Below are 144,179 nucleotides of genomic sequence, written 5' to 3' on the forward strand. Positions count from 1 at the left end.
TATGCTGCTCACCACTATGCCACCATACTGCCCACCACTACGCCACCATGCTGCCCATAAGTTGAATCTAAAGTGTGTTATTTTACATACCTGGGGCTTTTACGAGCCCCTGTAGTCTTGTAGGTCCCGTGTTGTCCTCCCTGTCCTCATCCATTATTCGCTGTGTGGCCCAGTAAAGCGTGCAACTTGGCGATGGCCCGTTGGTTTGCTACCTTGATCTGGCTCCCATGACCGGGAGAGTTCTGCACATGCGCGGTCTCTAGCCTTATCACACTTCGCTAAATAAGTTCAAGCCAAAGTACAAGAAAGAGGAAATCGAATCAAGTGCAAACCCCATTTACCCATCAGGGGCAAACCCAGAATTTTCAAGGGGGAATACCTAACGGGACTCCCTCAAGCCACACACAATACAGTATAATAATATGATAGGACATCATGTTGGGTACACATAATGAAATTTAGGTCAAGGCCCCTAGGCCATGGCCTAGGGCACCACAGGAGCAAGGGCACCAAAGCAGCAGGCTAAACTGGTGCAGCATTTGCAGGCTTGCAAATGCTGCAATGCAGGGAGCTCAACCAAGCACCTGACCGGAGTACTCTGCTCCTAGCCGCCTGTGCAGCAGCCACCTTGCTCTCTGTGCATGTTTGCATTGTGGCCAGCGGCTATGGACTTGGGCAGCATTGGAGACGGAAAGGAAGAGGAAGCTTCTGCACTGGAGACAAGCTGAGAAATGAGTGACGCCGATGGCTGCTGCAGTGTGAAGGTGAGCTGGCTACCTATACTGAAGGAGGGGGGGTGGGTGGAAAAAGGATGGATTAAGGGAGTCATCTGGCTACCTATGCTGGAGGGAAAGGGGGAGGAGTTACCTGGCTACCTATACTGTAGGGAAAGGAGGGAGGGGTTCTCTCGCTACCTATACTGAAGGGGGGCGGCTGGTGACAGTGGCCTTGGGAGGTAAAGAGTACAAATCCGGTCCTGTTGGATACACATAATAATTAGAACAATCAACATTGGTAATGAAGTGGAAACTGAAGCAGTCACACAGCAGGGCACAGGGCTGTGCTCATACCTGACTTTGTTAAGTTTCCCAGATCTGCTCCATGCTTTGTACACACGCTGCTGCTCCATGCTCTGTACACACGCTGCTGCTCCATGCTCTGTACACACACTGCTGCTCCATGCTCTGTACACACGCTGCAGCTCCATGCTCTGTACACACGCTGCTGCTCCATGCTCTGTACACATGCTGCAGCTCCATGCTCTGTACACACACTGCTGCTCCATGCTCTGTACACACTGCTCCATGCTCTGTACACACACTGCTGCTCCATGCTCTGTACACACTGCTCCATGCTCTGTACACACGCTGCAGCTCCATGCTCTGTACACACGCTGCTGCTTCATGCTCTGTACACACGCTGCAGCTCCATGCTCTGTACACACGCTGCTGCTCCATCCAAAGTCAACTGTAGCAGCTGTGAGCTGCAGGATACCTGCAGATATTCTGGTGTCTCAACTTGTGCCTGTCTCCAGACACTGCACCAGCCCTGGTCTGAGGGGGGATTCCGGGCAGCTGTAATCCCCCCCCCCCCCCCCCTGCGTTTGCCTATGCTACTGTAAAGCTACATTGACAAAAAAATTGCTGTTATCTCTTAACTCCTGCAGAAGTTGGTAATAAGATCAACATGGTGGTACTTCCTATAATAGGATGACAACAGTGAGTTAAAGAGGAACGTTAACCCAGAACTGAACTTCATCCGAGTAACCGATACCCCCATTCCCACGAGAAATCCTTACCTTTTCTCAAATAAATCAGGGAAGTGTGGATGATATTGTGGTGAAACCCCACCCACAGTGTGATGTCAGGAACGTTGCCCTGGCAGTTTCCTGTCTTTGAACCTCATTGCATTGTGGGAAATAACAGCTGTTGCTAACTGCCAAACAAGCTGTCAGTCTGTGCATAGAACTTATAGTACCCAATCGACAATGCAACTAATTTTGGCCCAAGCATGTCGATTGGAGATGCTGAAAGACGTCGGGCAGTTGTGGTCGATCAGGTGCACGGCTGTAGTGGCGAGCAATATCGGGGGAGCGTCGATGGCGATGAAACCTCCGATGCTTGCTAATCCCCTGCTGTATAAATGTATCTGTACATGTGTGCATGTATACATAACCTGTCCTGTGTCGCGGTGCCCATCGGTCTTCCGAATCCACTGCTCTGTCTTTAGCGATGGCATGTATACCATCAATGGAAGAGCGGTGGATTCAGAAGATGGATGGGCACCATGACACAGGACAGGTAATGTATAAATGCACACATGTACAGATACATTTATACACTAGGGAGGCAGCGGCGAGGTCAGGGCTGCATTCACCATAAGGCACTGTAGGCAAGTGCCTACAGGTGCCTGATGATAGAAAGGCAGCTCACTCCACTTCTTGAGAGCCTCCCTCCATCCTTCCCTAGGCAGAGTCCTGATGAGAATGTAAATGAGAGGTTACTCACCCTGCTCTCAGCATTCCAATGCTAAGATCTCCCTTCAGTCAGGGGCACCTCTAGCTACCTAATAATTAGGGGCCCCTCTAGTTACTTAAAGAGGAACTCCAGTGAAAATAATGTAATAAAAAAAGTGCTTCATTTTTACAATAATTATGTATAAATGATTTAGTCAGCGTTTGCCCATTGTAAAATATTTTAAATCTCTGATTTATATTCTGACATTTATCACATGGTGACATTTTTACTGCTGGCAAGTGTTGTAGCTGCTGCTTTGGCAGTTGGAAACAGCTGTCAACAGCTATTTCCCACAATGCAACAGGGTTCACAGACAGGAAACTGCCAAGAGTACGTATTCAGAATTTCTTTGTGGGAGGGGTTTCACCACAATATCAGCCATACAGCGCCCACTGATGGTCTGTTTGTGAAAAGGAATAGATTTCTCATGTAAAAGGGGGTATCAGCTACTGATTGGGATAAAGTTCAATTCTTGGTTGGAGTTTCTCTTTAATATTGATGGTACTTCTGGCAACCTGATAGTAAGGGGAACCTGTAGCTACCTATGTCAGGCAAGGGAAGTAAGGGAGAAGTGACAGCTGGGACAGCTAGCACACTTGCGGTGCGGTTCGAGGTTTGTAGGTTTATGGAGGGTGAAGTCTAAGGTGCCAGGACATCAGTGTCTATAGGCTCCTGTGATGGAAATCCGGGCCTGGGCGAGGTGGCAGATGTAGCAGACTCGGCCGTTTCCCGAAAGATTTCATACTGATATCGATCAGGAATCAGCCTGAGATTTATGAGCAGCCGACAGATCTCTCTCTCTAATCAGATTCGATCAGAGAGTGATTTGTCTTTTGGTCGAATCTGCCCATCATCACTAGATGTAAGGCTACCTTAAAGAGACACTGAAGCGAAAAAAAAATGATGATATTATGATTTGTATGTGTAGCACAGCTAAAGCAGCCCATACACTCAGCCGATTTTCCGGCCGACCGATCGATCCCGATCGATCGATCGATCGATTGCAAATCGGTTGGCCAATCGACCGATCGATGGCCGATTTCGATCGATTTCGATGGATTTCCATCGAACTTGCAGGGTGGAAAATTTAGGTCGATCTGAAGAGATTGCTTATCAGTTTGCATTGGCCTTAATGGAAATCTGATGGCAAAAAAATGCCATCAGATCGAATTTCAATAGATTTCAAACTGAAATCTGTTGGAATTCTATCCTGGTAAAAAATGTTCTAAAAACGCATCAGATAGACCATCAGATGCATTTCTTATCTATCTGCTGCCAATCTGACGAGTGTATGGGCACCTTAAGAAATAAAACATTAAGATCAGATACATCAGTGTAATTGTTTCCAGTACAGGAAGAGTTGAGAAACTCCAGTTGTTATCTCTATGCAAACAAGCCATTAAGCTCTCCGACTACGTTAGTCGTGGAGAGGGCTGTTATCTGACTTTTATTATCTCAACTGTTCCTGGGCTATTTACTTTTCCTCTGCTAGAGGAGAGGTCATTACTTCACAGACTGCTCTGAAAGACTAATTTTGATGAGTGTTGTGTAATCTGCACATATTATAGAATGATGCAATGTTAGAAAAAACACTATATACCTGAAAATAAAAGTATGAGAATATTTTCTTTGCTGCTAATCTTCTAGTAATTATTCATAGAACAACAACCAATTCACTATATCATATTTTTTTTTCGCTTCAGTGTCTCTTTAAAAGTGTTTCATATTCATTTTTTACTGTCTTTTTGCATTAGGACAAAAATGTAATTTTGAACATAATCCCACTTTAATTAAGAATAGTCGCCGTGCTGGAGGAAGCCTTGAAGATCCGGCTGAGGGAGAGCAGATTATACCCAGAGACCTGGAAGCCTCAGTGACGGCACCACGTCCACCTGAGTCCAGTAAGGAAATGAAAATTGATTTTTCCTCTTCTCCTGTCAGAGAACATTCGAAGAAAGTCTTTTGCTTACTGTTAGCATTAGTGTGTCTGCAGCTGCCATGTGCCCCTCTAAAAATAAACCATACTGAGGACACTGCAGAGTCTACAGAAAAATATCATCTCGCTTAGCTGGGAAGAACTCTTTGTTTTTTGAGTTCTAAGTGGGAAATTGAAGCTGGCAAGGTTGTAGTAATACTAGTAAATCTAAAACTTCCTGAAAAGTCTTATAAGGAAGAATGCACATGCCACTAGGAAGGTAGGGAAGGTTCTGTTGTCCAAACATTCAGCTGAAGGAAATGCATAAGGTAGCTAGCTATCATGTTTCCCCAAAAATGAGACAGTGTCTTATATTAATTTTTGCTCCAAAAGATGTGCTAGGGCTTATTTTCAAGAAGCACAGAAGCGAAAAAAAAATTATGATATAATGATTTGTAAGTGTAGTACAGCTAAGAAATAAAACATTAGGAGCAGAGGCATAAGTCTAATATTGTTTCCAGGAGAGGAAGAGTTAAGAAACTCCAGTTGTTATCTATGCAAAAGAGCCATTGAGCTCCACGACTTTCAAAGTCGCAGAGAGCTCTGTCTTCTGAAGTTTATTATCTCAAGTGTCTCTAACTGTATTGTTTGTTTTCCAGCAGAGGACAGTTCAAAAGTTCACAAGCCTGCTCTGTAAAATCATTTAAGCCCCATCAACACAATACGATTCTTTGTACCATTCGATTACGGTTCTATTTACGATCCGACTAAATCAGACATGTCCGATCAGGATTCGATTCAATTCGCCATTGTTTTTTAATTGGATCGTAAATAGAATCGTAATCGAATTGTACAAAGAATTGTATCGTGTAGATTGGGCTTTAGAATGCTGAGTAGTATGTAAACTGCAAATATTACAGAATGATGCAATGTTATAACAAACTATATAACTGCAAATAAAATGGGGGGGGGGGGGGGCGCTTTGCGCCAAAAATGTGGTGCCTTTGCTATTCCGAGATCTTCCTCCTGCAGTCTCCCGCGCTGACAAGCAGGGCTAGGGGAAGATGGCGCCCGAAGCCCTGTACTGGAGACACAAATAGTCTCTAGTACAGGGCTTTGGCAGCCATCTTCCTGTAGCCCTGCTCTGCCTGCCAGAGACTATGCAGGCTGGAGCGGGGCTGCGGTTGCAATTAAGGTGGCCGTGGCTAAAAGCGGGACGTCTCCCGGGACCTCATGCTGCCTGGGACAGCGGACCCCGAATGCGGGACGCGTCCCGGGTGTAATGATCTGCTCTGCTGTCTGCACAGACAGACAGCTTTTTGACCATTTTGTAGGTCTGAGTGCTGCAGGTCCCTGGAAAGGAGACCTGTCTTCACTCTGCAAGTTTCAGAGTTGCTCTGCTGGTGAGGAATTTGCATCCACTTGTCATGCAAATTGTTTAGCTGCTTCCTTTGATGGCTTGCAGTATAAATACCTTTTCCTCCCAGAATTCCCTGCTGGTCATAGAGGTTTGTTCCTGGTAACTTACCTGGAGTCTCAGCCTTTGCTAATTGTTTGCTAAGATTATCTTAGAGTAATTACTTGGGAGTGCACTGGCATTCCTTCTAGCGTAGTCAGGTTGTTAATTATCTGTATTGCCCTGTACTGTCTATCTGTTGCGATTGTCTTGTCGCCAGCGGCAGTCGACAGGAAATCGTTCTGTCTGTTCGGATCGCATTCGCCCTAGCGGTAGAGGTGGGGGTTCCTTCTGTACTCTGTCTTAGGGGTGCAAGCCAGAGCAGCGGTTGCTACTGGTTGCTCCATCTCTCTGTCTGTCTGGATCGCATCCGCGCTAGCGGTAGTGGCGGTGGTTCCTTCTGTACTCTGTCTGGGAGTGTAGGCCAGAGCTGTGGTTGCTACTGGTTACTTTTTCTGTCTGTCTTGTCTGGAACGAACGCTTGCTGTAGGCTCGGTGAGGTAACAGTTTAGCAAGCGTTCGCGTTCTCTATTCATTTTCGTGTTACATTGGTTAGTTAGGGTTGCCGCGTTTTGTCTCTGTTGCGCTTCTCGTGCAGAGACCACGCCATTAGCGTGTTTTGTCGCTGTTGCGCTTCTCGTGCGGCGACCACGCTTAGCGAGTGCGTTTGTTATTTTCCTTGGCGTTCTGATCATTTTTGTTTGCTGTGTCTTTCTTATTACACTTATGCTCTGTCTTTACTCGGTCTTGTGTCACTGTTGGCAATCGCCATTCTTGCGATTGCATTCCCACTTGGTTTCCGCTGTTGTGTGTTCACCGTCGCCGGGTGGCGACTAGATTGGTGGACACACATACATTCTGTCTCTCTGCTCACTTTCTCTCTACAGGTGCATTGCACCAAAGCTGGGTTCTGTTGTTTATACGCTTGTGGAGGATTTCCGCAGTGTCAGCGCACATCTTGTGCGCTGACCACCGAGATAATTCCACAATCGTTACAGTATGACCAGCCAAACCAAAATTCCCAGTGTAGAGGGAATTTCCGATTTGTACGACTTTTCTCAGGTTTAATTACCCAAAGCAAAAGCATATGTGGATCCTATTATAGGCAGAATTATACATTATATTAAAGCAGTAAAAAAATATATGCATGTTCCTGATCCCAACTTGTTTGAGGGTTTCTTTGATATAGGGTTGTTTGAGCCTCCAATCGCTCCGTGGGAGATTGGGGCTTTGATTGAGGAGTTTGATTGGAAGGCGTTTAGCGATTTTTACATCACAGAAAGCGAAGAGATTCTTAATGCTTGTATCGATTCTGTGTATACTTTGATTGACTCTGACGAGTGTGACGAGTGTTTTGTGGATTCGGTGATTTGTGTGTGGCAGACGATTTTGGATGAATTGCACACACACCAACCAATTGACTCCAATAAAGAGAGACCGTTATCGGATGATTGTTCCTGCCTTTCTGGGGTAAAGCAAGTGAGTTTTGACACTGCGATCTGAAATGAATGGGTGTAACACCGTTGTTGACACCTGTGTGAATTCTGAAAGATTTTCTTCTGCTTGTGTGGAGTTTGAATCTGTGCGATATAATGCCTGTTTTTCAGGTGTTCCTGTGAGCTTGCCCTGTACCATGAATCAAACTATGATGTCCACTCGCACTGACATTTGTGAGTCCCTTTCTTGCTCTGAGGAAAGTACTGACGTTCCACCCTGTACTCTGGATGAGTCAATGTTGCCTTGCAATAAATCTCCTGCAGGGAGCCCAGAGGCTCGTCTAGGTATTGCAGCTAATTTCATCTGTTTTTTCTGCCTGCAGTGAAACTAGACTCAGGGAGTCAGTGTTGGTTCCACTAGATATTCCTGTGCATCCTGTTCATGAAGATGAAATTCAGTCCCAGCGTATGGTAAAACCATCCCTGGGACCTCTACCCTGTCCGCAGAATGTATTTGATGTTCGGCCCTGTAACATGGATAGTTCAGAATCCTCGACTGCTTTATCAGAAAACTTGGGAAATGATGCTCCTGAAGTTTTCTTTGATGTTCTGGAGGTCTCCGAGTTCCTCCCAAAGGGTGCAAAACTTTTAGGAGGTGCCTCCTGCCCCGCAGGGCCGTTTGAGGTATTGCCCACTTCAGTAGGCATTGCTGCTATACTGACTACTTTTGCAGCTCTTGTGGAGCTTCAGTCAGTGCTCTGTCTTAGGGGTGCAAGCCAGAGCAGTGGTTGCTACTGGTTGCTCCATCTCTCTGTCTGTCTGGATCGCATCCACGCTAGCGGTAGTGGCGGTGGTTCCTTCTGTACTCTTTTTGGGAGTGTAGGCCAGAGCTGCGGTTGCTACTGGTTACTCATTCTGTCTGTCTTGTCTGGAACGAACGCTTGCTGTAGGCTCGGTGAGGTAACCGTTTAGCAAGCGTTTGCGTTCTCTATTCATTTTCGTGTTACATTGGTTAGTTAGGGTTGCCGCGTTTTTTCTCTGTTGCGCTTCTCATGCAGAGACCACGCCATTAGCGTGTTTTATCGCTGTTCTCGTGCGGCGACCGCGCTTAGCGAGTGCGTTTGTTATTTTCCTTGGCGTTCTGATCATTATTGTTTGCTGTGTCTTTCTCACTACACTTATGCTCTGTCTTTACTCGGTCTTGTGTCACTGTTGGCAATCGCCATTCTTGCGATTGCGTTCCCACTTGGTTTCCGCTGTTGTGTGTTCACCGTCGCCGGGTGGTGACTAGATTGGTGGACACACATACATTCTGTCTCTCTGCTCACTTTCTCTCTACAGGTGCATTGCACCAAAGCTGGGTTCTGTTGTTTTATACGCTTGTGGAGAATTTCCGCAGTGTCAGCGCACTTCTTGTGCGCTGATCACGGAGATAATTCCACAATCGTTACACCGGGTAAAGCGGGACGTCTGGTCACTCTATCTAAGGGGGAATAAGTCCCTGTAACCAATTAGCAACCCCCCTGCGGATGAACTGTTTGCTACAGCGGTGATCCTTTATCTCTCCCCCTCTGTGCAGAGATCTGTTTAAAAAAGCATGCTTAGCAAGCCTGGTTCACCTTTCCTTTTTCTAGCGACGCTCCTGCAGCAGCAGTCCCCTACACGAGTCCCGGCTTGATGATGTCATCAGGCCGGGACACGTGTACGGGGCAGTACGGAAGTGGCTGTAATGCTGAATACAGAGGCTGCCGTTGTATGATCGTTGCTGGAAAAAGGAATGGTGAGCCAAGCTTGCTAAGCATGCCTTTTTTTTCAGATCTCTGCACGGAGGGGAGGGGCTTCTAATGTACAATCCTGGGGGGGGATACTAATTATGAGGGCACATCTGGCTATCCATACTCCAGGGGGACCAGAAATATTAGCTCTCTACACTATAAATTGTGAGAAGAGCTAACACCAGGGGCACATCTGGCTAGCTATGCTTTGGGGGAGGAGGGCTAATAACAGGGTCTCATCTGGCTATCTATACATGAGGGGCTAACCTAATACCAGGGGCACATGTGGCTATATACTAGGGGGGCTAATTCCAGGAGCACATCTGGCTATCTATACTGGGAGAGCCTAATACCAGGGGACACATCTGGCTATACTGGGGACACATCTGGCTATCTACCCTGCCCTGGGGGGGGCTAATACTGGTGGCATGTTTTTTTTTTATACTGTAGCACTTTTTATTTTTAAACTAGAATTAATAAAAACTGAGGAATAATATTTTTTTCCATTTTTTCCCATTTAAATTCATAAAAAACTAAATTTTTCATGAGACAAAATACCCCCAAATGAAAGTCTAATTTGTCCTGAAAAAAAACAATATCTAAATCATTTAGGTGTCTTGAGTGAGGATAACGTTATGGCCCATTAAATAGGGATATAGCTAAAACATCAAAACTGCTCTGGTCCATAAGGGGAAAACAAGGTCTGGATGTGAAGTGGTTAAATATGTTGCCATGGCTCCCCATTGGTCTATTAACAGAGCAATGGGAATCCTCCCATTTGTATTTGCCAGAGATCCTTATCCTGCAATATTGTGGCTGTCCAGCAATCCCTGGCAAAAGCCTTGAAACTTGTTTTCGGTTTCCAGGTTTACATATATTGCGGATTTACCACCAGGCAGGAAATTCACTGCTCTTTCTGTAGATACATGTAAATCTTCAATACTGATGGGTAGATCCATGATCTGTAATTGAACTGCATTTTAACCACTTTCTCCTATCTGGACGACTAGCATATACATGTCGAGTGTTGCTGCGGCGGGTGCATGCTCATTCGTGGCTAGATTTACATAGCAGCAATTGGTAAAGGGAAACATGTGTTCCCCAAGCTAATGAGATCAGATTTCTTTGCTGGATAAACTGCTTCCCTTCACACAATTTTGATGCCAACAACCTGAAAGCTCACAGACTTGGTAATTGTGTGACTGGGTGTCAAGGTTACAAAAATTATGCAGATCCAAATACAAATTTCACTGGGAAAATTTCAACTGCAGCCATTCTTACATTGTTAATTGCAGGGTTTTCAAACTTTGCACCGTGGGTCACTGGGTAACTGGACAAAATATTCAGAAAAGTGGATGGAGCCTACAAAAGCCAATCAAAATTCTTGCACTGTTAATGGCTCAAGCATGGGCGTAGGGCCCGCGGTCGCAGGGGTTGCCGTGGCGACCGGGCCCGCCTCCTAAAGAGGCGGGGAGGGGCCCGGGGGCCTGGACCCCCCAGGTGTTGAAATCCCCACAGCGCACTGCGGGGACTGGCTCCCGGAGGCAGAGCAGAGCTACGGCAAGATGGCTGCCGAAGCCCTGCACTAGAGACTATTTGTGTCTCCAGTACAGGGCTTCGGGCGCCATCTTCCCGTAGCCCTGCACTCTGCCTGTCAGCTAGAGTTGGGCCGAACCTCCGATTTTAGGTTCGCGAACCGGGTTCGCGAACTTTCGCGGAACGTTCGGTTCGCGTTAAAGTTCGCGAACCGCAATAGACTTCAATGGGGATGCGAACTTTGAAAAAAAAAAATAATTATGCTGGCCACAAAAGTGATGGAAAAGATGTTTCAAGGGGTCTAACACCTGGAGGGGGGCATGGCGGAGTGGGATACACGCCAAAAGTCCCCGGGAAAAATCTGGATTTGACGCAAAGCAGCGTTTTAAGGGCAGAAATCACATTGAATGCTAAATGACAGGCCTAAAGTGCTTTAAAACATCTTGCATGTGTATACATCAATCAGGTAGTGTAATTAAGGTACTGCTTCTCACTGACACACCAAACTCACCGTGTAACGCACCGCAAACAGCTGTTTGTACTAGTGACGGCCGTGCTGGACTGGTGCGCACCATGGCGAGAGTGCAGGTTTTTGTGGCTTTACAGCCCATATGGTCGGCCTGGCTGATGTAGCTGAATGACAGAACAGTGACTGTCCAGCTGATCAAATTTGGTCTTTCCACAATGAAGCAACGACCTTATTATCTTTTGTGTGCCCCCCGAGACACTCACCTAGGCGCCGGTCATTGCTTCATTGTGATACGCAAGCCCCTTAACCACGGCAAGGTAATGATCACGAAGGGGAATGGGCGCATGTACATGCCTTTTCTTTTGTTGTTGCAGCTGCCCTCAGTGCAGCCAGAAAAATTAGGCAGTCATGTACACGCACCATAAAAATTATTACAGCGGCCGCTGCTAGCAGCGGCCTAAAAAATTCAGCAATCCGCCTGGAGTCCCGGACCCTGTTGGTGGTGGCGGAGAAGGTAGTGAAGCGGCCTGCAGGCAGACATGCTGTGTGGAGGGACTGGGAGCGACTTAGTCTTTTTGGGGCAGGCCAGGCAGCCAGTCACACGGCGTGCAGGCAGAGATGCTGTGTGTGCGGGGACTGACTTAGTCTTGGGGCGGGCAGCAGCCCTCCGGGATCCATGCCTCATTCATTTTGATAAAGGTGAGGTACTTAACACTTTTGTGACTTAGGCGACTTCTCTTCTCTGTGACAATGCCTCCAGCTGCGCTGAAGGTCCTTTCTGAGAGGACGCTTGCGGCAGGGCAGGAGAGAAGTTGGATGGCAAATTGGGACAGCTCTGGCCACAGGTCAAGCCTGCGCACCCAGTAGTTCAAGGGTTCCTCATCGCTGTTCACAGCAGTGTCTACATCCACACTTAAGGCCAGGTAGTCGGCTACCTGCCGGTCGAGGCGTTGGTGGAGGGTGGATCCGGAAGGGCTACGGCGAGGCGTTGGACTAAAGAACGTCCGCATGTCCGACATCACCATGAGATCTCTGGAGCGTCCTGTCTTTGACTGCGTGGACACGGGAGGAGGATTAGTGGCAGTGGTACCTTGCTGGCGTTGTGCCGTCACATCACCCTTAAAGGCATTGTAAAGCATAGTTGACAGAACAGGTATACAGTGGCGGGTTCACAGAACAGGTATACAGTGGCGGGTCCACTGAACAGAACAGGTATACAGTGGCGGGTTCACAGAACAGGTATGCAGTGGCAGGATCACTGAACACAATAGGTATGCAGTGGCGTGTTCACTAAACAGGTATACAGTGGCGGGTCCACTGAACAGAACAGGTATACAGTGGCGGGTCCACTGAACAGAACAGGTATACAGTGGCGGGTTCACAGAACAGGTATACAGTGGCGGGTCCACTGAACAGAACAGGTATACAGTGGCGGGTTCACAGAACAGGTATGCAGTGGCAGGATCACTGAACACAATAGGTATGCAGTGGCGTGTTCACTAAACAGGTATACAGTGGCGGGTCCACTGAACAGAACAGGTATACAGTGGCGGGTTCACTGAACAGGTATACAGTGGCGGGTCCACTGAACAGAACAGGTATACAGTGGCGGGTTCACAGAACAGGTATGCAGTGGCAGGTTCACTGAACACAACAGGTATGCAGTGGCAGGTTCACTGAACACAACAGGTATGCAGTGGCAGGTTCACTGAACACAACAGGTATGCAGTGGCGGGTTCACTGAACAGGTATACAGTGGCGGGTCCACTGAACAGAACAGGTATACAGTGGCGGGTCCACTGAACAGAACAGGTATACAGTGGCGGGTCCACTGAACAGAACAGGTATACAGTGGCGGGTCCACTGAACAGAACAGGTATACAGTGGCGGGTCCACTGAACAGAACAGGTATACAGTGGCGGGTTCACAGAACAGGTATACAGTGGCGGGTCCACTGAACAGAACAGGTATACAGTGGCGGGTTCACAGAACAGGTATGCAGTGGCAGGATCACTGAACAGGTATGGAGTGGCAGGATCACAGTACAGGTATGCAGTGGGCTGAGGGCTCACTGAACAGAACAGGTATGCAGTGGCAGGATCACTGAACAGGTATGGAGTGGCAGGATCACAGTACAGGTATGCAGTGGGCTGAGGGCTCACTGAACAAAACAGGTATGCAGTGGCAGGATCACTGAACAGGTATGCAGTGGCAGGATCACTGAACAGGTATGCAGTGGCAGGATCACAGTACAGGTATGCAGTGGGCTGAGGGCTCACTGAACAGAACAGGTATGCAGTGGCAGGATCACTGAACAGGTATGGAGTGGCAGGATCACAGTACAGGTATGCAGTGGGCTGAGGGCTCACTGAACAGAATAGGTATGCAGTGGCAGGATCACTGAACAGGTATGCAGTGGCAGGATCACAGTACAGGTATGCAGTGGCAGGATCACAGTACAGGTATGCAGTGGGCTGAGGGCTCACTGAACAGAACAGGTATGCAGCCAGGAAGAAGTTAAGCCTAACTAATCTTTCCCTATATGAGAGACTGCAGCAGCTCGCCCTACTCTCACTAATGCAGGCACACGAGTGGCCGTAATGGCCGCCGCTGCCTGCCTTATATAAGGGGGGGTGGGGCTCCAGGGGCTAGTGTAGCCTAATTGGCTACACTGGGCCTGCTGACTGTGATGTAGAGGGTCAAAGTTGACCCTCAGTGCATTATGGGGCGAACCGAACTTCTTCCGCAAAAGGTTCGCGTGCGGTACCCGCACGCGAACCACCTACGTTCGCGCGAACCACGTTCGCCGGCGAACCGTTTGGCCCAACTCTACTGTCAGCGAGGAAGAAACTGGCTGCTCCGCTGCAGGATCATCGCTGGAGGAGCTGCACGAGGGAGGCCGGTTGCACGTCAGGGAGCTCACATCAGAGGCTGGCCAGGTGAGTGAATTTTTTTTTATTTGTACAGGTTTATTTTCACATAACGATTATTTTCTGGTGACTGCCCCCACATAACGATTATTTTCTGGTGACTGTCCCCACATAACGATTATTTTCTGGTGACTGTCCCCACATAACGATTATTTTCTGGTGACTGTCCCCACATAACGATTATTTTCTGGTGACTGTCCCCACATAACGAATATTTTCTGGTGACTGCCCCCACATAACGATTATTTTCTGGTGACTGTCCCCACATAACGATTATTTTCTGGTGACTGTCCCCACAACGATTATCTTCTGGTGACTGCCCCCACATAACGATTATTTTCTGGTGACTGCCCCCACATAACAATTATTTTCTGGTGACTGCCCCCACATAACGATTATTTTCTGGTGACTGCCCCCACATAACGATTATTTTCTGGTGACTGTCCCCACATAACGATTATTTTCTGGTGACTGCCCCACATAACAATTATTTTCTGGTGACTGCCCCCACATAACGATTATTTTCTGGTGACTGCCCCCACATTGCGTTTATTTTCTGTTGAAAGTTCCCACATTGCGTTTATTTTCTGGTGAAAGCTGTTGTTGCCAGGAGGGGGGGGGGCACATCCAGATTCCGCATCGGGGCCCAGAGGCTTCTAGCTACGCCACTGGGCTCAAGCTTCAAACCTGGTACAGTTGGTCATTGGGAGACTGGGGTTCAAATTCAAAATAGGGGGTGGAACCACAAACAGCCAATCATATTTGTTTCATTTCAGTCGGAAAATACAAATTATTGATGTCAAGGACCCCAAAGCTCACAAACTTGGTCATTGAGTGTTCCTGTGTTAGGGTTAGAAAAAGTGGGCGGAGCCAACAGCAGCCAAATACATACCTGGGCAACGCCGGGTCATCAGCTAGTAGAAAATAAAGTTATTACTAAAAACAAGTATTGCCCACAGAAAAGCCTAATTTGTGGCAACATAAAACAAGATATAGATTATTCATGTGTGACAAGTAGTGATAAAGTTATGGCCAAATGAAAGAGAGGGGAGCTGATAGGTAAAAATGGCTCTTGGCGGTAAGGGTAAAATGGCCTGTGTGGTGAAGTGGTTAAAATCATTTTTCCTATCGTAACTTTAAAAACAATTGCATTAACTTTAGTTCATTTTCACTATTGTTTCTATGATAGATGATTGACATGTTTGCGCGCAATGACTTTTTAGATAGTACTACTTCACATGCGGGTATCTTATTAATATTCATTAATTATTCCCTGTTGTATACCTGATGTGGATCACCACACAGAAATGACAGCAGAGCTATTGACATCATATTATTATTTTTGTATTTGATGTACTGAATCATTTTATTATGACCAAAAAGCTTTGACTCATACTGTGAATATTTCTATTGTATCTATTTATAGAATTTTAGATTATTAGATTATCGTGACAATTTTTTTGACAGAACGTGAGGTTGAATATGAGTTTTAAAGCAAAACTAAAGTGAGGAAACTTACTTTCGGTTAAATACATACTTATGCAGGAATGTATCTGGGTAATATTGCGCCTATGGCAAACACTGAAATTACGCCCCCCCTCCCCCCAGTTATTTGGTCAGAGCCCCTTTCCCCTTTAAAAACAGCATCCTTTCTTGTGTACAAGTGTTGTGGTTGCCAGTTTTTTTGGGCTCGGTATATTGCCCGTGTTAATTTTGTCTTCTTATTCCTTCTCTCCACTCCATTGTAACACTAACCTTCCACCATGGCAGTTTCCAGGCTAAATTGCACCCAGGGCGAGGATGTAAAAATTGTGCCCCCCCCCTACCCCCATGGACTCACATACCCTTATTCTTTAGGGACAGTCACACAGCCACAGGTCACAAGTAGAGATGTGGCGAACGGTTCGCCGGCGAACATCTCTAAATCCATGGGGGTTTTACTACTTCCGGGTCGCTCTGAGCCGGAGTAGTACGCCTGCGCTGCCCGGCGAACCGCGTCTGAGATCGCGCTCCTGTTGCCGGGCACTCTCTGCGCATGTGTGTGACGTCATGAGTGACATCACGCTCATGCGCAGAGAGTGCCCGGCAACAGAAGCGCGATCTAGGACGCGCTCCGCCGGGCAGCGCAGGCATACTACTCCGGGTCATTGCAACCCGGAAGTAGTAAGAGGCCCAGAGAGGTTCGCCAGGTGAACGGTTCGGCCCATCACTAATCACAAGTAGATCTGCCTACTTACTAGTGACCAGTCGCTCATCCAGCAGGAAGCAGGAACCAGGAAAACACACAGGGGAAGAGAGCCCGGAAAGCCGACTCCTCCATTGGCGCCGCTCACTGACAGCCTGCAGTACCGCTACAGGACATCAGGCGTCATCACACGGTGACGTGATGATGACTTGACGTCAGGCCCAGGAGGAGTCAAGGAAGGTGATTGTGCTGGACATCTTCTTCCATTTGGCTGCACCGCACATCACCAGCTAGCGGTTATGTCCTTCTGTCTGTGCCCCCCTTTCTTCTACTTGCCAGTCTGCACCCAGGGCGGTCGGCCTTCCCGCACTGCCCAAGAAACGGTCCTGCCTCCCACTCTGATCCTAACCTTCCCCTATTGACTCCTAATGCTAACCTTACCACTCGCCATCACAGCTATTCAGTATGAGCATCAGATAAGACCATACAGAGGCCCAGGAAGACCAATTAATTTGTGCCCTCTCCTTTTATCCCGCCCTCCCTGATTATTGGTTGAAACGGTGTTAAAGTGTAACTGTCAGGCATAAAATCAAAAATCTATTCTTTATTTTTATCTGGTAAACAAGAAATAAGGATGCTAACCAGGCAATCCTTACTTTTCTTCTCCATAAAACATCATTCCCTAGTTTCCCTGACTCTTATTTGGTATATTTGGCTGCACAAAGGAGGTTTCAGGGCATGCTGGGTTTTCTTTTCTTTTTGTCTTCTTTACTTTCCCCTCAGACATAGCTAATGCAGCCTGATTGGCTGAAGCCTCTTTCCCTCCCGTTTTCCCCTCCCACACCTCTGCTCCTGTCTGATTGGCTAATATTTCTCACGCTGAGACAATGCACTTTCTATTGCAGAGCTAGGTGGGAGTGTCTGAAAACTGGAAGGAGGGCGGGCACTGATACACAGACCTGTAAGGGAGGAAATTATGTCAGGATTGGCTTCAAGATAACGATTTTTTTTTTACTATAGAAAAATCACTAAAAATCTAAATGTGGACACTGGACAGTGCAATACATATGTTATGTAAGTAGAGCAAGTATTTATCTATACTATGGCTGACAACCCCTCATTAAGACAAGTTGGAAGATCTCATTCCAACAAGAAATGGGAGACCACAATTCAATACTGCCAGAAAAATAGTTTAACTTTTATCTATAGGCATGGCAACGCAGCACAGGGGCAGGCATGGCAGCGCAGCACAGGGGCAGGCATGGCAACGCAGCACAGGGGCAGGCATGGCAGCGCAGCACAGGGGCAGGCATGGCAGCGCAGCACAGGGGCAGGCATGACAGCACAGCACAGGGGCAGGCATGGCGGCGCAGCACGGGGCAGGCATGGTGGCGCAGCACAGGGGCAGGCATGGCAGTGCAGCACAGCACAGGGGCAGGCATGGGAGTGCAGCACAGGGGCAGGCATGCCAGCACAGCACAGGGGCAGGCATGGCAGCGCAGCACGGGGCAGGCATGGCAGCGCAGCACAGGGGCAGGCATGGCAGAGCAGCACAGGGGCAGGCATGGCAGCGCAGCACAGGGGCAGGCATGGCAGCGCAGCACAGGGGCAGGCATGGCAGCGCAGCACAGGGGCAGGCATGGCAGCACAGCACAGGGGCAGGCATGGCGGCGCAGCATGGGGCAGGCATGGTGGCGCAGCACAGGGGCAGGCATGGCAGTGCAGCACAGCACAGGGGCAGGCATGGGAGTGCAGCACAGGGGCAGGCATGGCAGCGCAGCACAGGGGCAGGCATGGCAGAGCAGCACAGGGGCAGGCATGGCAGCGCAGCACAGGGGCAGGCATGGCAGAGCAGCACAGGGGCAGGCATGGCAGCGCAGCACAGGGGCAGGCATGGCAGCGCAGCACAGGGGCAGGCATGGCAACGCAGCACAGGGGCAGGCATGGCAGCGCAGCACAGGAGCAGGCATGGCAGCGCAGCACAGGGGCAGGCATGACAGCACAGCACAGGGGCAGGCATGGCGGCGCAGCACAGGGGCAGGCATGGCAGCACAGCACAGGGGCAGGCATGGCATCACAGCACAGGGGCAGGCATGACAGCGCAGCACAGGGGCAGGCATGGCAGCGCAGCACAGGGGCAGGCATGACAGCGCAGCACAGGGGCAGGCATGGCAGCGCAGCATGGGGGCAGGCATGGTAGCACAGCACAGGGGCAGGCATGCCAGCGCAACACAGGGGCAGGCATGGCAGCACAGCACAGGGGCAGGCATGCCAGCACAGCACAGGGGCAGGCATGCCAGCACAGCACAGGGGAAGGCATGGCAGAGCAGCACAGAAGCAGGCATGGCAGCACAGCACAGGGCAGGGGAAGGCATGGCAGCACAGCACAGAGGCAGGCATGGTGGCGCAGCACAGGGGCAGGCATGGCAGCGCAGCACAAGGGCAGGCATGGCCGTGCAGCACAGGGGCAGGCATGGCAGCACAGCACAAGGGCAGGCATGGCCGCGCAGCACAGGGGCAGGCATGGCGGCACAGCACAGGGGCAGGCTTGGCGGCACAGCACAGGGCAGGGGAAGGCATGGCAGCACAGCACAGGGGCAGGCATGGCGGCACAGCACAGGGGCAGGCATGGCGGCGCAGCACAGGGGCAGGCATGGCAGCGCAGCACAGAGGCAGGCATGGCAGTGCAGCACAGGGGCAGGCATGGCAGCACAGCACAAGGGCAGGCATGGCCGCGCAGCACAGAGGCAGGCATGGCAGTGCAGCACAAAGGCAGGTAAGGTGCCTGTGGTGCTGTGGCGCCCATGGCATGAGTCACACCTGCACCCCTCTAGATATGACACTGGGTCACTGGCTCTATAGCAGCAGCCAGTGGCGGGTCTGGTAGAGGTAGGGTGGTAGTACCGACTGGGAGCGCCAGCCGTGGTGGAGGTGGGGAGTGTAATGTGTATCTTCAAGCAAGATTGCAGGTGAAAAAAGAAGGAAGACAGAAGTATACAGAAGAAGATAACAGCAGAAGAGGGAAGAATACAGATGATAAGCAGAAAAATATAGATGTAGATAAAGATTAAAAGTGATCACCGGTCACCTGTCCCGCCGCCATTTGCCCCCGCTCCATCCCTTTATTTTCAGCCCGGAGGCCGGCAGGAGCATGGGGCTCTCCCTTGGCTGCATTAGACCAATTCTCCCTAGCAACAGGGAGAATTTCCATTGGTCCAACATGAACCAATGAGAATTCTCCTGGTTGCTGAGGATTCTCACTGGTCTTTTGCAGCCCAATGGAGATCCCCATGCTTATATTCTGACTCTGATCCCCAGGATGCCAGGTATGTGCTGCTCTGGCGCTGCATCACTCACCCGCTCTCAGCAGATTAGCGATGGGATCAGCAGCCACACATGTGAACTCCTGCTTCCTCTCTGACTACAGCTGTGCCTCATGTGACCTGGCAGCATGTAACAGGTCACATGAGGCACTGCTGTAGCCATGGATACAGGACGCTGGATGTGCGGATGGAGATACTATCGCTAGAATGCTGAGAGCAGGTGAGTGAAGTGATGCCGCACATCTAGGGAGGGGGAGACGGGGAGGAGGGGGACATTTGGGGAGGGAGTTGCCTAGTGCCACCCTTGAAGAAAACTTTGCTGAAGAAACTTTGCATAGAGGTGGAAAAAGTATTTATTGGCCTTGCTTAGAATGTGAACAGAACAATGCCCCACATTTTGATATTCAGCGACTGTACTCCGCCTCTCTGGAGTAAATCCAATTTTCAGTTCACCCGCTTATGTAAAGTAACAGGAGCACAAGAGCCAAGGCAATAATACAACACAAAATGCAGAAAATGAAGAGGGATAAAAATAACAGACCGGGCCCCGAACACTTCAATCCGCCAAGTGCCGCAAACACGGACGCCGAACGAGGAAATTAAAATTGATTCGCTAACGCGCCGCATCATATCGTGACACATAAAAAGAAAGTATTCTGTTTACCGCCTCTAAGATGATTGTGTCTGCCAAGCGCCTGTCTAAAAATAAGATCCATCGGCCTCATTGTGGAACTCGCAGATAAAATTAATCCCAATCGCTTACTTAAACAGAATCAAAGCGAGAATTAATAAAAGCGGTCGGGGTTTTGCTGCTCTGAGCCAGAGACGAGAGTGGAGAATGAACATTACAGGCGCTAATCTAAAGTGGAAGACCAGATGAAAAAGTTTTGCCCTCAGACGACCCCCATGGCACTCAAAACAATCAAACAACTTTTTTTAGCGACTACCAACCCCTGCTGGGTGTAGTCAGGTATGATCTCCATCACGCGATCAAGTGGTGGGTTTAAAGTGTATTTGCATCATAGGATCTTGCTTGCCTTCAAGTGTAACTGTCAGGCATAAAATCAAAAAACAATTCTTTATTTTTATCTGGTGAACAAGTAATAAGGATACTAACCAGGCAATCCAAAAGTTAAAAATCACTCTTACTTATCTTATCCATAAAACATCATTCCCCAGTTTCTCTGGCAGCACAGCACAGGGCAGCGCAGCACAGGTACATCTGCTGCACATAGGAAGTTGCAGGGCATGCTGGGGTTTTTTTTTTGCAGCCTGATTGGTTGAAGCCTCCTTCCCTCCCGTTTTCCCCTCCCACACCTCTGTTCCTGTCTAATTGGCCAATATTTCTCATGCTGAGGAACTGAGAAAAGCAGCTTCTGAAATGAAATCTGATCCATACAAATAAACCAGCTCTGCAGTCACGCAACGACAATGCACTTAATATTGAGGAGATGGGTGGGAGTGTCCGAAGACTGGGAGGAGGGTGGCCAATGATACACAGACAGAGTAAGGGAGGAAATTATGTCAGGATTGGCTTCAAGATAGACAGAGTCAACATGGAAAATCCTAAGAAGGATTTTTTTACTATAGAAAAATCACTAAAATCAAAAGGTGGACAGTGCAGTACAAATGTTATGTAAGTAGAGCAAGTATTTATCTACCTATATATGTGGTTTTTTTTTTTTCTGAGATAGTATGGCTGACAGCTCCTCTTTCTTGTGTACAGGTGTGTTTTCAGTAACGTCTCCCAAGCAGAAGGTGCCACATGACCTCATCACATGATGCAGCATTCAGCTCCTCCCATTCTCTCCTACTGCGCTACTCGGAAAACTGCTCAGGAACAGGAGGGGGTACAATTAAAAACGGCATAGGGTGAAAATGGCACACCATTCCGCCAATAAATATATCATAAAACGCTATTTACCATTTTAATGTAAATACATTGTTTAATGCATTAAAACAGTAAATAGAGGTTTATTATATTTATCGGCGGAACGGTGCGCCATTACAAAATGCAAGGGGAGCTAGTATTAGGCAGTGGGGGTGAGAGGGGAGGCATCGGGACACTGGAGGGAGTAGGTTTAGGTGTAGGGAGGATGTGTGCATATGCATACATTACCTTGTCCCACTCCCAGCCAGTGATCGCTCCTTCACTTCCTAGTTAGTTTGCTGTACTCCTGCATCCAGCCAATCACCATGCGGGGACTGAAGCCACATGGGGATTGGCTGGATATAGGAGTACAGCAAACTGAGGAAGTGAAGAAGCGATCGCCGGCCGGGACAAGGTAATGTATGCATATGCACACATCCTCCCTAATCCTTCTCCCTCCAGTGTCCTGCCGCCTCTCCCCCGACCCCCACTGTCTAACAGTAGCCCCCTGAATTTTGTATGTCTTCTAACATTTTTTAGCGTTATAAGTGTAAGGCACACTGCATGCACAATTTTTTTAACACTTATAACGCCAAATAGCGTTATATAATTGAAGTCAATGCGGCAACATTTCTATTGGCCCGGCGCTGTGCACCATTTTTTTCTGTCCCGACAGGAGGAGGGACTTGATGGGGAGCTGCAAGTATTTGTAAATATAATAATTAGCATATATGCAACCATCAATCGTTGAACTTGATCAATCATTCCCATTTATAGTATTAATAAATGTCCTAGTCCCGGAACCAATGTTCAGTGCCAGGCAGTCATCACATTGGCGTGGCAGTTTGAGAAATGGAGACATATTTGGGGAGTATTGCTTCTGGCATTGAGTACATCGTTTTTGCGGAGTGCCGCCTAAATGTACATTCATAAACCTGAGGAGTACCATACACTATCAGGAAGCCACTAGGTCAAGTAAATCATCAATATTTGACTGATATAAATAATTTACCTGAAAACCCAGCATGCACCACTAACATTCCATTAGATTTCAGCAGAAACCTTATGGAATATTTATCTTACCAGTAACATTGGCAGCTTTACAGAGCTCTTCTCCACTTTCCCTGACCACTCACACACCTGCCCACTGAAAATAGATAAGGGGGATACTTATGTACTCCCTGAATGGTCAGACATCTGGGGTTCACATGGTTATTTAAAGGGAATCAGAGCGAAAATAAAGTAATGATATTATGCAGGGCAGTTTCTAGACTAAATTGCACCCAGGGCGAGGGTGTAAAAATTGTGCCCCCTCCCCCTCCCACCCCTGTGAACTTGCAAACCCTTATTTCCTAAGCCCACTAACGCAGTTGTGTCCGCTTTTCAGTTACACATCAATGTTACAGATGCTGAAAAGCGGACAGAAGCGGACACAACTGCGTTAGTGGGCTCAGGCACTGACAGCCTGCAAATACCGCGACAGGACATCAGGTGGCGTAACGTGGTGGGGACGTGATGATGACTTCATGTCTGACGCAGGCAGCCCAGGAGGAGTCAAGGAAGGTGATCACGCTGGTAATCTTTCTTCTTCCATTTGGCTGCACCTCGCGTCACCAGCTCCCTAGCTTGTTATGTCCTTCTGCCTGCACTCCCCTTCTACTAGTTGCCGGGCTGCGCCCAGGGCGGTCGCCCTGCCCGCACTGCCCAAGAAACGGCCCTGATATTATGATTTGTATGTGTAGTACAGCTAAGAAATAAAGCATTAGAAGCACAGAAAAGAGTCTTCAATTGCTTACAGTACAGGAAGAGTTAAGAAACGTCAGTTGTTATCTATGCACAAGAGCATCTCTGAGCTCTCCGACTAATATAGTCAGAGAGCAATGCTATTTTCTGAAGCACTTATCCTGTCTCTCACTGTTGCTTATTTGTTTAAGGTTTTACTGCAGAGCTAATGAGCCTTTGAACTTGCTGCTCTGTTTCATAGTTTAAAATACAGAGTATAGTTTGAAAACTGCAAATATTAGAGAAAAAAAAAGTATATAGCTAAAAAAAAAGAATCTTTTCTTTGCTATTAATGTTCTATTTATTATCCGTACTACACATACAATCAGGTCTGGATTTACATCCTAGGAGCCTATAGGCACATATGTCTTGGCACCCTAGAATTCACCCACAAACTCCCACCGAACCGCACTGCAAGTGTGCTGGCTGGCCCAGCTGTCATCTCTCCATTAGTTCTAATGTCCGTCATAGGTAGCTAGAGGTGCCCCAAGTATTAGGTAGCTAGAGGTGCCCCTGACTGAAGTGAGATCTGGTCAGTGGAATGCCGTGACCCGGGGGAGTAACCTCTCATTTACACTCCGCTCGGGACTTTGCATAGGTAAAGTGGGAAGGAGGGAGCAAGGCACTTGGGAAGGGGAGTCAGCCGCCTTTCCATCATCAGGCGCCTGTAGGCATGCGCCTACAGTTCCTTATGGTAAATCCTGCCATGCATACAATTCATTATATCATACTTTTTTTTCACTTCAGTGTCACTTTAAAGGGACCTTCCAGATTCTACTAAAAGTCATTCCCTGGGGCCTACTGTATGGTAGCAGTTACCTCCATCTCCTGACTTGAGTAAAAAAATATTGTTGGTTAAAGCTTAGGGATACTATTGAACCCCAAACTGCCAATAATGATAGGAAAGTATATTCTGTGAAGGTCAGGGAGGCTTTGTTGCCCCTTTTTGCAGTATACAGCGTTGTGTACCATATGGATAGGCATTGGGATACATTGCGGTATATACATTGCATGTATATAGCTGTCTGTACCACCAGCCTGCATACTAACAGGATGTAAGCCCGACGAAGGCTGCAAGGCCGAAAGCTTGCTTATTTTTATTCATTTTTAGTTAGCCAATAAATGGTATCATCCTGATTTAAAACTTCTTGCATTGGGATACGCGTGTTGTTCACCTTATTCATCCAAGCAACTTTCACCACCCATTCATTCGCCAATAACTTTATCACTACTTACCACACTGAAATGATCTATATCTTGTTTTTTCCGCCACCATTTAGGTTTTCTTTGGGTGGTACATTGTGCTAAGAATTATTTTATTCTAAATCCATTGTAACTGGAAGATTAAGAAAGAAATGGAAATAATTCATTATTTCTCAGTTTTTGGCCATTATAGTTTGAAATTAATACATGCTATTTTACTTGCCCATTTGTCCCGTTTAAATGATGTCCCTATCACAATGTATGGCGCCAATGTTTTATTTGGAAATAAAAGTGCATTTTTTCAGTTTTGTGACCATCACTTATTACAAACCCATAATTTAAAAAATAACAGTAACATACCTCACTACATACATATTAGAAAAGTTTAGTCCCTAAGGAAGCTATTTATGTATTTTTTTAATTATGTATGTATATATATATATATATATAAGTACAGAGGGGCTGCAGCACACAACAGGAAACAGTGACAGGGGCTCTTGGTTACGCTTTAACGCGCTTAAGCTCACCAACTGCGCCAAAGTGTCCCCAATCTGGTGAGTCCTACTCTAACCAGGCAAAAATGCTAGTTTTAATCAGCGTTCTAGTGGGAACCATGCCAAAAGCCCAAGGGTCAACTAAATGGCAGAAATGAAATTAAAAACACCTCACCTTCTACTAGCTACTAACTGAACTATGAGCACCGCTCATTTATATGCTTAGAAAAAATTTTGGTTTGTGCTGCTCACCCATTGGTAATATATATATATATATATATATATATATATATATATATATATATATATATATATATATATATATATATATATATATATATATATACATATATATATATATAATTTTTTTTTTTTTTTTACAAAAAAAATTAGGTGTAGCTATTGGGGAGTGTGGGAGGTAAGGGACTATTTTTAACAGTAAAAAAAAATTATTATCTGGAAATTTTTACTTCCAGATGTAATTTTACTATTTGGCCACAAGATGCCCTCGGAGTTTACTTCTGCACGCGTAGTATTACTACTCAAGCACTCAAGCGGAAGTAAAGCGTAGATGGGGCAGAAGGGGATTTATGAAAGATGGAGCCGTCTCGCTGACGGTGTCGGTCTTTCATATGGAGACTTAGGTCAATGAATGGGAACTGTGTTCCCATTCATTGATCTCCGTGCTAACGAATGGCAGCGGGAGCGTGTGATCGTGCGCCTGGTGCAGTGGCAGTAGGGCAGGCTATCTGGACGGATATATCCATCCAGATAGACCTAAGTGGTTAAAGCGGGTTTTAACAACCCCCCAAAAAATAAAAATTGCCAAAAATAGCGCCTTAAAAATATATGTAAACTATTTTTTTCCTAAAGTAGGTCCCTATATGTCCCCCGTTTTTATCTGTGTGGATTGTGGGAACCTTTTTTTAAGCTACATTAACAAGCTTATCGCAGCATGCAAATAACAGAAAGCTTCCTATTTCAGATAAGATACTGACACAATGACTAGAAGGTAATTGAATCCCCCAACCCTATGAAGATTCTACACGGTGACATAGGCTTGTTATCTAGGTAATGTTGTTCACTGTGGGAGGGACAGTAAGCTGTGGAAGTAGTGAGGGAAAATTAAGGGTCGGTATCCATGCGATACGCTTAAACGCAGGAAGCGGATCCTATGTTAAAAATAGATTTCACTTCCACGCAAAACATGGATCGTACACAGATCTGTGTGGCGGGGAATGTGAGACGGAGTGTAGAGTCACAACTTGGCACATTTTCCCAGACCGGACGGGAAAACGTATCCGATGAAAGCCTATGAGAATGGACACTGTCTGCAGTCAGAAGCTGCCCACTGAAGAAAGGAACTTTCCACTGCAGAACAAAGTGCTGTGTTTTACTGTTTGAATGCTGTTCTGCTACAATTTTTTTTTGTGGTAGTAGATTTTATGCTATAAATAATCTTTTAGAACAAGGAGGAAATGGTGAGTTTCATACCATTTTAAAGAGAACCCGAGATGGACTTATATGATTAAAAAAACCAACTAGGCTACCTGATACAAGGGGCTGGGCGAATCAGGTATCCGCCATCCTCGCCAATCTTGCTGCTCCGTTGGCCAGCAGTAAGTCACTTTTGATTTTGCGACCTCTGGGCCACGACGCTGGAAGGAGAGATTGATTCTCTCTCACAGCATGCAGGGAGGCGGGGGAGCGGCAGGGGGCGTGACCAGGGAGAGAGCTGCCCAATGACAGCTCTTGACCCTGCAGCGTTCACTTTACTCACTATCCCCCTCTAACAAACTCCTCCCCCCTCACCTACAACAACCTTAGTGGGATGTGGGTGTCAAAAACACCCTCTAGTGAAAAGATACAGGAGACAAAAGTGGGAGCCCAATAGTGTAGTATGTCAAAAACAATTGAACGTAATAAAAGTAAGACACTACTCACAAAGATGGGTTGCAGAGGGGCAACCGACCACAGGAAGCAGGTGGAGACAACAAACCCGACTCCGCTCGGGGTGGTCCCTAGGGACCTGGATGCGGTCGCTCTCCTTGGTAAAAGAAAGGGGACAGATATCCGCCGTGGTCGAAGCCACGTGTGGTCTGTACCCACCCCTCAGACGGGTGAGGTAAGGGGGTATGATTGCACAATAAGGGTATAAGAGGCGCCCTGGTGTAATAAAAGCATCTAAAAACAGTTTAAAAACGGGAAATCAATTTGGAGGAGGCTCCCTTTGCTGAATCTGTCATTTAGTTTGGCACTGTTATTGGCCTGAGGAAGCGGGCTCTGACCCGCGAAACGCGTTGCCTGTGCTACTAATAAAAACCTTTGTAAAATACAAAGATTTTTTCGTCACTGAGGTAAGCTACCTCAAATTTATTTCCCGTTTTTAAACTGTTTTTAGATGCTTTTATTACACCAGGGCGCCTCTTATACCCTTATTCCAACAACCTTACTTAACACTATATAAACGACGCTTACTACTTCTTGTTGGAATGATACAATATTTATTGTAACGGCCACAGCTCCTTTTAATAGAAAAATAGATATAAAACATGTCATAACACTTTATAACAATAACGTAACATCATCTTAAAATTATCAAACAATTGTAAACAAATGAGATAAACAAGTAAACAGCAAAATACAGTAATCTTCATCCCCTTGCTAGCAACCGGAAGAGGGGCCCCCAACCAAGCTCTCTCTGCATGAAACCAATACCCCCAGCCGCACCATGGGCTCGGGGGTCTTCCGGGCTAACATGCCTCACCATTGCCATAGCCGTCCGCAAGCTTATGGCCTCCACCAATCCTCTGGTTGCCCCTCACTCCTTCTTAACCACCACAGCTAGCAAGGGGACCACCGCCACCAACAGGGCTGCAGTGATTCCTTACTGCAGACCTGTCCGCCACAACACCACCGCAAATTCCATCTTATCCTGCAACAGCAGGTTAAACAGGTCGGTCCCGACCTCATTTAGATGGACACCATCCCTCCTGAAATACATTCTTTTACCTTCCAGGGTCAAGTGCCTGGCAACAAGGCCGCCCTGCGAGGGCACAAATTTTGAGATCGCCCTGTTAACCTTGATTCGCACTTTGTCGATTGCCCGGTGATCTCTCGCATGTCTCCAAGGAAACCGAGGGATGATTTCCGACCATATAATTCGCACATCCGGAATCGCGAGTATCATTGCTGACAAATCCGAGATCATAGATTTGATCAGCCGTCCTAAGTCATTCCCTGCCGCGTGAATAACAATAACGCCCTGCGCATTTTTCGATAGAATAGGGCAAGCAAATCGTCCCATTCTAGTCCACGCACCCCAGCCCACCTCAACTTCACCTGATTCTCCGAGAAGCTTAACTGGACACCGCTGCGCCGGACAGCAGCCCTCCTCTCAGCCCAGTACAGAAATAAATGGCCTTATAGCCATACCACACACCGGGAAGCCGCTGAAATAAACCAAAATCAGCAATTACCATTAATCCAACACCACCTAAATTATAAATCTCAACAACATATTTTTTTTTTTATAATACAAGCTGTTGCGCCATATGTGGGTGCACATAAAGCAGGAAGCGGTTGGATTTCCAGCGCCCAATTCTTTTTACCATCTCCCTGGACAGTCCGAGACGCACCGCTTCGGTCGCCACACCAATCCTGCCACACCAATCCTAAAGGAATGGGATCCATATTCACTCTGCTGGAAACCCAATCCCGCCAAAGCCTTTTTTAACACCGCTTGAAACTGAAATCGTGATAACGGCACCCCATCCTCATGCACCAGAAACTTGCTCCCCCCAGCTGGCCGCACCTTCATGTACCCCTCCCACACTTTCACTGGACATGTAACACAACCCGGTAAAGGGGACAGCTCCAACACCGCCCCCCTACCCATCTGATCAGTTTTTGAATGTCTGACCACCACTGCCAACACACCATCATGCAGGTAAACATCCCCCAAATCGAGGCCCCCCGTGCCTTGCTTATTCTGACTCACCAGTTCGCCTATTCGCAACGCCGCATAAAAGGCCAACGAAAACGCTTACTTAAAAAGGACCAACTCAAATTGTGAACTGCAAATACCCCCCAATAAGCTAAAAAGCCCCACCAGAATTTCCCACGTAATGGGGCGCCTGACGCTTCTGTCCCCTCCTCCAGCCCTTAAGTGCTTGCCGCACTGCAAAGTTTTTCGTGAAATCCCCCCACCCCATCAACTTACCTAAAAACGACAATGCAGCCATTTTTTTGTCAATCACTGCGGGTGACTCCTGGTTCTCAAAACACTGACCCACTAACCAGAACAATAGCTCATTCCTACCTTTTTCTGAATCCTCAAAACCCAGCTCCTCCCGCCACTGGAACCACCACCTCCATACCTTGTTATAGGTCCGCCATGTGGTTGGCGCCACCGACTGCTGAATCCATTCCCACAAACCTCCTAATGAATCCTCCAAAGATGTCCCGGGCATCTCTCTCCCTCTTCCTTGGCTCCCGGTGCCAGCTCCCTGAAACGCAGCCACTGACAACGAGATAAAGCGTCCGCTATCTCGTTATTCTTCCCCGGGATGTGCACTGACCGAAAAGTAATATTCAAACGCAAACACAGTAACACAAAATGCCTTAACAACTTAATAACCGGCATAGATGAGGAAGACAAGGAATGAATAGCTGCCACCACTGCCATGTTGTCAGACGGAACAGGACTGACCGATTCCTCAACTGCACCTCCCAAATTTCCACAGCTACCATCACCGGAAACAGCTCCAGGAAAGCCAAATTCCCCATAAAATCCCTACCCAACCAGTCTCCTGGCCAAGCTTCCGCACACCATTCCCCTTCAAAGTAAGCCCCAAAACCCAATGAACCTGAGGCGTCGGTAAATAATTGCAAAAACTCCCCATCCCCTGAAACTGCTTGCCAATAGGCTAACCCATTAAAATCCTCCAAAAATTCCTCCCAAACCTCTAAATCTGCTCTATGTTCGGTGGTAATTCTAATGTGATGGTGCGGGGCAGTGACCCCAGCAGTGGCCATGGACAGGCGCCTCGAGAAGACCCTGCCCATAGGAATTACCCTACAAGCAAAGTTAAGCTTCCCCAGCAGAGACTGCAAATCTACCAGCCAGTGGCGTAGCTTTGGAGCTGTGGGCCCCGATGCAAGTTTTACATTGGGGCCCCCCAAGCACTCTATACATAACAATTGATACGGCGCACCAAAACCTGCCAAGGACAACTACAGTGTCAGAGGTGCAAGAAGGGGATGGGGAACAGCTTGTTAATGATTACCACTATTCAAAGTGTCTATAGAAGTGATTATTACCAGTACAGGACCAATAGAGAGCTAATACTGCATTTGAGGGAGGGCCCTTTGGGGCCCCTCTGGCCCAAGGGCCCTGATGCGGTCGCTACCGCTGCAACCCCTATTGCTACGCCCCTGCAGCGTGACTTTCCTAGCCCTCCTTGCTAACCTGACATTTTGCAATAAATCCTCTAACTTGTCAGCGGGTAGCCGACAGACTCGCTGTACCGAGTCAATCTCAATACCTAAAAACTTAAAAACTGTCGATGGCCCTTCCGTCTTATCAGCAGCAATTGGTACCCCAAACTTCCTAAAAATCCTACTCACCTCCCCCAATAACAGATCACACCAACGAGATCTCGCTGCAGACACCCAGAAAAAAATCATCTACGTAATGCGTAATGGCTTGAAATCCTGTACTCTCCCGCACTACCCATTCCAAAAAGGTGCTAAAAGCCTTGAAGAGAGCGCATGAAATTGAACACCCCATGGGCAAAGCTCGATCCACATAAACCCCCCCCCCCCCTCGAAATAGCAGCCCAATAACCTCATGCTCTCCAGATGAACCGGAAGCAGGGCCGGCCTTAGGTTTCACAGCGCCCTGAGCGTAACCAGATTTTGGTGCCCCCCCCACATTCATCCTCTTCGCGTGTGAGTGCACCACACACATACACTAATGGGGGGGGGGATGGCGGGGGGATCTGCTGCCTAAATACACTAAAAGGGGATCTGCGACTGCAAGACTAGTAGCCTAAGCCTATATACACTAAAGGGGGGATCTGCCTACATATACAAGACCAGATCCCCCCCTTAGTGTATATGGGCTTAGGCTACTAGTCTTGCAGTCGCAGATCCCCTTATAGTGTATTTAAGCAGCAGACCCCCCCCCCCCCCCCCTTAGTGTAAGTGTCCAGCTACAGATCCCCCCCAGTATAGGTTAGCCAGATGAGTGCCCACAGTATAGGTAGCCAGTATACTTGTCCCAGCTATAGGTTAGATAGGTAGGTGCCCCCAGTACAGGTTAGATAGGTAGCTGCCCCCAGTGTATAGGTTAGATAGGTAGGTACCTGCAATATTGGTTAGATAGGTAGCTGCCCCAGTATAGATTAGATAGGTAACTGCCCCCAGTATAGATTAGATAGGTAGATGCCCCCAGTATAGATTAGATAGGTAGCTGCCCCCAGTATAGATTAGATAGGTAGCTGCCCCCAGTATAGATTAGTTAGGTAGCTACCCCCAGTATAGGATAGATAGGTAGCTGCCCCCAGTATAGATTAGATAGGTAGGTGCCCCCAGTATAGGTTAGATAGGTAGGTCCCCCCAGTATAGGTTAGATAGGTAGCTGCCCCCAGTATAGATTAGATAGGTAGGTGCCCCAAGTATAGGTTAGATAGGTAGCTACCCCCAGTATAGGTTAGATAGGTAGCTGCCCCCAGTATAGATTAGATAGGTAGGTGCCCCCAGTATCGGTTAGATAGGTAGCTGCCCCCAGTATAGGTTAGATCGGTAGCTGCCCCCAGTATAGGTTAGATAGGTAGCTGCCCCCAGTATAGGTTAGATAGGTAGGTGCCCCCAGTATTGGCTAGATAGGTAGGTGCCCCCAGTGTAGATTAGATAGGTAGCTGCCCCCCAGTATAGGTTAGATAGGTAGGTTCCCCCAGTATTGGCTAGACAGGTAGGTGCCTCCAGTATAGGTTAGATAGGTAGGTGCCCCCAGTATTGGCTAGATAGGTAGGTCCCCCCAGTGTAGATTAGATAGGTAGGTGCCCCCAGTATAGATTAGATAGGTAGCTGCCCCCCAGTATAGATTAGGTAGGTAGGTAGGTAGGTAACACCCCCCCCCCTAGGTAGGTAGGTAGGTAGCCCCCCCCCCCCCCCATAGAGGAGGGGGGAGCCGCGGGGAGGGCAGCCAGACCTCTCCCTCCCTTCCTCTCCGGGCACCCTCCGTGCTCCCCCCCTCCGATCCGATGCAGACTGCTAAGGGAACAACTCACCTTCCTGGTTCCGATCGCCGGCTCCTCTCACTTGCTGCTGGTCGCCTCTTCTACATAGCCGCTGATGCACAATAAACTTCGCGGCGTAGCAGGAAGTGACGTCAGTGGAGCGCAGGCTCGGGCTGGAACGAGGAAGAGGTGAGTCCTCCCCGCCCGTTGCCTCTTACAATATAGCTGCAGCCAGCGACCTCACTTCTAAAGCTGGAGGGGAGCGGAGGACGGGGGACCCAGGCGAGGGAGGGGGGGGTCCGACCCCCCTCCCCGCCGCTAGGCCCAATACCCCCTTCCTGCCCGCTATCCCCTCCAGCTCGGGCGGCCCCCCACACACACAGACGGGCGGCTGCCGCCCCTCCAGAAGTGCCGCCTGAGGCAAAAGTTTCACCCCGCCTCATAGGCGGGCCGGCCCTGGGGACGACCTAAACTTCATTTCCGACGGGATTCGAAAACCCTCCCAGAAACCATCACATAGCAACTTTGCACCCTGAACGTTCTCAAAACGTTCGAGCCAAGGCAGCATCGCCTGTAGGCTCACTGGCGTCATCTCTTTTTCCAGAACCCTCCCCTTTTCTCCGGAAGCCGCCACTGTTTCCTTTACGGAAACATTTTGAGGCCGGGTGACTCCCCCCCCCCCCCCGCCTGAAGGGGCTGCGCTGCTCGGAAACGACGACTGGGAACCTGGCGTAGAGTACACCCCCCTTCGTATTCATCACCCTCAGCCATATCCCAATGTCCCTATGATGCCAGTCCAGGTCTTGCTGGACTGACATCCTTTGACGAAATTGTTCGTCGTGCCGAAGCCAAGCCATTCCTCCATACGTCCGATGTGCCTCCCAGATAGCATCAAGGTAACAGAAAAGAGGAGTGCATTTTTCAGGAGTCTTCTCCCCTATCACACTGCCTAAAATTGTAAAGGCCTGTAACCAATTTCCCGAATGTGCGGGGAATTAAACAAAAACGACGTCTATCCTCCTCCTCTTTTCTGTGCTCCTTGCCCTTTATCCATCGCTCAATGTTAAAACGTTCGAGAGGGAGCAGTGTGAAAATGTCCACGTACTCCCTCTTCCAGATCTTCTCCTTGACCTCAGTCTTTAAATGTGCACCCAGGGGACCTTCATAACACGTGTATGAATGCCCCTTTGCAAAATCCGATATGGGCACCCTCTTCTCCTTGTCTCCCGCCCCTTCAACCACCGCCCCTCTCGCTCCTCGCTCACCACCGGGACCTCCGCCACGCTGTGAGAGCTGACACTTACCCCGGACACCTCCCCGGAAGAACTACCACCCCAAACTCCACCCACATTCACGACCGTGCCACTAGTGCTCCCGGTTGTTTACCGCTGGCTCAAGCCTATCCAAAAGAGAACGTACCCCATCGATGAACCCCCTCAGCGTAGATCCACTACTATTAAAATCTAACGGTATAACCGCTTGTGGCATATGTGAAATTGTCTCACCTGAAAGATCCGCAGGTGTATCACTCCTGCCATCTGGGGCTCAACCTCCCAGCGTACTTGCCGCCTCTGTGTCCATCCGACGTCCAGGCCCGGACAGGGTTACCAGTGGGTTGAGGTGTCCGAGACAACTGGGCTGGACCTCATGCCCCCCCTACCTGACTAATTTGCCCTCCACCTGGCTGCCCTACACCTCCGCCCGCCCCTAATGACTGCCACTGGTAATTAGGCCCTGAAATGGCCGAACCCCCGCCCCCCAACTACCTCCTTGCCCGACCCCTGAGCCCCCCCCGTACGGGGGCAGAAAATTGCTTCCCCCCACTGCCAGCCAGCCAACCTGTCCACCTCCTGCGTCTTGCCCAAAAACTGGCTGCAACCCCCCTGCTGGTACCGCTGCATGGAGAAATCCTGTGTGACCTGAACTGGGCCCTGCTCCCCCCCTCCCCCCGCCGTCCCGCTGACTTGCTGCACTGACCCCTGCACCCCTGCTGTACTCGTCCCCGGGTGTCCCCCCCCCTGCTTGGGCAGACCTCCCCGCCCTGACCTGCTGAACACTCTGTGCCAGTGCCTCAGAGGGCCCGGAGGCCGCATCAGGCAACATGGGGGCTGAGGATGCCTCAGGCCTCCTCTCCTCCCCCCTCCCCCCGCTTCTGCCTACATTCGCTTTCCCCTTCTTGGGCCCTTTTCCTTTCTTCTCCCTGCCGCCTCTCCCAGCTGCCAGCCCAGCACGAGACCCAGAGCCTCTCCCCTGTGCACTTACCCCACCGCTGCTTGTGCCGGCCCCGGCAGACGTCCTGTCCGCACTGGCCACACGTGTTCTAGCGGCGGGTGGAGAAGGGGAGAGCCGGTCCGTGGGCCTCCTCGTGCGTCTGGGCCTGTCCTCCACTGCCTGCCCTGGAACCCCCGCACTGCTGGTCGTCGGGATGGCTGTGATCAGCTGCTGCAGCCACCCGTCTCCTCTCCTCGCGCTCTCCTCCTGGAGGTAGCGCGCTAGCTCCGCTGTGCCCCTGTCTGCCATGTCTCTCTGCTCTGCAGCTATAGTGAACGTCCGTTCACTTTCGCTGCCTAATGGAGGATAACGGCCGTTATCCTCCAGCCCTCCTACACTTCCTGCCGCTAACCCCGCCCCCCAGTCAATCCCCTTAAGCTTCTCCCAGCCCCAACCCCTCCTATGCAAAATGTAACCCTGTCGGGTTGGCAAGGAACCCGCAGAGGTCATGGTGCTGCTGTGATTAGACATATCGCACCTCTGGAAAGCCTGCAGGAACAGGCAGGGAATCCCTCTTCTCCCATTACCCTCCAAAGGAGCGATATACTGTTGCTAATTTCGGGGGGCTATAATGCAGCTGGGGGGGGGGGGCAGATATTGTGGTGGGGAACACAGAGGCATGTCATGAGGCAGAGAACATGTCTGTGTGTCCCATTGACCCCCCGTACCTCCTCGGGTTCTCTTTAAGCCAGCATGGTATTATATGTTTAATTCCCCACTTTAAAAAAAGGGAACCATAAAAGTTAATGATGAGATGAAACTTTCGAGCAAGCGGCTACGTACAGAATTTATTAAAAGCAATAAATAACCTGCGTGAACCCACAAGCTCTCCTAGCTACTATATTTATTTTTGCGAGGCATCGGAGATAAAGAGATTTTGATATTTAATTGCAGCAGAGAGATGTTGTCGCTCCCAGCCTGAAAGTAATTAAGTCAAGTATTACAATTTTATTTTATCTATCTATAGATGTATATTTTTATGGAAAGCAAATCACAAGTCAACAGATTATACCTCAATAAAGGAAACCACTGGAGAAAACACGCCAGGGATCAAAGGGGGCTTCTGCTTCTACATGTGCAGAGCAAGAATGATCATGTAATGGTCGCTGCTGCAGCAGGTGTTGCTGGACGTAGTAGTGCTGCAGCTCAGGCAGTTCTGATCTCTTTTCATGCAAGTTGCATAGCTTTGTCTGTCTTTCCCTGCTGTCAGCTTGTGACTGATTATTATTCACCTGTGTGGGAATCTGCATGTCTGCTCCCATTGGATGACCTCAGTATAAAGATCTGCTTCCTGCAGGGTTTCCTTGGGTTTTCATAGCTTCAGCTTAAGCCTGCCTTGCTGTCGCTTCAGCCCTCGATCGTGTTTCTTGTTCTAAAGATACTTTGCTGGTCTTTGCATCATATATTGGTTCATTGCCAATATATATGCATACCAGCACGTTTATTATTTTCCTTGTATTCGTGTTACGTTGATACATCAGTGTCGCTGATGTATACGTACACTAACTGTTTATATCCTGTGTGCAGTTAGTCAGCTTTCCAGCACGTTTTGGTAGGTTGCGCGTACCGTTACCACCCGTGCTGAGGTAGTTACCCTGCTCCTGGTTCTGTTTGTGGATTGCGTTCATCTCTGCGAAGAGATAACGAATCCTTCTGAATCCTGTTCTGTTACTGTTTGTGGATTGCGTTCATCTCTGCGAAGAGATAACGAATCCTTCTGAATCCTGTTCTGTTACCGTTTGTGGATTGCGTTCATCTCTGCGAAGAGATAGCGAATCCTTCTGAGTCCTGTTCCCTGTATTACTCCAGTCCTAGTCAGCGTTCCTGCTTATGTCATATATCGGTTCATTGCCGATATATACATATGTTAGTCAGACGTTACAAATAGTTTCATTGATAGCTGTAATTGTAATACGCTAGGAATACATACTTATTGTATATTTGTCTGTGTTACATTCATCTATCTTGATCCTGCTATTTCCTGACTATCCTGTCCTGTCTTTGTGAGGCACGCCATCGCCGCAACGCATTGGCTGCCTCATTCCAGTCTGTGTTATTGTGGACGCTTGCTGTCACTAAGTAGTGGCTAGTTAAGCAAGCGTTCATTCTGTTTACCTGTCCTGATCTCCTCAGTTCTGGTTTATGCGCTCAGCGCTACTTTGCGCTGAGACGTTATAACGAAAGCATTGTTTGTGGCTGTCAGATCTGCACCGGCTCTGTGCGCCACAATCTCCTATTGGAGTCAGTCCTCCCCTCCACTATACTAGGGATAGCCTGTTTCCTTGTGCTAGTGTGTGTACCTCCTCCACGTCAGCTCATGCGTTGCATGCTGACTGTGGAGAATACACCACCAAGCCTCACAGATCATTTATAGAGGAACTAGATTCTAGTTCATCTATAAATGATCATTCTTGCTCTACATATTCTAGTTACTAGAATCTCGTATCTCAAATCAATGAGCAGATTAGCAAGCTGGCAGGATCCTGTTCAAAGTCAGTGAAAAAAAGGGTCACCCAGGTCGATTGTTTTAGGCTGAAGGGGAACTTCAGCCTATACAAACATATTGTCATTAAGTTACATTAGTGCGCAGAACTACTGCGCCTGCGCAGTCCGCTCCGGCCCACGTGGCGGGAGGTCGGCCTGACGTCGTCGCCAGGGACCGGGAGTGAGCTGCGGCGAACGGCTGCAGGGAGAGCTGCTGCGAGGGACATGCCTGGGAGCTTGGGGCTGGAGGAAGCCCCTGGTAAGTAGAACTTATTTTATTAATTTCTCCCTGATAACTCCTTTAAATAGAAACTCCAACCTAGAATTAAACTTTATCCCAATCAGTAGCTGATACCCACTTTTACATGAAAAATATAATGCTTTTCACAAACAGACCATCAGGGGGCGCTGTATGACTGATTTTGTGCTGAAACCCCTCCCACAAGAAGCTCTGAGTACCGCGGTACTCTGGGTAAACTGCCACAATGTAACAAGGTTCACAGACAGGAATTAGCTGTTTACAGCTGTCTCTAACAGCCAAAACAGCTAGGAGCAGCTACATAACCTGCCCACAGTAAAAATGTCACCATGTAATAAATGCCAGAATGTAAATCGGGGAGAGGAAAGATTTTACAATGGGCAAACACTGACTAAATCATTTATACATAATTATGGTAAAAAATGAAGCACTTTTTTTACTACATTATTTTCACTGGAGTTCCTCTTTAAGTTAAGGTGAGCTCTCTAAACGTTAACTTTTCATTCCTTAAAATAACTCCAGAATGACAGGCTGTTAATTAACTGTGTGTGAAAATAACTACAAAGGAGGTAACTTAACTACAGAGGAGGTAACTTAACTACAGAGGAGGTAACTTAAGGAATGATTAGATAAGATAACTCTCTCACTGTGTGGTGGCAAGTTATCTCTTGCCTTATTATCTCCAGCCTGATCTTAAGGGGCCCATACACTGGTCAATTTCAGCCATCAATCGATTGATCGATTCTATAGAATTGATTGATCAGAAATCGATTCTTTCAAATCAGCAAATCGATCGATTTGCGATCGATTTCGATCAATTTCGATTAATTTGATCTATCTGACAGGATGGAAAATCTAGGTCTATCTGCTGCTGGCAGCAGATCAATGGCCTATAGAGTTGCATTGGATCTAATGGTGCAATAATGCATTGAGATCGATTTTCAATCGATTTCCAATAGATTTCACTCTGAAATCTATTGGAAATTTGTTCCTAGTGTGTGGCACACATCAGATAGATTCCTGTCACATTCGACCTGAGAGGCATCTGACAGAAATCTATCTCTTGATTAAATCTGCTGCAAATCTATAAGTATATGGCCACATTTAGTAAATTGAGACTCATTGGAATGAGATGACACGAAAATAACACAAAATTGCTAAATTACAATTCCTGATTTCGATTACATGCAAAATTTCTCATTACGATTTTACATGTTAATTGCTAATTACAATGTGAAATTATGATTATGCGAAATTCATGCTCCTTACCATTGGTGAGTTGTCACACTGTTTAGAACTTTGAATTCCTTGGAATTTGCTGTAAGCAGGCTGAGCCTTTGCAGCTCCACGCACCGCGCACCAAACACAAATGTCAGATTATTACAGCCCAGGCTCTGGCCAATACCCCACGGATCATCAGAGGCATTATTCTGTGTCAGGCTCAGCGAGAGTGACTGATGGGATCCCCGTCAGAATAATCCCAGCCACTTGCTTGGGAACACATCCGTCTCCCCAGCCATAAATATTATCTGCCCATAAACTCCATCATCTCGGCTAATTGGTCCTCCTATTGCTGCACTGCGGAGAGGTGTGTGCCTGTAATGGTAACTCCAGACTGGAGATTACACGCAAGGCTGGATTTATACATTTTTTCCACCCCTAGGCCAAGTATGTTGGGGTCTTCCCTACCAAGTTCAGCAGCACCCCTCCCATTCCATGTGCAGCCCCCTCTGGCATGTGTATAATCCATGTACTGCAGCCCCTCCCATTTCATGTACTGCCCCCTCTTCCATGTGTATCATTTCTGTACTGTAGCCCCTCCCATTCCATGTGGAGCTCTCTCATGTATATCATCCGTGTACTGCAGCCCCCTCCCATTCCATGTACAGCCCCCTCTTCCATGTGTATCATCCATGTACAGCAGCCCCCCTCCCATTCCATGTACAGCCCCCTCTTCCATGTGTATCATCCATGTACTGCAGCCCCTCTCTCATGTGTATCATCCATGTACAGCAGCTCCTTCCATTCCATGTACACCCGCCATTTCCATGTGTATCATCCCTGTACTGCAGCCCCCTCCCATACCATGTGCCATCCCCTCTCTCATGTGTATAATCCCTGTACTGAATCCCCTCCCATTCCATGAGCAGCCCTCACCTCCATGTGTATCATCCATGTACAGCAGCTCCTTCCATTCCATGTACACCCGCCATTTCCATGTGTATCATCCCTGTACTGCAGCCCCCTCCCATACCATGTGCCATCCCCTCTCTCATGTGTATAATCCCTGTACTGAATCCCCTCCCATTCCATGAGCAGCCCTCACCTCCATGTGTATCATCCATGTACAGCAGCTCCTTCCATTCCATGTACACCCGCCATTTCCATGTGTATCATCCCTGTACTGCAGCCCCCTCCCATACCATGTGCCATCCCCTCTCTCATGTGTATAATCCCTGTACTGAATCCCCTCCCATTCCATGAGCAGCCCTCACCTCCATGTGTATCATCCATGTACAGCAGCCCCTCCCACTCCATGTGCAGTCCCCTCTTCCATGTGTAACATCCCTGTACTACAGCCCCTCCCATTCCATGTGCAGCCCCCTCTTCCATGTGTATCATCCATGTACAGCAGCCCCCCTCCCATTCCATGTACAGCCCCCTCTTCCATGTGTATCATCCATGTACTGCAGCCCCTCTCTCATGTGTATCATCCATGTACAGCAGCTCCTTCCATTCCATGTACACCCGCCATTTCCATGTGTATCATCCCTGTACTGCAGCCCCCTCCCATACCATGTGCCATCCCCTCTCTCATGTGTATAATCCCTGTACTAAATCCCCTCCCATTCCATGAGCAGCCCTCACCTCCATGTGTATCATCCATGTACAGCAGCCCCTCCCACTCCATGTGCAGTCCCCTCTTCCATGTGTAACATCCCTGTACTGCAGCCCCTCCCATTCCATGTGCAGCCCCCTCTTCCATGTGTATCATCCATGTACAGCAGCTCCTTCCATTCCATGTGCAGCCCCCTCTTCCATGTGTGTCATCCATGTACTGCAGCCCCTCCTAATATTTTCCATCTTTTTTTATCAAATAAATCTATTGATTGGCGTCGGGCGCACGCAGAGTCATCACATAAGACGGCCAATTCCAATGTCTTGCATTGGATTCAATACTAACATCTGTATTGGATCCAATATAAAAAATTCTGAGTTTAGAAAAAAAAAGCTAATCAGGAAGTAGAGTGAGCGGCACTGAAGACCGGAGCTCCATCACATGGAATGCAGAGCAGGTGGGTATGCGTTCCCTGCCCGCCACTGCTGTCATTTCTGGAGGGGGGAGCGCTGAAGGGTGGCCTGAGGTGAGGGAGGGAGGAGTCTGCAAACTCCCCACCCCCGACGGCTGTGTGTGCCAGCTTCTCCCGCCTCACGCTATAACCCTGGGGAAGCTATAACTGGCTACCTATACTGGGGGCACCTATTCCTGGCTATACTGGGGAAAGCTATACCTGGCTATCTATACTGGGATCACCTATGCCTGGCTATCTATACTGGGAGCATACATACCAGGCTAACTATATCAGAGGTGCAAGAAGGGGATGGGGAATAGCATGTTAAGAATTACTACTATTCAAAGCATATATAGAAGTGATTATTTCAAGCACAGGACCAATACAGAGCTAATACTGTGATAGAGGGTGGACCCTTCGGGCTCCAAGGGCCCTGATGCGGTGGCTACCTCTGCACCCCCTATAGCTACGCCACTGTATACAGGGGTTGGACAAAATAATGGAAACACCTTGAAAATCAACAAAATATATTTCAATATGGTGTAGGTCCACCTTTTGCTGCAATTACAGCCTCAATTCTCCGAGGTATTAATTCATACAAATTGTGAATTGTTTCCAAAGGAATTTCAGCCCATTCTTCAGTTAAAACACCCTCCAGTTCTTTTAGAGACAATGGCGGCGGAATTCGACTTCTTACTTGAATCTCTAAAAACGACCATAAATGCTCAATATTGTTAAGGTCTGGGGATTGTGGTGGCCAGATGAGATGCTCAACTTCATTAGAATGTTCCTTGTGCCATTCTTTAACAATTCTAGCTGTATGGATTGGGGCATTATCCTCTTGAAAGATGGCATTCCCCTACGGAAACAGTTCTTGAATCATAGGATGAATTTGGTTGCCCAAAATTCCTAAATAGTCTCGGTTGTTTATTCTTCCAAGAAGGGAAATCATTGGCCCAGCGGATTTCCAAGAAATAGTACTCCAGATCATTACAGAACCCCCGCCATGTTTTACGGTTGGGAGAAGGCAGTGTGGATGAAATGCTTCTTTCGGCTGTCTCCAAACGTACACTCGGCCGGAGATCGGAAATAAGGTAAATGATGATTTGTCAGAGAAAATCACATTTTTCCACTGCTCGAGGGACCAATTCTGGTGGTTTCTACACTACTCTAAACGGGATCCGTTGAAAAGGGCGCCTGAGCTGCCTGAGTGCCTGTATGATAAGGGCACCTCCATAGACATCAATGTTATTTCTGCAAATATCGGCTACAAGGTGGCGAAAAAGGGTGCCCAAGTTTTGATATTGGCTACAAGTGGGCGCCCCTTGGTAGGCCATATTTTATTTGGCTACTTTTGGCTACAGTAGGGCACCCCTTTGTAGCCCATATATTTTTCGGCTACAAGGTTTTCGGCTACAGTAGGGCACCCCTTTATAGCCCATATTTTTTTGGCTACAAGGTTTTTGGCTACAGTAGGGCACCCCTTTGTAACCCATATTTTCTATTCGCCTACAAGGCTTTCGGCTACAGTAGGGCACCCCTTTGTAGCCCATATTTTTATTCAGCTACAAGGTTTTCGGCTACAAGGTTTTTGATTCTGCTACAAAAGGGCACCCTTTTATAGCTGAGACTTTTGATTCGGGGGTGCAGGGGGGGTGGGGGTTAGGATTAGGCATTACAAGCGGGGGGGGGGGGGGTCTTGGGGTTAGGCACCACTAGGGGGGTTTAGGGTTAGGCACCACCAGGAGGGATATAGGGTTAGGCACCACCAGGAGGGATATAGGGTTAAGCACCACCAGGGGAGTCTTAGGGTTAGGCACCACCTGGGTGGTCTTAGGGTTAGGCACCACTAGGGGGGACATAGGGTTAGGCACCACCAGGGGAGTCTTAGGGTTTAGACACCACCAGGGGGGTCTTAGGGTTAGGCACCACCTAGGGGGTCTTAGGGTTAGGCACCACCTGGGAGATCTTAGGGTTAGGCACCACCCCGGGGTTCGTAGGGTTAAGCACCACCTGGGGGGTCTTAGGGTTAGGCACTACCGGGGAGTCTTAGGGTTAGGCACGACCATGGGAATCTTAGGGTTAGGCACCATCAGGGGAGTCTTAGGATTAGGCACCACCTGGGGGGTCTTAGGGTTAGGCACCACCAGGGGAGTCGTAGGGTTAGGCACCACTAGGGGAGTCTTAGGGTTAGGCACCACCGGGAGGGGGGGGTGGGTTAGGGGAGGGTTCTGTGTTAGAGTAGGGAGAGGTTAGGTCATAGTAATCACCAGGAGCTGTCTTAGGGTTAGGCACCACCAGAGAGGGGTTAGGGTTAGGCACCACCTGGGAGGGTTTGGGTTAGGCACCATCAGGAGGGTTAGGGTTAGGCACCATCAGGGGAGGGTTCTGTGTGAGAGTAGGGAGAAATTAGGTCATAGTAATCACTTTTCTCAGCTATATCTAGAGCCCTTTTATAGCGCAACAAACTTTGCCTATAACAGCATCCTTTTTATAAACTAAAACTAGCTTTATTAGCTACACCAGGAGCCCTTTGTAGCTGAATTTGGCATATGGGCTACACCAGGTGCCCTTTGCAGCTGAATCTGGCATATGGGCTACAACGGGCGCCCTTTGTAACCGAATTTGGCATATATCGACTACAACAGGCGCCCTTCGTAGCCAAATTTGACATATATGGGCTACACCAGGCGCCCTTTGTAGCCGAATTTGGCATATATAGGCTACACCAGGCGCCCTTTGTAGCCGAATTTGGCATATATGGGCTAGGGCTACACCAGACGCCCTTTGTAGCCGAATTTGGCATATATAGGGCTACACCAGGCGCCCTTTGTAGCTGAAGTTGGTATATGGGCTACACCAGGCGCCCTTTTTGTAGCCAAATTTGGCATATATGGGCTACACCAGGCGCCATTTTTTCCAGGCGCCCTTTTCAAATAGATGTACTCTACGCCTTGAAACATTTGTCAGTGAGAGCAGAGGTTTTCTAATTGCAGCTCTTCCGTGAAATCCAGATTTGTGCAGCTCCCGACGAACAGTTCTTGTGGAAACTGGGTTCTGTAGGTGTTCATTCAGCTCTGCAGTGATTTTAGGAGCCGTGGTCTAGCGAACTTTTCTAACAATTTGATTTAGAGTCCGACAGTATCTCTCAGACAACTTCGACTTTCGGCCACAACTGTGCTTTGCTGAGGACGTTTTTACTTCTCTTTCAAAGGCAGTCATTACTTTTCAGACAGTACCTCTAGAAATGCCAAGCATTCGGGCAGTTTCTGTTACAGTAGCGCCTGCCATACGAGCACCAACAATTTGGCCTCTTTGAAAGTCTGAGAGATCAAATAACAAAAATAATAAACAAAAATATGAAACATATGTCAAGTTTTGATTGCTTAAAACATGTTCAAAGATTATGATGCCAAAATGTTAGGTGTTTCCATTATTTTGTCCAACCCCTGCATATTTATTTATTTATTGTATTTATAAAGCGCCAACATATTACGCAGCGCTGGACATTAGTTTAGATTACAGACAATATTTAGAGGTGACATACAGCAATATGACAATACAGGAATACAAGAAAAAACAGATCATGCAGCACAGTATGAGTACAAGGTAATGCTTAGTCAGTCACTGGATGGAGCATGGAGAATACACAAGTTAGGTTCACTCAAATGCATAACATGGGTTCACAGTAATGGAGGTGCATGATCAGGTAGGAGACATAAGGAGGAGGACCCTGCCCGGAGGTTTACAATCTAGAGGGAGAGGCGGGGACACGAAAGGTGGCGGGGGGGGGGGGGGGGGGGTGTAGGCCAGCGTGAAAAGTTGAGTTTTGAGGGCCTTCTTGAAGATGTTGAAGGATATATATACATATGTATATATATATATATATATATATATATATATATATATATATCCTGTCTGTCCTGCCTTTCCAATTTCTGCGGGGAAAGTGACATTAATTGTGATCCCTCATACTGAGTGGGGCATTGTAGCAATGTGATAAATGGTAGTCAGAGCCCAAACGGGGAGAGAAAAAAAGTTCCTTATGGCTTTAAAGAGGATGTGGAAAACAGCTTACCCAAAGATTGCTTTCTTCTCAAGAAGTTCTCATTAACTTGAGATTCACCTTAAAAGTAACAGATAATTCTGTCTGATAATCAGGATCTCTCTTGAACTCCCCCTCCCTTCCCTCTCTCTGCCCTACTGCCATGCCCCAGATTTAAAAGTCATGTCGGTCTTTTCAAAGCGCTCTTCCCTCATGCATTAATAAACACATGTATTGTACATGATAGAGATTTCGTGACTACCTCGCGCCTTTTTATCTGCCAGCTGCTGAAGGTTTGTCCTCATTCTCACCCCTCTGCAGATAAACCGGAAAAAAATATATCAAGGCTCGCGGAAAATGTTTTGACATCCGCGATTGGGCCGCGCGGCGGTGGCGAACGCTGTCATGCGGAGTTCGCAAGGTGCCTTCGGGAAACGTAGAGAAAAGAACGCTGGCTTAACACACACAGAGATGCTGCTCTGTGAAGGCTGGCTAGTGATAACACACACACGTATATAAATTGCTGTCACCGTGGCAACAGGCTCAGCAACAATCAGACCTTGACCTTTTTTTTATTCCAATCTGCTGTAAACCTTCACAAAGCTGCGCTAATTTTCGCCCTTATAAAAGCTCACGTTTTACAGGCATGTGCTGCCGATGACAAAGATATCGAGGTATAAATGTCCACTTTATCCTCTCCAATGAGAGGCCGTCAGTGACCTTATTCACCCGATACCGCGTCACGGGTAACAATACTATCTGGTAATCGCTCCGCAGTCATGAACAGATTTGTTTTTGGTATGTACCATATGAGTTGAGCCCAAAAAGAAAAACAACCTCTTCCCCCCCCCCCCCTCCCCTTCCCCAAATTAACAGGACTGAATACGTACGTAAAACATTTATTTTGAAACATTTCCTAGCAACGTTCATCCTCTTCAGTTTACTGTCTTCCTGCACCACATGTCTCTGCACGTGCCTCTTCCATTGATCAAAACGTAAGTTCTTCCATAGTCTCCATCACAGCACAGTGGCATATCTAGGGCATTTGACAACTGGTGCTGGGTATTAGATGACACCCTTGCCCCCCCCCCCCCCCCCCCCAAAAAAAAGGAAAGGAATGAGTGCGGCGTGCTAAGCAGGCCAGGGTGGGTAATGCTAGGTATAGTTGCCCCCAGTATAGGTAGCCTGGAATATTTGCCCCCAGTATAGATAGCCTAGAATAGTTGCCCCCAGTATGGGTAGTCTGGAATAGTTGCCTACGGTATAGGTAGCCTAGAATAATTGCCCCCAGTATGGGTAGTCTGGAATAGTTGCCTGCACTATATGTAGCCTGGAATAGTTGCCCCCAGTTTAGGTTGCCTGGAATAGTTGCTTGCAGTATACTGAAATAGTTAGGTAGCCTGGAATAGTTGCCCCCAGGTAGCCTGGAATAGTTGCCCCCAGTATAGGTAGCCTGGAATAGTTGCCTGCAGTATAGGTATCCTGGAATTATTACCCCCAATATAGGTAGTCTGTAATAGTTGCCTACAGTAAAGGTAGCCTGGAATAGTTGCCTAGAGTATAGGTAGCCTGGAGTAGTTGCCCTTAGGTAGCCTGGAATAGTTGCCCACAGTATAGGTAACCTGGAATAGTTGCCCCAGTATAGGTAGGCAGCCTGGAATAGTTGCCCCTAGGTAGCCTGAAATAGTTGCCTGCAGTATAGGTAGCCTGGAATAGTTGCCCCCAGGTAGCCTGGAATAGTTGCCTGCAGTATAGGTAGCCTGGAATAGTTGCCTCCAGTATAGGTAGCCTGGAATAGTTGTCTCCAGTATAGGTAGCCCCCCCCCCCCTACCGCTTTACCTCTTCTACTGCTTCCCAGATCCCCCTCCACTGCCTGGCAGTATACTTCACACCACAGATCAGCGGTAACGGCACTATATACAGGAAGTAAACAGATGTCACTTCCTGTGTACAGCAGCGCTACTAGTCTGGGCACTGCTCGCTGGTCACCGCCAATCTGCGGTGTGAAGTTTTCGGCCAGGCAGTGGAGGGGGGATGGGCTTTCTAGAGGGGGAGACCAAGAGCAGAGAATTAGGGAATTTAAAGCAGCCCGGGGGTGGGGGGGCAGGTGTTAGGTGACCAGGCAGCTTTTCCTGTGTGTGTTTGTGTGTGGGGGGTTCTGGGGGCAGCAGTAACCCCGGCTGCAGGGGGGCCAGCTGTCATCCCCCTGCACGCTGATCCCCGGGGCGGGCCACTCCTGGTGCCACCCCCTTCAAACGCCACTGTCGCAGCAGAGACGTAACTGGGGGAAGCAGCCCATGCAGAGAGCAGGGCTGTGGAGTCCAAGTCGAGGAGTTGGGGCAATTTTGGGTACCTGGAGTTGGACTTGGTTGTTTCATAAACATCGGAGTCGGATGATTTTTGTACCAGCTCCACAACCCGGGTAACTGGTAAGTATTAGACTAAGGAGTCAGAGTCGAGGAGTCAGATCCATTTTGGGTACCTGGATTCAAAGTTGGAGGATTCATAAACTGAGGAGTCGGAGTCGGTTGAATTTTGTACCAACGCCACAGCTTTGATTAAGATCATACAGGGCCGCAGGCTGAGCAATGAATTTGTCCATCAGCCCCACCTCTACCCTCCTCCAGCCGCCCATAAAAGAGTGCTCAAGCAAGTTGGAACTTCCCAACTACTGCTAACACATAGCTGTGCGGTCCCGAGCAACCACAGGGGGGACAGAGCTGTGAGGAGGCCCTAACTTCTATCCTTTCCTTTCTCCAATAAAGGGGTCCAACCTTCAAATACGGTGTTTGTGGCTACACTTGTTATGGGTGTGAATTTTATGATGGACACACTTGTTTTAGGACTCTTACAAGATGGGCCTCCAAGCTGCAAGGGTCACCAATTGGAGGCAAGGGAAAGGGTGTGAACATTAGAGTGGCCCCATTAAAGTTTTGCTATGGGCACCCTGATTTTTAGTCACGCTACTGGTCCCCAGATATAAGAATTAAGCAGCTGGGTTCCCAAGATAGAATAATTCGATAGACATTAATTACCATGATTTAAAAATTAAATAGCAACCCTGTGACTTTCAAAAGAGAGAAACATTCACATACTTTCCTCGGTAGAGGGAAGCTCAAGGGGCCCTTATTGAGAGACTGTTCCACAGGCCCGATACACAGGGACGGGCCGAGGCAGAGGCGAGAGAGGCTCCAGCCTCAGGGTGCAGTGTAGGAGGGGAAGCACAATTCACTCAGCTATCAGTCCCCTATTGTGTTCGCAGCGCGGCAGCAGAGAGAAATAAGAAAAGGGCATACATGGCAGTGGCTGCAAGCCAGATAACTAGAAATTTTAGGTGTTAGGGGGTTGGGGGCCCTGGGGAGCCTCTTAGTCTAATAGCAATCAGTGTGTGACGGCTGGGGTAGGAGGGATGGAGGGGCGCACTTTGGGGACTCAGCCTTGGGTGCTGGAGGGCCTTGTCCCAGCTCTGCCGATACAAGTGCCTTGGTGGCAGTGGCATAGCAATAAAACATGGGGCCTCCCAGGAAAACTTTGATGGAGCTTGGCAATGTTCACACCTTGTCCCTTGCTAACCCCTTTTGACCCTCACAGCCTTGGAGGCCCATCTTGCAAGGGTCATAAAACAAGTGAGGGCATTGAAATCTTTACACCCATAACAAGTGGAGCCACAAAAACACCTGATCTGAAAGATGGACCCCTTTTTTGTATAGGTAATTAATTAGTAGTCGGGGCCCCCTTACGGTCTGGGCGCCCCTGCGGTCGCAAGGGCTGCTCCCCTTTTGGTTGCCTTGTGGGCCACAGGGGCTTCATTTTTTAGACTTCTTCCCTGAAATACAGAGTCCTCGTCTCCCAGAGCTGAAATTGTTTCACTTACACTAGCTATGGAGGCAGTTATGGTGGCCACACTTGTTGTGTGACACATGACAGATTGGTCCCCTGGCCATAGAGGGGTCACCATGGGGTCCCAGGATTTTTAAGGTGGCCATACATCAGACGACTTAACGGCCGATTGACCATCCGATTTGATTATTATAATGTGACCAATTTTGGTCCTGAAATTGGTTGCATATTCGATAGTGCATGCTGCAAGATGTTGGGATGACTTGCTCGATTGGGTGCGCAGTGGTAACGGCATGCAATTTCGCGATGATCAGCGAATGCGACAAAACCCCCATTGCTCTCCCCCCTAATGTTAAGTGTCCACCATGGTGCCCTGTGCATGTAATACATTACCTTTCTGCCGCTTCCACTTGTCTCCGCAGGCTCCGGTGCATTCCACTCACCATACATGTGCGCCCTACGTGGTTTTATAATACGGGGCGTGCGTATGACGTCAGATGCCATACACACGGCCAGGTTACTAGGCAACCACGTGGCGCGCGTGTATGATGGCAACCATGTGGCACACCCGGAGCCTGCGGAGACTAGCGGAGGCGGCGGAAAGGTAATGTATACCTTGCACTAGGCACAGGAGACATTTTTCATTAGGGGGGGGCACAGCGTCAAGGTGGCGAGGCGGACTTATGCACCGCACAAGGTGAGAACATGGTAGAGGGGTGGGGGGGGATCCAGTACAGAGATAGGTGTTTTTTCAGCTAAGTATTTCCATATTTTCACACAGAGATTGAATTGTGGGCTGGTATGTTGTTGCACAGACTATACACACATATCCAATTTTGATTGGCCAATGAGTGGCCATTTTTACCACTTCCATGTTATATGAGAGCTTACCTGTACAATCTGTTTATAGTATTCAAAATATGTTGGCCCTCATACTCAGGCATACTCACCCACAGCCATGTGCTGACACCCTAGACTTCCCTCTCCATGAACCTACAAACCCCCACCGAACTGCGCCACAAGTGTGCTGGCTGTCCCAGCTGTCACTTCTCCCTTACTTCCCTTGTCCATCATAGGTAGCTACAGGTGCCCCTTAGTATTAGGTAACCAGATGTACCCTCAATATTGAGTAGCTAAAGGTGCTCCCGACTGAAGGGAGATCTGGTCCGTAGAATGCCGGGACCTGGGGGAGTAACTTCTCATTTACACTCTCATCAGGATTCTGCATAGGGAAGGAGGGAGGTGCGCTGTCTTTCCAGCATTGGGCGCCTCTAGGCAAGTGCCTACAGTGCCTTATGGTAAATCCGGCCCTGCTCGTACTACATGGAAGTGGTAGAGTTGATCAGTGACTGGCCAATCAAAATTGGATGTGTGTATGCACCCTTCTGCAGCAGGATCCAACCATTCATCCAAGTTTCAGGCCTCTCTTTCCTCATAATTTCCCCAGGATTTCCTTGTAAAAGTGTTGGTTGACAAACACAATTGGTGGTTCAGCAGAGTTAAATGGTTTGCAAACCCTCATTCGTGTTGGGATTTAGAGGTGTGCGAACTTTCAGTCTCTTGGAAGTTGTTGTTTGCCCGATGAACATTTGCACAATATTCGTCCCATTCCACTTTGCGATCCACGGAAGTAACCTCTTCCCCTGGCTTACCGTACTGGACGTCCCCGCTTTGTCCTATCTGTCTGTCACCTCTCCTCCGCTTCTAGAGCCATGTTGACATCACCGCCTGCTGACCATAGAGAGCTGGATGGGTAGGCTGGATGGGCAGTTCCTTCCAGCTCAGCCATTAAAGGGAACCTGAATCGAGGAAAATTATTTAAAATAAAAACATGATGTAGCTGCAAATAAATATTATATACTAACCTCACCGTCAGTTCCTCTCAGAAGCTCAACGGCCAGGGACAAGCACAAACTGCAGAGAGTCATAACGGACGCAGAGAGGATCATCGGATCTCCTCTTCCACCTCTTGATCTCCTCCACTCCACCAGGATGATGAAGAGAGCCACCAGGATCTCCCGAGACCCCTCCCACCCAGGCAGTCGCTACTTCGAGCTCCTCCCGCTGGGCCGCCGCTACAGGTCACTATCATCCAAGACCGCCAGGCGGGAAAACTCCTTCTTCCCCCAAGCGGTTCGGCTGCTTAACTCCAATCTTCCCCCGTCAAGGCCCGCCCACTAGCTTGCCCTGGCGGGGTCGGTCAGCCAGCTCCTGCCCGTCTGCCTGCCTGGTCCCCACTGCCCACGTCTGTGGCTTTATCATCACCACTGCATCATCACTACCCATCCACTATTGTACTAACTGTTGCCCCGGGACTGCTTCATGCGAAGGACATATCCATATCTAACTGTTGCCTTGGGACTGTTTCACGTGTAGGCCATATCTAACTGTTGCCTCGGGACTGTTTCACGTGTAGGCCATATCCATATCAAACTGTTGCCTCGGGACTGTTTCACGTGTAGGCCATATCGAACTGTTGCCTCGGTCTGCTTCACGTGAAGGCCATACCCATATCTAACTGCCTCGGGACTGTTTCACGTGTAGGCCATATCCGTATCTCTACTGCATTTCTTCACCTGTATCATTGTTTGTTGTATGTGTTGTGCATCTGTCCTTTTATACCATGTTATACTATGTCTATGCCATGTGTACCACAATCAATTCCGAGTATAGCTCTGCTGTACTTGGCGAAATAAAGTGATTCTGATTCTGATTCTGACATTTTCTTCTTACAGTGATCCCTTCCAGTTCTAACAATATTTTGTCAGAACTGAAATATACCAGTTGCTGTCAGTTATATATCAGCAGCTGTCAGTTACATCTGAATCTGCAAGGTAATGTCCATGTTTTCCTATGGCTCAAGTGGGAGATATTACAGACTACAGTCTCACAGTGTGCTGACCATGAAGCTGTTATGGGGTAATAGCCATTTTCACAATGGAGGACAGAGATTTCCATTGATTACAGTGGACAAACAGGACGCAGGAGAGGAGAAAGCGATTGAGTAATAGACTACACAGGAGGTAAATATGACCTGGGTATGGTTCATTTGATTTTTTATTTTCAATTCAGGTTCTCTTTAAGCTTTATGCTCCCTTAGTGGTGACCAGACCATAGAGAGCTGGATGGGTAGGCTAGACAGGCATTTGTGTTCAAAGATAACCCTTTTGTACTTACAGCTGTAAAACAAATAATCTGTTCCCCCTGCTATCTCCAGTACAGACTCATTCACGTATTCCACAGAGGCAACACAAACTGTGGCTAAAAATAGAGGGTGACTTGAATTTCCATTTATACCCGCTATTAACATGCACACCTGTGGGACCCCCAAATGCCCCTGTTGCCTCTAGCACCATTTTTTTCTGTCTGTATCGAAGCGTCTTAATTAGCTGATTTGAATAAATTCATTTAATATATGTTCAGAACTCCAGACATTACCTACATCCTGTTCCACAGACTCACTATGCTGTAGGCTGCAAATGCCTCAGAGATTCAGTCTTTGCCCCGCCCCAGGGGCGTTGCTAGCCCCAAAGATTAGTGGCACGTGCCCCGGATCTATTCTGGAGTGCCCCGGATGTCCCCCAGGCAGAGAAAGCTGTGGTGCCTCAATGGCAGGCAAGCTGGAAGCTGTGGTGCATCAGGGGTATGTTGGGTGCTGTGATGCCTCTATGTGGGCATACTGGGTGCTGTGGTGCCATGCTGGGCACTTTGATGCCTTTATGGGGACATGCAGGGAGCTGTGGTTCTTCTATGGGGGCATGCGGGGAGTTGTGGTGACTCAATGGGAGGCCCATGGGAGGGAGTCCACTAGAAGGTCAGGGAATGCTATTGGGGAACTGCTAGATAACCTGGCGGCAGACCAGTCTGCCCAGCAGAAAGCCAGACTAGCCAGTACAGAAGCCAGGTAACTCTGCCAAGTGACACTGCCTATTTATTTTATATGCTGCAATTTTTTTTTGTATTAATGGAGAGGGAGGGCTTCGTCCAACATTTTGCTGGGCAGGCCTACTTATTCTGCTGTTAATTTCATGTAAATTTGGCTCCACCCATAACCACTCCCCCATTCTGGTGTGTGGCCACACCCATTTTCTGGCTGGAGTGCCCAAAAGTGCCCCGGATCTCTTAGGATCCTAGCTACGCCCCTGCCCCGCCCTCATTTGTTGACTAAAAAAATTTTTTTCATTACTAAACTATTAGATATGGGATTAAATCAGGGATGGTCGTAGTCAGCCAACTTCGCTACGCTGGAACTACGCGTATTTTTACGCAAATACGCTTCGCAATCTACGGCTATGTAATCAGAAACTTCACTACGTTTGCGTTCCGTAGACTACGTGTTAAAATACGCAAGCTTCGCGTAGCGCGAAGCGTAGTTGTTGCGACCGCTTATGCCCTTATGCGGAAAAATTTCCACAATAATCTTCAACCTATTTGCAAATATAAACTAATAGTACAGTACATTCCACCTTCCAATGCGGAATTGTATGCGTATAAAAGGGCAATAATATTTCTGCGCATGCGCAATGATCCATATAGATGCAGTTACCGCACGCGTAGTTGACTTCGCAATACATACGTCAACTACGCGTAGCGGGCGAAGCTTTGCATAGTGGGACTACGACTACGCCGAAATGCGTACGTGTAGTTCTTAAACTTCACCTACGAGTTACGATGCGTAGTTGCGTACTATGATGTGTAGATTTGCGCTGGCGTAGTTTACGAGCAACCAGGGCCGGCCCTAGACTATTTGCCGCCTGAGGCAAAAAAAAAAATTTCCGCCGCCACCCCCCCCCCCCTGGTGGGGGGCGCGCTCTGGGGGGCCGCCGAGCTGGAGGGGTAGCTGGCAGGACGGGGGTATTGGGCCTGGCGGCGGGGAGGGGGTCGTACCCCCACCTCCCTCGCCTGGGTCCCCCGTGCTCCGCTCCCCTCCAGCCTTAAATACAAGCAGCCGCTATGTGTAAGAGGCACGGGCGGGTAGGACTCACCTCTTCCTCGTTCCAAGCGTGCGCTCCACTGACGTCACTTCCTGCAATGCTGCAGGAAGTGACGTCAGTGGAGCGCACGCTGGCCTGGAACGAGGAAGAGGTGAGTAATCCCCGCCCGTGCCTCTTACACATAGCGGCTGCTTGTATTTAAGGCTGGAGGGGAGCGGAGCACGGGGGACCCAGGCGAGGGAGGGGGGGGGTCCGACCCCCTTCCCCGCCGCTAGGCCCAATACCCCCGTCCTGCCAGCTACCCCTCCAGCTCGGCGGCCGGCTCCCCGCACCCACGGATGGGCAGGTGCCGCCCCTGGAATTTTGCCGCCTGAGGCAAGAGTTTCACCCCGCCTCATGAGCGGGCCGGCCCTGCGAGCAACCCTGGATTAAATAAATCCAGTCCAGGTTTGCTGGATCCCTGCTGAAGCACTGTTACTTTCCGATGTCCTTTGGTCCAGGAGGAAGTCAGTAAATCAGGTCCCCGGTGTGTGTACAGCGCAGTGACAGTGCCATATATTCTACTGAAGTATATTGCGACCTTGACAGTCGCCATAAAATAAAACAGCTAATTAAACATCTGCCACCGAGTTTCTATCACATTTTCTGAATGTCGCAATTATTAACATTTCTTCAAGGAGAATTCCATATCACGCCGGGCCCGGTGTCAGGGCGGTGCGCCGGAGGATCTGATAAAATAGTGCACCAGCCTCTTCAAGATGAAATATTTTAATTTTTTTTTCTTTATTTTTTTTTGCTATTTCTTCGGTACATCTCATTTGGGTTGTGAGATGGAAGGTGTCCTCCTACCATCGAAACAGAGAGCCAACCCAACATTTCATGGTGAGCGTTGTAGATGTTTTCACGTATCAATATTCCGTTTGCTGTACAAAAAAGTGTTTATCGAAAAAAGTCATTTTAACGCGCAAACGCAGTATTTTGCACGCTAACACTCTGCAGAGTGGCGAGTGGAGCATTACCGATACAGCAAAAGAAACTCACTGGCCTCCGACATGCCAGCGTTAACATCTCTCCTCGGCTTCCTCTCCTTGACAACGGCAGCTCTTGTCATATGACGCATGAACGTCCCGACATATGTCACTCGCCTCTCTGCAGAGGAAGAGAGGAAGTAAAGGGGGGGACATTGGGAGGCCAGTGAGCCGCCCCCTTTGCAGAGACCCAGGTCTTATTTTGGGGGGTAAGACGGTACAAATCATGGGGGCCCCCTAGCAAAACTTTGATAGGACCTCCCCAATGTTCACAACCCTTCCCTTGCCTCCCCTTGGTGACCCTCACAACATGAGGGTCCATCATACAAGGTTCATAGAGCAAATGTGGCCGCTGACCATCAGGATTTTCTCACCCATCACATGTGTAGCCACAAAAACACCTGATCTGGAGTATAGGAGAAATGGTCGGTTAGTAGTTGCCCCACCCCAACACCTCTTGCAGGGGCTGCTGCCCCTTAGATACGCCCCGGTCGTATTTTCTGATGCCAAATTTAACATGCAACTGAATCGTGTGTGATCTGCACTGGCAATACCTGGGCATTGCAGGAACTACCCAGAGTGAAAGAAACACTGCTGAAATTCTAAGCTAATATCCCATTTTTTACAATAACTTTATTAAAAAGAACCTGTAACAAAAAAAAGTTCCCCTGGGAGGGGGAAGCCTCAGGGTCCCAATGAGGCTTCCCCCTCCCCTGTAGCTGCAGGCAATCCAGCGTTGGCTCCCCCGAAGTGTCCCGGAATCCACCCTCGACAAGCCTGACAAGCGCTGATAAGTGCTGATTTATTTACCTTCCCTGGCTCCAGCGGGGGCGCTGTTGCGGCTCTCCGCACGGAGATAGGTGAAAATAGCCGATCTCTGTCGGGTCTGCTCTACTGCGCAGGCACAAGTCTGCGGAGAGCCGATACTGCGCCTGCGCTGGAGCCGGGAAGGTACATATTTACATCCCCGCTGTTCGGGGAGCTTTATCTCCACTGCTGTGGGACCGAGGAGGACGGGGGAAGCCTCAATAGGACACGGAGGCTTCCCCCACCCGAGATGAGTACCCCCCAGGGGAGGTTTTTTTCGTTACAGGTTTTCTTTAATGATTTTGCTAAGAAATAAACCTATGAAGAGAGTCACAAAGAAATTAAGCTTTCTTGTTAAGGAACTTATTGAACCCTTTAACAATATTTATTGCATCACTTACTTCTATAAACCACCAATCACAGAATACACAAATAACGCTTTACAGTGATTTTTTTTTCATTCCTGAGTCGGACCTCCTTTGATCAATTTCTAAAGTTGAAGGAACTGATAAATTCCAGAACAGCGTCCCTATGTTGGAATCATGCCTGGTACGGTATGGCTTTCAGGTTTCGGCCTCTATTGATTTCTGGGAAACATAATTATTGCAGTTTTTCTCCTTGATGTTCTCATTAAGAAAGCATTGATTCTTACCTTCATTGTGCCACAAAATATCCAGCCAGCCGATCGCGGGTGTTTTGTGTTCTCCAGAATCCGAGATAAGAGAGAGAATGAAGACATAGCTATTGCCGTCCTGTCTCCTACTTCCTGCTTTATGGGTCTCCTCTGCCAGAGAAAGGTCAAGAGATTTTTTTTCCTTGGTAGTTGGATCTGTTAATATATACTGTATTTTTTGGACTATAAGACTAACTTTTTCTCCCCAAAAAGTGGGAGAAAAAAAAGTTACTACGTCTTATAGTCCAAATACAGGGAGTTCCTGACTTGTGAAAGCCTGCCAATATGAACCTCCAATCCACCACAATGTCAGGGACTCCCTGTACTGTGCCTAGGGCAGCCATCAGGGGGGGGGGCAACTGACACTGCAGTGAGGGGCCCAGGGCTTTTGGGGGCCCTGACCCCCCTCCCAAAGTGCTGGAAGGGCCGCATGTGCTGGCTACGGGCCTGTGGCTCACTAACCAGCACACCGCGTTCCAGCACTGAGAGAAGAGTGACATCAGCGCTTGAATGTGGGGAGCAGATGAGTGAGCCCACTACAGCAGACTTTCTATACTTGGGCACCACCTATATCTGGCTACAGGCTACCTATACTGGGCCACCACCTATACCTGGCTACCTATACTGGGGCTGGAACCACCTATACCTAGCTACCTATACTGGTGCACCACCTATGCCTGGCTACCTATACTGTGGCACTACCCATGCCTGGCTACCTATACTGGGGCTGGAACCACCTATACCTAGCTACCTATACTGGGGCACCACCTATTCTTGGCTACCTTTACTGAGGGCACCACCTGTACCAGGCTACCTATACTGGGGCACCACCTATACTGGGCTACTTATACTGGGGCGCCTATAGCTTGCTACCTATACTGGGGGCACCTGTACCTGGCTAACCTATACTGTTGCACCACCTATACCAGGCTACCTACACTGGGGCAACTATACCAGGCTACCCATACCGGGGCACCACCTATAGTTGAATACCTATACTGGGGCACCTGTATCTTGCTGGACTATACTGAGGCACCAGCTATACCAGGCTACCTATACTAGGGGCATCCACACCAGGCTACCTATACTGGGGCACCACCTATAGCTGGCTACTTATACTGGGGGCACCTATGCCTGGATACCTATACTGGGGCACCTATACCTGGCTGGGGCAAGGGGACGAGACAGAAGGGGACAAGAGGTAACACAGGGGGATAAAAGAGGCACAAGGGTAACAGAGGCAGACAAAAGAGGCACAGGGAGAAAAGAGATGAGACAGGGACATGAGGTCACACAGAGGGACACAAAAAAAGCACATACTGAGGTGAGACAGAGGGGGACAAACAAGGCACAGGAAGAAAAGAAGGGGACAAAAGAGAACGGATAAAGGATAAGAACGGACCTACAAGTCCCTATCTCATTTGTTAACTGGGGACCACCTGTATTTTGCAAGTATTTGGCTCCACCCACAACATGCCATGGCCACACCCACTTTTTGCTGCATCACGCTGTGCATACCACTTTCTTCAGTGTTGGAGCCATGCACATTTTTCGCTGCAGCACCCTTCGCACACGGACAGGGGGGTGGGGTGGCTAGTGGACAGGCACAGCAACCAGTGGGTGGGCCCAGGGAGAGTGGCCTAGACCTGATGATGTGTGAGGGGCCCCAAAATTTCTGATGGCGGCCCTGACTGTGCCCATGTAGAGGAGGACACGGGGACACAAAGGGGCATAGAAGAGGACACAAGGAGGACAGAGGCGGACACAGGAGGACACTAGTGGGACACAAGAGGTACAAGGGGGCATGAGGTACAAAGGGGTCATAATCCACAAGATGCCCCTTTACCATGGATGCACCAGGTTTAGTATATATATATTTTTTCCCCTGGTTTTGTCCTCTAAACCTAGGTGCGTCTTATGGTCAGGAGTGTCTTATAGTCCGAAAAATACGGTACTTATCATAAAACTATTTTAAACGCTTTCGGATGGCGGTAGTTGTTTGGGTCCACCCAAGCCTGGCATGGTGTAGATGTCAACTTCTGCATTCCACATGAACCCGCCGCTACCGCCAATCGCACCACTCTCCCGTCGCTGAAGCTCACTTGCCCTGCTGTTGGTATGACAGCAGAGCTACGGGATCTGGTCAGAAGCCAATCTCATTGGCTCACATTGATCACAGGGTCAGGAGCCAGTGAAATCGGCTCTTGACCGGCTCACGGAGCTCTGCTGTCATAGTGACAGCAGGGTGGGGGAGCGTCAGCGACGGGAGAGCGGCGGACTATGCAGGAACTGCAGATCTGTGCAGTGTGTAATACGTAAGCCCGGTTATGCACTTGCAAGTGGGGTAGCACAGAACCAACACACAGCAAGGAGGAGTCAACAATTGCTCCAACTACTGGATTCTGAACCCCTCCCCTCACCCACAGTCTCAGATTACCATAGGCCAATAATGCCAATTCAGCATTAATGCCCATCCTCGCTGATTAAAACAATAGATTAGATTATGAGATGAGGCCCAAGGCCATGAAGGCGGGCACCAGGGGGAGGCAAGGGAAGAGGTGGGAACATTGGGAGGACCCAATCAAAGTTTTGCAGGAGGGCCCCATAAACTGTAGTTACACCACTGAGGCTGAGTAATTAAACCTGGAGCTAGGGACGTTGATTTGCCAAAATTCTTCACCTTCCTAGGTCATTGGAGATTTGCATTTTCTGCTCACCACAAGTCATATGTTTATCTCCAGCTTGTCTTCAATTCACTTTTAGTTTGACCTTGTTTTTCCATTTAGTAGTACGGTATTGTTAAAGAGAAAAATCATTGAAAAGGGGAAAAAATTTATCAATACATTGCAAAGTGAGAAGTTACAAAATAGAAGAGAGAACAAGAAATTATTGATAATCGCCATGTAATTTGATCATATTACTTAATCCACAATCAACCTGCAGGTCATCCTCTTTACTACTGGAGGGGAGGAGGGTGTGAGAGCCATATTGGTTCAGGGATGAGCAGAAACTACGCCAATGAAAATTTACGCATCGTAGTTCGCATCTATGCATCGTAGTTCATAGGTGAAGTTTCAAAACTACGCTTACAAATCTATGTGTAGCAAAGTACCGCTACGCGTAGCTTACGCCCACTATGTGTAGTTAACACGTGTATTGCGTAGTGAACTACGAATGCGTTACTCGCGTCTAATTTTTTGTGTGCGATTGTATGCTTACAAATTTACGCATTGGAAAGGGGAATGTACGCATAGAAGAGTTCCCTGTATAAGCATTTAAAGAGAAACTCCGACCAAGAATTGAACTTTATCCCAATCAGTAGCTGATACCCCCTTTTACATGAGAAATCTATTCCTTTTCACAAACAGACCATCAGGGGGCGCTGTATGACTGATATTGTTTTGAAACCCCTCCCACAAGAAGCTCTGAGTACCGAGGTACTTCTGGCAGTTTCCTGTCTGTGAACCCTGTTGCATTGTGGGAAATAGCTGTTTACAGCTGTTTCCAACTGCCAAAACAGCGAGCAGCAGCTACATAACTTGCCAGCAGTAAAAATGTCACCATGTAATAAATGTCAGAATATAAATCAGGGATTTAAAATATTTTACAATGGGCAAACACTGACTAAATCATTCATACATAATTATTGTAATAATGAAGCACTTTTTTATTACATTATTTTCTCTGGAGTTCCTCTTTAAAGGAATTAATGCGTAAAATTTTCTGCATGCGGGCATAAGCATCCACATACACTACTCTAAGCACTACGTGTAATTGCGTATTTCAACGTGTGGTCTACGTAATGCATACTAAGCAAATATTTGATTTTGAAACCGTAGTTTGGCGAAGCGTAATTGCGTAAAACGACGCGTATTTCCAGCATAGCAAAGTTGGCTGACTACGACCATCCCTGCATTGGTTACCTAAACTGGTCAAATTTAAGAACTGTTTGTGGCCCACAAGTCAAAAAGTTTGCCCACCCCTGGCTGGTCTGTGCACAGGAAGTGGTCTCGGCTCTTGTCCAGGTTATTAAAATCATTTGTTTGTCATTAGCTAATCAAAGAGCAAAGATGGATCTTGAAAAGCTTTGTGGGTGGAGTCAGTCTTTAAACACAAACAGCTTGGCTTTTTTATATGTAACTGAAGAGTGCCCTGAAGCCCCATAGATATGTACAATGCTGCAGCTCTCTCATTCCCCCCCCCCCTCCCCCAATCCGGCATGGAATAATGCAGCCCTGTGGGAAACCCCAGCTCCCCTGGTCATACTCTGATTGGTAAATAGCTCTGGCTAATCAGCACATTGGTTTACATCAGCAGAGGCTAATCAGAAGCTTTATGTACCTTAAAAGGTCCACTGTTGAGTGTAAAATAATGCTGATTGTCCAATTACCACTAGTGCCCGGAGAGACCGGAGGAGAGAGAAGATGCTGTGCCCATTCCATACGTATCAAGAAGCCTCTGTTCAAAGCCTGGCAAACAATTAGCTTTCATCAAAATACTTTGAAAAGAAAGTTTTTGTTAATTTTGAAATGACAAAATCAATCCCAAATAAAGGGAACTAAACTCAACCAAACTCTGGAGGCAAAATCAACCACCCCCCGAAACTGGGCAGACGAATGCAGGTCTTGCCAGCTACAAAGTGTCGAATTTTTCCCAACCTCAATGATCAGGTTATTTTAGTAGAAAGATTCAAAAATCAGAATTGAGATTGGGATTAAGAGGTAGGTGTTCTGAAAGTTTAAGGCACCTTGTAAGTTTAGGCTAACCTCATGAGGTACATATTCAGTGATGACAGATCCTGTTTGAGCTGGGTTGTCAGCAGGGCCGGATTTAAGCCAAGACCACATAGGCCATGGCCTAGGGCACCACAGAATCAAGGGGCGGGTGGGCAGCAGGCTATACTAGGGTAGGGGGGGAAGGGTCACCTGGCTACCTATACTGGAGGGAGGGGTGGCCATCAGGCTATCTTTACAGAAGGGGGAGGGTAATCTGGCTTCTTATACTAAAGGGAAGGGGGGGGGGAGGGGTCATCAGGCTATCTACACTGGAGAAGGAGGGGGGGGGGGTTATCTGGCTACCTATACTGGAGGGAGGGGTGGCCATCAGGCTATCTTTACAGAAGGGGGAGTGTCATCTGGCTTCTTATACTAAAGGGAAGGGGGAGGACCCGGAGGAGGGGTCATCAGGCTATCTAAACTGGAGAAGGAGGTGGAGGGTTATCTGGCTACCTATACTGGAGGTTTGGGGGGAAGGGTCACCTGGCTGTCTGTAATAGCGGGAAGGGTCAACAGGATACTTATACTGGAGGGGGAAGGGTCATCTGGATACCTAAATTGGAGGAGGGGACGGGACATCTGGCTACCTATACTGAAGGGGGGGATGATAGTGGCCTTGGGCGGTAAAGAGTACAAACCCGGCCCTGGTTGTCAGCATTACAGAAGATGCTAGTGCTATATAAAGCAATAATAATAATAATAATAATAATACTGTAATTGCCAGTTTAAGATAGAAGAGTTTAGCTGAAACCAAACATTCATCCATCCTGCCTGGGGCCTGATGTAACCCTACATCCTCCTTAACCACTTGCCGACCGCACGCTTATACCGTGCGTCGGCAAAGTGGCAGCTGCGTCGCCAGCTGCAGGCTGATTAATCAGGAAGCAGCCGCTCGTGCGAGCGGCTGCTTCCTGTCAATTCACGGCGGGGGGCTCCGTGAATAGCCTGCGGGCCTCCGATGGCGGCTCCCAGGTTAAATGTAAACACAAGCGGAAATAATCCGCTTTGTTTACATTGTACGGCGCTGCTGCGCAGCAGCGCCGTAAGGCAGATCGGCGATCCCCGGCCAATCAGCGGCCGGGGATCGCCGCCATGTGACAGAAGACAGCCTGTCACTGGCTGCACAGGACGGATAGCGTCCTGTGCAGCCCGGATCTCCAGGGGGGGCCAGGTAGGAGAGGGAGGGGGAGGATTTCGCCGCGGAGGGGGGCTTTGAGGTGCCCCCCCCCGCAACTCCCGGCAGGCAGGAGCGATCAGACCCCCCAGCACTGGTCGCTCTGCCTGCATGCTGATCTGTGCTGGGGGCTGCAGAGCCCACCCAGCACAGATCAGCTGAAACAGCGCTGGTCCTTAAGGGGGGGTAAAGGGTGGGTTCTCAAGTGGTTAAAGAGACACTGAAGCGAAAAAAAATTATGATATTATGATTTGTAAGTGTAGTACAGATAAGAAATAAAACATTAAGATCAGATACATCAGTGTAATTGTTTCCAGTACAGGAAGAGTTAAGAAACTCAAGTTGTTATCTCTATGCAAACAAGCCATTAAGCTCTACGACTTTCAAAGTCATGGAGAGGGCTGTTTTCTGACTTTTATTATCTCAACTGTTATTGAACTATTTACTTTTTCTCTGCTAGAGGAGAGTTCATTACTTCACAGACTGCTCTGAAAGACTCATTTTGAATGCTGAGTGTTGTGTAATCTGCACATATTATAGAATGATGCAATATTAGAAAAAACACTATATACCTGAAAATAAAAATATGAGAATATTTTCTTTGCTGCTAATCTTCTAGTAATTATTCATAGTACACAACCAATTCATTATATCATATATTTTTTTTCGCTTCAGTGTCTCTTTAACCCTGGTCACCCCAGGGGGTGGTTCTCAACTTCAACTCCCAATCCAGTGCTTAACCATAACAATTAAAAGATCACTATCGCGAAAAATTGTAACATTTAAAATACATGAAAACGCATACAAATAAGAAGTACGGTTTTTCCAAGAGTAAAAGGAGCCATAAAAGACTTTCTCCTATGTTGCTGTCACTTACAGTAATTAGTAGAAATCTAACAGAACTGACACGTTTTGGGCTAGTCCATCTCACCATAGGGGATTCTCAGCATGACCTTTATTGTTTATAAAGACACTCTGTGAAAAGGATTTATACAAAGATGCTGGTCAGCCTCCCTGCTCGCTGCACTTTTTTTGGCAGTTGGACGGAGCAACTGACATTCACTAAGTGTTTTTCAAAAGAAAGAAAACCCAGAGAATCCCCCATGAGCAGATGGGCAAGTCCAAAACCTGTCAGTTCAGTCAGATTTCAGTCAGATTTCTATTATCTACTGTAAGTGACAGCAACATAAGAGAAAAGTAATTTATGGCTAATTTTTCTCTAGGAAAAAACGTAACCATCTTTAAAAAGTACTTTCATTCATTTGTACAGACAGTGCTTGAACAACCGCCACAGAAACCGACACGTTTAGTGCCCGTGTGAACCGACCTTACAGTACATGGATAATTTACATGAAGAGAGGTCCAGGCCCAACACCACCAATGTGCGCACAAGCCTGGAATACAACACAGTTCTTGCATTTGTAACACCAGTAGATTGATTAAAAGACCACTGTCGTGAAAAATTGTAATATGAAAAATACATGTAAATACAGACAAATAAGAAGCATGTATCTTCCAGAGTAAAATGAGCCATAAATTACTTCTCTCCTATGTTGCTGTCACTTACAGTAGGTTCAACACACACAAGCAATAGAACACAGCAGTACATGCATCCAGCTACTTATAAGTGGCAGTGTTGGTGGGTCCTCTGGATGTGAGAGGTCCAGAGCCTGGGTGTGAGAGGTCCAGGCCCACCTGCACTCCCCTCCAGGTATTGCGTGTTGGCCTTGGGGCCCCGGCCAGTGAGAGAGGTCCGGGGCCCCTGGCCATCGTGCGAACCAATCGTGTGTTTTTAAACGTTTTCTTTCAGCTCTAGGACATGGCGGACAGGTGAGCGGTTAGGGAGGGACCCCTGTGGGAGGGATGCCTGCACGGGGCGGTCCTGCTAGCGACGCAATCTTGCGATGGCGTCCAACTGAAGCCTCCCACCTGAATGCTAATGGCTGCTGGATGTGGTATGGCAGGTAAAGGGTGTATGACAGTGCATCCTGATTAGCTGACGAGAACCTGCTGACCACTTATAAGTAGCTGGATGCATGTACTGCTGTGTTCTATTGCTTGTGTGTGTTGAATTTAGCATTCAGTATGGAGGCAGTGTTGGTGGGTTTTCTGGATGTGAGAGGTCCAGAGCCTGGGTGTGAGAGGTCCAGGCCCACCTGCACTCCCCTCCAGGTATCGCATATTGGCCTTGGGGCCCCGGCCAGTGAGAGAGGTCCGGGGCCCCTGGCCATCGTGCGAACCAATCGTGTGTTTTTTTACTTACAGTAGGTAGTAGAAATCTAATAGATCTGATAAGTTTTGGACTAGTCCACCTCTTCATGGGGGATTCTCAGTATTTAATGTATTCACTACAAAAGCACTCCCTGGAAAGGATCTACGCAAAAATACAGAGGAAAGCTGTGCAGAACGGCCAGGGGCGTCTCTAGCCAATTTGTCACTCCAGGCGAGAAAGCCTGTGGCGCCTCCCCCCCACGTGGTGGCCACTATGCCCCCCACCCCCCGTGGCGCACCCCCCCATATGAAAATAATTGGAATGCGGCAGTGTTTCACCAAAAAAATAATCGTAATGCAGCAGCGTTTCATCAGAAAATAGTCATATTGCAGCAGCATTTCACCAGAAATTACACTTACTACGGCAGTGTTTCACCAAAAAATACACATAGGCAGGACTCCACTTTCATGAGGCACAAAGGAAGAAAGAAGGAAGCACAAAGGGGGACAGAAGAAGGCACAGGGGTACTGAATAAGGCACCCAGGGTGACATATGGAGGCACAGGGGGACAGAAGGAGGCATGAGGGTCAGAAGAAGTCACAAAGGAGGACAGAAGGATGAAAAAGGGAACAGAAGGAGGCACACTGGGGGACAGAAGGAGGCACAATGGGCGACAAAAGGAGGCACAATGGGGGACAGAGTGAGACACAAAGGAGGACAGAAGGAGGCACAGGAGGACAGAAGGAGGTTCACAGAGGGGAAGCGGGTGGTACAGGGGGACAGAAGAAGGCATGAGGGCCAGAAGGAGGCAAAGGGGGACTGAAAGAGGAACACAGGGGGACAGAAAGAGGCACAAAGGGAGGCATAAGGAGGCACAATGGGGTACAGATTGAGGCACAAAGGGGGACAAAAGCAGGCACAGGAGGAAAGAAGGGGGCACAGGGGGACTGAAGGAGGCACACAGAGGACAGAAGGAGGAACGATGGGGGACAGAAAAAAGCACAAAGGGGGCAGGAGGAGGCACAGAAATACAATAGGAGGCACAAAGGGGAACAAAAGGATGCACAAACGAAGACAGAAGGAGGCGCAAAAGGGAGACAGAAGGAGGCAGAGGGGGATGGACAGAACCACAGGGAGACAGAAGAAGGCACAAAGGGGCATAGAAGGAGGCACAGGGGGACAGAGGAAGGCGCAGAGGACAGAAGTGGCACATGGGGACTGAAGAAGCACATGGACACAGAATGAGATACAAAGGGAGACAGAAGGAGACAAATGAGGACAGAAGGAGGCAGGGTGGGACTGAAGAAGGAATATGGGGGCAGAGGTAGCACAGGGGGGCAAAGAAAGGCACAAGGCGACATATGTAGGCACAGGGGGACAGATGGAGGCAGAGGTGGCACAGGGGGATTGAAGGAGGCACATGGAGACAGAAGGAAGCACAAAAAAAGACAGAAGGACAAACAGGTGGTCAGACATGGCACAAGGGACTGAAGGAAGGACAAGGAGACAGGAGGCACAAAAGGGACAGAAGGAGGCATAAAGGAGGAAAAAAGGGAAGCACAAGGCACAGAGGGACACAGTGGCAGCTGCCTGCAACTTACGCTAAGCAGATGCAGCAGAAGCAAGTAATAAAACACCTGTGGGGGCGGAGCTTAGTCAGGGGCATGGCTTCGTCCAGGGGGCATGGCTTAATCAAGCAACATGGCGCCCCCAGGACCAGTTGCACTCCAGGCAATGGCCTGTACTGCCTATGCCTAGAGGCTCCCATGAGAACGGCGCAGCTAAAGAAACACAGTGCACACTTTTCAAGCCTGTCTAACTGCCGAGCTGTCCTGCTAGACGGGATAATACGTAAGTACCCTTCTCACTTTCCAATATGTTGATTTATTTTTTCCCCTTTTTGCTTAACTTGCTCTTTAAAGGACACCCGAGGTGAAAATAAACTATTGAAATAAACAATTGTATCTATCCTCCTCCTAAAAATGACTTTTTATGATATTTCACAGTTTTATTTTATATATAAATCTACTTTTTAAGTTTTACTGTTATATTGTTTTTGCTCAATGACACATTCAATGAAGCATGCCATAGCTAAAATCTATGAACTTGTTACCTCTTTCCTGCTCTCAGAAGCCATTTTCTGCAAGGAAAGTGTTTTATAGTTGTAATTTCTTATCCGCGAGGTCAGGGCCGAGGCATAGGCTGGAGAGGCTCCAGCCTCAGGGCGCAGTGTAGGAGGGGGCGCAGAATTCATACAGCTGTCATTCCTAATTGTGTTTGAAGCAGAAAGAAATAAGAAAAGGGGATACATAGCAGTGACTGCAAGCCAGATAATTAGATATTAAGGTGTTGGGAAGGTTGTGGGCCCTGTGGCGCCTCTTAGTCTAATAGCAATCAGTGTGTGATGGCTGGGGTGGCAGGGATGGAGGGGCGCACTTTGGTGTCTCAGCCTTGTGCACTGGAGGACCTTGTCCCAGCTCTGCGTGAGGGTCACACTGTAGTCTGACCCAGTCCTGACTCAGACAGGAACTGCCACTTACATACCTGATGTTTAACTCTTTCAGGTAGAGGGGAAAAAAAGTAACACAGCCTAGTTATTTGTGTGCTTGGCTTTCTATCTCATCATGTCACATGTCACCTCGGGTATCCTTTAACCACTTCACAACAGAGGGGTTTTACCCCTTCAGCATTCAAGCAATGTTCACCTTTCAGCGCTCCTTCCATTCATTTGTCTATAACTTTATCATTACTTATCACAATGAAATAAACTATATCTTGTTTTTTTCACCACTAATTAGGCTTTCTTTAGGTGGGACATTATGCCAAGAATTATTTTATTCTAAACGTGTTTTAATGGGAAAATAGGAAAACATTTGTAAAAAATAATTTTTTTTTCCAGTTTTCGGCCATTATAATTTTTAAATAATGCATGCTACTGTAATTCAAATCCATGTAATGTATTTGCCCATTTGTCCTGGTTATTACACCATTTAAAGCGGAATATAACCCTGCATTTCAACTTTGCTCTAAAACATTATTTACAGTATTTTATATGCAACCAGCATTTTTTTTTTTTACTACACCAGCATTGGAAGGGTTACACAGGGCTTTAAAGTCCCTAGAGATTTCTGCAGACGCATCCGAACTTCAGTTAGATACTTTTTGTTTACAAATATGTATCTTTTAAGTGTTTATTGTGACTCATCTCTCTCACTGAGAAGGAGCTTGGAGGACAGCCAAAGAGTGTGTAACTGTTTATCAATAGATACATCTAACTAAATAGAATGTAACTATCTGAACGTCTGCACGGAACTTAAAACCTCTGTGTTTAACCCTTCCAATGCTGGTCTAGTAAAAAAAAAAATGCTTTTTGCATATAATATGCTGTAAATAATGTTTTAGAGCAAAGTTGAAATGCAGGGTTATATTCCGCTTTAAATTATGTCCCTATCACAATGTTTGGCACCAATATTTTATTTGGAAATAAAGGTGCATGTTTTTCAGTTTTGCATCTATCCCTAATTACAAGCCCATAATTTATAAAGTAACAGTTCTATGCACTCTTGATATAAATAGTTAAAGAGGTCAGTCCCTGAGGTAACTATGTATTTTTTTAATTGTAATTTAAAACAAAAAATGTTAACAATTGGGGAGTGTGGGAGATAACGAATTAATTTATAATTTAAAACTATGTACGGTATTTGTATATGAAAAATGCTTATGACTGTAGTTTTACTTTTTGGCCACAAGATGGCCACAGTAATTTTTTATTTTCACAATGATCGCGCAGCTTCTCATAGAAGCAGCCGATCATTGCTGCGGGGACTTAGATCAACGAACGGGAACAGTTTTCCCGTTCATTGATCTCCAGCAAGCGGGCGGTGGCGTGCACGAGTGCGGGAGAGAGCGGGAGTGCGGCTGTAGCAGGGGGGGGGGGGGTGCGTACATCTATGCCCGGGTGGGGAAATTAAGTTAAAAGGGGCGTAGATATACTGTACCTAGGCGGCGAAGTGGTTAAGTACACCATACGCTATCTGAACTTACAATAAAGTATTTGCAGTCCACACAGCGAGTGGAGAGCCTCCAGTTTCCACCAGAAGAATGATTACATTTCTCTGGGGCGTCCATGGTAATTATTCTCCGGTGATGGGATCTTGGGCCGCCCAGTTATTGCTGCCCCTCCAGCCATCGCACAGCCCGGCACAAATGTCGGGATTTTTACTACCAACTCTTGAGATAATAATACACGACCGTCATAAGGAGGTTGAGCGTGGCAAGACCGCGACCACAAACTAATTATATGCAAAAACACTCACAGCGAGTAACGACGGAGCAGCCAACGCCGCTTTCTTCTCTGAATTACACCCATAATTTTGTTTCCCTCCACCCTGACGAATGGGCATTTCATCATAAACCTGCAAATTACATATTAAAGGACATGGAAAAGAAATTACATTTTATGAACGTTCGTAAAATCCCTAATTGATCCTTCTCTGTATATTACGAGGCTTAAAGGGAATGGTGATTTTTTTTTCCTTCCTAATCTTTGTTTTATTTATTTATTAGATTTTATACTAAAAATAGGTTTCCTAAAAGCGTTTTTGTAATAAAAAAGTAAGCATAAAAATAAAGCCCTAATTCAGCCTCCCTTCATTTTAATGATATGATAGTAAATTTACAGTAATTAGCCAAGAGGAAAGTTTTAGTAATTGTACACTTTAACTTTTTGCAAAAATATACATTTCCCAGCTGGCATTTCTCACTGGTCCCCTCACTTCAACGATAGAATTAATGAATAGCCTCAACCAATTTTTTCTATAGTGTTCGGTTTAAAAATAAATGTAAAATCTCAATAGCAGATCGTCCAATTGCTCAACTGTCTCCAATGTTTGTAGTACCAGGGAGTCAACCGAACCAGTCAGCACCCGGGCCCAGCAAGGTGTAAGGATACGTCTCAAAACAATGAAAAACGACCAGGGCTCTACCTGGATTTAAAGCATAAAAGCTCAACTTTATTGTTTCACAACACCAAATACACACAACGTTTTGGCACACAGGCCTTCGTCAGGCCAATCGACAAAGGCCTGCATGCCGAAATGTTGTGTGTGCCTTCAGTATTGTGATACAGTAAAGTTGAGCTTTTAAGCTTTAAATCCAGGTAGAGGCCCGCTCGCTATTCATTGTTTTAAAAATAAATGTGCTCACATCTAGAGTCCTCAATATTAATTTCGAACAGTTAGTCTCCATGAGATTGAAATCTTAATTTCCCTTTATTTGGTTGAAAAAAAAATGTATATTGTTCCTCTAGGGGTATGTCTATCCTTACTACTCATTTTTCCAACAAAATTATTTTTAATGAGATCATTAAACAAAATAACAAAATGGCTAGCTGACTGGTCTACATACAACCTCTCGTGGTTTGGCCGTATCAGTTCTATAAAGATGATTCTGCCCACAATTTTGTAATTTTTTTTCAGATGCTGCTGGTTCAAGTCCCATCTTATTTTCTAAGAGCTATGCAAACTAAATTAATGACTTTTATATGGCTTGGGTCACATTCACATGTAGCTAGATCTACATTATTTGCACATAAACAGAATGGAGGTCTGGGAGTGCCAAACTTAAAGAGAAACTCCGACCAAGAATTGAACTTAATCCCAATCAGTAGCTGATGCCCCCTTTTACATGAGAAATCTATTCCTTTTCACAATCAGACCATCAGGGGGCGCTGCATGACTGATATTGTGGTGAAACCCCTCCCACAAGAAACTCTGAGTATCGAGGTACTTCTGGCAGTTTCCTGCCTGTGAACCCTGTTACATTGTGGGAAATAGCGGTTTACAGCTGTTTCCAACTGCCAAAATAGCATACAGCAGCTACATCACTTGCCAGCAGTAAAAATGTCACCATGGGATAAATGTCAGAATATAAATCAGGGATTTAAAAGATTTTACAATGGGCAAACACTGAATAAATCATTTATACATAATTATTGTACAAATTAACCCATTCAGGTTCCGTGGTTTTCACGAGAGAAATGTTCACCTCCCATTCATTAGCCTATAACTTTATCACTACTTATCACAATGAACTGATCTATATCTTGTTTTTTCCGCCACCAATTAGGCTTTCTTTGGGAGGTACATTTTGCTAAGAGCCACTTTACTGCAAATGCATTTTAACAGGAAGAATAAGAAAAAAATGGAAAAATTCATTATTTCTCAGTTTTCAGCCATTATAGTTTTAAAATAATACATGCCTCCATAATTAAAACTCACGTATTGTATATGCCCATATGTCCCGGTTATTACACCGTTAAAATTATGTCCCTATCACAATGTATGGCGACAATATTTTATTTGGAAATAGAGGTGCATTTTTTCCATTTTGCATCCATCACTATTAACAAGTTTAAAATAAAAAAAATATAGAAATATTTCATCTTTACATTGATATTTAAAAAGTTTAGACCCTTAGGTAAATATTTACATGTTTTTTTTTTTTTATTGTAATGGTTTTTTTTATTTATAGTAAACATTTTATTTGGGTAGTTTTGGGAGGGTGGGGGGTAAACAATAGATTTATAATGTAAATGTGTGTTGATTTTAATTAATTTTATTTTCAGGTGTAGTATTACTTTTGGGCCACAAGATGGCGGCCATGAGTTTGTTTACATGACGTCACTCTAAGCGTAACATACGCTTAGAGTGGCGCATCAGGAAGTGAATGGCCAGAAAAGGCGCAGCTTCCGAGAGAAGCTGTTGCTTTTTCAGCGGGGGAGAGGAATCAGTGATCGGACTTCATAGTCCGATACATTGATTCCCTGACTACCGAATCCGCGGGCGGGAGTGCGCGTGCACGCGCGCGATCGGCCGCGGGGGCGCGCGGTAGCGCACATGGTTTCTGGACGTAGTTTCTACGTCCAGAAACCAAAATTGGTTAAGCACTTTTTTATTACATTATTTTCACTGGAGTTCCTCTTTAACACATATATTATCAAGCGGCTCAGCTTTCATATTTTGTTGAGCTTTTCAGGGGAGCCCGTATGCCCACTTGGGTCTTATTCAAAAATCCAGCATCAGCTCCTCAGTCGGTCCAGACTCCACTTTGGTTATCCAACAGACAATGCCCAAAATCCATTGGGGATGGCATTTAAACATTGCCTCAAGGTCTGGGATTCTGTTAGATAATCCAGAATGTTGATGTCCCCAGCTCTACCATTAATGTCAATAATTGCTAATCCCTTATTTCCTCCTGAGGCAGAGGACCCTGTTACCTTCCACTGGTGGAAAGATCATAAACTGGAGCAATTCAGATCTCTATTTAGGGCCTCTGAGGTCCATACTTGGGAACACCTGAAGCGATACTTTTAGATTCCTCATTTTAAGAGGTCTTATTATTTACAGTTACAATATTGGTTGTGATCTTTTTTTACACAATCAAGCTGATTATCCTCTGGAGAGTTGATCTGTGCAGATGACCCTTTTTTAAAGGTCTCATTTCTAAACTCTAAGCAACATGCATTCAAGATTTTAGACTAAAATATTTAGATTACTTCATACGTTATTTCAAAAATCTGTGCCTTGTCATCCAAAATTTGTTCTTTTACATTTTATTAACTGAAAGTCGCAATAAGCATTAGAACATTTTGACAAATGTTATTTTTGTAGCTGCTAAGCAGTGACTGTGAAAGTATAAAGGTCTCAGTTTATATATTTTGATGAAGTCAAAGCCAGAGTCACAACCTTCATGGTACAGGAGAGAATGGGGCAACATAATGATTAGCACTCTTGCCTTGTGGCACTGGTTTGAATCCCAGCCAGGGACCTATCTGCATAGAGGTTGTATGTTCTCCCTGTGTCTCTGTGAACGTTTTCTCTGGGAACTCCAGTTTCCTCTCACATCTCAAAGTTAATTGGCTTCACCCGAAATAGGCCCTAGGCTATGATACATACACTACACAATATATACATAGACATATGACTATGGTAGGGATTAGATTGTGAGTCCCTCTGAGGGACAGTTAGTGACAAGACAATATATACTCTGTACAGCGCTGCGTGTAAAAATGGTGCTATATAAAATACTAAATGACAATAATAGTGAGATTCTTGGAATATGGGATGCATGGAAGCAGTTGATGGGTTAGGAGTGGGGAGGTCAGTTGTAATGGGTCTTAAGCTGGCCACTAACGGTCCAATTTCTAGGGAAAAATCGTTCGAGCGATCAGAAATTCTGATCGGACGAAAAATCGTTCACTACACCATCAACTAACCAATCATTGCTTCCTATCTATCACGACCACCAAGAAAATCCAAATTTTCGTTCATAAAAAATTCATTCGGGCGACATTTTTTTCACTCGTTCATAATCGATTGTGTCCACCAATGGAAATTATTTACAACCAATCCGGTCAGAATTTCTGATCGCTCGAATGATTTTTCGCTAGAAATTGGACCGTTAGTGGCCAGCTTTAGATGAAGGCTTCCTCTTTTTTTTATTTCTCCATTCTTTTGTTATTTTCATGATGATATTAATACAAATATGAAACTCTAGGTATAAATATTGCAGTGGTAGAACGTAATAATGGCGCCTATTAAAAAGAACGCCCCATTCACATCAGTGCAAATCTTTTCTCTGTTGGTGCCAAGCGGATAAAAAAGGCACCGCGTAAATATAAAACAACTATATCACTTGTTATCTTTCATTACCATACCAAATTTCAATAATCCATTATTTAACAAATAATTGTTTCTAAAACTGTTTCTTATGGTTTCTAAGAAAAAAAAGTAACTTTTTGTTCCTCGACGAGCATCTACTGAGATTCTCTTAATGTTACAAATTATCGCTTTTCAACAAGCTTACTTAAAGAGACTCTGTAACAAAATGTTCAGCCTTATTTCTTCTATCCTATAAGTTCCTATACCTGTTCTAATGTGGTCTGGATTACTGCAGCCTTTCCTAGTTGCACAGTGGCTGTATTATATAATCTAATCTAATCTAATCTTCTTTCCTATGAGGGCTTTGTCGGGCTCAGGCACTCAGGCAAAAATGTGCTGCTCTGCTTGTGATAGGATAGAAGCTATACACACCCTCTCCACGCCCCCTGCAGGCTCTGTATGACTCACACACTGAGCTACTCTCAGCCTATCACTTGCTGTGTCTTTTGTTTGTAAACACTGCCTAAAACTGGCAATTACAAGCCAGGACTGCAGCAGGGAGTGGCAGAAACAGCACAGAGGGGCCCAGGAGAACATAATGAATAGAATGGTATGCTTTTTATTGTAAGAATTTTAGCGTACAGATTCTCTTTAACCATTTCAGCCTACGGGTGTTTTTCACCTTATGGACGAGAGGAATTTTCACATTTCAGCGCTCCTCCCTTTCATTCCCCAATAACTCTATCACTACTTCTCACAATGAAATGATTTTGTTTTGTTTTTTGCCAGCAATTAGGTTTTCTTTGGGCGGTACATTATGCTAAGAATTATTTTATTCTAAATGCAATTTTATAGGTATAATAATACAAAAAAATGGAAAAAATTCATTATTTCTCAGTTTTCGGTCATTACAGTTTTAAAATAATACATACTACTGTAATTAAAATCCAAACATTTTATTTGCCCATTTGTCCCGGTTATTGCAATGTTAAAATTACACTTACCTAAAGGATTATTAGGAACACCTGTTCAATTTCTCATTAATGCAGTTATCTAATCAACCAATCACATGGCAGTTGCTTCAATGCATTTAGGGGTGTGGTCCTGGTCAAGACAATCTCCTGAACTCCAAACGAATTGTTAGAATGGGAAAGAAAGGTGATATTTTGAGTGTGGCATGGTTGTTGGTGCCAGACGGGTCGGTCTGAGTATTTCACAATCTGCTCAGTTACTGGTATTTTCACGCACAATCATTTCTAGGGTTTACAAAGAATGGTGTGAAAAGGGAAAAACATCCACTATGCGGCAGTCCTGTGGGTGAAAATGCCTTGTTGATGCTAGAGATCAGAGGAGAATGGGCCGACTGATTCAAGCTGATAGAAGAGCAACGTTGACTGAAATAACCACTCGTTACAACCGAGGTATGCAGCAAAGCATTTGTGAAGCCACAACACACACAGCCTTGAGGCGGATGGGCTACAACAGCAGAAGACCCCACCGGGTACCACTCATCTCCACTACAAATAGGAAAAAGAGGCTATAATTTGCATGAGCTCACTAGAATTGGACAGTTGAAGACTGGAAAAATGTTGCCTGGTCTGATGAGTCTCGATGAATCCATGTTCTCATTCTGTTTATGCCAAATTCTGACTCTATCATGCCTTGTTACCACTGTGTGGGCTGCTGGTGGTGGTGTAATGGTGTGGGGGATGTTTTCTTGGCACACTTTAGGCCCCTTAGTGCCAATTGGGCATCGTTTAAATGCCACAGGCTAGCTGAGCATTGTTTCTGACCATGTCCATCCCTTTATGACCACCACGTACCCATCCTCTGATGGCTTCTTCCAGCAGGATAATGCACTATGTCACAAAGCTTGAATCATTTCAAATTGTTTTCTTGAACATCACAATGAGTTCACTGTACTAAAATGGTCCCCACAGTCACCAGATCTCAACCCAATAGAGCATCTTTGGGATGTGATGGAACGGGAGCTTCGTGCCCTGGATGTGCATCCCACAAATCTCCATCAACTGCAAGATGCTATCCTATCAATGTGGGCCAACATTTCTAAACAATGCTTTCAGCACCTTGTTGAATCAATGCCACATAGAATTAAGGCAGTTCTGAAGGCGAAAGGGGGTTAAACACCATATTAGTATGGTGTTTCTTATAATCCTTTAGGTGAGTGTATATCCCTAGTACAATGTATGGTGACAATATTGTACTTGGAAATAAAGGTGCATTTTTTTCATTTTTACATCCATCACTAATTTCTAGCCAATAATTTAATAACCATATACCCTCTTGACATACATATTAAAAAAAATGTATTCCCTAAAGTCAGTAGGTGTAATTTTACTATTTAGCCACAAGATGTCCTCGTGCATTTACTTCCTATAAGCAAACAATAAGTAGGTTATGGCATCACCAGCGGGGTTAAGGTTAGGCACCACCAGAGGTTAGGCACCAGGGGGTATTAGAGTTAGGCACAATCAGGGGAGGGTTCTGTGTGAGAGTAGGGAGAGGTTACGGAATAGTAAAATATCCGAAAGTGCTAAACATATTTTTTCTATATGAAAGAAGCAGTACAATATCGGTTCCATGCCACTGCGGAAGAGCGATCCCAGCACTGGATTAGCGAGGAGGAGGGGAATGGGGAAAACCTCTGGATTATCCAGGGCCTTCCCTCTACTTAGCTAAGTACCCATTTTGAAGTCATCGGAAATTCAGAAAGATCACAGGAAAATGTGACTTGTGTGAAAAATCACATGCACTTTTAAAGTTAGATACATTTTCATGTAAATAAATGTTCAAAAGCGCAAAGAAAAATTAATTCAGAAAATGCCCGTACAGCCTCTAAAAATAGCAAATGCAGATTCAAGCATGCGAAATTGCATGCGGGAAAACACTAAGACAATGGCCCCATACCGTCATTACAAGTAAACCTAGAAAACGGTGTTAAAGCAGACCTGAACTCTTGCAAAGAAGAGAGGGAAAACACAGAGAAATTCATCCTGTGCGTGTTTATAAATAACAGCCTGTCTAATTCTCCCTTCTCAGCAAGTAACCAGCCAGTGTTATTTGAGCTGTCAGCTGTCTGCCGAGTTGTGAGCTAATATGTAAACACAGGAGTTTAAGGGCCCTTTTCCACCAGCGCGTTTGCGCTGGCTGAATCGCAAAACCGCAAACCGCTAGCGATTTTACAATCGCTACGGTTTGCTTTTTAACATAGGAATCGCGGTAGGTCATTTCCACTACCGCGATTCGCTTTTGTCGGGAACGCGAACGCGCGGCGGAGCGATAATTGCCGCGATTTTGCTATGCAGTGCATAGCATAGCAAAATCGCGGCCGCAAACGTCGGGGGAATCGCCGGTTTTGCGATTCAGCAATCGCTAGCGTTCAGCATGAACGCTAGCGATTGCAGGTGGAAAAGGGCCCTAACCCTTTCTGTGCTCCCAGCAAATAAGGGAGTAACTACACTGCAGCATCTCTGTAAGACCTCCGTTGCTTATCTGTAAGACCTGCTGTTGCTTATCTTTTAGAGCAAAGAGGAAATTCCGAGTTCAGATCTGCTTTAACAGCACAGTTTCCTTTTTAATGCACATTTGCAGGTTATGTTCTGTTTGGTGTCTTCGCTCGGGGTGGATAAAAGCAGAGTTCTGATCTGAACCAGGGAACGCAGAGTTTTCAGCGCAATTATAATTTGACGTCCTCTGACACTTCCTTTCTTCCCCTTGTTCGCCATTATCGTTCCCCCTCCTCTGAAATGTTTTCCCTTTTTACCCGTGTGTACTCGCAGTAACATAATGAGACAGAAGCAGCGGCTGCCATGGAAACGCTCTGATAGAACAAAACTGCGCCGATGTGGCGGGGAGCGGTTTCCAGCGTGACGGGGAGGAATTTGAGTCCCGTCATTACCCCGCTTACTACATTAGAGAAGGTGACACCAATTAAATCCGCTCCTTGCTTCTCGTCTGATTTTAGGCTCTTTGTTGGGCAAGGCGAAAAAAACCCACAAAAAAACGGCAAAACTGAAACAAAAGTGTCACCTGTGTAGCGAGGCTCTTCCTCCGCTGCCGACGGGAGACATAAACATTCCTCTGTGTTTGCAAAACTGAATGTGAAATGTATCTCTGCACCTCTCTCTATTTTATAAAGTGTAAAACCAAGAGCGAGAATATGAAGATGAATTTTATTCTAAAGTGTGAAACATGATTTTTTTTTTTTTTTTGCCCAGCAAGACATCATGTGCAGCGGTGAGACAGAGACCTCAGGGAAACAGCAGCAGCCTGTGCCCACCAACAATACTCAGATTTTTCTGCCCCTAGGCTAGTTTTTCTGTGGCTCCCCTTCCATGTGCAGCAACTCCCTCCCATTCCATGTGCAGCCCCCTCTTCCATGTGTATCATCCATGTACAGCAGCCCCTCCCATTCCATGTGCAGCCCTCTCTTCCATGTGTACCATCCATATACAGCAGCCCCTCCATTCCATGTGCAGCCCCCTCTTCCATGTGTATCATCCATGTACAGCAGCCCCTCCCATTCCATGTGCAGCCCTCTCTTCCATGTGTATCATCCATGCACAGCATCCTCCTCCCATTCCATGTGCAGCCCCCTCTTCCATGTGTATCATCCATGTACAGTAGCCCCTCCCATTCCATGTGCAGCCCCCTCTTCCATGTGTACCATCCATATACAGCAGCCCCTCCATTCCATGTGCAGCCCCCTCTTCCATGTGTAACATCCATGTACAGCAGTCCTCTCCCATTCCATGTGCAGCCCTCTCTTCCATGTGTATCATCCATGTACAGCAACCTCCTCCCATTCCATGTGCAACCCCCTCTTCCATGTGTATCATCCATGTACAGCAGCCCCTCCCATTCCATGTGCAGCCCCCTCTTCCATATGTATCATCCATGTACAGCAACCTCCTCCAATTTCATGTGCAGCCCTCTCTTCCATGTGTATCATCCATGTACAGCAACCTCCTCCCATTCCATGTGCAGCCCCCTCTTCCATGTGTACCATCCATATACAGCAGCCCCTCCATTCCATGTGCAGCCTCCTCTTCCATGTGTATCATCCATGTACAGCAGCCCCTCCCATTCCATGTGCAGCCCCCTCTTCCATGTGTAATATTCATGTATAGCAGGCCCTCCCATTCCATGTGCAGCCACCACTTCCATGTGTATCATCCATGTACAGCAGCCCCCTCCCATTCCATGTGCAGCCACCACTTCCATGTTTATCATCCATGTACAGCAGTGCCCCTTTCATGTGTAACATCCATGTACAGCAGCCCCCTCCCATTCCATGTGCAGCCCCCTCTTCCATGTGTAACTCCCATGTGCAGCAGCCCCTCCCATTCCATACACAGCCCCCTCTTCCATGTGTAACACCCATGTACAGCAGCCCCCTCCCATTCCATGTGCAGCCCCCTCTTCCATGTGTAACATCCATGTATTATAGCATCCACTTTCGCTCCCTCCTCCCCCATGCAGAGCAGCACAGTGGAGGAGTGGGCTACCATCTTATTTCCTCCAGTGCTGGGTCGGATCCGCCTTCCTCTGCTGCAGCCACGTCCATTCTCACTCTGCGGCCTGACTATGATGTAATCCTAGGGGAGGGGCCTCCATGATTGACGGTGCCTACGTTCCTGATGGCTATGCTGTTGTCTGGCCATAGAGCTTTACTGAACACGGCATTGGCAGTTTAGCTTACTTAGAAATTTTCCCTTATTGGTCAATAGGGATGGTCAATGAGATGCTAATAATAATGTATGTAAGTTTTTTTTCTTAATTTGCATAACATTTGCATGCACTCAAATTTATTAGCATCTCCCTGACATTAGCTACTGATCATCCTTCAATCAAATAATCTAAGACAACACATTATAAATGTTACAGTATTGACTTAATAGAGCTCCCCTCAGCTCGTCTCCCATGTGAGATCAGGCTTACACTTACATTTACATGTTTAATTAATATCCACTTCAGCGACCCAGCAGAATCCCCAGAAGAGATCAGACACAACAAGTGACTTCAGCAGCCAGTCACGGCTCAGCATGGCTACGGCTGTAGCAGGCAATGTCGCTGGCAAAGCCCTGGGCAACTATTTGCATTGTATGTGATAGCTGGTAAATCTAGAACAGGGCAGTTTCAGTTATTGGTGCTTTGTGCGATTGCACAGCTTGCTTATATTAAAGGCTGGCCCCATCTGTTTAACTATAGCTTTCCTCTTCTTCTATGCTTAATCCTAACCTCTCCCTGTCCTGTGCCTAACCCTAACCTCTCCATGTCCTGTGCCTAACCCTAACCTCTCCCTGTACTGTGCCTAACCCTAACCTCTCCCTATCCTGTGCCTAACCCTAACATCTCTCTGTCCTGTGCCTAACCTCTCCCTGTCCTGTGCCTAACCCTAACCACTCCCTGTACTGTGCCTAACCCTAACCTCTCCCTATCCTGTGCCTAACCCTAACATCTCTCTGTCCTGTGCCTAACCCTAACCTCTCCCTGTACTGTGCCTAACCCTAACCTCTCCCTGTACTGTGCCTAACCCTAACCTCTCCCTGTCCTGTGCATAACCCTAACCTCTCCTGTGCCTAATCCTACCTCTCCCTGTCCTGTGCCTAACCCTACCTCTCCCTGTCCTGTGCCTAACCCTACCTCTCCCTGTCCTGTGCCTAACCCTAACCTCTCCCTGTCCTGTGCTTCACCCTACCTCTCCCTGTCCTGTGCCTAACTCTAACCTCTCCCTGTCCTGTGCCTAACCCTACCTCTCCCTGTCCTGTGCCTAACCCTAACCTCTCCCTGTCCTGTGCCTAACCCTACCTCTCCCTGTCCTGTGCCTAACCCTAACCTCTCTGTGTCCTGTGCCTAACCCTAACCTCTCTCTGTCCTGTGCCTAACTCTAACCTCTCCCTGCACTGTGCCTAATCCTAACCTCTCCCTGTCCTATGTCTAACCCTAGCCTCTCCCTGTCCTGTGCCTAACCCTAACCTCTCCCTATCCTGTGCCTAACCCTAACATCTCTCTGTCCTGTGCCTAACCCTAACCTGTCCCTGTACTGTGCCTAACCCTAACCTCTCCCTGTACTGTGCCTAACCCTAACCTCTCCCTGTCCTGTGCCTAACCCTAACCTCTCCCTCTCCTGTGCCTAATCCTACCTCTCCCTGTCCTGTGCCTAACCGTACCTCTCCCTGTCCTGTGCCTAACCCTACCTCTCCCTGTCCTGTGCCTAACCCTAACCTCTCCCTGTCCTGTGCTTAACCCTACCTCTCCCTGTCCTGTGCCTAACTCTAACCTCTCCCTGTCATGTGCCTAACCCTACCTCTCCCTGTCCTGTGCCTAACCCTAACCTCTCCATGTCCTGTGCCTAACCCTACCTCTCCCTGTCCTGTGCCTAACCCTAACCTCTCCCTGTCCTGTGCTTAACCCTACCTCTCCCTGTCCTGTGCCTAACTCTAACCTCTCCCTGTCCTGTGCCTAACCCTACCTCTCCCTGTCCTGTGCCTAACCCTAACCTCTCCATGTCCTGTGCCTAACCCTACCTCTCCCTGTCCTTTGCCTAACCCTAACCTCTCTGTGTCCTGTGCCTAACCCTAACCTCTCTCTGTCCTGTGCCTAACTCTAACCTCTCCCTGCACTGTGCCTAATCCTAACCTCTCCCTGTCCTATGTCTAACCCTAGCCTCTCCCTGTACTGTGCCTAACCCTAACCTCTCCCTGTACTGTGCCTAGTCCCGACTCCTAACCTCTCCCTTTACTGTGCCTAACACTAACCTCTCCCTGTACTGTGCCTAACTCTAACCTCTCCCTGTATTGTGCCTAACCCTAACCTCTCCCTGTACTGTGCCTAGTCCTAACCTCTCCCTGTCCTATGTCTAACCCTAGACCCTACCTCTACTCTTCCTAAACGTAACCTCTCCATGTACTGTGCCTAACATTTGCCCCTCCCTCTCCTGTGCCTAACTCTAATATCTCCCTTTCCTGTGCCTAACCCTACCTCTCCCTGTCCTGTGCCTAACCCTAACCTCTCCCTGTCCTGTGCCTAACTCTAACCTCTCCCTGTCCTGTGCATAACTCTAACCTCTCCCTGTACTGTGCCTAACCCTAACCTCTCCCTGTCCTGTGCCTAGCCCTAACCTCTCCCTGTCCTGTGCCTAACCCTAACCTCTCTGTGTCCTGTGCCTAACCCTAACCTCTCTCTGTCCTGTGCCTAACCCTAACCTCTCCTTGTCCTGTGCCTAACTCTAACCTCTCCCTGTACTGTGCCTAACCCTAACCTCTCCCTGGCCGGTGCCTAACCTTAACCTCTCCCTGTACTGTGCCTAATCCTAACCTCTCCCTGTCCTATGTCTAACCCTAGCCTCTCCCTGTCCTGTGCCTAACTCTAACCTCCTCTCCCTGTACTGTGCCTAACCCTAACCTCTCCCTGTACTGTGCCTAACCCTAACTTCTCCCTGTACTGTGCCTAACCCTAACCTCTCCCTGCCTGTACTGTGCCTAGTCCTAACCTCTCCCTGTCCTATGTCTAACCCTAGACATAGGACAGGGAGAGGTTAGGACTAACCTCTCCCTGTCCTGTTCCTAACCCAACCCCCTCCCTCTACTCTTCCTAAACTTAACCTCTCCATGTATTGTGACAAACTTTTGCCCCTCCCTTTCCTGTGCCTAACTCTAACCTCCCCCTGTCATGTGCCCTACCCTAACCTCTCCCTCTACTGTGCTAAACACTAGCCCATCTTTCTCTTGTGCCTAAACCTAACCTCTCCCTGTCCTGTGCCTAACCCTAATCCCTCTCTTTCTCCTGTGCCAAACACTAGCCATTTTTTTCCTGTACCTAAATCTAACATCTCCTTCTCCTGTGTCTAACCCTAACCTCTCCCTATCACGTGCCTAGCTTAACCCCAACCTGTCCTGTACCTAACCCCAACCTCTCCCTCTCCTGTGCCTAACACTTACCTGTCCCACTTCTGTGCCTAACCCTGGTCCCTATGTTTCCTGTGCCTAACCCTAACCTGTCCCTCTCCTGTGCCTTAACCATTAACCCCTCTCTGCATCTAAAACTTATTAGAATCACATTGATTATCCCTAGATAGCTATTATTTGGTATTCAGAACAAGCTCCGTGGAAATCATCGCAACATGGTTAGCTACTTTACCAGAAATAAACACCCAACATGCAGCAGTTTAATATCACGGAGAAAGGCGCCGGTCACGTGACCGTACACTAACAGGAAGCGTTCCCGCGGTGCTTTACAACCAGCCTCTACGGATACAATCACATAAAAAGATCGTTACATTAAACTAGGTCAGGCTGGTGGAGGATTTTTCTTTAATGTCATCTTATTTCCAAGCAACCAGCATTAAAAATCTCTTTGGCTTTCAAGCCTCGCTGCTGGAGATCACTTGTGGATGTTGCATCAATTACGGCTGGAAGAAGAGTCCGCAGCAGCGTATCCGGGGAATCTGGCCTGTTCTCTTCCCCCGATCTAATTTGCTGTATCTGCGAGGCCCCGAGCCATATGTGATGATGTGGAGACTGTTTGCTGTGCCTCATGCTATTTATGTTATGTGCTGATAAGCAGAACAAACACTATAGCCAAGAAACAATAACACGCAGGTCCATTTATAAACAGAGAACGCTGAATGTTGCACATACTGAGCAGAGCGTAGATAGAGTTTTCAGCGCCCAGTTCCCCCCCCCTCTGGACAAAATGGGCGTGGCCACTAGTGATGGACGAAAAGTGTTAGCCACTGTTCGGGTTCGCCCGGATTTTGGCCTGTTCAGGTTCGGTTCGGCACCTCATGGTGTTCGGGAGGGTGCTCGGCCACGCTGCCCGAACCCGAACGTGCCTTCTTTGTTCGGCCGAACACAGCCGTGTCCGGCCGAACATAGCCCCCTATAGGGTCCCAGCATAAAGGGAGAGCATGCCCCGAGCGCGGGGGGGGGTCGGAAATGCCCCCCACCCCTGTCCGCTAAGCTCTCCCTTTTGCCGGTTCCCTATAATGTTAAATTTAAGCCCCCCAAAAGTACCTGAGGAGGAGGAGGGCAGGAAGCGGGCAGCCGGAGATGCTAGGCGCTAGTACCATCTGGTACTTCCGCCCTCTCTTGACGCACTTTCTGTTTACATTTGAAGTCGCGTCAAGAGAGCGCAGAAGTACCGCGATGACGCGTACCCTCGTTCGCGTCATCGCGGTACTTCTGCGCTCTCTTGATGCGACTTCAAATGTAAACAGGAAGTGCATCAAGAGAGGGCGGAAGTACCAGATGGTACTAGCGCCTAGCATCTCCGGCTGCCCGCTTTCTGCCCTTCTCCTCAGGTACTTTTGGGGGGCTTAAATTTAACATTATAGGGAACCAGCAAAAGGGAGAGCTTAGCGGGGAGGGGTGGGGGGCATTTCCGACACCCCCCCCCCCGTGCTCGGGGCATGCTCTCCCTTTATGCTGGGACCCTATAGGGGCCCCAAAGGGACATGTTCGGGTTGCGTTCGGGGTTCGGCTCGAACATGCCGAACATCAGGGGCATGTTCGGCCGAACCACACGAACCCGAACATCCAGATGTTCGCCCAACACTAGTGGCCACACATCAGAATGTGGTCATGGTCATTTAGATAGCTATATGTGCCCCCTTACCCCATTCAGATAGCCAGATGTGCCCCCCTTTAAATAGCTAAATGTATGCCCCTTTAGTTAGCCAGATGTGCCCCCCTTCACCCCGTTTAGATAGCCAGATGTGCCCCTTTAATTATCCAGATGTGATTTCATGTGTTACTCCCCATTTTCACACTCCTCTTACATATGTAGCAACCCCTCTTTCATGTTCAGGTGACCCCTGGGCTCAGGGCCGGTTTTAGTAACAATGGGGCCCCTGGGCAAAATTAACCCCCCAATAAACACCCCCCAATACAAAAATCGGCAGTAGGGACCCTTTATTGCAGCCAAATTTCCACCCAAGGATCCTGAGGCAGGGGCTGACACTACATGGCTCACCTGAAAACTCGGTAGGGGCATTGGGGAACAACAGTTAAGTTGGGGGGAGACACCTTGAGGGCCCCTACAGGTTCTGGGACCCTAGGGCAATTTCCCCCTTTGCCTCTATGGTAGCGCCGGACCTGCCTGGGCTGCAGCTGCCCAAGGCGTGGGCCTTTGGGGCCTTTCCAGAAATTCTGCCCTGGAACCAACACACATCAGTATTTTCACTCTACATCGCCAGATTATATGGCCATACAATGTACTGTCTGCTATTATGAAGGGGTTAAACTAATGAAGGTGTCCTAATTGAGAAGCGGTGATGGAATTGCATGGAGATCTCAATATCTGTGTGCGCACAAGCAGAAAATCAAGGCCGTCTCACTTCTGATTTTGCGCTCATCTGCCTTCCGCTTTGCAATCTACCCTCATCCGAGATACACATATATACAGTATAGGCCATTCTATCAGCGTTGTTCAATTGCAACTCTAATAACATGTGAAGCAATGCAAAGCATTAGAATAACATTACAATTGTATCGCCCCAGCGATTGTACTAATGCCGTAGATGACTTTCCATGCGTGTATGTACCAGATCTTCACGACACTTCAATTAGCTGCAGTCATGTTCTAGTGTCTATTTGAATTTTTTTTTTCATATTATAACATATGTACACTCGCTGAACACTTCAACTGATTCAATATTGGTTCAACTGAACACTTCGATGAACCAGTATTCTTATTCTAATTTCTGGGTAAGACCTTTTAAAGTAAAATTGATATTGTTATAACACTAATGGCCTGTAAGCAATTTTCCACACTTTCTTTTGTATTACACATTGAATTTTATTCTCAGTAATAACAGGTTCTCTTTATATATTTATTTTCTCACAGACTTCATGGGGTTGGAATGTTCCAGTGGAGATTGTTTTTACTGTCGTGCAGAAAAAAGACAACGCAGTGTATCTAACCAACTATCTAACCTTGAATTACAATGGACTATTGTCCGTACAAATATCTTTTACAATTCTACAATTCTACAATTATAGGACCACCCCAGCAAAAAGAGTAAGTAGTTAAAATCTGACAGAACCAACAGGTTTTGGACTAGTTTGTCTTCTTATGGGGGATTCTCAGGATTTTCTTTGTTTAAAAAAACATTTCCTGAATGATAATTGCTACTGTAAGTCTAACGGCCAAAATAGTAAGATACCGCCAGCCTCCCTACTCACTACTTTGAGAGTTAAGAGTGTTCGATTTTTTTTTTTATTTTTACAAATTCTTTTTACTTTCATTATTATGAATGAACATGGCCCCTGAATGGGGTCACGTCCATTCAGTGCACTTCAATTGGCTCAGGGAACACTTGCTCCCCTTCACCAATTGCTGACGGGGTCACGTCCATTCAGTGCACTTCAATTGGGCCAGGGAACACTTGCTCCCCTCCACCAATTGCTGCCATTTAAATCCCTTGGAGGGGAAAGGGTTTTGCAGGGAGATAAGGCTAGCCAAGCTTTGTACTGTGATCTAGGGGTAGGGTAGGCATGGGGGTTTTGCAGGAGGGTGGGGGGGCTTTTGAGGAAGGGGGGGGGGGTTGTCGACCATTACAGTTTTGAGCTGCGATCTTGGGGGACCCTACCACCTCTATTGTATGTGTGCTTCAGAGCCATTTCTGGCCATTTTGGTGTCCCAGTCAAAAAATCTTTTGCTTCCCATATTGTGTGCCGTTTATTTATAAATAATGCAGAATTTTGCTGGCGCCCAACATATTACAGTTACACCCCTGTGGGATAACTATTCTTTTATGCTGCACCTTGGCTAAGATTTTTGTAAATCTTTAAACTAGGGATGCTTTAGTTCTTTCAAAAAGGAAAAAAATGCAGAGATTGTTAGGTTTAAAAACATTATAAACTGCAGCATAGTAAAACAACCACAAGATGTCACTGTGTGTTTCAAGTGAGATGATGATCTCTATGGCATTGTTATTTCCTGTATTCATTCTATGGTCCTCTCTGTTCTAAGTAAGATGGTGGTGTAAGATTATCTTTATCTCTGCACGTTTATCTGCAGTAAAGTATTCTAACTTGTTATACTGGGTGCCTATCTGCGTGTACTGAACACTCTGCTCCATTAGAGATGTCAGGAAAGGGATAAATATTTTGCTCAAGTGGTTCCAGCGCTACACTCTCCAATCTGCTACACGAAGTGCAAATCTCACCTGACCGTCACATCTGGAGGGAGGAAATATTTCACCCGGGGCTCAGCTTTACATGACGTGACTTTCATTTGTCAAATTCATATTAATGAATGCGCTTGGAAGAGAATCTCTGATCTCAGGTGTCTCTGCCAGACTTTCAAATGAAGCATCTATTTAGAGGTACATCTGGGCCGAACCTCCAGAAAAAAATTCTTCCCAGACAATGAGTCCCTGATTCAGGCACTACCCCATCCTCTACAGGTCCCCGTGTGCAGCCTCCCCCTGATCCAGACACCGCCCCATCCTCTACTAGTCCCCGCGTGTAGCCCCCCCCCCTGATCCAGGCACCACCCCATCCTCTACAGGTCCCTCCGTGCAGCCTCCCTCTGATCCAAGCATCGCCCCATCCTCTATGGGTCCCCACGTGCAGCCTCCCCCTGATCCAGGCACCACCCCCATCCTCTACAGGTCCCCGCGTGCAGCCTCCCTCTGATCCAGGCATCACCCCATCCTCTACAGGTCTCCGCGTGCAGCCTCCCCCTGACCTAAGCATCACCCCATCCTCTATGGATCCCCACGTGCAGCCTCCCCCTGATCCAGGCATTGCCCCATCCTCTACAGGTCCCCGCGTGCAGCCTCCCCCTGATCCAAGCCCCGCCCCATCCTCTACTGGTTCCCGCATGCAGCCTCCCCCTGATCCAAGCATCACACCATCCTCTATGGATCCAGGCGTGCAGCCTCCCCCTGATCCAGGCACCACCCCCATCCTCTACAGGTCCCCGCGTGCAGTCTCCCCCTGATCCAGGCACCACCCCCATCCTCTACAGGTCCCCGCATGCAGCCTCCCCTTGATCTAGGCATCTCCCCATCCTCTACAGGTCCCCGTGTGCTGCCTGACTATTTTCCATCAATTAGCTGCAAAAGCCCCGTTTAATTAGTCTTCCTCTTGTACATATTGCTCTGGTAATTTATGTCTTGCGCTCGCTGTGACAGAGGAAGAGGAGCTCTGTCACCGTGGCGAGTCGCCAGGCACACATCTCAGCGGCTGTCCGCGGATTCTCAGCGCATGCATAAATCTGCTGTTATGATTCCCTGCCAGCTGGAAGGAGCGGAAGCATCCCAATAGCTGCCAAACGCAGTGTTCCTCTGATGCTCTGCCCCCCCATGTTCTTCTGATGCGCTGGACCCCCCCCCCCATGTTCTTCTGATGCTCTGGACCTCCCCCCCTTTGGATACCAGCAAGGGGCACAATGCATAGAACTGAGATTCAGCTTAACTGTGGCTGGTAATTTATCAAGCTAAGAGATTGCGGAGGACGATCCCTTGACTTTTTGCGGCTGCAGTTGCCAGAGCAGCGAAATGAACGCTAGTAACGTACATTAAATGAAATATGGGGGCGTTTATGCGCTACGAATGAAGACAATTTTTAACTGTAATGTGCACACTAGCATCACAGTGCATCGAAAGGGGGCTAGAAGAAGCCCTCAGTAAGTTACAGTAAACTGGTGATATCTTTTCATTTAAAGGGCTATTTAAAGGACACACGAAGCGAAAATAAACTAATGAAACAAACGGTTGTATCTATCTTCCTTCTCCTAAAAATGACTTTTTAAGATATTCCACAGTTTTATTTTTGTTTAAATCTACTTTTTAAGTTCTAACTTGTTTTATTGTTTTTGCTCAATGACACATTCAGTCAAGTATGCCAGAGCTAAAATATATTGAATATTTTCCCTTTTTATCTCTTTCCTTCTCTCAAAAGCCATTTTCTGCTAGGAAAGTGTTTTATAGTTGGAATTTCTTATCAGTCAGGGTCACACTGTAGTCACTTCCTGTCTGAGTCAGGACTGAGTCAGCCACTTACATACCTGATATTTAACTCTTTCAGGCAGAGAAAGAAAAAAAAGGAACACAGCATAGTTAGTAGTGTGTGTGGCACTGTACATACCCATGTCTATCTCATCATGTCACATGTCACCTCGGGTATCCTTTAAGTGAAAAATAAGCACTTTTAACTTACCTGGGGCTTCTTGCAGCCCCCTGCAGTCATCCTGTGCCCGGGCCGTCCTTCCCAGACCTTCCAGCGAGCGGTGACGACCCCCTCAAAGCTCGCCATTGGTTTCCAGCCGGAGGCTATTGCGCATGGGCGGCTGTACACACCCTGATTGGGCTACTGTTCCCGGGGGCGTTCTGCGCATGTGCCGTACCAAATTTTCCCGTACTTCGCATGTACAGAACGCTGCTGCGCACCGGGACATGATGAGGAGCGCGTACCCAGCTGGTCACCGCTGCTGGCTGGAGGGTCTCGGAAGGACGTTGTGGGCACAGGATGACTGAGGGGGCTGCAAGAATCCCCAGATAAGTTAAACTGTTTTTTTTTAACTTAAGAGGGAGAGCACTGGGAAAAAAAAACAAAATTTGGACCTACCTGGGGCTTCCTACAGCTTCCCATAGACCGCGAGGTCCTCCGGCATCCTCTTCTCCCCTCACCTGGACCCGCTGGCGGCTCCAGTAAATGACGACTCTCTGGTGAAGTTGTGCATGTGTGCCCCTGCTGGGCACCCATTGCGTCATCATGCCAGTCCCCGTAAGCCTCCTGCACATGGGCACAGTCTTTAGAGAACCGCACATGCGCAGGAAGCTTATGGGGACCAGCATGAGGACACAATGGGCGTATGGTGCGGGCGCGCACCCGTGAATGCGCCACTTACCGGAGCTGCCAACGGGACCAGGAGAGGGGAAAAGAGGATGCCAGAGGACCTCGCAGGCTACGGGGGGCTGGAGGAAGCCCAAGGTAAGTCCAAATTTTGTTTTTATGCAACGCTCAGGGTCCCTTTATTAAAGAGAAACTCCAACCAAGAATTTAACTTTATCCCAATCAGTAGCTGATACCCCCTTTTACATGAGAAATCTATTCCTTTTCACAAACAGACCATCAGGGGGTGCTGTATGACTGATATTGTGATGAAACCTCTCCCACGGTGTGATGTCAGGACCACGGTTCTAACAGTTTCCTGTCTGTGAACCTCATTGCATTGTGTGAAATAGCTGTTTATAGCTGCGTCCAACTGCCACAAAAGCAAGCAGCAGGTAGTTTCAGCGACATCACCTGCCAGCAGTAAAAATGCCACCATGTGATAAATGTCAGAATGTAAATCAAGGAGAGGAAAGCTTTTACAACGGGCAAACACTGACTAAATCATTTATACATAATTATTGTAAAAATGAAGCCATTTTTAATAGATAATTTTCACTGGAGTTCCTCTTTAAGACTTCTAAGCTTAACAGTAATGAAGTGGCAAAGTGGTATTTTCCACTGATAAAGATGTGAAAACTTGTAGGCTATGAAAGGCCGATGGAGCGTCCTTCCTCCCCACCCCCAGGACATCCTGCTGCTCCCAGCACCAAACATTAATCTCTTTCCACGAAACTGCGTTTTGCCAAAAGGTGTAATAATGCATCCCTGGACCGCGGGAACATCCGCTTCACGCGGGAAAGATAATAATCTGCGCCCATAAAATACTCTTATGCTCGGAAAAAAAAGATCAGGGAGAAAAATAAACTAAAAGATACATATCTATATTTTTTTATATGTTTGTGGATTGATACGGAACATCTCGCGAATGGCTGTTTCAATGACAGCGTGTTGGCGCACCAAGCGCTCCTCCAGGACACTTACGCGTTCTGCTGCCTGGAAAATAGCATTTTAAGAGAAATAATGTTCTGTTTAGTCCATTCATTTTAGAGACAACTGTGAAATTAAAATTTTAGAGATAGCCAATGCTCATCAGCTCCGATATCTAGGATTTAAAGGAATCTATATATTTTTTAAATCATATTTATTTTATTTATTGTGTCTGGCACAGAAATAAATGTTTATTGTTTTTTATAAAGAAGATATAAAATATTATAAATAAATACTTTTTTTTTAACAGATTAAAACAGGCAGGTTTGACTGATCATGTTTTGTGAGCAAAAAAAAGACTCACATTATTGCATCAGTAAACAAGCCTGTAACATTATAAAATATGGGTCTTTTGACTCTGCCTACAAAAAGTTTTCAATCCCTTCAAAGTTTTCATATTCTCAGGGCTGGTTCTTGACTTTCTTCTTCCACTAATCGTGCTCAAGTGCACTGATTGGCCCATTAGTGGGCCAGCTTGTGAGACCATCGGCACCAGTTGAAAAAAATGAGCAGCGGGCTGCTTTCATTGTCCGGTCTGGTGCCCGCACCCCTGCCTGATTGGTTGCGTGCCAAAGTTTCTCCTTTGACTGGCCATGCTGATCTCTTACTGAGGATGGGGTTTTACCATAGCATGCCTCGATAAGAGGCGTATATCAACACCTCACCTGCTTATAATGTCATAGGGAAGGGCAGCAGGTGCCACCAGTCCACTTTTTGAGATAAGTATGACCTGTGTATGTTTAGTTTTACTTTTATTTTTCAGTTCAGGTTTGCTTTAGGGGACCCAAAGGCATTCAGCTTAACCTCCATGGCAGTAATCCGGAGCTAAGCTCAATGCAATGCAGAATATAGCGCGCAACAGGCGTTTTTACTCACCTCCCGGGGGATCCAGACATTGGTAGCCATTCTCCTTCCTGTCCTCCGAGTCTCTAAATCACTCTGGTGAGATTGCCGTCAGTGATCTCACTAAAGGTTTACAGCGCCACCCGGAGGACAGAGGGAAAATTACAGGGCTGGAGCCCAGGGAGGTGAGTGAGTGCTGGGGCTGCTGCAGCTAGGGATGCTCTCACGAGTAAATTCGAGTGCCTAAGCACTCAAATTCGTGATTTAAATGAGCATTCATTACTGCCGGCGTGCAGCATGGACATAAGGGGTTATTTGCCCATAAATCCGCGTCCTCCCTGCTCTCCAAATAGCTTGCACGTGTACTATTAGACGTGTTTCAAGCCTCACCAACCTGCACTTCCTCCTTCCGGCTTGAAGGAGGAAGTGCAGGTTGGCGAGGCTTGCCATGTGTCCAATAGGATGCGTGCAAGCTGTTTGGAGCGCAGGGAGGACACGGATTTATGGGTAAATAACCCCTTATGTCCCTGCCTCATGCCTGCAGTAATTAGTGCTCATTTAAATCACAAATTCAAGTGCTTAGGTACTCAAATGTATTCATGAGAGCATCCCTAGCGCCAGAGACTCTGGCAGCATGATTTTTTCTTCATTTTAGGGTCTGAAACGTGCTGAAAAGACCCTAAAATCTGGAAATAATCATACCACCAGGGAGATTAACTTACCTGGGCCTTCTTTCAGCCCCATGTAGTACTTCAGGTAATTAATAGTGCATATTGTTCTGGGCAAATGTACATTTTATATGCATGCATACAACATATACTTTAAATGTTACAATTTTTGAAGCTAGTGGTCTTAAAGAGAATCTGTATTGTTAAAATCGCTCAAAAGTAAACATACCAGTGCGTTAGGGGACATCTCCTATTACCCTCTGTCACAATTTCGCAGCTCCTCGACGCATTCAAAGTGGTTAAAAACTGTTTTTAAAAGTTTGTTTGTAAACAAACAAAATGGCCACCAAAACAGGAAGTAGGTTGATGTACAGTATGTCCACACATAGAAAATACATCCATACACAAGCAGGCTGTATACAGCATTCCTTTTCAATCACAAGAGATCATTTGTGTGTTTCTTTCCCCCATGCACTGAAGTTTCAGGCTGCTCTTTTTTTCCTGCAATCAGCTTTGACCTTGTTTGTAATTCCTCAGTATGTGAAAGCCCAGCCAGCTCAGAGGATGATTTATCCAGCTTGTAAAAGATAAGAAAGAGAAGAGAGAAGCTGCTCTAATCCTAAATAACACACAGGCAGTCTGCATAAAAGGGAGTTCATAGCAGAACCACAACACTGAAGAACTTGGCAGCCTTCCAGACACAGGCCGACAAGTCTGACAGGGGAAAGATACATTGATTTATTACAGAGACTGTGTTGGTAGAAAGTGCTGCAGTTAGCCAGAACACATTAGAATAGCTTTTGGAACTTGTAGGATGATAAAAAACAGGATGCAATTTTTGTTACGGAGTCTCTTTAAAGAGAAACTCCGACCAAGAATTGAACTTTATCCCAATCAGTAGCTGATACCCCCTTTTACATGAGAAATCTATTCCTTTTCACAAACAGACCATCAGGGGGCTCTGTATGGCTGATATTGTGGTGAAACCCCTCCCACAAAGAAATTCTGAGTACGTACTCTTGGCAGTTTTACTGTCTGTGAACCTTGCTGCATTGTGGGAAATAGCTGTTTACAGCTGTTTCCAACTGCCAAAAAACATGCAGCAGCTACATCACCTGCCAACAGTAAAAATGTCACCATGTGATAAATGTCAGAATGTAAATTAGGGATTTAAAAGATTTTACAATGGGCAACCACTGACTAAATCATTTATACATAATCATTGTAAAAATGAAGCACTTTTTTTTATTACATTATTTTCACTGGAGTTCCTCTTTAAGTGTTTGAGGTGTCTGTGAACTGAGCACAGCTTGTGTGAGATCAGCAGGAAAGGACTCTTTAATGTCAAAAGTGAAAACAGATCGTTACAAATTGATTTCATTTAGTTACAAAGAAGAAACACAAAATGCCTGATTGCAGTTACAGCGTTCATGGTGATTCCAAACAAACGGAAAAGGATGAGAATCTGCGCGACGCAATCCTCTTTTGCTGTAAAACAGGTTATCAATACAGTATTATTAGTGATGATGAGTTTGAATTTCGCATAGAAGTCATGCGAAATTTCAAATTACTACAAAATTAATTTCACACGTAATTGTGCATAATTTCACAAAATATTCATCTACGTATAAAAGCCCATAGACTTCAATGCATTTGGTAAAAATGAATTTTTCGCATCTAGGCCCATCAATTTTCATACATACTGTATATACTCGAGTATAAGTCTAGAAATTTAGGTCTGATTTACTTCATAAAAGTATAGGGGGCGTCTTATACACGAGTCACCAGCAACACTGAGCACACTGAGTAATGTGTGTACTAATAGTGACATTCCAATTTGTAGCAATTTACCCTGTAGTAAGCGATACTTTGAGGAAAGGAAATGCCCAGAAAACACAGGTCTGAAAGTCCTGCCCACACCAATTAACAAGGAAAGGGGTAGGGGTGAAATACTGGGCTGCAGGAAGGGGAGTGAACAATTGCAGCACTTTGGGGCCTGGAGGAGGTAATGGCTGCACTTAGGGGACAGGAGGGGTTAATAGCTGCAATACTGTATGCAGTGCAGTCATTAACCCCTCTTGAGCCCCAAGTGCAGCCATTAACTTTTCTGGGTAGACTTATACTTGAGTCAATCAAAAATTCCAGCTTAAGAGGGTTGAATATTGGAGTTGACTTATACATGAGGTCGGCTTGTTTTCGTATATTAACGAGTTATCTAGTTTTGAGATAAGTGCACTGCTTATGACCCTAGTTGGAGGAACGTCTTGTGCTGTCAATTCTTGGAATGCTTTGATTTCTCTCTGCTAGCAGAAAATATAGAAAATGAAAGCAGAAGTTATTGTCTCACACTGCCCCCTAGTGACAAGTGGCCATAAATACACATTACAGCAGTACTAATTAGAAGCAGGGAAATGTAAAAAATAAGAAATAAAAAAAATGTGCTAAGATAAATTGGCTTGGAGTACTTGCAAACCTCTAAATAAATTGGCTACTAAAGGGTTAATTCATGCTAAAAAATATATTCACAACATTTCATTAAATTCCGTGAACTTAATTTCATGTAAATTGCGAAAATTACACGAAATCAAAATGACATGAGAAATAGTAATTACAATTAAAAATGTTATTTTATGCAAATTAGCCCAATCAAGAACAATCAGTTACTCTCTAGGTTTTTATTTTTCAATTTTAAATTGTACACGTTTCCATAAAATGTTCATATAAATAGCCTCAACTCCAAATGATCAGCATCTCATGTTATTAAGACAAACAAGACAAATAACATTTATATTAATGTCCTGAGAAGAGCTCACACTCTAAAGGTGGCCATACACTGGTCGATTTGCCATCAGATTCGACCAACAGATAGATCCCTCTCTGATCAAATCTGATCAGAGAGGAAACGTATGGCCACCTTACTGCAAACAGATTGTGAATCGATTTCAGCCTGAAACCGATCATAATCTGTGGAGCTGCCACCCCCTCCCCCCCCTCATACATTACCTGTTCCGGCTGGCGCGAGTCCCCTGGTCCCCGCTGTCTTCTTCTCCGCTCCGGGCTCCAGACCGTTCCTGCAGCTACTGAACTTCCTGTCCAGGGGAAGTTTAAACAGTAGAGGGCGCTCTACTGTTTAAACTTCCTGCCGGGACAGGAAGTTCTGTGTAGCTGCAGCCGGTCCGGAACCTAGCACGGAAAGAAGACAGCGGGGACTCGCGTCGGCCGGAACAGGTAATGTATACCCGCTGTATTGCGTCGGTCGTAAGGCATTCGAACGCCGCTATCGACGCACTCCCGACCCGCCGGCGATCGAGAAAAATCTTACGCACGGACGGATCGACGGGAATGATCGATTTCGGATGGAAGTCGATCGTTCTGTCAGCGGTGTGCGCGGAGATTTCACAGCCGATTCGATCACTGTGATCGAATCGGCCGTATATCGGCGGGAAATTCGTTAGGTGTATGAGCTCCTTAATTCCTACCGCAGTCTAAAGCACCAGGCTAGACACTTTCAACTATGTTTGGCCAATCACTGACCAATTTTACTTCCTCCATGTAGTATGAAGGTTTACCAACACAATCTGCTCACAGTATTCAATATCTGTTGTGCCTCATACTACACAGAGGTGGTACAATTGATCAGGCATCGGGGGTTGTTAAAAATCAGATGGGATGGATCTGTAACGATGCCCAGAGCAGGGTCGAGGTCCTCCAGCATCCAAGGCTGAGACACCAAAGTGCGCCCCCTCCATCCCTCCCACCCCAGCTGTCACACACTGATTGCTATTAGACTAAGAGGGCCACAAGACCCACAACCTCCCCAACACCTTAATATCTAGTTCTCTGGCCTGCAGTCACTGCTATGTATCCCCTTTTCTTATTTATTTCTGCTTCATACACAATTAGGAATGACAGCTGAATGAATTGGGCGCCCTCTCCTACACTGCGCCCTGAGGCTGGAGCCTCTCCAGCCTATGCCTCGGCCCGGCCCTGCCGATGCCTGAGCAATATCGATCGGTGGCTGCTGTACACACATAATGATTGTTGGCTTCAGATGACAGTTATTGCAGGTGTGTATTGGTTGCTGGCCATGCAGAGGGTGGTTATCTTGTTGGAGCTTAGTATTCCATACACGCAGATAGGCATCCAGTATAACAAGTTAGAGCTCTTTACTGAAGAACATGCAGACATACAATATCATATGCAACCAGTAGGAAGTGCAGATTACTTAGAACAGAGAGAATACAGGGTGAATACAGTGGTTGTCTGCACTGCAGATTAAGGTAACTATTGTAATGAACGCGGAAAAGCCACCGCGTGTACTGGCAGCAAGGCGGCTGATTCTGCGTCCAGCGCGGCGGTTTGCACGCAGCAGCGTGCATCTGGTGTGGCTGGGTCTGGTAGTTCACACAGGTTGAGGAATACGCGCGCGCGCTGAGAGGCTGAACATTTATGACAAACGAGGAGGGATCAGCTGACCAGGTTGGTCAGCTGACCTCAGAGCAAGTGGCTATTGGTTGATCAGGTGATAGGTGGCGCTGGAGAGCGCCGCTCTATATATAGTCACTGCTGGTCAGTCTCAAGTTGTCTGCCGTTGCGAACACTTACGTGAAAGCACTCAGACCATAGTCAGATCCCACAGTGTGTTAGAACCAGGAGGACCTGGGAATTCACACTGAGCCAGATTACTACTGTGTTACTTTTGTGTTATACTTCAGACTAGTTCCAGGGTGTTGAGACCACGGACCTCACACCCAAGACTAGGGATACTGTGCTATCATTGTGTTATACTTCAGACTAGTTTCAGGGTGTTGAGACCACGGACCTCACACCCAAGACTAGGGACTCTGTGTTATCATTGTGCTATACTTCAGACTAGTTCCAGGGTGTTGAGACCACGGACCTCACACCCAAGACTAGGGACTCTGTGTTATCATCGTGTTATACTTCAGACTAGTTCCAGGGTGTTGAGACCACAGACCTCACACCCAAGACTAGGGACTCTGTGTTATCATTGTGCTATACTTCAGACTAGTTCCAGGGTGTTGAGACCACGGACCTCACACCCAAGACTAGGGACTCTGTGTTATCATTGTGTTATACTTCAGACTAGTTCCAGGGTGTCGAGACCACGGACCTCACACCCAAGACTAGAGATACTGTGTACCATCATATTACTTCAGACTAGTTCCAGGGTGTCGAGACCACGGACCTCACACCCAAGACTAGGCATTGTTTGATATCTGTTATGACCTATTGCTTTTCTGACTATCCCTCTGCTTTCTGATTCGGTACCTCCGCATATCTGATTACCTGTTGCCAACCCTGCCTGCCCTTGGTTACCGAATCAGCCTTCTGTCTTTGTACCTTGTCTGCCCGTGTGTTGCCGACCTGGCTTGCCCGACCTCGAGAGCTATCTCTCTCCATTGAGAGATTAGTCTCCAGACCTGCTGGTGACACCCACCTTCCAGGTGTCACTCAGCCACAGGTCCTTCCTGCTATTCAACCTGGGGCTCCACCCCTTTGGATCTCTCAGGCTGCTGGAAGGTTCTTGCACTTCCCAGAGGGAGGTTTTTCCCATACTGCCAAGGACCACCTGCTCCTCGGGTGGTCCCACTCAAAGTTATTACTAGGGATGGGACGAATCCACAATTTCTTCGAATCCGAATCCGGATCCGAATCTAAAAAGGTTCTCGAAGATCTCGAACCTTTCGAATCCCGAATCTAACGAATCCTGCACATAAAAATTGTGCGATCCATGGTATAGTTGCCCGCAGTATAGGTACCCAGGCATAGGTGCCCGCAGTATAGGTAGCTAGGTAAAGGTGTCTTCAGTATAGCTAGCAAGGTATAGGGGCCTTCACTATAGGTTGCAAGGTATAGGGGCATTCAGTATAGGTTGCAGGGTATAGTGGCCTTCATTATAGGCAGCAGGGTATAGTGGCCTTCAGTATAGGCAGCAGGGTATAGTGGCCTTCAGTATAGGCAGCAGGGTATAGGGGCCTTCAGTATAGGCCGCAGGATATAGGGGCCTTCAGTATAGGCAGCAGGTTATAGGGGCCTTCAGTATAGGCAGCAGGGTATAGGGGGCTTCAGTATAAGCAGCAGGGTATAGGGGCCTTCAGTATAGGCAGCAGGGTATAGGGGCCTTCAGTATAGGCAGCAGGGTATGGGGGGCTTCAGTATAGGTAGCAGGCTATGGGGGGCTTCAGTATAGGCCGCAGGATATAGGGGCCTTTAGTATAGGCAGCAGGTTATAGGGGCCTTCAGTATAGGCAGCAGGGTATAGGGGGCTTCAGTATAAGCAGCAGGGTATAGGGGCCTTCAGTATAGGCAGCAGGGTATAGTGGCCTTCATTATAGGCAGCAGGGTATAGTGGCCTTCAGTATAGGCAGCAGGGTATAGTGGCCTTCAGTATAGGCAGCAGGGTATAGGGGCCTTCAGTATAGGCCGCAGGATATAGGGGCCTTCAGTATAGGCAGCAGGTTATAGGGGCCTTCAGTATAGGCAGCAGGGTATAGGGGGCTTCAGTATAAGCAGCAGGGTATAGGGGCCTTCAGTATAGGCAGCAGGGTATAGGGGCCTTCAGTATAGGCAGCAGGGTATGGGGGGCTTCAGTATAGGTAGCAGGCTATGGGGGGCTTCAGTATAGGTAGCAGGCTATGGGGGGCTTCAGTATAGGTAGCACGCTATGGGGGGCTTCAGTATAGGTAGCAGGCTATGGGGGGATCCAGTATAGGTAGCAGGCTATGGGGGGATCAGTATAGGTAGCAGGCTATGGGGGGATCAGTATAGGTAGCAGGCTATGGGGGGCTCAGTATAGGTAGCAGGCTATGGGGAGCTCAGTATAGGTAGCAGGCTATGGGGGCTCAGTATAGGTAGCAGGCTGGGGGGCTCAGTATAGGTAGCAGGCTGGGGGGATCAGTATAGGTAGCAGGCTGGGGGGATCAGTATAGGTAGCAGGCTATGGGGGCTCAGTATAGGTAGCAGGCTGGGGGGCTCAGTATAGGTAGCAGGCTGGGGGGATCAGTATAGGTAGCAGGCTGGGGGGATCAGTATAGGTAGCAGGCTATGGGGGCTCAGTATAGGTAGCAGGCTGGGGGGCTCAGTATAGGTAGCAGGCTGGGGGGATCAGTATAGGTAGCAGGCTGGGGGGATCAGTATAGGTAGCAGGCTGGGGGGATCAGTATAGGTAGCAGGCTGGGGGGATCAGTATAGGTAGCAGGCTATGGGGGGATCAGTATAGGTAGCCGGCTGGGGGGATCAGTATAGGTAGCAGGCTGGGGGGCTCAGTGTAGGTAACAGGCTGGGGGGATCAGTATAGGTAGCAGGCTGGGGGGATCAGTATAGGTAGCAGGCTGGGGGGATCAGTATAGGTAGCAGGCTGGGGGGATCAGTATAGGTAGCAGGCTATGGGGGGATCAGTATAGGTAGCAGGCTGGGGGGGATCAGTATAGGTAGCAGGCTGGGGGGCTCAGTATAGGTAGCAGGCTGGGGGGCTCAGTGTAGGTAACAGGCTGGGGGGATCAGTATAGGTAGCAGGCTGAGGGGCTCAGTGTAGGTAACAGGCTGGGGGGCTCAGTATAGGTAGCAGGCTGGGGACCTCAGTATAGGTAGCAGGCTGGGGGGCTCAGTATAGGTAGCAGGCTGGGAGGCTCAGTATAGGTAGCAGGCTGGGGGGATCAGTATAGGTAGAAGGCTATGAGGGGATCAGTATAGGTAGCAGGATGGGGGGATCAGTATAGGTAGCAGGCTGGGGGATCAGTATAGGTAGCAGGCTGGGGGGATCAGTGTAGGTAGCAGGCTGGGGGGATCAGTATAGGTAGCAGGCTGGGGGGATCAGTATAGGTAACAGGCTGAGGGGATCAGTATAGGTAGCAGGCTGGGGGGCTCAGTATAGGTAGCAGGCTGGGGGGCTCAGTATAGGTAGCAGGCTGGGGGGCTCAGTGTAGGTAGCAGGCTGGGGGGATCAGTATAGGTAGAAGGCTATGGGGGGATCAGTATAGGTAGCAGGCTATGGGGGGATCAGTATAGGTAACAGGCTGAGGGGATCAGTATAGGTAGCAGGCTGGGGGGCTCAGTATAGGTAGCAGGCTGGGGGGCTCAGTGTAGGTAACAGGCTGGGGGGCTCAGTATAGGTAGCAGGCTGGGGGGCTCAGTGTAGGTAGCAGGCTGGGGGGCTCAGTGTAGGTAGCAGGCTGGGGGGCTCAGTGTAGGTAGCAGGCTGGGGGGATCAGTTTAGTTAGCAGGCTGGGTGGGCTACCTTACCTACACTGCAGTAGGTAGCTGGGTCATATCCTCCTCCTCCCGCTCCCCGCAGCCTCCTCCTCCCGCTCCCCGCAGCCTCCTCCGCTCACCCCCCTGCATAAATAAGCAGAAGCAGCCTCTCACCTCCAGCGTGGAGTGCAGTGCAGCAGACTTCACTTCCTAGTTCCCCCTAGTGGCCGCCTGACCGGCTCTTACTGATGACGTAGTAAGAGCCAGTCACTAGGGGCAATAAGGAAGTCTGCAGGAGGTCTGCCGCTCCGGAGTCCGGGCTCCACGCTGGAGGTGAGAGAGGCTGCTGCTTCTTATTTATGCGGCGGGCGAGCGGAGGAGGCTGCGGGGAGCGGGAGGAGGACACTTGCGAGCGGGGGAAGCGGCGGATGCGTGGCGATGCAGCGTCGGGATTCGGCGAGCGGAAAATGCCGTCGGGATTCGAGTCCACGAATCTCGAATATTTCCTAATATTCGAGGGATTCGTGGATTCGCCGGATTCGTCGTCCCATCCCTAGTTATTACTGTTGCACCAAACACTCACACTATACAGGTGTCCAGAGGTTAGTTATACTTGGATTATTGGTGATTTTGCAGATCGTCCATAATCAGGTATATATCTGTATTTTTGGTGATACTGCAGATCACCAATAATCAGATTCTCTATGTGTGCTGACACCGATCGTTACAGAACGGCAGACCAAAACCAAATAGACGCACTTAACAGCCGTCTTGATGCACTCACCACCTCGGTGGAAAATTTCATCCAAGTGCTGGACAGTCATCAGACCCAGATCAACGCTTTGTCTGGGTCTGCACAAGTCTTACAGACGGATGTGAATTTAGTGCGATCTCCTCCAGGTACAGACTTACGTATGCCTGTGCCCGAAAGGTTTTCTGGTCACAGATCTGACTTTCAGAATTTTAGAAATCGAGTGTTATCCTACTTTGAGTTAAGGCCTAATTCATCAGGGACCGTGGCACAGAGAATTACGTTTATTAAGACTCTGCTGTCAGGGGATTCCCAGACCTGGGCATATAGTCTCCAGACAGGGCATGAGGCCCTAACCTCGGTATCAGCTGCAGCCTCCAGATTCCTCTGACTTCAGTTTTATTTTTTTCAGACGCCACATGAAGGATATTTTATTTTGGGGATTAAGAGTGTTTTCACCAAACTCTGAGCATTCCAGCCTCATCGGCAGCCACTCATCCTTAGATGATAAGCGCGGGGAGATTTCACAGCCGCTTCTCAGCTGCTCGACATTATTTCAAGTATGTTTTAATTGCTAAACTTTGCAGCCTTTAAAGTCTGTTAATTTTAATGAAGCTCTCGAGAAGATATGAAGGATCGTATCCCAGAGCCGCGGAATGTTCCGGACTTTTTGATCTACCTCTGTCATTAAAACGTTCTGCTCAGAAAAAACGATCAAAGTGCAGTAATTAAGCTTGTTTCACAGACGGCGACAACACGCGGCGCCGCGTCCAATGGCGGTCTTCTGACTCTTGTCCACCACCCCTATCAACCGCCAATCTTCAGCAATTAGAAGATGCAAAAGGAATAAGCTGCTTTGAGTTGGCATCATGTTGGCAAGAATGATTGTTTTCACTGTTACATTGCATAAGATTAAATATCCATTATGAGTGGGACCACTGGTAAGGGTACGTGAATTTCGGGTGCCATGGAAAATTGGGTGCTGGAACAGTGCTGATAGTATAATATCAGTAAGTTTACCAATACTCTTCTATTTAAAGTGTTCATTCTCGTTAGTAAAATATCGGTAATTGTAACTATTTTATTATAGCTAAACCTAACCCTACTCACACACAGATCCACGGGTGTAGCAATCACCCCTGCAACCCCTGCCATCGCAGGGGGTCTTGAGGATTTGGGGGCCCTTCCTTCTCCCTCCCCCCAACTGCAAGAGCAACCAATTAGCAAAAAACCCTCCCCGGTCAGTTACAAAAACTGTGCGCAGGAGCGTGTGTCATTTTTTAGATGCTCCACAGCAGAACACTGTTTGTTGCCTCCTGATCATGTAACATGCATGGTGTTTTGGGACCAAGAGGGCCCCATGATATAATTTTTGCAGGGGGTCCCTATTAGGTCAAATTACGCACCTGCACAGATCCCTCCACTACCAATGCCCAGACCTCCCCCCCCCCCGTGGTACCTAACCCCCCCCCCCCCCCCCCCGCTGGTGCCTAACCCTAAGACCTACCCATTGGTGCCCAACCCCGAGACATCCCCTGGTGGTGCCTAGCCCTAACTATACTCTCTGCACGAACCCCTTTCCAGACGACACACACGCACACACAAAAACCCAAAACCCAGCAAGAAAAGTGATAATTACCATGTGCCACCTGGTGCCCAAATTTCCCCTTTGTCGCCAGCTTACAAAACAGAGAAAAACCCTCACAAATGATAATTATCGGTCATCACCTGCCACCCGCTTTTAGCGCTGGCTTGACAATATTTTCAATTAAATTCTATGGCGGCACCTGATTTGTCCAGAAGTCGAATGCGCCCGATTTGCCTGATACCCACCGTTAAGATGTATAGACACATCCAATTTTAAATGTGTTGGCCCTTATAGTACATGGAGGTGGTAAAGTTTGCCAGTGATGGGCCAATCAAAATTGGATGTGTTTACCAGGCTTAAGGTATAGTTTAGGTAGGCATATTGGTGACCTCTAGAGATAGGCATGTGCTCTGTCTGCTGCGAGTGGCCTCAGTAATCGTGGTTCTGCATGGTTGCCGTAGCCATAGCCGAGAGTGTCCTGTGCACACAATCAGCTGCACACAGCCATTGCGGGAGTGGATACAGAGAGAGGGTGTAAATGGACAGCGCACACACCCTGGAGATTCTACCAGCTTTCCAAACAGGGGCTACAGCATTAAGAAAGAGGGTAGGACATACAGAGGGTAGTACCAGAGATGATAAAAGGTAAAAATTGTATACATACCTGGGGCTTCCTCCAGCCCATAAGCACAAATCGCTCCTCAGTCACCTCCAGCTCCAGTACCGGGCCCGGTAACGTCAGCCAGTCTCCACCAGTCTGCGCGAGTGAACTGCGCCATCCACGGGCATAACAATAGGGGATGCAGCCCATGCTCTTGCTCCGGGCCTGGAGGGGGGGCTGGAGGGGTCGCAGCATGAGGGGAGAGCTTGGTGGTGTGTCGGTGGGGAGGGGAGGCAGCCCCCCCTCCCTCACATCGGGCTTTCCCCTCCAGCATTGAATAAAGTGTATGCAGGTGGCGGGGCAGCGGCAGATACATACCTTCCGTGCGCTCCAGCGTGGACGTTTCTCCCTCTAGTGTCTGACGCTACTTCCTGTTTATACAGTTCCTGTGATTTCCCAAACTTCCTCAGTTGTCTCAGGAAGAACAACCTTTGCTGAGCCTTCTTCTGGGTTTTGGTGGCGTTCTCCTCACCTCAAATCATTGGTGATGTGCACAAATTTTGCATAGATGTAATTTCACATCAAAATTCGCAATTACGAAGCAAAATCGTAATGCGAAACTTTGGAGAAAATTATAATTTAGTATGTAATTGTAATCATTTGGAATTTTGCACAATTTTCACGTAATTTGGTGCTGACTTTAGCGTTTAATAGCAAAGCCCTTATACATGCTATTGCCACCTTAACTGCTACATAAGTTAAGGAGAATGGTGGGTACCAGTCAAAAGTGTTTTCAAAAAGACCTTGTAGGTTTAAAAAACTTTTTTTTTTACATTTTTAAAATCGATTTTAACAAAAATTAGAAGTTCTTTTTGAAAAATTGTGTGAAAATTACACAAAATTACTAATTATTACAATTACGGATTAAGTTAATTATGATTTTCTATAAACGTTACGATTTTTGTTTTACAAAATTACACAAAATCAATTGAATTTACAAATCGTAATTACGTACAGGTGTAATTACGTATAGGCGTACTTGCGAAAATGTCTGCGAAATTTAACGTAATCGTAATTAGCTGATTACGACCAACACTACAAATTATTGGTGATGGTGGTGCCCAAGAACCAAACGCTAGACACGCTGGAGATATCAGTGCCCTCAATGGAGACCGGGTTGAGCGTGGGAGGACTCCTTCTGAAGTCTACAACCAATTTGTAACGATTGGTGTCAGCACACAGAGAGAATCTGATTGTTGATGATCTGCAGAATCATCAACAATACAGATGTATACCTGATTATGGATGATCTGCAGAATCACCAATAATACAAGTATGACTAACCTCTGGACACCTAATAAAGTGTAAGTGTTTGGTGCAACTGAAGACTATCTCCCGTGGGGCGGGAGACACAGATTACTTCGGCCAAAGATCACCTGAGGAGCAGGTGGCCCTCAGCTGTACAGGGACTATCTCTTTAAGAGAGGAGATAGCTATAATCTGGCAGTCAGTGATTCCCTGGTAAACTGGTAATCAGACTGTACTGCAGCCAGGGGACTCCTATGGGATAGAGGCCACTGGCTGCACTGCAGGAAGGACTCTCTGAGGAGCAAGAGATCCTTGCAGCTAACTGACACTTGGTGGAATAGTGCCACGGGTAGTACAGACAGGCTGAACACTCGAGGGATAAGTGACAGCCAGAAGGGTCGAGCAGGCCAGGTCGGCAACACACGAGCAGATAAGGTACGAAGACAGAAGGCTGATTCGGTAACCGGGTACAGGCAGGGTTGGCAACTGGTAGGCAGATATGCAGAGGTACCGAATCAGCAAGCAAGAGAGAGGTCGACAGAGCAAATGGTCATAACAGATATCAAGCACAATCCTAGTCTGAGGTGTGAGGTCCTTGCTCTCGACACCCAGGAACTAGACTAAAGAATAACACAGTTTCCTATGCTTGGGTGTGTGGTCCTTGGTCTCAACACCCTGGAACTGGTCTAAAGTATAACACAGCAATGACACAGTAATCCTAAGCTTGGGTGTGAGGTCCTTGGTCTCAACACCCTGGAACTGGTCTAAAGTATAACACAGCAATGACACAGTAATCCTAAGCTTGGGTGTGAGGTCCTTGGTCTCAACACCTCGGAACTGGTCTAAAGTATAACACAGCAATGACACAGTAATCCTAAACTTGGGTGTGAGGTCCTTGGTCTCAACACCCCGGAACTGGTCTAAAGTATAACACAGTAATAACAAGAGCGTAATCTGGCTAAGTGTGAATTCCCACCTGGTTCTAACACACTGTAGGATCTGACTGAGGTCTGAGTGCTCACACAAAAGTATTCGCAACGGCAGACAACCAGCAACTGACAAGCAATATCTATATATACTACTGCGCTCCTCAGCGCCGCACCCAGCCGCTCAGCCAATCAGGAGTTCCGCTGGAATCAGCTGATCGTCCTGATCAGCTGATACCTCTCCTGCTGGCATAAAGGTCTTGCCTTCTAGCGCGCGCGCGTAGCTCTCCATCTGTGTGCACTAGAAGGCCCAGGCAAACCAGACGCATGCTGCTGTGCGGAGACCGCCTGTCTGAACGCGGAGACAGCCGCCCCGCCGCCAGACCATGCGGCGGCATCTCCGCTATTTATTACACAATTCAGCTGTTTTTGCTGTGCTTAGTACAAGCTTGTTTCCCTTTGCATCAATTGCAAATATGCTCAATCTTGTTGCGTGCTCTCCATCTCCACCAATGAGGCCAAGGATGGTGGTGTCATCTGCAAACTGGATGAACCTTGGCAGAGTCGGCAAATGTGAGACAGCTTTTTGTGTATGGGGAGAACAGGATTGTGGTTTTACGAGAAGAAAAAGGAAGAAGGGCGATTTTGTTTTCATTTTCTACAAGAGGTGTATCTGGGGAATACAGCACCTTTGGCAAACACTGAAATTACGCCACCACCTCCCACCATGTAAAAGTAGTAGGGCGCTAGCTGGGGGCAGGGTTGTGCACACACTACCTGAGTCCAGCAGACTCCAAATGTAGTAAGTGGCCAATTACATCACTTCAGTACTTGGAGTACATACACCAGGCGCGGGTAGTGTGTGCGCCCTTTCTGTCTCTGCTGTTGCCTCTGATCTGAGGTCTGGTACTTGAACTAAGTGGCTCAGGGGGCGGAGGGGGCACCGGGAGATGAGGCTGCATGGGCAGAAGACAGCAGTGGCATGGGGGCAGGCATGGTGCGGTGGTGCCCATGGCATGTGCCATGCCTGCACCCCTCTTGATACGCCACTATTTTCTATTTCCTTAATAAACTGTCCCCATGTGTACATCCCCTCATTTCCATGAAGTAGCGAGCAGGGATTTTGGAAATTAGGGTATTTTACAATGTTTTCCTGCATGTTTGATGTCGGTTGGACTCATTTCAAGTGATTGTAAATCATTTAGGCCAAGAAAGGATTCTCCATAACGAGGTAACAAATTAGTAAATATCTCCTTCCCATATTTATTGTATTTTTTTATGACACTATCCCATTTACATGGAGCGCTGGAAATAATATTACACAGCTTCACATCGGAGATATTTGTATTTATGCCTACTTGAAAGCCAGCAAATTATGTCACTTGAGAAAAAAAGCCACAGTTGGGGAGCAATAGATTTCATTACTGTATAACGTTATACATATTTTTCTATGCTTTAATTACACCTTAATGCAGGAAAACTGTCATTAAACAAGCGTAGAAAAAAAGAAGGCCAGGATGTATTCAATAAAAGAATCCTTTAGTGATATAAGCTACTAAGCTAGTGTAATTAAAGAAAACCTGTGAGATTTTTTGGGTGAAAATTCATATACAGTACAGACCAAATGTTTGGACACATCTTCTCATTCAAAGAGTTTTCTTTATTTTCATGACTATGAACATCGTAGATTCACACTGAAGGCAACCAAACTATGAATTAACACACGTGGAAGTATAGTACATAACCAAAAAGTGTGAAACAACTGAAAATATGTCATATTCTAGGTTCTTCAAAGTAGCCACCTTTTGCTTTGATTACTGCTTTGCGCACACTTGGCATTCTCTTGATGAGCTTCAAGAGGTAGTCACCTGAAATGGTCTTCCAACAGTCTTGAAGGAGTTACCAGAGATGCTTAGCACTTGTTGGCCCTTTTACCTTCACTCTGCAGTCCAGCTCACCCCAAACCATCTCGATTGGGTTCAGGTCTGGTGACTGTGGAGGCCAGGTTTTTTTTTCCCCATCACTCTCCTTCCTGGTCAAATAGCTTACACAGCCTAGAGGTGTGTTTGGGGTCATTGTCCTGTTGAAAAATAAATGGAGAAGGGGAAGCCAATTAACTTATCTGAACGTGGGAGAAAACCAGAGTGCCCGGAGGAACCCACGCAGACATGGATATAACAAACAAACTCCTTGCAAATGTTGACCTGGCCGGGGTACAAACCGGGGACCCAGCGTTGCAAGGCGAGAGCGCTAACCACTACACCACCATGAAGCAGAGAGAATTAAGAAAAGGGATACATGGCAGGGCTGGGCAGAGGTTTTCAGATCTGGCGCGAAGGTGGCTCCTGGGTGTGTAGCTGACAGGGAAGAGAGCGGAGCCGCCTTTACACGAGATCTGAATTGGTTGCTATCTCTCAGCATGTCTGCTTGTGGAATGGACTCTCGTTGCCGCAGTCCCAAATAGTTTGACTGAAGGTTATGTGAGTACCGGCTTTGCTGGCTGATATATATTTTATTGGTGTGTATTGTTCGGGCCACAGACTGAACTGACTTCCACTAGGGGGTCACGCCACATCATAAGCCTACCGGAAAGCATACCTTGCATAAACTGCCTGGTTGATTGCATTGCTGAAGGGTTGTGCACGAGAGTGCCAGTAATGAGGGTGTTGTTCTATATGAAAGAGGTGTGCAGTAATTTAGCACACAGGTGAGATTAAAGATAGCACTAAGGGCTTGTTCACACTAGGGGCGTTTTGTGTTTTTTTTTTACGCTCCGGCGATTTTCAAAATTGCCCTAAAAGCGCTTGTGCAATGATTCCATATGAGAGGGTTCACATCTGAGCGGTTCGATTCCAATCCGCTCACCAAAGCGCTGCCTGTACAATTTTCAGGGCGATTTTCCTCAATGGAAGGTATAGTGAAATGGCAAAACGCTTGAATAAGCGCTTGGTATAGCGATTTCCCGAGCGATTTTAAGAAGAAATACCTTGTATTTATTATTTTCCGGGTCAAAGAGTTCACTTCCTGACTTGTGTCAGGAAGTGAAAAAACAAATCGCTCTGCTAAAGTGCTTTACTAAAATAGGAAGCGCGCAGGTAAGCGTCAGCGTCAGCCTGTCAGTGCTCAGGCCATTTATTGATACCACATCAAATAGATCTGTACGGCTCACAAACAGACTAGGACATGGATTACTGGAGGGAGAGTATGAGGGGTGGGGGCAATTAAGCCCGAATAACCAATGATTTTATACTTCATGGCTCCAGGTTGGCTCTTTCTCTATCTCCTATCTGAGGTCACTAGAAAACCGATACTTCATTTCTGCCATGCTCTATATCCCTCAATAGCACTTTAACTAGACAAAACTGCTTTCTCTGCTTTTTTATGGGAAGTGTCATTTTTGTAAATTATATTACCTACAGAGAGTTTAGGGTTCCATAGTGACATTTCATGTTTCCAGACACTGAAGGGTTATCTCTGACTGTAAACGCCTCTGAATGGAGAAGGTTTGTTCTAGAGAGGGTCACAGCAAGCTCAAGCATTCAGTCAGCCCAGTCCACATTCACAGATCTTCAAGAGTACTTCCACTGTAGAAGACAGAGCCTGTCATGTAAGGCTCTGTCTTAATGCCGCCAAGATCAGGGGGTCTCAGGTTAAAAACTCATCTGCTCAGCCCCCCAAAAAAAGTTGCCACTGTGCTTTGTTTCCCTAAAAGTCTAGTTGAAGTTCTAGAGGATGTGGTACCAATGGAGTCTGAGGACCTTCCAAAGGAGACAAAAAAACAAGACAGGGACACCAGGAGCCCCTGATAATGCAGCACGTTGAGTGTATGGGACACTCAACAACAGTAAGTGCAGAATACTCACAGAGATAGGTTGCAAGACCAGCAACCACAGTGTAACGGCTGGTGAGGAAAGCCTGTCCTCACTCGGGTTGTTTAGTCTTCGTCAATGAAGACTAGTTTGGGCCCCCTCACTAGGGCTGTGGAGATGGTACAATAATCTGACTCTTCAGTTTATTAACCACCCTGGCGTTCTATTTCGTGCGCCCGCGGGTGTCTTTTTTTTTTTAAAAAAGGCTATTTTTTAGTGTAGCTAGCACTAGGCTAGCTACACTCTCCCCCCAAGTCCCCCGGCACTGTGCCCCCCCCCCCCTCTGCTCGCCACCGGCGATATTTACCTGGTTGAGATCCCACGATGGCCGAGACTTCCGCCAAAGATTCAGGCATTGCTATGGCGACGATCGGACATGACGTCTGACGCCATCGACGTCATGCCGTCATGCACAGTTCGCCATTGCGACCCCTTGAGGCTATGGAGAGGCTGCGCCAGCGCGGGCTCCCGGGGGAAGGGGGGGTGGGCAAAAACAGCAGAAATCGGCGGGATCAAAGTAGGCCGTAGGCGATCGGAGGGGTGATGTAGCTAGCCAAGTCATTCCCACCAAGGTGGTTAAACCACCGTCTCCAACTCCAGGTACCCAAAATTGCTCCAACTCCTCGACTCCGACTCCTAGTCTAACACTCACCAGGGCTGTGGAGTCGGTACAAAAGTCATCTGGCTTCGACCCCACAGTGTATGAAACCTGAAAACTCTGACTCCAGGTACCCAAAAAATGCTCAGACTTTGATAGCTCAATTTCATCGGAGGCAGCTACAAGATGACTTAGCAGAATAATCTGCAACCCAGGTTAAAGTTCTCCCCCAATCCAAGTGAATACTCTCTCTCCAGCTGGGAGACACGGACCACAAACACTCAAGTAGGTGGAACAGCATCTGAAATCTTTATTTACAGGTCAATCTTATATACACCCTGATGTTAGGGAAAAACCAGATTAGACCGGAGTGCACATAGAAAGTATTTGAAACAATAGCATAGACATGGTACAGACAGCAGAGACAATAGGATTTGTTATTCTGTAAACAACTGGCAGAGGTAGACTTTGTTACATGTGTTAATTTTCAACACCCCAGGTCCTTCTAAATCTTCAGATCTCTGTTAAAGAGCTTTTATGGTAATATACCAAGTGGGTATTCAAATACAGGTTTGTCTCCTGTATGGCACAAGAATGTGTTTCTGGCCAGACAGAAGACAAAATGAAAATTTGATGTGCTGTATATCTTTTAATACCAGGGTGGTTCAAGCAGCACATTAATCAAACCTTTCAACCCAACCTTTGATCCCAACCTTTTCTAAAAGAAAGGGCGGGATCACTTAGATACTATGCACAGCTCTATGTATGTTAGAGATCAATGAGTTAGTGTTGTCATTGGTACACAAATACAATATACAGTTTAAAGGGTTACACAACTACACGATGAATTAACAGTAGTTAGCTTTGCTAGTATATCATCCTAATCTAGCCCTGCATAACTTAATGGAAAACTGAATGTGGTAAACTGTAACAGGTTGCCTAAAGCCACACCTCACCCATAAGGTTAGAACTCCTTAATGCATTTTGGAAAAAAAAATGATCCTCGAGTGGGTCCAGGAAATGTCAGTTCATTATTGCAGAGTAGAATATTGTTCATCTGAAGGGTGAAGGAGGACGGTGAATTCATCACCACAAGCCCTCATGATGAATGCAGATGTTTTTCTGCCAAGCTCTCACTGTCTCGGGGCAAACAGACAGTGGCGGTTGAGAGCTGGCCGTGTAATCACCGTGGCTACACCCAGTGCCTTTTTGTTAGCAGTTTCATTGTATGGCATTGGGCACCCACAAAAGAAATGGAAACAGATTTATAACAAGGATGTAGCAATTGCAGCCAGGTTGTAGAAGGCAGGGAAGGGCAGACTCAACTTCTCATCCCAGTTGAGAAACCTCACAGTTGCAACAGCAGAGGCGGAGTTCTTCCCAAAGGATGACACAAAAGAAAGGCTTGAAGCAGCCATCACCAACACAGGAGGAGGGCAGGTGCAGGAAGGGCTCATCCTTACAGCAAAGGGTCATCCTTCTAAGGCTGCATCAGTGCAGGAGAATCATATCAGATGATCTCCAAAGTATTCCATAATCAGGTGATATCACAGGTAGGTCTCCAAGTGAATCAGGTAATAAAGAACACTTGTGCAGGCAAATTAGTAAAGATGAATCAGACAAGAGTTCAAGGTTTGTCGAACTGCATGAGCCAAGTAATTGATAGCTCAGTCTCAATCAAAGCAGTTATGTAGAGGTCCTCAATGGTAATAAGAAGTTAAACAGCTTAGTGGGTGTGTGCAACCTATTTACCACATGCGTAGCTATGTAACAATATTTTTGACAAAGGTTACTCTCTCTATTCAAATTTCTTTTACTAACATCATACTTTCTGTAAATCCTAATAATATAGAGTTCTGACACTTAAACACATTTCTCTGACCTTGCTTTATACAGCACAGTATTAATACAAACAGACATACGGAGACAATTACAATCAAATCAACCAATAAGTATTTTACATGACATATTTGTCTCCACCCTCTCCAGGCATGGTAGAACACTGATGTGGGCCGGGTTATGAGGCTGTGTGATTCAGCCACTTGCAGGTTTAGTTGGCCCCCCATCTCACCCTGTGCACAGTGGGCGGTACAGGGAGTCAACGTCTGCTGTTCAAAAACCTCCCCAAATGCACCAACACCAGGGTTTGTTTCCCACACCCCTCAGATTGTAACCAGAGACAGACCAGAAACCAACAAAGAAATTGCTGTAAAAGCATTTGTTAGAATTTTACACAATTACAAGTGAAAAAAAATATAAGTATGTCACTTTGCTTAAGGGACTCATCACCACTAATTTCATACAAGTACTCAAACATTCACACAATTGTTTGCATTATTCTTGGCAATATGAATGGAAAATCTAGAATGAGCATAACTTCTAGTAATTTGAGCAAGATGATTTTGGACACAATCTCTCTACATTACATTCATATCGGCATGAGTGCAAACTCAAGCTAAAAGTATTACATTTCATTCAAAGCAACTTAATTCCTACTTGAATATTTACAAACCCAATTAACCCATTGACAGCAAAACTGTTGTGTGCTTTGAATTCTCAGGTATATGCTGTCGGGCGTTTTGTCAATGTTTGTATAACTTGTTTAAAAATAAATATAAAATCAAAAATGTAAATGTAATGCTCCTGGGAAAAAATAGGAGGAGCTTAAGATACAAACATACGCCTAACTGTGTGAGCTTGTTTTCCGAGGTTTTACAGTACTGGTTTAAACATGCAAATAAATGTGGACCAATTTATAAAAATATCAATTTAATATCGAATAAATATTACAATATCAAAACAATATAATATTGCACTTTTGATATAAAACAAGACTCATAAGGTCATTCTTATAATAAGCAATGAGCTGGATAATAATTTCAGTAAAACATCAAAATGTTATTATACTTATTCACCAATACAAAAGGCTTAAACCAATTAGCAGTCAACTCAAATACAATGCAGAGTTATGACTCATCAAATATGGCCGTCGGCCCTGTTACTCAATTTACCACAGGGTCTCTGGAGACAAAATGGATGAATTGAACGACAACAAAATGGCTGTTATCAAAATCAAAATGGCTGCTATCAAAAACAAAATGGTGGCTATCAAAAACAAAATGGTGGCTATCAAAAACAAAATGGTGGCTATCAAAAATCAAAATTGCGCAGTCCAAAATCAAAAATGCGCTATCCAAAATAAACTGGCTGATGTCAGCTATACCACTCAATATAACAAATTTAGGATGACTCAGTGGATCTGACGACTGGGCGTTGCCCCACAATCGCTATGCAATCAACTATAAATGACAGGAATTTTCCCACTGTCTATACTTTAACCTCCGCTGGCCTGTGATACTACACAGAGCAAGCGGGTAAAATACATATAATTTTGGAATAAGATATCTATTGAGTCGTCCTAAATTTGGCTAGGTGTGGCTTGCACATGCTGCGGCAAAGTATCAAAATATCTAGAGGAGGTAGCTTGAAAGGTCTAGCTTTTATCCAAAAAGAAAAATAAGTTATGGATTTCACAGTCAGCGATTCTTGAACGATTGATTGTGTCAATCTAAAGAAAAATATACCCACTGAATGGGTTTTATCAAATATGCGGAATGAGTAATTCCTGTGCACTGGAAGAACGCACTCCCTTTGGCTATAAATGACTATAAACTTAAGAAAGACAATGGTCAATAAATCAAACGTTCAGATATTTGTGCTGTGATAAGCCATATGCTTAAAAAGAAAAATCAGAACTGGTTTCAAATATAGTCACCAAGATGGCCTCTGGGCGTGTTCCTTTTAGGCGTGGTTGCGTTCAGATGGCATGAATCCTCTATGTCCTGGTCTGCTCAGATCTCCTGATGGTCTGATTCTCTCTCTCATTGAATGACCCCTCTCATCTTATTCCCCTCACTACCTATGGTCCTGCCCAGGAGATTAAATCTTCTAGCCTATCACTGGGCAGTGGGAGTGATCAATGGGAGCTTTCTGTGACTAATCTTTAACCCAAGTGTAATACTGGCTTTCACCCTTTGTAGGTGCTGTTGGCTAACTAATCACAGACTTACTGGGATATTTGGCAAACTAAAAACAAAAATCATGTTTTATTATAACCCAACAGTGAATAAATCAATGTTATAATTCCTCTATGGATAGCTGACCTTGCTGGAATCACTGGTTATTATTTATTATACAGTGACCTTTTCTACCATATTTCGGATAGATTGGATTTGATCCACAATCATAGTGGCATATTGAAAACCACCATGGACCTCCTTATATAAAACATTGTTTTTGTTAGCATGGTTTTATATCTCTAACATTATTGTTTAATATACAACACTGGTAACCATATAACATTTCTATACCATTCTGGATATATTCATTCAGGGAATCTTTATATTAACACGTATACATTTTCAATACATTTTCATATTGTTACTGGTTTGCCCAGCTATAAGAAAAATAAAGGTATTTCCTAAGCCTTGTTTTATCCATTAACTAAGGAACCTGTGTTTCTCAGCTGACATTGTCTACCCTTCACAATGAGGACATCTGGATTTACTTGGATTAAGATGTAGACACTCAACACAAAGGGGTTTGAGCAATTGCACACAAAAACTGGTTCATTTATAAACAAAAGTTAGTGAAGGTTCGTCTGTTTTTCATTGTTACTTAACTTCTTGTTTGGCCATTGTTTGTCCTAGCAAGGTACAACCTGATATCATTATTCCTGCAAGTTGCATAGGATTACCTATTGCAAATATTACAGCAGCTGACTGCCTGTTATTCCCAACTAATCTTTCTAGAGGGCACAGACTGTGCAATTCGGTATTACTTGGCAATATTAAAATAAGCCATATATATATTCCTAAATATTCAATGCACCTATATTAATCAGAATCACCATACATCAGAAAGTCTTTGTCTCCTATAACCTAAGGGAAGGAAATTATTAGGTTTTATTTGTATCTGATCATATGCGGTTCAGTTTATCGGAAAAACGATATTCCGCCATATGGAAATCTCGACACATCCCCCTTTTCTTTTGGAATGTTCCAGGGTGTGACCATTTCAAAAGAACAACAAGGATTATTAAACGTTTTACGTTTTCTTCATTCCTGTGGGAACGCGTTGCGAATAAACTTTATGTTTTGTATTGGTAATCCAAGTATGAAAGGGAAAAATGGACTTTAAAACATTGTCTTCATCACATTGAAGTTCATGTTTCACGCTTCAAGAAAAATAAATTTGGCAAATGATACTCTTGCTGTAAACAAACAGGTTTCCTCTTGCTGCAAAGGTAGCAAACAGCGACTGTAAAAGCGATGAACTGCTTTGGCCTTTATCTCAAACAAAAGGATTTCCCGGATTTGCTTTAAGATTTGAACAACTCACTCCTGTGAGTATCTGGTGTGCAACAGGTATCAGGCTTGCATCTCCATCAAATGGACCTCGGATACATCAGCTCGTCATTCAACGACACATCGCGGGTTTAGGCTCATCTGGACCCTCTAGGATAGGAACATCTATCTGGTCATGATGAACTCCGCTGTATCCGGTAACATCACGGATGCTGAATCTGGCATCACTCGTGGCTCGGCACTCTTCCCCAAGATTAGGACTGCGTAAAGGATGGCAATCATCAGGTGGGGCATCTTTGCGCCGGATTGGAATCTTTGTGTCCATATGGATTCTAGTAGAGATTAACACATCATTAGGTATACCTGTCAGGAGAAAAATAATTTGTTAGGACACATTTCAAGATTGCTCAATTCTCCGCAATTGTGAACTGGGGTGACATATACGCAGTTGATTAATATGTACCCATCTTTCAACAAAGTCATCCCCCTTAGGGATTTTAACCTTATACACCACAGGAGACAACTTATCAGTGATTGGATATGGGCCTTTCCATGAAGGGAGGAACTTCTTTTCCTTTACCTGGTCTCTGGCAAAAATGACACAATATCACATATTTGTGTTGAAATATCGAGAACATTAGACTTCCCTTTCTCGACCTGGGGTAGGTCGGTACATTGCACATCATGTTCATTACTCGTATTTAGTATTGCCATATCCATTTCCGTATAGTGATTTGTCTCGGTTTCCTTTAATTGGCAGAGCTGGGCCCTGCCTCCCCAGCTAAAAAATCCTCATGCTGTCTTCCTGCAGATCCCTGAGCCAACTTACCCATCATGTCACTCAATTTGTTCACTTGATCAACAAGCTGATCAAACCTATTAGGTCGGCGAGGGTTCTGGTTCCTGGGATCATATCTGTTCCCTGCGGGTGATCCACTCCTAGGTGAGTTAGGTGGTGATCTACCCCTAGGTGGATTAGGTGGGTGCTGTCTCCTTTCCCACTGCTGCCTGGGTCGGTTATCCCACTGTCTATATCTTTGGGGTCGTCTGTACCCCTGGGGTTCTCTATATCCCTGGTAACCTCTATACCTTTGACTACCCTGGTTTCCTTGGTAACCCTGGTATCCTTGATACCTGCGATTGAACCGAGGACGGTAGACCTGGTTCTCAGAACCTGAGCTATCCCTATCTGACCCTTTAGGATTTTGTGGTCTGTTTTGATTAGGGTTTTGTTGCTGTCTTTGGCCCTGCTGGATAGGTACTTTTGCAGGAGGTATTTTCTTCTGTTGGGATTCAAGGTTTAGGTCCGCTTTCACTTTGGTTTCTTCTACTCTGTGCTCTGGGTACTTTCTGTTGTTCCTCCCACTTACGTTGGAACTCCCACTGATATTGAACAGCAGTGTCGCTGAGGTAACCATTTTCTCTAGGGAGTTTCCGAAGTCTAACTCATTGGCCATGCTTAACTTTATTTGGGTAGGCAATGCATCATAATATGCCTGTTTAAAATCAAGAGACTCCCAGTTAGGATTCCGATATGCTAAACTGTAAGAGTTTTTTAGCACAGAAAGGAATTCTCGGGGGCTCTGATCGGGTCGACAAGTAAGTCGATACACATCTCGTTTTGCTTCTGAGATAGTGCGATACGGCCCAAACTCCAGCTTCACTTCGTGTGAAACTGCTTGCCATCTAATGATACCTCGCTCCTTAAATGAGGTGAAATGGTGGCGGTATCTGTCATCAAAAACCCATGGGAGAAATCTGATTTTGTCTGCTTCAGACAGATTTAAAGAGTCCATAGTGGATTCATACAACTCCATGTGGGATGCTATTTGCGCTGAACCCTTTTTAGTGAACTTTGGCACAGCGGTGTTTAAGAATTTTATGATGCTGGCCGAGCTCTGTTTTTCTTGGGGGTACTGATTATTTCCCCTATTTGACTCCCCCCTATACGTACCTTTCCCCCTTCTTGGGATAGGGCTGGATTCTCGCTTTCTCTCATCAGCCTCCAATTCATCTGAATCAATATCAGCAAGGGAGTCGTGACCTTTATGGGAATCATCATACCTAGGGGCCCTCATTTGCATATCTCTCTCTGGAGAGGAATCCAAATGTTGATCTTTAGGGACCCTTGTACTGTCATCGATTATGGTATTCATAGTCTTACATACCGTCTCCATACGATCCAACATGCCTTGCCATTTTAGGTCATATGGAGTGAGTATTGGCGGGCAAGGGCTGGATGATCTATCGAGTCTACCTGCCTGTTGGATTTTGAAGTACTGCTGTTGTAGTTCTTCAAAATCCTGTTTAAGTCTGCGATGCGCTTCACGATTCCGTTCGGCGTCTCTCTCCAGACTTTTGATCGCTACTTCCCTGTCTGAAATATTAATCATTAATTGGTCTCTATCAGCCCTTATAATTTGAAGATCTGATTCCACATCCCGTAACTGGGAGTTCAATGATTGGACGTCTCCCTCTGTTCCTTGCAATTGGGATCTCAACTGTACAATCTCTTTTTTTCTAGACTGTGCAAGGATATCTACCTCTAATAACCCATATAGAACAGAGGGTAGGGCGCCTAACAACCTCTTCTTCAGTTCGGAATCCGAGGTTATTGTGGTCATACATGAAAGATAATGATCCACCAGACCCTTAGATTGAAATATATGATCAGCTTCCTGTTTTATACTTTTCCTCATTCCGCTTATCCATTCATCTACTTCCTCATTATATTTCAGTTGTATAAATATAAATTCCACAATTTTTCGGAACGTCTGTTCCAAATGCAGTTCTGAATCACTACCTGTAGCACTCATGATTCAATAGCCAATGCAATAAAACCAGCTCAATAAAACGTTTTTACACTGTTTAAACCAGTAATGGAAAGTAAACGGATCTCACTAGGGCCTCCAATTTTATGTCGGGCGTTTTGTCAATGTTTGTATAACTTGTTTAAAAATAAATATAAAATCAAAAATGTAAATGTAATGCTCCTGGGAAAAAATAGGAGGAGCTTAAGATACAAACATACGCCTAACTGTGTGAGCTTGTTTTCCGAGGTTTTACAGTACTGGTTTAAACATGCAAATAAATGTGGACCAATTTATAAAAATATCAATTTAATATCGAATAAATATTACAATATCAAAACAATATAATATTGCACTTTTGATATAAAACAAGACTCATAAGGTCATTCTTATAATAAGCAATGAGCTGGATAATAATTTCAGTAAAACATCAAAATGTTATTATACTTATTCACCAATACAAAAGGCTTAAACCAATTAGCAGTCAACTCAAATACAATGCAGAGTTATGACTCATCAAATATGGCCGTCGGCCCTGTTACTCAATTTACCACAGGGTCTCTGGAGACAAAATGGATGAATTGAACGACAACAAAATGGCTGTTATCAAAATCAAAATGGCTGCTATCAAAAACAAAATGGTGGCTATCAAAAACAAAATGGTGGCTATCAAAAACAAAATGGTGGCTATCAAAAATCAAAATTGCGCAGTCCAAAATCAAAAATGCGCTATCCAAAATAAACTGGCTGATGTCAGCTATACCACTCAATATAACAAATTTAGGATGACTCAGTGGATCTGACGACTGGGCGTTGCCCCACAATCGCTATGCAATCAACTATAAATGACAGGAATTTTCCCACTGTCTATACTTTAACCTCCGCTGGCCTGTGATACTACACAGAGCAAGCGGGTAAAATACATATAATTTTGGAATAAGATATCTATTGAGTCGTCCTAAATTTGGCTAGGTGTGGCTTGCACATGCTGCGGCAAAGTATCAAAATATCTAGAGGAGGTAGCTTGAAAGGTCTAGCTTTTATCCAAAAAGAAAAATAAGTTATGGATTTCACAGTCAGCGATTCTTGAACGATTGATTGTGTCAATCTAAAGAAAAATATACCCACTGAATGGGTTTTATCAAATATGCGGAATGAGTAATTCCTGTGCACTGGAAGAACGCACTCCCTTTGGCTATAAATGACTATAAACTTAAGAAAGACAATGGTCAATAAATCAAACGTTCAGATATTTGTGCTGTGATAAGCCATATGCTTAAAAAGAAAAATCAGAACTGGTTTCAAATATAGTCACCAAGATGGCCTCTGGGCGTGTTCCTTTTAGGCGTGGTTGCGTTCAGATGGCATGAATCCTCTATGTCCTGGTCTGCTCAGATCTCCTGATGGTCTGATTCTCTCTCTCATTGAATGACCCCTCTCATCTTATTCCCCTCACTACCTATGGTCCTGCCCAGGAGATTAAATCTTCTAGCCTATCACTGGGCAGTGGGAGTGATCAATGGGAGCTTTCTGTGACTAATCTTTAACCCAAGTGTAATACTGGCTTTCACCCTTTGTAGGTGCTGTTGGCTAACTAATCACAGACTTACTGGGATATTTGGCAAACTAAAAACAAAAATCATGTTTTATTATAACCCAACAGTGAATAAATCAATGTTATAATTCCTCTATGGATAGCTGACCTTGCTGGAATCACTGGTTATTATTTATTATACAGTGACCTTTTCTACCATATTTCGGATAGATTGGATTTGATCCACAATCATAGTGGCATATTGAAAACCACCATGGACCTCCTTATATAAAACATTGTTTTTGTTAGCATGGTTTTATATCTCTAACATTATTGTTTAATATACAACACTGGTAACCATATAACATTTCTATACCATTCTGGATATATTCATTCAGGGAATCTTTATATTAACACGTATACATTTTCAATACATTTTCATATTGTTACTGGTTTGCCCAGCTATAAGAAAAATAAAGGTATTTCCTAAGCCTTGTTTTATCCATTAACTAAGGAACCTGTGTTTCTCAGCTGACATTGTCTACCCTTCACAATGAGGACATCTGGATTTACTTGGATTAAGATGTAGACACTCAACACAAAGGGGTTTGAGCAATTGCACACAAAAACTGGTTCATTTATAAACAAAAGTTAGTGAAGGTTCGTCTGTTTTTCATTGTTACTTAACTTCTTGTTTGGCCATTGTTTGTCCTAGCAAGGTACAACCTGATATCATTATTCCTGCAAGTTGCATAGGATTACCTATTGCAAATATTACAGCAGCTGACTGCCTGTTATTCCCAACTAATCTTTCTAGAGGGCACAGACTGTGCAATTCGGTATTACTTGGCAATATTAAAATAAGCCATATATATATTCCTAAATATTCAATGCACCTATATTAATCAGAATCACCATACATCAGAAAGTCTTTGTCTCCTATAACCTAAGGGAAGGAAATTATTAGGTTTTATTTGTATCTGATCATATGCGGTTCAGTTTATCGGAAAAACGATATTCCGCCATATGGAAATCTCGACAATGCAAAAAATACCTGACAAAAAAAAACCCACATGAAAAACAAAAAACTTCAGATGGAACATGCCTTTCCGTATGTTAATTTTTTATAACCAACTTTAAATTACAAATTTTAAGACATGTTAAATCTGGTTCACCCGAAATAAATTGTTTCCTTTGCAAAACACTAAATTCAAAACATCACAATGGCCAGCAACTTTGTGCATGGGTCATTCATTATATGAGGTGAAAACCAATTACACATTCAATCTCACCTGCCTTGCCTCAAGACAATTTACAAACCCTCTCCTATAGTAGACAAAGAAAGACAACACATGCACATTTACATAACCACAGTCCGCATACCTTAGACTCCAACAATAATTTAGCTTTTGACTTTTCTGACTGTAGAAAAAAAACGATCAATTAAATTAAGAGGTTTATTCCTAACTCTAAAAAAAATATTTGGATACTCTCTGTGCACAGACACATACACAAACAGACAAACAACATATAGCTGGGATCTCCTCTCGTTTCTGTTTCCTGCCACTCTCCTCATTGCCCCTAGTCTTTTCAGGGAAGAGGAAAGAGAAAAAACAAAAGCATTAACACAAGTCTCTCCCAATACATGGAGGGAGGGGGTAGAAACCTGCAACAACTCTGAGCAGATGTCCAGAGATGCATATTTAAAGTACAACCTAGCTGAAAAAGTGCAACCAGTCATACACAAGCAATTTAAATCACAGTTCCACAGAAACTACAGTGAGAGGAGATAGACAAACACATTTATAGTAATTAGAAGAAAAGGCTCAGAAACATCTAGTAGCCAGGCCAGAACATTTTGGAGGGACTGATAAAAAAAGTTATTCTGCGGCCGCAATGCCCATTCAAAATGTCCTGGTCCAGAGAGACACCTGCAACTGCTGAGTGTCTCCGAGAAAAAAAAATGAAACTCCTAAATGGAGTTATTCAGAAATAAGATTCAAAGCAAATTGTGGAACATGATTCTTTCTAAAACTTACAAATCTATATATCCGCATTAAACAGCATCACAGAATATGATACATCATAAATCAAAAATAACCCTTGGGAGTCCCCTTACCTTGAGACTTTCCCATTATGCTAAGCTAAAAAAAAGAAATAGAGTGAGATTAGCTGAGTTTGAAGGTTTATCTAGGGATGGTGACGTCAGTATTAGACTTCACTGGCAAACCTGGTCTCCAGCTTATGTGATTCTTCTATAGTTTCTAATCAGGTTTATCTACACCCAATTTATGGTTTGAATTTTAACTATCCTCTGTGGACAAGTTTATACCTTCAATCTCAGCTTAACCTCACATACAATCTACACAAATCTATACAGTAACATGCAATCTTATATAACTAAAATTCACTTAAGCGACTATACAACAATATACAAGGTTTAGAGAGAATATTCACTTAGACACACAGTACTGCTTTCTTAATTGGGCATCAGACCCGCTATTTACTTTAGGAATATCAGATTCCTGGGAGAGGCGCTACAGAAGCACTTTCCTTCCGGGTTCTATTAATCCGCTCTGACACTATAGGGTGGTAATCAAAAAATAGAATTACTCACCCGATACTGTATATGGCGGATCCAACTTCTCGACACCAAACTGATAGCTCAATTTCATCGGAGGCAGCTACAAGATGACTTAGCAGAATAATCTGCAACCCAGGTTAAAGTTCTCCCCCAATCCAAGTGAATACTCTCTCTCCAGCTGGGAGACACGGACCACAAACACTCAAGTTGGTGGAACAGCATCTGAAATCTTTATTTACAGGTCAATCTTATATACACCCTGATGTTAGGGAAAAACCAGATTAGACCGGAGTGCACATAGAAAGTATTTGAAACAATAGCATAGACATGGTACAGACAGCAGAGACAATAGGATTTGTTATTCTGTAAACAACTGGCAGAGGTAGACTTTGTTACATGTGTTAATTTTCAACACCCCAGGTCCTTCTAAATCTTCAGATCTCTGTTAAAGAGCTTTTATGGTAATATACCAAGTGGGTATTCAAATACAGGTTTGTCTCCTGTATGGCACAAGAATGTGTTTCTGGCCAGACAGAAGACAAAATGAAAATTTGATGTGCTGTATATCTTTTAATACCAGGGTGGTTCAAGCAGCACATTAATCAAACCTTTCAGACTTCACTGCAGGGATGGTTGGAAATGCCCATTTCCGATACAAAGGAAATTCTGATTTCTGGCATTGCCAATATCCAATTGCCAATTTTCAGTTTTCCCAATTATCCGTTTTTTTTCCGATTTCCATTTTTCTGATTTTCCAATTTCCGAGGAGTATTTTATTTGTCTTTTTTTTTTCATCAGAGAATGCAAAAAATAAGAAACAAACAAAATCGGAAAATGGGAAATTGGATAACAGAATCTTATGATTGGTCTAAAATGACCTTGGTAATTCGATTTTTGCAGAAAAATTCTGCAGTCTCTGTTAGGTCCAATTCTTCCCAGCTCTGTGATTGGGCTAAAATTACCGGGTTGCGGTAAATTGGATTTCCACGGAATTACGATTTCCAAATTCCAATCGAAAATGGCGATTTCCAACCAGAAAAGTGGAAATTTCAATCCTGCGGAATCTGAATGAACATCTCTACTCCACAGCCCGGCCCCTCCCTCACACCTCTGGGCTCTCCTGCAGTTGCAGTGACTGCTCCACAGCCCTGCCCCTCCCTCACACCTCTGGGCTCTCCTGCAGTTGCAGTGACTGCTCCACAGCCCTGCCCCTCCCTCACACTTCTGGGCTCTCCTGCAGTTGCAGTGACTGCTCCTCTATAGTTAGACCTGCCGAATCTTCCCTGACCCATACATCTAGCTACACACTATACTCCAGTCTTGGGCAGCGTTGTAGTAAGACAGCCCTGTTGCTTTTGAACATTGAGCAGTGACTTGCCTAACTGTCCGCTGTGTCATTTCTCGACCTCATCAAAAGATCATAATTATGAGTGTCAATTAAAACAAGAGAAGTCACTATTTACATTCATTAAACACCATTTATCTTCACTTCAGCGGATCCAGTAATGAACAGATTGATTAAACAGTGGAATAAATTACATACAGTTCACCAACCTACAGATTGATCTGAAAATTGAGTGTGATAGACGTGCTGTGATGTATTCATGTTAGATAAGGCTGGAGAAACAAGGGGCTCGATTCACAAAGCGGTGAGAACCCAGTTAGAGACTTTAGGCGTGATAACCATTGCACCACTCTGGTGAAAAGCCAGTTTAGGTGTGATAAGTTTAGGCATGATAAGTTTAGGTGTGATAAGTTTAGGCATGCTAAGTTTAGATAAGTTTAGATCGCTTGCAAAGTCCCGCACGCAAAGCAGCGCCATTAAACTTTATACGAAGTGCACCAGTCTTTGCTAGCGCAAAACTTTTGATCAGCTGTGCACTGCGGTGCTAACGCAGTTGGCGCTTAAACTTATCATGCCTAAACTTATCACACCTAAACTTATCATGCCTAAACTTATCACACCTAAACTTATCATGCCTAAACTGAGTTTAGGCATGATAAAGGGCTTTTCACCAGGGTGCTAACTGTTAGCACCGCTTTGTGAATCAAGCCCAAGGTCTTTATTGGGCTTGTACCACCTTTGTCATATACAATGTCCTTCTTTATCATCGTTTGCTGAACAGGTCTTTGTTTTAACCCTTTCCAATCCATTTGCTCGATCACCCATGTCCCTCCAAGGCACTTAAAGGGGCACTACAGCGAAAAACTGTAAAATTTAAAATATGTGCAAACATATTCAAATAAGAAGTACATTTTTTCCAGAGTAAAATGAGCCATAAATTACTTTTCTCCTATGTTGCTGTCACTTACAGTAGGCAGTAGAAATCTGACAGAAGTGACAGGATTTGGACTAGTCCAAATCTTCATAGAGGATTCTTAGCAAGGCTTTAATTCTTTATAAAGATATTCCCCCAAAAAATGTAAACAAGGATGCTGGCCAGCTTCCCTGCTCGCTACACAGTTTTTTGGCAGTTGGACAGAAGAACTGCCATTTACTAAGAGCTTTTGAAAATAAATATATCCCTGAGAATCCCCTATAAAGAGATGGACTAGTCACACACCTGTCACTTCTGTCAGATTTCTACTACCTACTGTAAGTGACAGCAACATAGGAGAAAAGTAATTTAATGCTCATTTTACTCTGGAAAAAATGTACTTCTTATTTGTATATGTTTGCACATATTTTAAATGTTACAGTTTTTCGCTGTAGTGCCCATTTAATTTTTTCTGGGGGTGATGTGAGTGATTAAAAAATGCTGAATTTGGACAGTCTCGATCTCCTTGCACTGCAGAGAGGAGGCCACCTGGTATCAGGGGGCGGAGCTGGTGCTAGCTTGTGAGCAGTAGCTCTGCCCCCATTGCACTCATGCCAACATAATAACAGTATTACACGACGAAACCAAGAACGGAAGAGGATCCACATAGGATGACGGCATGCCAGACCAGATCCAGCAGCGGCACCCCTACAACAAGCCCAACATATACCCATGTAATATTATGGTGCAGGGGCAAAGGATGGATCTGAAGTGGCTGACATTGGACCTGCAGAAGGTACGAATTTTACTCAGTTAATAGCTGTTAGTACAGGTAGTCAGCTGCAGTGCCGTATCTTGAGGGGTGCAGGCATGGCTCATGCCATGGGCAGGGTTGGATTTATGCCAAGGCCACCACTGGCGAATGGAGGGGGCTATTCCGGGTGTCTGGAACACTCCCCCTGCACTGAGCTGTGTATTCAGCCAGGGAAGCCCGCATAATATAAACAGCCTCATTCTCCCTCCCTTCTTACTTCTGGTGCCTCCCTCCAGATAATAGAATGAGAGAGGCAGCCCAACTTCCCCCACAAGAAGCTGCAGCCTGCAGTGAGAGAATGTTGATTATGGAGTCCTGGACTCTCCACAGCACAGAAGTGTCAGACATGATGCAATTAGAGGGCAGGCAAGCTGGTAAATATGCACAGCATGATGCAAAGCTTGCCTGGACTCAGGGTCCGTGGGCAAACATCTGTCTGGTCTCTCCTCATTGTTATAATGACTGCATGTGTGGATAAGGTGTTAAACAAGTTGAAAAGTTTTTGACAGTCCCTAGACTCCAGGAGGGCTCCTTTCTGACTTGTGTGGGAGACTGGCAGGGACAGGAGTCCGATTACAGGCAAGTAGCCAGTCTGATGTGGGACTGCAAAACAGATAAGTTCTCTGCTCCATCTCAGGCTAGTGCATGCCAAAATCACAATAGCAATCACTAGCAATTTGTGAGTGTGATTTTGTGAAGCGATTTTCAGAGCGATTTTTGAATGAATCACTCAAAAACATGCTACATGCAGTATACCTGCGATTTTGAAAAAGTCACAACGCTGCTGTGGGAACACCGTCATAGGGTAACATTAGCCAAGCGCTTTTCAAATCACTGTTGATTTGAAAAACGCTCAGAAGCACTCTTGGGGCTCGATTCACAAAGCGGTGCTAACCCAGTAAGAGACTTTAGGCATGATAACCATTGCACCACTCTGGTGAAAATCCAGTTTAGGTGTGATAAGTTTAGGTGTGATAAGTTTAGGTGTGATAAGTTTAGGCATGCTAAGTTTAGATAAGTTTAGATCGCTTGCAAAGTCCCGCATGCAAAGCAGCGCCATTAAACTTTATACGAAGTGCACCAGACTTTGCTAGCGTAAAACTTTTGATCAGCTGTGCACTGCGGTGCTAACGCAGTTGGCGCTTAAACTTATCACACCTAAACTTATCACACCTAAACTTATCATGCCTAAACTTATCACACCTAAACTTATCACACCTAAACTTATCATGCCTAAACTGAGTTTAGGCATGATAAAGGGCTTTTCACCAGGGTGCTAACTGTTAGCACCGCTTTGTGAATCAGGCCCTTGGTGTGCACCAGCCCTCCCTCATTCACCTTTGTTTCCCTCTTCCCCTAGAGCTGGCTGTGTCTTCTTGTCATACAGGAAAGCTAAATAAAGTGCTAAAAGTGCAATTCTGGTGAGGCAAAATATTATTATTTAGTATTTATATAGCGCCGCCATCTTCCGCAGATGCATATATCCCTGCATCATATGGGTATCGCTTGTGGTATGTGACACTATGTAGCATATTCCACTGAATTGTCCAAACTAAGTCTATCTCCCGTTCCTCTCTCGGGGAGTTGTTCCAGTGCTGTCCCCCATTCAAATTTGCTGCTACCAGAAGCCCTCAGAAACACTTGTGTCCTTGAGTACTTCCAAAGATAGGCAGCTCCGTAATACGCCAGCGCACTTTTGTGCATGGGCAGTATGGAGCCACCTGTATTCGGAAGCACTCGAGGACATAAGTGCTTCTGGACCTTTCAGGAATCCCCCCCCTTAAAAATCCTGCGTTTACCCCTGGCCACCTAGGCCATGGCCTAGGGCATCACAGGAGCAAGGGCACCAAAGTAGCAGGCTGAACTTATGCAGCATTTGCAAACTTGCAAATGCTGCAATGCAGGGAGATCAGGCGAGCGCCTGACCACGGTACTCTGCTGCCAGCGGCCTTTGCAGCAGCCACCTTGCTCTCTGTGCATGTTTGCATTGTGGCGGGTGGCTATGGACTTGGGCAGCATTGGAGACAGAGGGGTAAAGGAAGCTTTTGCACTGGAGATGAGCTAAGAAATGAGTGACACTGATGGCTGCTGCAGTGTTAAGGTGAGCTGGCTACCTATACTGAAAGGGGGGAAGTGAGAAAAGGAGGGATTAAGGAAGTCATCTGGCTACCTATACTACAGGGAAAGGGAGGAAGAGTCATCTGGCTACCTATACTGGAGGGGGGTGATCAGGTTACCTATACTAGAAGGAAGGGAAGAGGGGTTTTCTGGCTACCTATACTGAAGAGGGGCAGCTGGTGACAGCGGCCTTGGGAGGTAAAGAGTATGAATCCGGCCCTGGCCATGGGTGCCACAACACCATGGGTGACGTGTCATCCCTCATGTTCCTCCGGCATAGAGGGAGATTTCTCTCATTACCTATACTGGGGGAAGCTATTTATACTGAGGGGCACCTCTCATTACCTTTACTGGGTGGCGCAATTACCGTGTTTGCCATAAGCGCTATATTACCCAGATACACCCCTGGAAGCAACTTGTTGATCAATGGAGTAAGAATTTTTGCCCTGCACCCACCGCCACCCACCTCTGATATGGTAGGTCACCTATCTTATCCAGAAATGTCAACTGTTGTCACTTTTGCACCAATTGCTTGCCAGTGACTTATGCACCTACCTTTGAATACAGCAAGTCCATATGCTATGGTTTACACTATGCTTGGATATTGAATACATGTGAAATTACTGCAGTGCCTGATGGAACTTGTTCTTACATTTGATCAATGTTATGCATCTGTTATTAAAGAGACCCCGGGGTGGGTTCTAAGAATTCTATTAGCACACAGAGGCTGGGTCTGCATATAATGCCCAGACTCTGTGGCTATACTGTCTCCCCCCAGGCCCCCCCGCACCCCCCCCCCCCCGCTCTGCTGTCCCCCATAAATCAAACGCCGTGCTAGCGACACTCAGCGTGTCGATAGCCGGCTGTTTACATCTGCACTGTTACTCTCTGCCGCTCCCCCGCCCCCTCTATATCTCCCTTCCCCGTCGGTGTCCCTTCCCTCCAATCAGCGGGGAGGGAAAGGACACAGGCGGGGAGTGGCGACATAGAGGAGGCGGGGGAGCGGTGAGAGTGACAGTGCAGATGTAAACAGCCGGCTAGCGATGTCGCTAGCACAGCGTTTGATTTACGGGGGACAGCATAGCGCGGGGGGGGGGGGGGGGGGCTGGGAGAGACAGTATAGCCACAGAGTCTGGGCATTATATGCAGAACCAGCCTCTGTGTGCTAATAGGATTCTTAGAACCCACCCCGGGTTCTCTTTAAGATTATCATCAGCACGCAGTACTACAATTGAGCTGGTTTCTGGTGACCTGAACCTCCTGATTTTACACCCATATTCCCGCTTTGCAAATAGAAACACTCTAATCCTTATAGTGCCAGCTGACCACATACTTCTTGACTTGAGCAACTTGTCGATGAAGCAAACCAAGCCACTGCCAAAAGCTTATAGGCACATTTCCACTTACGTAAATTTGCGGCATTTCCCTGCGGGCGAATTTCAGGCAGGGTAACGCAGCCTATTGAAATCAATAGTCTGCCATCCTATTCCCATTTGGGTGAAAAAAAACGTAGGACATACTGCATCATTTTGTATCATGCATGCGATTTCCCATAGCCACGCATTAAGTGGCATAACTACAATTCAATTCAGCAAAACTTTGATGGGGGCCCCCAATGTCAACACCCCTTCCCTTTCCTCTCCTGGTGCCCTTTTTCACACCCTGGGGCCCATCTCACAAGGGTCATAAAAGTATGGCCATCAGGATCTTCATACCCATGACAAGTGTGGCCACAAAAACAACTGATGTGACGTATAGTCCCCTGTATCGGAGGAAGGGAATTTTTTGTAGTTGACCCCCCCCCCCCAACTCTGGCCCCCCTGTGATCACAGTTTAGTTACACCTCAGCATGTAGGCAATGGCTAGAGGGAAGTGCATGCACACACATTAAAAAAAGTTCTGAGATGCACACCAGGTACAAGTGGAAGCTTGCCCAATGTGATAACCTTCAGGGGCAAACCCAGGATTTTCAAGTGGGGGATTCCTGAAAGGTCTCCCTCAGTCACGCACAATACAGTATAATAATATGGTAGGACATCATGCTGGATACACATAATGCAATTTCCCGTCCGATTGACAGGACCTGACAGTTCTTTCCTAAATGTTCCATCAGTTCCCGATTGCCAACGGGATCGATCAGGAGCAGTTTGAATGCAGATAATAATGAGGACAGCCGACATCTGTAATGAATGGGAAAGTGAAGCATTCACGTAGCAGGGCACAGGGCTGTGCTCATACCTGACTCTAAGTTCTCCAGAGCTGCTCCATGCTCTGTACACACGCTGCTGCTCCATCCAAAGTCAACTGTAGCCGGGAAAGAAAGGGGGCAGTGCTGTGAGCTGCAGGATGCCTGCATATATTCTGGTGTCTCAACTTGTACCTGTCCATAGATACTGTCCTGGCCTGAGGGAGGATTCTGGGCAGCTGTCATCCCCCCCTGCATTTGCCTATGACCTTGGATGTTTGTATTGAATAAGAAATCCTTTTTGGAATATAATTTATCCACTTCTGGACTTTGATGATTGAAATCTACACCCTGTTTTAATCCTGTTATACCTGCCAGGATGTAGATTTCAATCCACCAATCGCATTGCTCTGTCCCCGCCACAGATCACTCGCTCTGCTGTTGGTATGACTATTGGCAGAGCTGTATGAGCCGGCCCAAAGCCGATTTCATTGGCTCCTGACCCTGTCATCATTGTAAGCCAATCCCATTGGCTTACAACGTTGATGGACAGCGCCAGGAGCCAATGATAGCGGCACCTGACCGGCTCACACTGCTCTGCCATCATAGCGACGGCAGAGAGAAGAGTCTGCTGGGATGGGAGAGTATCGTGACCAGCGGGAGTGGCGGCGGGTATGTGCAGCAATTCATCAGGAGGCAGGCACCGTTCTTTGGTACCAGCAGTCTCTGATCCTTAAGGGGGCAGAGACTGCTGGTACGGAAGTGGTTAAAGAATTAGCTGTGAAATGCGATTATAAAAACAAAATGTGAACTAACGCTTTCAGAAATCTACTGCCATTGCTGCATTGTAAAAAGAAGCATCCCATGATATGTTACATAGTTACATAGTTATTTTGGTTGAAAAAAGACATACGTCCATCGAGTTAAACCAGAGAACAAAGTACAACACCAGCCTGCTCCCTCACACATCCCTGTTGATCCAGAGGAAGGCGAAAAACCCCCACAAGGCATGGTCCAATTAGCCTCAAAAGGGAAAAAAATTCCTTCCCGACTCCAGATGGCAATCAGATAAAATCCCTGGATCATCACCACTGGGCATTACCTAGTAATTGTAGCCATGGATGTCTTTCAACACAAGGAAAGCATCTAAGCCCCCTTTAAATGCAGGTATAGAGTTTGCCATAACGACTTCCTGTGGCAATGCATTTCACATCTTAGTAAATGATAAACCCTTTTCAGCCAATCCTAGGAGACTGTAAGTGTACAGTGGGCGTGTCAAAGACCTGGCTTGAGGCACATAACAGCAATGCAAAGACAGCAGTCTGCTAACAGCCCGATCCAGCATTACGAAAAATGGGTTTAGCAAAACAGCAGTGCTTATTTAATACAACCTACAGTCACTTTTAAATAGTTACAAATATTTCTATTTTTGTTGTTGTTGTTGTTGCCTGAGGATAAGTCTTAAATAAAAGATAAGCATCTTGTTTTCTGGATTTGTGATGGCACAGATCAGATGTAAATACTTTGCTCCGTGAGAAGGCATTGCTGTAGTTTATCCTGGAAACATAACACTGCTGCGATTATATCAGCAGGCGCAGTGCTAGCGTTGCCTAGCGGAATGCGATGCTACATCCAGGCTACAGAACAGCCTCCCCCCCGGGGGCCTCATTGTGATGACAAATGGCGGCAGAGTTGTCGGGCTCCGCAGAAATACTGTTTTGCTCCGAGACAGCTCTGGGGAACAGGATATTCAAGATATTTATAATCCAAAATGATATGAAACCGAGAAAAAAAATAGTCATAAACCTCTTGTTTACATAAATTTTATTTTAAAGCCCCCTAGTAAAACAAAACTTAAAAGGGCACTCCAGGCAAAAACTCAAGAAATAGGCCTTGAAATTCGGGCGAGAGTGCAGTCTAGGGTTTCTGGTTTTCATATTGTAAAAGGATACCCGAACTGATATGTGACATGATGAGATAGACATGTGTATGTACAGTGCCTAGCACACAAAAAACTAGGCTGTGTTCCTTTTTTTCTTTCTCTGCCTGAAAGAGTTAAATATCAGGGGCCTGATTCACAAAGCAGTGCTAACAGTTAGCACGCTGTTGAAAAGCCCTTTATCACGCCTAAACTCAGTTTAGGCATGATAAGTTTAGGTGTGATAAGTTTAGGGGCCTGATTCACAAAGTGGTGCTAACAGTTAGCACGCTGGTGAAAAGCCCTTTATCATGCCTAAACTCAGTTTAGGCATGATAAGTTTAGGTGTGATAAGTTTAGGTGTGATAAGTTTAGGCATGATAAGTTTAGGTGTGATAAGTTTAGGCATGATAAGTTTAAGCACCAAGGGCTTGATTCACAAAGCGGTGATAACCCAGTTATCACGCCTAAAAGACTTTAGGCGTGATGACCTTTTCACCACTGAGTTATCACCGATTTTTCCTGCTCTTCGCGCGAAGTTACCGCGCGTAAGCGCGTTCGCGCGTACGCGCGTGAGAGCGCGCGCAAAGTCCCATAGGGCTTAATGGGAGCTTCGCGCGAAGCGTCGGGTGTTGCGCGCGCACTTACGCACCTTCGCGCGAGTTTCTTCTTATCATGCCTAAAGTGACTTTAGGCGTGATAAGGGCCTTTTCACCACGGTGCTAACACTTTGCACCGCTTGGTGAATCGAGCCCCAACTGCGTTAGCACCGCAGTGCACAGCTGATCAAAAGTTTTGCGCTAGCAAAGTCTGCCGCACTTCGCATAGAGTTTAATGGCGCTGCTTTGCGTGCAGGACTTTGCACGCTATCTACACTTCTCTAAACTTATCATGCCTAAACTTATCACACCTAAACTTATCACACCTAAACTTATCATGCCTAAACTGAGTTTAGGCATGATAAAGGGCTTTTCACCACGGTGCTAACTGTTAGCACCGCTTTGTGAATCAAGCCCAAAGTCTCTAACTGGGTTAGCACCGCTTTGTGAATCGAGCCCCAGGTATGTAAGTGGCTGACTCAGTCCTGACTCAGACAGGAAAGGCTCGATTCACAAAGCGGTGATAACTCAGTTATCACGCCTAAAAGACTTTAGGCGTGATAACCTTTGCACCAGCAAAGTTATCACTGCTTTGTGCTCTAACTCGCGCGAAGTTTCCGCGCGTACGCGCGTACGTGCGCGCGCAAAGTCCCATAGGGCATAATGGGAGCGTTGCGCGAAGCGGGTGGCGCTGCGCGCGCGGAAAATTCACGCGAGTTTCTTCTTATCATGCCTAAACTGAGTTTAGGCGTGATAAGGGGCTTTTCACTCGCGTGCAAACACTTTGCACCGCTTTGTGAATCAAGCCCTTTAGGCGTGATAACCATTGCACCACACTGGTGAAAAGCCAGTTTAGGCGTGATAAGTTTAGGTGTGATAAGTTTAGGCGTGATAAGTTTAGGCATGATAAGTTTAGATAAGTTTAGATCGCGCACAATGGGCTCGATTCACAAAGCGGTGCTAACCCAGTTAGAGACTTTAGGCATGATAACCTTTGCACCACGCTGGTGAAAAGCCAGTTTAGGCGTGATAAGTTTAGGTGTGATAAGTTTAGGTGTGATAAGTTTAGGCATGATAAGTTTAGATAAGTTTAGATCGCATGCAAAGTCCCGCACGCAAAGCAGCGCCATTAAACTCTATGCAAAGTGCACCAGACTTTGCTAGCGCAAAACTTTTGATCAGCTGTGCACTGCGGTGCTAACGCAATTGGTGCTTAAACTTATCATGCCTAAACTTATCACACCTAAACTTATCATGCCTAAACTTATCACACCTAAACTTATCACACCTAAACTTATCATGCCTAAACTGAGTTTAGGCGTGATAAAGGGCTTTTCACCAGGGTGCTAACTGTTAGCACCGCTTTGTGAATCAGGCCCAATGTCCCGCACGCAAAGCAGCGCCATAAAACTCGATGCGAAGTGCACCAGACTTTGCACCGCTTTGTGAATCAGGCCCTAGGCGTGATAACCATTTTTATCATGCCTAAACTCAGTTTAGGCATGATAAGTTTAGGCATGATAAGTTTAGGCATGCTAAGTTTAGATAAGTTTAGATCGCATGCAAAGTCCCGCACGCAAAGCAGCGCTATTAAACTCTATGCAAAGTGCACCAGACTTTGCTGGCGCAAAACTTTTGATCAGCTGTGCACTGCTGTGCTAACCCAGTTGGTTCTTAAACTTATCACTCCTAAACTTATCACACCTAAACTTATCACACCTAAACTTATCATGCCTAAACTGAGTTTAGGCATGATAAAGGGCTTTTCACCAGCGTGCTAACTGTTAGCACCGCTTTGTGAATCAGGCCCGAAGTGACTACAGTGTGACCCTCACTGATAAGAAATTCCCCTTTTTTACCTCTTTCTTGCTCTCAGAAGCCATTTTCTGCTAGGAAAGTGTTTTATAGTTGGAATTTCTTATCACTGAGGGTCACACTGTAGTCACTTCCTGTCTGAGTCAGGACTGAGTCAGCCACTTGCATACCTGGGGCTCGATTCACAAAGCGGTGCTAATCCAGTTAGAGACTTTAGGCATGATAACCATTGCACCACTCTGGTGAAAAGCCAGTTTAGGTGTGATAAGTTTAGGCATGATAAGTTTAGGTGTGATAAGTTTAGGCATGCTAAGTTTAGATAAGTTTAGATCGCTTGCAAAGTCCCGCACGCAAATCAGCACCATTAAACTTTATACGAAGTGCATCAGACTTTGCTAGCGTAAAACTTTTGATCAGCTGTGCACTGCGGTGCTAACGCAGTTGGCGCTTAAACTTATCATGCCTAAACTTATCACACCTAAACTTATCATGCCTAAACTTATCACACCTAAACTTATCACACCTAAACGTATCATGCCTAAACTGAGTTTAGGCATGATAAAGGGCTTTTCACCAGGGTGCTAACTGTTAGCACCGCTTTGTGAATCAGGCCCCTGATATTTAACTCTTTCAGGCAGAGAAAGAAAAAAAGGAACACTGCATAGTTATTTGTGTGCTAGGCACTGTACATACACATGTCTATCTCATCATGTCACATGTCACCTCAGGTATCCTTTAATAGAGCATTATCTGATCTTTTGTAGAGATTATTGGATAGGAAATTGCAGTGACTACGAGGTGGTAAATAGGAGCATCTGCACATGTTTAGCCCAGGCTTGTGACAAACAAATATAGGGTCTCTTGCATGCTTTTACTATGTGTATTTATTTGTATATTCTTACCCAGGGGTTTAACTACATATCATGCCCCCCCCCCAGCAAAACGTTGATGTCCCCCCCATGTCCACATCGTTTCCCTTGCCTAAACCTGGTGGCCCTCCCAGCCTAGGGGACCATCTTTAAGATGTCATAAAAATGTGTGGACATCGTAATCTTCACACCTATAAGAAGTGTGGCAATGAAAACACACGGAGGTTGATTCATTAAGCTGCGCCGCTAAAGCAGTGGAGCTTAATGGGCTTGATTCACTAAGACAAATAGAATGCCTTATCAGAGTTAACACACCTTATGAGAGTTGTCACGTCTTATCAGAGTTAACACGCCTTATCAGAGTAGCATAGCGAGCGCTACGAGCTTATGCCAGCTAATTGACATAAGGCGGTACGGGGTGTTATGTACAGAGTACATTTCCTCCTATCTCTCCAATATATCAACCAGTGAGATCACACAATAATCTCGAAATTTAGGGGCCTGCAATCCACATAGACTTGCAGGATTCGTGGGATTGCTAGGGACACTAAGGTGTTAGTCTTGCTCTCTGGGGCTGTATACTGGTGGATGTTTCCCTTCTTTCGGGTGCTGTTGTTGAGGACATTTGGAGACTGTTGTGGAAAGTTACCTTTCTTTGGAGGGATACTGGGGTCTGGACCAATCACAGGACTTGGCTTGGCCAAAGGTGAGCTAAGGTAACTGGCAGGGCCAATGGCTGCCGAGCTATGTGGCTGTATATATACAATATTGCCACTGGTACTGGCAGCATTTCTCTCAGGACAAGGGCTGGTGATTTTCCCGACCGCCTGCTCTGGAATTGGACATTACTTGCTGTGGAATTTTGTGGCAGTGCCTTTACTCAATGGGCGGGGCAGTGCTTCTCACTAACGTGGGCGGGCAGAGGAAGATTGGACTCTTGGTCTAGTCCATACATATCAAACTCCGGCCCATGGGCTGAATACGGCCTTCTGAGCCATTGCATTTGGCCCCCAGGGCCGGATTTATACTCTTTACCGCCCAAGGCCACTGTCACCAGCCGCCCCCCTTCAGTATAGGTAGCAAACTGATCCCTCCTCCTTCCCTCCAGTCCAGTATAGGTAGCCAGATTACCCCCTCCCCCTTTCCTTCCAGTATAGGTAGCCAGATGGCTCTTTTGATCCCTTCTTTTCTCACCCCCTTTCAGTATAGGTAGCCAGCTCACCTTCACACCGCAGCAGCCATCGGTGTCACTCATCTCTCAGCTCGTCTCCAGTGCAGAAGCTTCCTCTTCCTTTCCATCTCCAATGCTGCCCAAGTCCATAGCCGCTGGCCACGATGCAAACGTGCACAGAGAGCAAGGTGGCCGCTGCACATGCAGCTAGCAGCAGAGTACTGCGGTCAGGCACTCGTCTGATCTCCCTGCATTGCAGCATATGCAAGCTTGAGGGGTCCCGAAGGGCCCTTCCTTAACTACAGTATTAGCTCTCTATTGGCCCTGTGCTGGTAATAATCACTTATATAGATGCTTTAATAATTGCAGTATTTGTATAGCCCCTTTCTCCTGTCGGACTCAAAGCGCTTGCGGGGCAGCCACTAGAGCGCACTCAGTAGGCAGTAGCAGTGTTAAGGAGACTTGCCCAAGAAACTCCTTACTGAATAGGTGCTGGCTTACTGAACAGGCAGAGCCGAGATTTGAACCCAGGTCTTCTGTGTCAGAGGCAGAGCCCTTAACCATTACACCATCCAGCCACTGCTTATTTAAATAGTAGTAATCATTAACAAGCTGTTCCCCATCCCCTTCTTGCACCTCTGACACTGTAGTTGCCATTGGCAGGTTTTGGTGCGCCGTATCAATTGTTATGTATAGAGTGCCTGGGGGGCCCAATGCAAAACCTGCGCTGGGGCCCATAGCTCCTTAGCTACGCCACTGATACCTATATACAGTATATATGTACATATACACATACACATATTTGAGGAATAGCCCATAGTGCTTGGATAATTATTACACCTTAGCTAACGGGATATGAAAGGTTTTATAATATGTCAATATTTATATCCTTTTAAATGGTATTTATTGTATGAGGTATGTTTATTTTAGATAAGCATAAGTTAAGAATTTCCATGTATTTTGCTAGAAGGCAGAACTCTTTGGTACTTGTAGACAAGACAAAGAACATTAGTATCGCACTTTTCTCGTGGCGGACTCAAAGCGCTAGAGCTGCTAGGAGCACTAGGACGTGCTCAGGACGCTAACAGTGTTAGGGAGACTTGCCCAAGGACTCTTTACCAAATAGTTGCTGGTTAAATGAACAAGAAGAGCCAAGATTTGAACCCTGGTTTCCTGCATCAGAGCCCTGAAAGAGAGACCGTAACCAAGAATTGCACTTCATCCCAATCAGTAGCTGATACCCCCTTTTCCACGGGAAATCTATTCCTTTTCTTAAACAGATCATCGGGGGGGGGGGGGGGGGGATCTGTATGGTTTATATTGTGGTGAAACCCCTCCCACAGTGTGATGTCAGGACAGTTTCCTGTCTGTGAACCTCATTGCATTCTGTAACATAGCTGTTTCCAACTGCCAAAAAAGCAAGCAGCAGCTACTTCCACTGACATCACCTGCCAGCAGTAAAAATGTCACCATGTGATAGATGTCAGAATGTAAATCTGGGAAAGGAAAGATTTTACAATGGGCAAACACTGACTAAATCATTTATACATAATGTATTGTAAAAATGAAGCAGGTTTTTTTAAATTACATTATTTTCACTAGAGTTCCTCTTTAATCATTACACTATCCAGCCTCTGACAGTTTCCCTGCTCTCTTACGGTCACTTCATTTCTCACGTGTAATACGAAGCAGTACATTAGCTGTAATATACCACCGTCTGATATGTATAGATGTTTCCATTCCTACCATGCATGCGAACGGCTCCAGGAAAATGAGAAATATGTATTTGCCCATTTCATTGACTAAAGCATTAGTCAAAACAAACAGCCCCATTTCCCTGCTCTCTGCAAGGCGTCTGGTCAGAGGCCGTCACCAAACAACATCTGCGGGTATATCTCAAACATAAAGGAGGTTATTATGATTATTGATTTATAGGGCTCGATTCACAAAGCGGTGATAACCCAGTTAAAGACTTTAGGCGTGATAACCATTTTTATCATGCCTAAACTCAGTTTAGGCATGATAAGGTTAGGCATGATAAGATTAGGGGCCTGATTCACAAAGCGGTGCTAACAGTTAGCACACTGGTGAAAAGCCCTTTATCATGCCTAAACTCAGTTTAGGCATGATAAGTTTAGGTGTGATAAGTTTAGGTGTGATAAGTTTAGGCATGATAAGTTTAGGTGTGATAAGTTTAGGCATGCTAAGTTTAAGCGCCAACTGCGTTAGCACCGCAGTGCACAGCTGATCAAAAGTTTTACGCTAGCAAAGACTGGTGCACTTTGTATAAAGTTTAATGGCGCTGCTTTGCGTGCGGGACTTTGCAAGCGATCTAAACTTATCTAAACTTAGCATGCCTAAACTTATCACACCTAAACTTATCACACCTAAACTTATCACGCCTAAACTGGCTTTTCACCAGCATGGTGCAATGGTTATCATGCCTAAAGTCTTTTAGGCATGCTAACTGGGTTAGCACCGCTTTGTGAATCGAGCCCTAGGTGTGATAAGTTTAGGCATGATAAGTTTACATAAGTTTAGATCGCACGCCAAGTCCCGCACGCAAAGAAGCGCCATTAAACTCTATGCAAAGTGCACCAGACTTTGCTAGCGCAAAACTTTTGATCAGCTGTGCACTGCGGTGCTAACCCAGTTGGTGCTTAAACTTATCATGCCTAAAAACTTATCACACCTAAACTTATCACACCTAAACTTATCATGCCTAAACAGAGTTTAGGCGTGATAAAGGGCTTTTCACCATGGTGCTAACTGTTAGCACCGCTTTGTGAATCAGGACCATAGTGTTCATATTTTTCATGGTGCTGTACATAGTACATACTGCTGCACAAACAATAGGGCAATTACAGGTGATATACACTAAGCAATTCACCTTGTAAATTGTACATGAAGGCATTATAACATTACACCAGTACTGGAAACATTAGATTCACAAAGCGGTGCAAACACTTTGCACGCCTGTGAAAAGCCCTTTATTACGCCTAAACTTAGTTTAGGCGTGATCTGAAGGTATTCGCGCGAACTCCCGCGCGCAAAGTTTTGCGCGCGTAGCGCGGTTCGCTAAGCGCGCAGCGCACCGTGCTTCGCGCGAAGTGCCCATTAAGCCCTATGGGACTTTGCGCGCGTGCGTGCGCGCATACGCGCGCAACACTTTGCGCGCGGGAGCTTCGCGCGAGTTAGAGCACAAAGCGGTGATAACTTTGCTAGTGCAAAGGTTATCACGCCTAAAGTCTTTTAGGCGTGATAACTGAGTTATCACCGCTTTGTGAATCAGGTGAGAGAACTCTGCCCTTATAAACTTACAGTTTATATGATACAGGAGATGGCATGTGACATGATGAGACAGACACATGTATGCACAGTGCCAAACACACACAAACCTATGCTGTGTTCCTTCTTTATTGTCTGTACCCAAAAGAGTTAAAAATCAGGTATGCAAGGTACAAACAGTTTCTGTCTGGGTCGAGACTGGCTTGCACTATAATGTAATCCTCAGTGATAAGGAATAACGGCCATAAAACACTTTCCTGGCAGAAAATGGCTTCTGAGAGCAGGGAAGAGATAAAAAGGTTCAATAGTTCATAGATGAAGATTTCATTTTTCAGCACGACCTGGCACCTGCTCACAGTGCCAAAACCACTGGTAAATGGTTTACTGACCATGGTATTACTGTGCTCAATTGGCCTGCCAACTCTCCTGACCTGAACCCCATAGAGAATCTGTAGGAACACTCTGGATGAGCTTAAGGCCGCTATCAAAGCATCCTGGGCCTCCATAACACCTGAGCAGTGCCACAGGCTGATTGCCTCCATGCCACGCCACTTTGAAGCAGTCATTTCTGCAAAATGATTCCCAACCAAGTATTGAGTGCATAACTGAACATAATTATTTCAAGGTAGACTTTTTTTTTTTGTTTTAAAAATACTTTCTTTTATTGGTCGGAAGAAATATGCTAATTTTTTGAGATAGGAATTTTGGGTTTTCATGAGCTGTATGCCAAAATCATCAATATTAAAACAATAAAAGGCTTGAACTACTTCAGTTGTGTGTATTTGAATCTAAAATATATGAAAGTCTAATGTTTATCAGTACATTACAGAAAATAATGAACTTTATCACAATATGCTCATTTTTTTAGAAGATCCTGTACATCCTGAATAAGCATTCCACAGATCAGATGTTTCTGACCGAAGTCAGATTTTATTAGCCACATTGTTGTTTCAGGTGTTAATGTCAGACACTACTTCAGCCAAAGAGACCAGAAGGGCTGCCAGGCAACTGTTTAAAAGAAAATAAATATGGCAACCTCCATCGTCTTCTCACTTCGAGTTCCCTTTAAAGAGAATCTGTATTGTTAAAATCGCACAAAAGTAAACATACCAGTGCGTTAGGGGACATCTCCTATTACCCTCTGTCACAATTTCGCTGCTCCCCGCCGCATTAAAAGTGGTTAAAAACAGTTTTAAAAAGTTTGTTTATAAACAAACAAAATGGCCACCAAAACAGGAAGTAGGTTGATGTACAGTATGTCCACACATAGAAAATACATCCATACACAAGCAGGATGTATACACCCTTCCTTTTTAATCTCAAGAGATCATTTGTGTGTTTCTTTCCCCCTGCAGCTATCTTCCACTGAAGTGTCAGGCTTTTTCTTCCTGCAGAGTGCAGACAGCTCTGCTTGTATGTAATTCCTCAGTATGTGAAAGCCCAGCCAGCTCAGAGGAGGATTTATCCAGCTTGTAAAAGATAGGAGAGCAGAGAGAAGCTGCACTAATCTAAATATCACACAGGCAGTGTGCAGAGAGGGGCCTGGAGGGGGGAGATGCATCACAGAACCACAACACTGAAGAACTTGGCAGCCTTCCAGACACAGGCCGACAAGTCTGACAGGGGAAAGATACATTGATTTATTACAGAGATGATGATAGTATAAAGTGCTGCAGTAAGCCAGAACACATTAGAATAGCTTTTGGAACTTGTAGGATGATAAAAAACACGATGCAATTTTTGTTACGGAGTCTCTTTAAAATCACACTCATTCCATTTTTCGCTTCGTCTACAATGTATTTCTAGCTACTGGCCAGATTTTTCAGGGAAAATCTCTTGTTTCCTTGGGATTTCAGGCAGAGTGGAAACCGGCAAATTCTGCTCATCCCTGCTGTTTATGCAAACTATTTACGGAACACTTGGGACTGGAAGAACTGACTTTTTGTGATTGTTTTTTTTTTTTGTGGGCTATCAGGCCTGGAACCCACTACAAAACGCTATAGCTAATCGCAATCGCTAGCGTTTTGTAAGCGATTTCCTGAGCGCTTTAGGGAGCGATTTTAAAAATTGTAATCAATTTGCCAGCAGTTGTGTAGCGATTAGCGATAAGCATTTTAAAGTCTGATTGGTCCTTTCAATTAATTTTAATTTTGTTACTGTGTACAGTAACTTTAAAACGCAACCAGAATCGCTCCGTGCAGGTTCTGATGAGCGTTTACGCCAGCGATTATATACTTTACATTGAAACGCTAACGCTAACATAATGCTGCATGTCCTGCGTTTGCGATTTTGCTAATCGCAATCGCTTCTGTGGAATTTGCACCATCCATTTACATTGGCAGAACGTTTAGGGAAATCGCTAGCGATTTATCACACTCCCTAAATGCTCAAAAAATCGCTCTAGCGGGTTCCCTCCCTCACAGTAGATGAAATACAAATGAATAGAGATATTGCAGCATGAATACCACCCAAGGATGGCTTTCATTTATTGCATAATAGTGTTCCTTAAAGGGGCACTATGTTGAAAAATTTTAAATATGTGCAAGCATGTACAAATAAGAAGTACGTTTTTTCCAGAGTAAAATGAGCCATACATTACTATTCTCCTATGTTGCTGTCACTTACAGTGAGTAGTAGAAATCTGACAAAAGCGACAGATTTTGGACTAGTCCATCTCTATATGGTGGATTCTCAGGGATTTATTTATTTTCAAAAGCACTTAGTGAATGGCAGTTGCTCTGTCCAACTGCCCAAAAACTGGCCAGCATCATTGTTTAAGGCTACTTTCCCACCAAGACGTTGCGTTTTAGGGAACGTTATGGTCGCATAACGTGCCCCTAACACAACGTATGGTGGTGTTGAAGTTGGACGTCAGCTTGAGCTGCGTTATGCAGCTCTCAAAGCCGCTCCAGGTTAGTGATAGGAAATCCGGATCTTTTTAAGGATTCGGATCATTTGAATCAGATCATTGAAACGATCCAGATCTTTGAACCGAATCATTTGAATCATTTTACTAGGGAAGCAGACTGGGTGAAATGACTAGCAGGACAGGACTTTCCCTGCACTGTACATTTTGTATGTTCCTGTTTCTTCCAGACAGACATCCACTATGAACCGAATCATTCATTGTGGTGATCCGGATGATTCGACTCACAAAAAAGATCCTGATCAAATGAACCGGGACCGTTCATGACCAGGACAACACTACAGTCCCACCAAGTCACCACAGTGCAGTGAATACTAATTAGCCATGTGGGAGGAGGAGGAGGAGGAGGAGGAGGAGGAGGAGGAGGAGGAGGAGGAGGAGGAGGAGGAGGAGGAGGAGGAGGAGGAGGAGGAGGAGGAGGAGGAGGAGGAGGAGGAGGAGGAGGAGGAGGAGGGATCTCCTCCTCCAACATTACTGAGCATGTGCAAACAGTCTAATGTGGCTTAGCCCAGTATGACGTACAGCATGCAGCACTTTGTTTAAACGTGCTGCGTTACTATGTAACGCAACGTGTGCACTGTGAACAGCACATTGATTTTACAGTGCTGTGAGTTAGGCTGTGTTACTGGCTGCTGTAACGTGGGACTTTAACGTCCCACTGTGAAACCAGCCTAAATCCTTTTTAGGCAATATCTTTATAAAGAACTAGCTGACCTAAGCCTGTTTAAAAACACGTCTGTCACCGCATTTCACTGCGCGTGCGCCCGCCCACCCAATGGCCCCATCCTCCCCTTGAAGCCGCACGTCACTCCCCCTCAGTGCCTCTGCACACATGCACAGTTCGTTATGAGCAGGGACACACACACACACACAGGGACACACACGGACACAGAGACACTTGGATTTTATTATATAGGACTAGCTGATGACCAGGCGTTGCCCGGGTATGTATTTGGCTGGTGTCGGCTCCGCTCACTTTTTCTAACCCTAACACACAAACACTCAATGACCAAGTTTGTGAGCTTTGGCATCAATCATTCGTATATTCACATATAGATTAAACAAATCAGATTGGCTGTTTGTGGCTCCGCCCCTCTCCAGCATTTGAACCCCAGTCACCCAATGACCAACTGTACCAGGTTTGAGGCATCTGCTATAAACAGTGTAAAAATGGCAGCAATTTTAATATTCCCCTTGAAACAGGTGGATATTGATTGGCTATTATAGGCTCCACCCACTTTCCTGAATATTAAACTCAGTCACCCAGTGGCCATCTGGGCAAAGTTTGACAACCCTGCCATTAACAGCGTAAGAAGGGCTGCAGTTTATATTTTCCCAGTGAAATTTGTTTTTGGCTCCACCCACTTTTTTGTAACTTGGAAACATAGTCACTCAGTGACCAACTTTGTGAGCTTTGGGGTCCTTGGCATCAATAATTTGTATTTTCCCAGTATAATGGAACAAATCTTATTGGCTGTTTGTGTCTCTGCCCCTTTTTCTGAATTTGAACCCCAGTGACCCAATGATTAACTGTACCAGGTTTGAGGCTTGTGCCACTAACAGTGCCAAAATGGCAGCAATTTTAATATTTCCTTTGAAAATCAACAGGTGAATTTTGATTGACTTTTTTTTTAGCTCCACCCACTTTTCTGAATATTAATCCCAGTCACCTAGTAACCAACTGTGCAAAGTTTGAGAACCCTGCCATTAACAGTGTAAGAATGGTTGCAGTTTATATTTTCCCAGGGAAATCTGTTTTTGACTCCCCCAGTTTTTGTAACCTTGACACACAGTCGCTTAATGACCAAGTTTGTGAGCTTTCAGGTTCCTGGCTTCAAAATTGTGTGAATGGAAGCAGTTTATCCAGCAAGGAAATCTGCAGTGGCATAGCTAAAGAGCTATGGGCCCCGGTGTAAGTTTTACATGGGGCCCCCTAAGCACTTTATGCATAACAATTGATAAGGCGCACCAAAACCTGCCAATGATTTCCACAGTGTTGGAGGTGCAATTAGGGGATGGGAAACAGTTTGTTAATGATTACTACTATTTAAATCATCTATAGAAGTGATTATTACCAGCACAGGGCCAATAGAGAGCTAATATTGTGCTTGAGGGAGGGCCCCTTGGGGCCCCTCTGACCCAAGGGCTCAGATGCGGTCGCTACCTCTGCAACCCCTATTGCTACGCCACTGGAAACCTGATTGTCTGTTTTTGGCTCTGCTCCTTTAGTGAATTTGAACCCTAGACACTTAATGACTGACTGTACCAAGTTTGAGGCCTCTGCCATTAACAGTGTAACAATGGCAGCAATTTACATATTCCCCTTGAAAATCAATAGGTGAATTGTGATTGCCTGTTGTAGGCTCCACCTACTTCTCTGAATATTAATCCCAGTCACCCAGTGGCCAACTGTGTCAAGTTTGAGAACCCTGCCATTAACAGTGTAAGAATGGCTGCAGTTTATATTTCCCCATGTAAAAAGTTAGTTGTTTTTGGCTCCACCCACTATTTCTAACCTTGACACACAGTCACTCAATGACTAAGTTTATGAGCTTTGGGGTCCTTGGCATCAACCAAGTGACCACCTGTGCCAAGTGTGGGGACTCTGGGTTGAGTTCTGTGAGAATGGCAGCCTTTTCTATCTTTTCCATTGACACGAATGGGTGAAATCTGATTAGCTGTTTGTAGCTCCGCCCAGATGTGCACGGGGGCCACGAGACCCCCAGAACCTATCATCCCAGGCAGTAAGGGATCTGTATACCAAGTTTCATTCAAATCGGTCAAGCCGTTTTCTAGTGTTCGCGGCACATACACACATACAGTACATACATCCGATTTTATATATATAGATAAAAGCCTTGCTGAGAATCCCCTATGAAGAGATGGACTAGTCCAAAACCTTTCGGTTCTGTCAGATTCCTACTACCTACTGTAAGTGACAGCAACATAGGAGAAAAGTAATTTATGGCTCATTTTACTCTGTAAAAATCGTACTTCTTATTTATATATGTTTGCACATATTTAAAATTTTACAATTTTTCACCATAATGCACCTTTAAAGTGAAACTGAAGCGAAAAAAAAGTATGATATAATGATTTGTTTGTGTAATAC

The 144,179-nt window shown here is 46.2% G+C and overlaps 1 long non-coding RNA gene across 1 annotated transcript; it reads left to right on the forward strand.

The window, feature by feature from the left end:
• The first annotated feature begins 1,949 nt into the window (after positions 1 to 1,949).
• On the forward strand, positions 1,950 to 100,705 carry LOC137560824 (uncharacterized). Its single transcript, XR_011029834.1, has 4 exons — positions 1,950 to 2,074; positions 4,271 to 4,417; positions 84,459 to 84,632; positions 100,335 to 100,705. It is a non-coding gene; the product is annotated as an uncharacterized lncRNA (long non-coding RNA).
• The last annotated feature ends 43,474 nt before the right edge of the window (positions 100,706 to 144,179 follow it).

The sequence above is a fragment of the Hyperolius riggenbachi genome, chromosome 1, assembly GCF_040937935.1.
Source record: "Hyperolius riggenbachi isolate aHypRig1 chromosome 1, aHypRig1.pri, whole genome shotgun sequence".
In the NCBI taxonomy this organism is placed as follows: domain Eukaryota; kingdom Metazoa; phylum Chordata; class Amphibia; order Anura; family Hyperoliidae; genus Hyperolius; species Hyperolius riggenbachi.